General features: G+C 43.0%; 4 protein-coding genes and 1 pseudogene across 4 annotated transcripts; 3 read left to right on the forward strand and 2 right to left on the reverse strand.

Moving 5' to 3' along the window:
* The first annotated feature begins 10,013 nt into the window (after positions 1-10,013).
* Positions 10,014-25,193, forward strand: asip2b (agouti signaling protein, nonagouti homolog (mouse) 2b). The gene is made up of 3 exons (XM_031810356.1): positions 10,014-10,330; positions 23,620-23,696; positions 24,777-25,193. Exons 1-3 carry the CDS (start codon positions 10,222-10,224, stop codon positions 24,942-24,944), a joined length of 354 nt encoding a protein of 117 aa, XP_031666216.1. The 5' UTR covers positions 10,014-10,221; the 3' UTR covers positions 24,945-25,193.
* An 11,319-nt stretch (positions 25,194-36,512) lies between these two features.
* LOC109875276 (V-type proton ATPase subunit d 1) lies at positions 36,513-45,074 on the forward strand. The gene is made up of 8 exons (XM_020467563.2): positions 36,513-36,880; positions 37,654-37,825; positions 38,318-38,496; positions 39,225-39,304; positions 42,313-42,390; positions 42,696-42,872; positions 43,295-43,369; positions 44,627-45,074. Exons 1-8 carry the CDS (start codon positions 36,751-36,753, stop codon positions 44,786-44,788), a joined length of 1,053 nt encoding a protein of 350 aa, XP_020323152.1. The 5' UTR covers positions 36,513-36,750; the 3' UTR covers positions 44,789-45,074.
* A 5,357-nt stretch (positions 45,075-50,431) lies between these two features.
* Positions 50,432-108,906, reverse strand: LOC109875400 (uncharacterized). Its single transcript, XM_031810357.1, has 74 exons — positions 108,766-108,906; positions 108,440-108,490; positions 107,914-108,080; positions 107,571-107,641; positions 106,902-107,067; positions 106,403-106,540; positions 105,757-105,934; positions 105,200-105,342; positions 100,281-100,384; positions 99,444-99,609; positions 98,956-99,129; positions 98,543-98,695; positions 97,746-97,890; positions 95,100-95,258; positions 93,491-93,609; positions 93,039-93,299; positions 92,651-92,806; positions 92,195-92,379; positions 91,788-91,970; positions 91,504-91,595; positions 91,044-91,213; positions 90,490-90,643; positions 90,085-90,164; positions 89,697-89,877; positions 89,435-89,590; positions 89,196-89,329; positions 88,754-88,912; positions 88,138-88,318; positions 87,818-88,029; positions 87,427-87,615; positions 86,748-86,890; positions 86,436-86,595; positions 82,810-82,893; positions 82,430-82,567; positions 78,809-78,925; positions 78,615-78,707; positions 78,234-78,457; positions 77,685-77,887; positions 75,746-75,994; positions 75,227-75,456; positions 74,758-74,922; positions 74,474-74,563; positions 71,097-71,447; positions 69,343-69,693; positions 68,255-68,620; positions 67,846-67,977; positions 67,540-67,692; positions 66,797-66,913; positions 66,361-66,534; positions 65,809-66,013; positions 65,441-65,595; positions 65,233-65,345; positions 65,074-65,155; positions 60,126-60,263; positions 59,484-59,646; positions 59,150-59,265; positions 58,633-58,779; positions 58,423-58,536; positions 58,034-58,159; positions 57,656-57,814; positions 57,351-57,509; positions 56,985-57,147; positions 56,581-56,774; positions 56,367-56,459; positions 55,951-56,155; positions 55,527-55,714; positions 55,286-55,383; positions 54,897-55,087; positions 54,403-54,608; positions 54,126-54,288; positions 53,109-53,218; positions 52,870-52,995; positions 51,881-52,028; positions 50,432-51,726 (listed from the first exon to the last, which is right to left on the reverse strand). Exons 1-74 carry the CDS (start codon positions 108,827-108,829, stop codon positions 51,716-51,718), a joined length of 11,604 nt encoding a protein of 3,867 aa, XP_031666217.1. The 5' UTR covers positions 108,830-108,906; the 3' UTR covers positions 50,432-51,715.
* Positions 108,907-112,902: 3,996 nt separating this feature from the next.
* Positions 112,903-118,698, forward strand: LOC109875163 (Krueppel-like factor 9). The gene is made up of 2 exons (XM_020467384.2): positions 112,903-113,812; positions 115,416-118,698. The coding sequence occupies exons 1-2, from the start codon at positions 113,335-113,337 to the stop codon at positions 115,667-115,669; spliced, it is 732 nt and encodes a 243-aa protein (XP_020322973.1). The 5' UTR covers positions 112,903-113,334; the 3' UTR covers positions 115,670-118,698.
* A 5,301-nt stretch (positions 118,699-123,999) lies between these two features.
* On the reverse strand, positions 124,000-128,981 carry LOC109875402 (procollagen galactosyltransferase 2-like; annotated as a pseudogene).
* Between the last annotated feature and the right edge of the window lie 5,517 nt (positions 128,982-134,498).

Raw genomic sequence — 134,498 nt, forward strand, 5'->3', positions numbered from 1 at the left:
CTTTCTGCCACACAGAGGTTCTGAGGCAATACCCATGTACCATACATTATGAAGGAGAAATCCATTGGCTACACAACTCGGGCTGGTTCCCAGAGTAGCTGGCCCTCTACAAGATCATCACCAGACTCCATCTTCCTCTCTTCATCAACCATCCCCCTGACCACCTTCCTCTGGTCAAGCCGCCATAAACTGTCCTTCTCCATCTTTGGAGGATGCATGCTCTCAAAGACTTGACCTTGTGACCTAACCTTGATCTTGCTTTTTTTTGTGTGCTTTTGATGAGATTGTTATGAAAAGCACTATAGAAATGTAATAAATTATTATTATTTGACATGAAATTGTTTATTTAGTGTAGTAGAGCAAAGAACTCTGACAAAGGCCAAGAGGCCAACATGTAAGCTTCAATAAAAAAGTGATACTAGCAAGAGCAGTGTGTGGGTTTCTTTTTTTCTTTCAACTTATCTAATTGTTACCTGTTAAGGGATTTTTATGAATAATGACTAAATTATGTATACATTTCAATCAGAACTATGACTAAACAGAATACTACTATGTTACTGTATGGATGTATGAATCTTATTATAATCATAATGCTGAATGTAATGTGTGTAGTTTTCGTCCAGAATAAGAAGGACTGTCTGTTCCTTATTAGAAATTAATGGAGCAATCGTCAGACTGGCTGGAATGCTGTGTTCCTTACAGGACATCCTGTCTTTACACAGGGAGAGGAGAGACCTTAGGCTAGTAGTAGATTATTTAACAGGTGGTGGACAATGTGGGAAGGCTTGTGAACTATACTGCCATTGTATCGGAGTGGAGGAAGGACAGAATAAAACCTATGACCTCATTTTTAGTATATAACCTGTTGTAAATTGTACCATGATCAGTACTCTCGAGAATAAATGCTATTGATTGATTTTGAGACTGGTCTCTGTCCATTTTATGCAAATAAGTATCTTACAAATTCTTAGAAATGGGCAGAGTGTTTTATTTGAATTGGTTGATGAACATATAGGAATCAAATTCCTTTAACATTACCATGCACCTGCAACAAGTTTAGCTCAAATGTGCCAGTGCATTCTTTTATGTTGATATGTTGAAAGTAAAACACATCAACTGTCACAGGCGTCATAAGAAGTGGACCAAAGTGCAGCGTTGTGAGCGTACATTTTCCTTTAAATTAAAATGTTCACAGGGCTATAGTGCGACTAACAAAAGTCAACTACCCACAAAACAACAGGGAAAGAAGGCTGCCTACGATAGACAGCTGTCCCTGCTTGAGAACCATACTCGGCTAAAACATAGAAGCACAAACCTAAAAAAAAACATAGAATGCCCACCCAAATCGCACCCTGACCAAACCGAAATAGAGACATAAAAGGCTCTCTCAGGTCAGGGCGTGACATCAACAGTAGATGGTGCCAGGACAACAACCTCTCACTCAACGTGATCAAGACAAAAGGAGATGATTGTGGACTACAGGAAAAGGAGGACCGAGCACGCCCCCATTCTCATTGACGGGGCTGTAGTGGAGCAGGTTAAGAGCTTCAAGTTCCTTGGTGTCCACATCACCAACAAACTAACATGGTCCAAGCACACCAAGACAGTCGTGAAGAGGGCACGGAAAATCGTATTCCCCCTCAGGAGACAGAAAAGATTTGGCATGGGTCCTCAGATCCTCAAAAGTTTCTACAGCTGCACCATCGAGAGCATCCTGACTGATGCATCACTACCTGGCATCACAACTGCTTGGCCTCCGACCGCAAGGCACTACAGAGGGTAGTGCGTCAAGTGTTATGATGAACCATCAAGTGTTATGATGAAACTGGCTCTCATGAGGACCACCACAGGAAAGGAAGATCCAGAGTTACCTCTGCTGCAGAGGATAAGTTCATTGGAGTTACCAGCCTCAGAAATTGCAGCCCAAATAAATGGCTGTAATGGGAGAAACCTGAGGATGGATCAACAACATTGTAGTGACTCCATAATAATGACCAAATGAAGAATAAAAATATACAGATAAAAAAACATTTCAAAATAACTGTATGCAAAAAGGCACTAAAGTAATACTGCAAAAAACATGGAAAATGAATACTTTTTGGCCTAAATGCAAAGCCATATATTTTTGGGAAATCACTGAGTAGCTGCCTCCTTATTTTTCAAGCATGGTTGTGGCTGCATCGTGGTACAGTAAGGAAAAGGGAGTTTTTCAGAATGAAAAGAAACGGGAGCTACGCACAAATACAATCCTCGAGGAAAACCTGCTTCAGTATGCTTTACACCAAATACTATTAGAGGAATTCACCTTCCAGCAGGACAATAACCCCAGGTACAAAGTCTTTTTCTTTTTCTTTTTTTACCCCTTTTTCTCCCCAATTTCGTGGTATCCAATTGTTGTAGTAGCTACTGTCTTGTCTCATCGCTACAACTCCCGTACGGGCTCGGGAGAGACGAAGGTTGAAAGTCATGCGTCCTCCGATACACAACCCAGCCAGCTGTACTGCTTCTTAAGCGCGCATCCAACCTGGAAGCCAGCCTTACCAATGTGTCAGAGGCTACACCGTGCACCTGGCAACCTTGGTTAGCACGCACTGGTTTAAAAAAAGTGCAGTACAAAAAGTAGTTTGAGGGTGGGGGTGCTGTGATTTTTTTCTCCACTGCGGGGTCCACTAATACAGGACTAGTAAATGCCCAGTGCACTACTTTGGTGAAAAACCAAAGTGTATTTGTATTTGTGTGTTTACCAGCATTTGCAACTTGATTCTGATAATTATCTGTACAAATCAGTTAATCTGATAATACTTGTGGAATTTAATAATACTTGCTTGATATATGTTTTCCATTTTCTTGAAATACTTTGCAAATGCAACTTATTTCTATGTGTAAACGGAAATGGTCTATTGCTTCCTTTGACATTTTAGTAGATGTTCTTATCCAGAGCAACTGACAGTAGTGATTACATCACATTTTCATACTTTTTCGTACTGGTCCACCTTAGGAATCAAACCCATAACCCTATTTCGTGGGTGATTGTTCCTGTCTCTGTTGCACCAGATAGGGCTGTTTCGGTTTTTCACGTTTCTTGGTTTGTATATTGTTCATCTTTCATTAAAGATGTATAAAGATAACCACGCTGCATTTTGGTCCTCCTCTCTTTCACCAGAAGAAAACCGTAACATCATCACCACATGATGTCACAATGTACTAAATTACTGTACTGTGCATTGTTTTTCTTAATGGTGATGGAAAGTCTACAGGTACCAAACCTAGATGACCAGAATTTGTACGATACAGTAATGTGCAATTACATTAAGTGGTTTGTATGTTATTTGACCAAGAAAAATATTGAATTTGTGGATGTTTTGTGTCTGTGCACATAACTTTGCACCTTTTTATGTACAGTGCATTCGGAAAGTATTCGGACCTGTAACGGCTGTCGTGGGTTGAAGAAGGTGAGGACCAAGGTGCAGCGTGGTACATGTTCATCTTTTATTATGAATTGAACACTGAATGGAAAAACAACAAGAGAATGACACAAACAGTCCTGTCTGGTACTGACTACAAAAACAGAAAACAACTACCCACAAACACAGGTGGGAACAGGCTACCTAAGTATGGTTCTCAATCAGAGACAACCATTAACAGCTGCCTCTGATTGGGAAGCATACCAGGCCAAACTCATAGAAATACAACACACAGAACAAAACATAGAATGAAAAACATAGAATGCCCACCCCAAATCACGCCCTGACCAAACCAAAATAGAGACATAAAAAAAGGAACTAAGGTCAGGACGTGACAGGACCCCTTCACTTTTCCACATTTTGTTACGTTACAGCCTTATTCTAAAATTGATTAAATTGTTCTTTCCCCCTCTCAATCTGCACACACAATACCACATAATTACAAAGCAAAAACAGGTTTTATAAATGTTTGCAAATGTATAAAAATATATATACACATATATTAAATGCACATAAGTATTCAGACCCTTTATTCAGTACTTTGTTGAAGTATCTTTGGCAGCGATTACAGCCTTGAGTCTTCTTGGGTATTACGCTACAAGCTTGGCACACCTGTATTTGGGGAGTTTCTCCCATTCTTCTCTGCAGATCTGCTCAAGCTCTGTCAGGTTGGATGAAGAGCATCGCTGCACAGCTATTTTCAGGTCTCTCCAGAGATGTTTGATCTGGTTCAAGTCTGGGATCTGGCTGGGCCACTCAAGGACAATCAGAGACTTGTCCCGAACCCACTCCTGCGTTGTCTTGGCTGTGTGCTTAGGGTCGTTGTCCTGTTGGAAGGTGATCCTTCGCCCCAGTCTACGGTCCTGAGCACTCTGGAGCAGGTTTTCATCAAGGATCTCTCTGTACTTTGCTCCGTTCATCTTTCCTTCGATCCTGACTAGTCTCACAGTCCCTGCCGCTAAAAAACACCCCCACAGCATGATGCTGCCACCACCATGCTTCACTGTAGGGACGGTGCCAGGTTTCCTCCAGACATGACGCTTGGTATTCAGGCCAGAGAATCTTGCCTTCGACCTCATGGCTTGGTTTTTGCTCTAGCATGCACTGTTAACTGTGGGACCTTATGTAGACAGATGTGTGTCTTTCCAAATCATGTCCAATCAATTGAATTTACCACAGGTGGACTCCAATCAAGTTGTATAAACATCAAGGACGATCAATGGAAACAGGATGCACCTGAGCTCAATTTTGAGTTTCATAGCAAATGGTCTGAATACTTATGTAAATAAGGTATTTCTGTTTTTTATTTTTAATACATTTTTCAAAAGAAATGTCTAAACTGTTTTTGCTTTGTCATTATGGGGCATTGTGTGTAGATTGATGAGGACATTTATTTATTTAATACATTTTAGAATAGGGCTGTAACATAACAAAATGTGGAAAAGGGGAAGGGGTCTGAATACTTTCCGAATACACTGCATCTAATTAATCAGCTGTTGCCTAATTTTTAGGACATAAGTATTGGTATTCGAACAAAGCCAGTGTAAGAATTTGCTGTTTCAGTATAAAAAGGACAAGCCACTTGTGAAGACAAGCCACATGTGAAGGGTCACTTTCACATGGGCTGCAAAGTAGCCATGTAATATATGAGTTCCATCCCTGTATGGCTGGGACTCAAACACTAGTCAAAGGACACTTGAAACTAGCATGCCAACCACTGGAAGAGCACAGTGAGTGTAGCAGAATGAAGCAAATCAGCGCAAAATTGTAAGAGATCCTTTAAAATATAGATCAATTCATGATAGACAGGAGGAGACACTACTTCAAGTCTCTTTTACTCATGTCTCTCTAATATATCACGCAATTTATACCATTTATTAAATGTTCACCCACGACTGCGTGGCCATGCTCGGCCTCCAACTCAATCATCAAGTTTGCAGACGACACAGCAGTAGTGGGCTTGATCACCAACAACGACGAGACAGCCTATAGGCAGGAGGTGAGGGCACTCGGAGTGTGGTGTCAGGAAAACAACATCTCACTCAATGTCAACAAAACAAAAGGAGATGATCGTGGACTTCAGGAAACAACAGAGGGAACACTCCCCTATCCACATCAACAGAACAGCAGTGGAGAAGGTGGAATGTTATAATTCCTTGGTGTACACATCACAGACAAACTGAAAAGGTCCACCCACACAGACAGTGTGGTGAAGAAGGCGCAACAGCGCTGATTCAACCTCAGGAGGCTGAAGAAATTTGGCTTGGCCCCTAAGACCCTCACAAACGTTTACAGATGTACAATTGAGAGCATCCTGTCAGGATGTATCACAACTGCACCGTCCAAAACGACAGGGCTCTCCAGAGGGTGGTGCGGTCTGCACAACGCATCACCGGGGGCAAACTACATGCCCTCCAGGACACTTACTGCACCCGTTGTCACAGGAAGGCCAAAAAGATCATCAAGGACAACAACCACCTGAGCCACTGCCTGTTCACCGCACTACCGTCCAGAAGGCGAGGTCAGTACAGGTGCATCAAAGCTGGGACCCGAGAGATTGAAAAACAGCTTCTATCTCAAGGCCATCAGACTGTTAAACAGCCGTCACTAACACAGAGAGGCTGCTGCCTACATACAGACTTGAAATCATTGGCCACTTTAATAAATAGATCACTAGTCACTTTAATAATGCCACTTTAATAACGTTTACATATCTTGCGTTACTCATCTCATATGTATATACTGTATTTTATACCATCTATTGCATCTTGCCTATGCCGCTCGGTCATCGCTCATCCATATATTTAAATGTATATATTCTTATTCCATCCCTTTACTTAGATATGTGTGTATTAGGTAGGTGTGGTGGAATGGTTAGATATTACTGCACTGTCTAAGTAAAAGCACAGGCCTTTCGCTACACTCACAATAACATCTGATAACCATGTGTATGTGACCAATAAAATGTGAAAAATAAGCGAGAAAAAAAAAAAGTTAACATTTACAAATTATCCAATGTATTATGATCATTTTCGTGTGAAAAAAAAAGTGGAGGTGCTAAAACAATTTTGCACTCCCTGTTTTAATTTGCACCATGGCTCATGCGGCCAAGTGGACACAAGGCTGTTTGGATCATCTCAGTCACAGGAATAGCTTTGCAGACGTTTCTGATTAATAAGCAATGCCATGCTGGTGGGTGGTAACATCCAAATAAAGCCCAGGCTTGAAAAGAAACGCAGGCTGAAAATAATTTGTATGTCATACTGTTTCATCAGGAAAAGACACCGCATTCACACGGTTTTGCACGAAGTGGCAGCCCAAATATATCATACTTTGGACTAAAACGATGACATATTGACTTAAATCGTTAAAATCCTTAAATGCTCTGGCCATCGTCTCTCAGCTCGAAGAAAATTGATTTCCACTGGTGTGGGCTTTTAAATAAATAAATCAATGTAGGCTGCAGGTTGTGCACTGTACATAGCCTAGAGCCCTCTAAAGAGGAATGGGTGGTGTTTGGCAAGAAGGATGGAAGGCTCCCAGCTGTCGTTGTGCCAATTGACCCCACATGTCCTTAGCCAAGTCTAGCGTGGGGGAGGGCATACATGTCGAGAACATCCTGTTTCTTGATGTCGCATTCAGACCAACCCGTGACCCAAATACCATAACGCTCCGAACATACCTGCACGTGGGTTCAGTGCTGTGGCAGTAAATAACATTACAAAGTTAAAGATTGCCCCTCACAGAGGGCCATATTAACATGGGAAGCGCAGTGCAGCTGAGTGCAACAGCACATCATCAATCAAGATGTAGATCTCAAGTTGATCCTACATACAGAACCCATCGGCTTTTACAACAAAAATTCATGAACTGCTGAGCGGCACTTTGTTAGTATCAGGGAAAGGCTGCTTGCTACTGCTTGACTTAGGGCTCTATTCAATCAGATCCGCTTTAGCTGACATCAGCGTAGTGGTGTCAGAGGTGGAACTGGGTCATCCTATGAGTTATTGACCAGCTATTTAAAAATAAAAAAAACATCGTTTTTTTTGTAACCACAACTTAGCCAGATAGTTATTAATAACCCCTTAACAATGTATATTAACATAAATGACAGCTTAATATATTTTTATATTTTTACTACATAAAGAAAATGTGTTGCCTTTTTGTCAATGGTGTTACCTATATTTTAATGAGAATTCAGGCTTTCCAGAATGTAATTTGACAATTTCATTGACATATATAATCAAAGATAGAAAGGGATCATTCATGATAATATTAAGAAATGGTTTAGTAATAATTTTCTTTAAACAAAACACGTTTCGTAATAATGGCCAGAATGACGTGAGAATGGAATGGCATCAAAACACCTGGAAACCACTTGATGCATTCCACTTATCCCGCTCCAGTCATTACCATGAGCCCGTTCTCCCCCACTAAGGTGCAACCAACCTCCTGTGATTAAAACCAGTAGGAACAGTAACACTAGTTACTGTAACACCAGTAACAAATCGGCAGAAAGTAGCTCAAAACACACTTCTTAAATTGTAAATAAATCACTTAATCATGTGATCAATTATTTTTATCAAATTTCCTTTTCCCCTTACAATAAACTGTGTAATATCAATGACACATATTAAGGCTTTGCATGAAATTACAAAATGAATCATCAAATTGCTAACATTTGAAGAGAGCGCAGACTCGCCATGTGTCACGCCCTGACCTTAGTATTCTTTATTATTTTGGTTAGGTCAGGGTGTGACATGGGTGATGTATGTGTTTTTGGTCCTGTCTAGGGGTTTTGTATGTCTATGGGTGTTCACTAGTCTAGGTGTTATGTATGTCCATTGTTGCCTAGATTGGTCCTCAATTAGAGGCAGCTGTTTATCGTTGTCTTTGATTGGGAACCATATTTAGGCAGCCATATTCCTTGGGTATTTCGTGGGTTATTGTCTATGGTTAGTTGCTTGTGTCTGCACTTGTTTATATATAGCGTCACGTTTGTTGTTTTGTAAAGTTTAAGTGTTCTTCGTTTCATTAAAAAGAAGAATGTATTCACATCACGCTGAGCCTTGGTCTCCTCCATTCAATGAACGTGACACCATGTGCTTTTCAAAACAGCCCTGCTTCCAATGAACCTTTGACCCAGTAAGAAGTTGGTATTTATAATGGGGTAATTCAGTGACATTAAATTGAGGGACAACTATTCCCTGTACATTACTATAATATTTAGTTGCTATTTTAGTGAAATAATCCACTAAATAACTATAATGTATTCCTTTGTATTATGACATTTAAAATGGGAGAAAAATATATAAAACTCAAAATAACTAAACCACGACTCCTGACCCAATCATACAAGCTATGTTCATGGTGTTCTACAATATATATAAAATTGTTTGCAATTGAACTGTCTTACATATCTTTTATAAACAAAAAAAAATCATTCAATTAAAACAAAAACATGTTAAGTGTTTTTCCTTGTGGTTAAGGCAGAGAACTGGAAAGCCATAATTTTCATAGAATGACCCAACTGCGTTAAAGCTGTCAAATCCACAAGCAGCTCCTGGCAATGATTAGGCCATACCTGAAGTGGACATTGCCATTAGCTGCATGGAGTCTCATTAACAGAAATCCCATGCAGCCTTGTTTACAAGTTCGAACACTGGAATGTGAGATGTAATCTACACCAGGCTCAATCATTATTTAGTTTAATGACTTTTCAATTTCAGCGTAATTATTTATATAGCCCGCACTTTCTCATGCTGAACGTCTAACTGGAGTGGCCTGGTTGTGGCTTCCTGACATGGCCAGCTCTAGCCTTTTGAGGGCCCCCTGGAGGTCAGGGCCCCTGGACACCTGCCCTGCATGCCTGGTTGGTATTCAGCCATGATTACTACAAGTTTAGATAACTGGCTACACTAACTTACTGATCTAAAGATTGTTAGCTGACATGGCTAATTGAGTGACTGATAAAACAATAGCAAATCTGCTGATGCACAACCACATTTTGAAGTTTAACATTATTTTTTTACCTTATTTTAACTAGGCAAGTCAGTTACGAACACATTCTTATTTACAATAACGGCCAACGTTGGGTCAACTGTGCGCCACCCTATGTGACTACAAATCACGGCCGGATGTGATACAGCCTGGTTACAGCGAGTAATACAGCCAGAATTTACACCTTGTGTATTCTACTATTCTAACTCTCAACAGTAAATTGAGACCCAGACTGAAAAAAATTATTAAGTCGTGTATGCTTGGACCCAGTTTGTGTTGCTTATGCATGGAGCCGGCCCTACTTCTTAACAATAATCGCAAAAATCAGCTGCCCCCAGATTTGACAGCTCCGGTTAACTCTTGAGCTGATTGAATCTAGATCATATAGTTAGGTTAAATTATGGAAAACATAATGAAACCCAAATTGGGTTGGTCAACAGTCTACTTCAAAGTCTGAAATACATTGTGGGCGTGGAAGACTTGGCTACACTTAACCCCAATTGTACAACAACCCCCCACAAGAGCAAGAACCTTCTGAGTTACGATATTGATAGCATAAAGACATTTTTTGTCAAATAAATATATTAATTTACCCCCTGAGGATAAAAAAAGTTACCTGTAAGTAGCCTATCCCAACGTGTCAAATAAATGTAATAGCGTGCTCTTGCCTGAACAGTGCAGCTGCCTGAGCCTATAACATTATTATCATTGTTATTACACCCGGATTCACAGCTTATTCCAAGCATTGGAGGTGGAGATGTTGGGAAAACATTTTCTCTGGATTTATCTCATTTCGGTTTCTTTTACGTTATTTTTCACTGAAGAGCTGAAGAGGGATGGACATAAACAACATGAAAATGATTCAGGTGAAGCACTTTAGCATGTTTTCTGTTTCGATTAAGCTGGGTTGTTTGCGCGTGTTGCTGAGTGAAACGATGTAACGTTACTTGAGTGCCTAGACTAGCTAGCCTACTCCGGGCAAGTAGTCCTACCTTTTGCACTAAAATGGCACATTTGTCATTTATTTAACCGTTATTTTATCAGGGAGTCATACTGAGACAAGGTCTCTTTTACAGATGCGCCCTGAATTACATACATTACAGAAAATACATACGATATAAATGAAACATGCTAGCAGAAAGAACAACATGGTCATAAAAAACGAACACATTAATCAGTAATAAGGTCCTCAATCAGCCTTCTGAATTGCCCTAGGCACCAAAACATCAAATTCATGAACATTTTGAAGATTGTTCCACAAATAAGGTTCAATAAAGGTAAATCAGCTTAAAGTTAACTCAGTTTAAAGACCAAATTCATTTTCAGAGTTAGCCATCCTTGAAACATCTGAAATGCCTTGAGTCAATAAGTTTTCAACCCCTTTGTTATGTCAAGCCTGAATAAGTTCAGAAGTAAAATGGTGCTTAACAAGTCACATAATAAGTTGCATGGACTCACTCTGTGTGCAATAATATCATTTAACATCATTTTTTTATGAGTATGTCATCTCTGTACCCCACATATACAGATCATTTTAAGGTCACTCAGTCGAGCAGTCAATTTCAAACACAGATTCAACCACAAAGACCGGAGAGGTTTTCCAATGCCTTGGCAAAGAAGGGAACCTATTGGTAGATTGTAATAAAACATCTTTTTTTAAAGCAGACATTGAATATCCCTTTGAGCATGGTGAAGTTATAAATTACACTTTGGATGGTGTAGTCAATACACCCAGTCACTACAAAGATACAGGCGTCCTTCCTAACTCACTTGCCGGAGTTGAAGGAAACCGCTTAGGGATTTCACCATGAGGCCAATGGTAAACGCAGTTACTGAATTTAATGGCTGTGATAGGATAAAACTGAGGATGAATCAACAACATTGTAGTTACTCCACAATACTAACATAATTGACAGAGTGGGGAAAAAAACATGCATCCTGTTTGCAACAAGGCACTAAAGCAATACCGCAAAGAATTTGGCAAAGCAATTAACCTTTTGTCCTGAATACAAAGTGTTATATTTGGGGCAAATCCAATACAACATTACTGAGTACCACTCTGCATATTTTCAAGCATAGTGGTGGCTGCATCATGTTATGTGTATGCATGTAATTGTTAAGGACTTTTTTTTTTTTTTATAATAAAAAATAAACAAAAATGGAGCACAGGCAAAATCCTGGAGGAAAACCTGGTTCAGTCTGCTTTCCACCAGACACTGGGAGATGAATTCACCTGTCAGCAGGACAATAACCTAAGACACAAGGCCAAATATACACTGGAGTTGCTTACCAAGACGACAGTGAATGTTCCTGAGTGGCCGAGTTACAGTTTTGACTTAAATCTGCTTGAAAATCTATGGCAAGACTTGAAAATGGTTGTCTAGCAGCAACCAATTTGACAGAGCTTGAAAAATGTTGGAAAGAATAATGGGACCAAGTCCATTTTATGGCAAGAATAGCTCAAATAAGCAAAGAGAAATGACAGTCCATCATTACTTTTAAGACATGCATGAAGGTCAGGATCTGGAAAATGTTGAAGTTTGAAATGTTCTTTAAGTGCAGTCGCTAAAACCATCAAGCGCTATGATGAAACTGGCTCTCATGAGGACCGCCACAGGAAAGGAAGACCCAGATTTACCTCTGCTACAGAGGATACGTTCATTAGAGTTACCATCCTCGGAAATTGCAGCCCAAATAATTGCTTCACAGAGTTCAAGTAACAAAGAAACTAAAGAAACCACTACTAAAGGACACCAATAATAAGAAGATACTTTTTGGGCCACCATGTCTTTGTGAGACGCAAAGTATGTGAAAGGATGATCTCTGCATGTGTGGTTCCTACCATGAAGCATGGAGGAGGAGGTGTGGGGGTGCTTTGCTGGTGACACTGTCTGTGATTTATTTAAGATTCAAGGCACACTTAACCAGCATGGCTACCACAGCATTCTGCAGCGATAAGCCATCCCATCTGGGACTATCATTTGTTTTTCAACGGGACAATGACCCAAAACACACATCCAAGCTGTGCAAGGGATATTTGAACAAGAAGGAGAGTGATGGAGTGCTGCTTCAGATGACCTGGCCTCCACAATCACCCGACCTCAACCCAATTGAGATGGATTGGGATGAGTTGGACCACAGAGTGAAGGAAAAGCAGCCAACAAGTGCTCAGAATATGTGGGAACACCTTCAAGACTGTTTGAAAAACATTCCTCATGAAGCTGGTTGAGAGAAAAATCAAGAAAAACCCTTGAATAAGTAAGTGTGTCCAAACATTTGACTGGTACTGTAAATTAGATATTTCTGGAGTTCATTTTCAATACATTTGCCAAAATGTTTAAAAACATGTTTTCACTTTGTCATTATGGGGTATTGTGTGTAAATGGGTGAGAACCCCCCCCCCCCCCCCCAATGTAATCAATTGAATTCAGGCTGAAAATGTGGAATAAGTCAAGGGGTATGAACACTTTCTGAGGGCAGTGTATATACAAAAGTATGTGGACTCCCTTCAAATGAGTGGATTAGTCTATTTCAGCCACACCCGTTGCTGACAGGTGTATAACATCTCCATAGGCAAACATTGGCAGTAGAATGGCCTTAATGAAGAGCTCAGTGACTTTCAACGTGGCACCATCATAGGATGGCACCTTTCCAAAAATTCAGTTTGTCACATTTCTGCCCTTCTTGAGCTGGCCCGGTCAACTGTAAGTGCTGTTACTGTGAAGTGGAAACGTTTAGGAGTAACAACGGCTCAGTCGCGAATTGGTAGGCCAAAGAAGCTCACAGAATGGGACCGCCAAGTTCTGAAGCGTGTAGTGTGTAAAACCAGTATGTCCTTGGTTGCAACACTCACTACCAAGTTCCAAACTGCCTCTGGAAGCAACGTCAGCACAAGATCTGTTAATCGAGAGCTTGTAAACTCGCCATCAATCGGAAGCTTCATGAAATGGCCTTCCATGGCCGAGCAGCCGCACACAAAACCTAAGATCACTATTCGCAATGCCAAGCGTCAGCCGGAGTGGTGGACTATGGAGCAGTGGAAACGCGTTCTCTGCAATGATTAATCACGCTTCACCATCTGGCAGACCAATGGACGAATCTAAGTTTGGTGGATGCCAGGAGAACGCTCACTGCCTGAATGCATAGTGCAACTGTAAAGTTTGGTGGAGGAGGAATAATGGTCTGGGGCTGTTTTTCATGGATACGGCTCCTTAACAGACAGCTAACCCACTGTTCCTAGGCCGTCATTGAAAATAAGAATTTGTTCTTAACTGACTTGCCTGGTTAAATAAAGGTAAAATAAATTAAAATTTAAAATTTAAAAAATGCGAGCTGTGGCAAGAAGGTTTGCTGTGTCTGTCAGCGTAGTGTCCAGAGCATGGAGGCGCTACCAGGAGACAGTGTATCAGGAGACGTGGAGGAGGCCGTATGAGGGCAACAACCCAGCAGCAGGACCGCTACCTCCGCCTTTGTGCAAGGAGGAGCAGGAGGAGCACTGCCAGAGCCCTGCAAAATTACCTCCATCAGGCCACAAATGTGCATGTGTCTGCTCAAATGGTCAGAAACAGACTCCATGAGGGTGGTATGAGGGCCCGACGTCCACAGGTGGGGGTTGTGCTTACAGCCCAACACCGTGCAGGACATTTGGCATTTGCCAGAGAACACTGAATTCGCCACTGGCGCCCTGTGCTCTTCACAGATGAAAGCAGGTTCACACTGAGCACATGTGACAGACGTGACAAGAGTCTGGAGATGCCGTGGTGAACGTTCTGCTGCCTGCAACATCCTCCAGCATGACCGGTTTGGTGGTGGGTCAGTCATGGTGTGGGGTGGCATTTCTTTGGGGGGCCGCACAGCCCTCCATGTGCTCATCAGAGGTAGCCTGACTGCCATTAGGTACCGAGATGAGATCCTCAGACCCCTTGTGAGACCATATGCTGGTGCGGTTGGCCCTGGGTTCCTCCTAATGCAAGACAATGCTAGACCTCATGTGACTGAAGTGTGTCAGCAGTTCCTGCAAGAGGAAGGCATTGATGCTATGGACTGGCCCACCCGTTCCCCAGACCTGAATCCAATTGTCTCGCTCCATCCACCAGACTGTCCAGGAGTTGGCGGATGCTTTAGTCCAGGTCTGGGAAGAGATCCCTCAGGAGACCATCCCCCACCTCATCAGGAGCATGCATGCCCATGCCCTGAAGGCGTTGTAGGGAGGTCATACAGGCACGTGGAGGCCACACACACTACTGAGCCTCATTTTGACTTGTTTTAAGGACATTATATCAAAGTTGGATCAGCCTGTAGTGTGGTTTTCCACTTTAATTTTGAGTGTGACTCCAAATCCAGACCTCCATGGGTTGATAAATTTGATTTCCATTGATAATTGTGATTTTGTTGTCAGCACATTCAACTATGTAAAGAAAAAAGTATTTAATAAGAATATTTCATTCATTCAGATCTAGGATGTGCTATTTTAGTGTTCCCTTAAATTTTTTTGAGCAGTGTGTGTGTATATATATATATATATATATATACATACACAGAGTGTCTAAGGATAGTATTCCACATTTTGTAATGTTACAGCCTTATTCTAAAATTGATTAAATAAATAAAATCCTCAGCAATCTACACACAATTAATTCCCCATAATGACAGTGACGTTTTATTTGTTATATTTGCAAATTTATTTAAAAAAATCAAAAATACCTTAGAAATACCTCATTTACATAAATATTCAGACCCTTTGCTATGAGACTTGAAATTGAGCTCAGATGCATCCTGTTTCCATTCATCATCCTTGATAGGTTTCTACAACTTGATTGGACATGATTTGGAAAGGCACACCCCTGTTCTATATAAGGTACCACAGTTGCATGTCAGAGAAAAAACAAGCCATGAGGTCAAAGGAACTGTCCGTAGAGCTCCGAGACAGGGTACCAAAAAAATGTATGCGTCATTGAAAGTCCCCAAGAACACAGTGGCCTCCATCATTCTTACATGGAAGAAGTTTGGAACCACCAAAACTCTTGCTAGAGCTGGCCCCCAGCCAAACAGGGGAGAAAGGCCTTGGTCAGGGTTGACCAAGAACCCAATGGTCACTCTGACAGAGCTCTAGAGTTCCTCTGTGGAGATGGTTGTCCTTCTGGAAGGTTCTCCCATCTCTACAGCACTCCACCAATCAGGCCTTTATGGTAGAGTGGCCAAACAGAAGCCACTTCTCAGTCATTTTTATGGTATTTATTTAAGCAGGTAAGTTGAATCAGAACACATTCTCATTTACAGCAACAACCTGGGGAGTAGTTACAGGGGAGAGGAGATGAATTAGCCAATTGTAAACTGGGGATGATTAGGTGACCATGATGATATGAGGGCCACATTGGGAATTTTAGCCAGGACACCAGGATTAACACCCCTACACAGGGCAATGTCCCCAATCACTGCCCTGGGGCATTGGGATCTTTTTTTAGACAAGAGGAAAGGGTGCCTCCTACTGGCCCTCCAACACCCCTTCCAGCAGCATCTGGTCTCCCATCCAGGGACTGACCAGAACCAATCCTGCTTAGCTTCAGAAGCAAGCCAGCAGTGGGATGCAGAGTATTATGCTGCTGGCAAAAAAAAGGAACATGACAGCCCGCTTGGAGTTTGCCAAAAGGCACCTAAAGAAACAAAAATTGATGATGATAGAGACATACCGCAGCAATCGCAGCAAAAGGTGGCGCTACAAAGTATTAACTTAAGGGGGCTGAATAATTTTTCACGCCCAATTTGTTAAAAATGTTTGAAATATCCAATAAATGTCGTTCCACTTCATGATTGTGTCCCACTTGTTGTTGATTCTTCACAGAAAAATACAGTTTTATATCTTTATGTTTGAAGCCTGAAATGTGGCAAAAGGTCGCAAAGTTCAAGGGGGCCGAATACTTTCGCAAGGCACTGTAAATGTGATATGTTATATTTGTATTTTTAATACATTTGCTAAAATTTCTACAAACCTGTTTTTGCTTTGTCATTATGGGGTATTGTGTGTAGATTGGTGAAAAAACAAACAAATTTATATATATTAGAATAAGGCTGTAATGTAACAAAATGTAGAAAAAGTTTAGGGGTCTGAATACTTTCCGAAGACACTGTATATTTTTTATATATAATTATTGACAGATTGCTAGGGCGATGGTTTATGTGGTACATTTTGCATTTGTTTAAAGGAAGTATATGGCGAACAATTTCCATTATTTCATTATTGTGAATAAAAAAACATCAGCTGGCGCACACCCAGAAAAATCATTTTATGTGGAGGTGCTGACTAATAGCGAATAAACTATACAAATAAAGAGAGTCGCACACTCTATATATGAAAATAATATTGATGAGATTAAATTAGTAGTGATGAGCGATTAGTGCTTTTTGAGGTTGGTTTGATTTCATTTCGATTAATAAATTATCAAAGTAATCGGTTTCAAATATTGTTTCAAACAATAAATGCACCGTGCATTTTGTGGGTTGAATGCTGTAACAACACAGAATAAAACAATTAATACAAGTTCCGTGATGGTAGTGATTGACCATTTATTAACCATAATTTATTCACATGACTTTAATAAAATATTTCAGTTGTTGTGTATATTACATTTGTTTTATTTGATGACTTTATTATTTCATTCGTCATCATCTCATCTCTATAGAGCTGCTGCCTATGCTCTCTGACAAATCTCTATTTTGTAGTTCTTCACAGTAAATAAGACCATGCTTTTATGGCTGCTGAATACCAACTATCGATCATTTAGATCATGTATTTTCATGTAGAGACACCTCACATGTCAACTGCTCTCGAATCTCTGTCCCTCTTGCACATTCTCCTCTTGAACAGTTATCTCTCTTTTATGTAGCAAACATAAAAGAAACACAGACCAGACAAGTAGGCGTACAAGGGATTATGGTCATTGTAGTTAATTACCACATTTCCTGCAGCATATTGGCCCGTTGAAACTACATCACACAGTTCGGGCTTGATCTGATTTATCTCTAGAGAAACTGCCACTGCGCACCTCAGCTCACAGAAAAAACCTAAGGAAATAGAATAATTGAACCTACAACTCTCAATTAGTCGCCAAAATTGCAGTTAATGCTCAGCACTATTATATAGACATGCGATTTTTACAATCCACTTATCATCATTATAAAATGTCACCCGACCATGCATGCAATTCCCACCATGTAGACTAATAAAATTGTAATTGCTGTGCATAACATATGGAATGGAATCAGTAGAGGCTGGTGGGAGGAGCTATAGGAGGACGGGCTCATTGTCATAGCTGGAATTATGGAAACCACATATTTGACTATTGACATATTGATTCCATTCCAGCCATTACAATGAGCCTGTGCTCCTATAGCTCCTCCCACCATCCGCCACTGAATGGGATACCTTTGTATAGCCTACCTTTATTACTAAAACTGTAATGAAAATCAAATTATTGTCATTCATGTCCCATACATAGCCTACTTCTAAATTTCTCCCATTTTCCTTTGTGACCACAAACAGCTTCTAGGACTGGACAAAATACAATACTGCTTTCAACGTTCACGTTCAATATCACATTTACATTTCAAGTTCAATATGGCTTGTAAAGGTCTTCTTCTTCTTTGGTATTATGTCGGTCTGCAAACAAATGTCATAGGTGCATGCCGCCACCTTCTGCATTGGCTCTGTGTCAGCCTACTATTTTGTAGTTTGAATTCATTACACTTTGTGATAAACTAACCCAACACCAATTAAAACCTCATCACTATTCCACTACTTTAGCCCTTTCTGATCCTGCACCAGACCAGCAGCCTGGGAGGACGGGACGCTATCGTTCTCTGCAGCTACCAACACAACATCCATCCTCATTATGTTCCATTCCTGCGGTACAGTTGACAACCATGGTCATAAATGCCAACAAAACAACCTTACAGAAGTGCATGTTTTTCCTATCACTCTCTATTGACCTTGGCCTAGTCACAGGATCCTTCACGCTGGACCCATCTTCCTCTACTACTATCTTCTACCTAGCAACCTCAACCTGCTTTTCTCTGACCGGACACTTGTGATCTGCAGCACCATCGGTACCCCTACAGTATAAACATACAACTTTTCCCACTGATACTACACATTCCCTTGTCTCATGTCCTCCTAAACACTTCTCACATCTAGGAATCTCCCTCTTACACACTGCTGCCACATGACCATAAGCTTGATAAATGAAACACCGTAATGGGTTCGGGACAAAAGCTCTCACGGGATAACTGACACATCCTAACTTGAGTTTATCTAGTAAAAACTCTGCATCCAAACTCAGTAGTACAGAGAGTTTCTTCTCTGATTCACCACACTCTCCACTGGGTCTGCATCGCACCAAACGCCGGGCGTCACAGACACCGGGAATCTTCAATTTCCTCCTCAACACTTAATGCCATGCCAGTTATTACTCCTTTCAATGACGCCCTACTCCGGGGTGGGGAGCGACCTTTGGTCGCCAGAAACGCAAAAAGTGACACGATTCCACTTCGAGTCACTTTCACTGACTCAACATTCCCCAACCTCTTCTCCACCCAACCTGAAACCACATATGGATCAGCCATGTTCCTTTTTCCTTCTGCAGCACTCCATATTAATCTTAATATGGCCCACTCTCTTCTTTTTTTTTCCTGCTTGCCTTCTTACCGACCTCAATGGGTTCCCTTGACTCCATCTTCAAGTCCCACAACCATTCGGGCGTACCCGCCATCTTGGGACTCCGCCGAGACAGCCCTCACTTTTAAAGGTCAGTGATGTTCAAGGAAGGGGAAACAAGGAAAGTAAGTAATTGAAGACCACAGTCCACAGTGTCTCATGAGAGAAGGTGACATCATGTCAGTGGATAGAAGGAATTGCGAACCTGAGCTCTTAACGAAAACACCAGATTCATTCATACCTCTTTAATTAAAGACTTTAATTAAACGCCCACACCAGTAAAAATCCACTTTTCTATCTGAAAGACGGTGGCCAGTGCTTACCCATGATGTTGCACAACGATGTAAGGAAATAAGTCATTGTTTTAGTCAATGTATGGTATATTTGGTCTTGAAGTGACAAAACCGAAATGCCCGCTTCGTCAAAATAAGTGTCAATGATGTGTAAATTCTTCTTAGCCTACGTTGCGTTTCAGGGCTGGGTTTTGTTTGAATGGTACCATCCACCAGCATGGCATTGTTAATTAATCAGAAACACCTGAAAATTTCACGAGTCGGGACTGAGCTGAGCAATATAATAGATTTGCCCTTCATTACGCACACCTGTCACCATTATTACGAGCAGCTGCTCAAAAATGGACTCACCTGAACTCCATTACTTTGTTGATTTACCCCCTCTATATCGGTCTGCTCCTCCGTTTGTTCCCTATGTCAGCATTTTTCCCCTGTCCGTTATTTATTAAATGTTCACTCCCTGTACTTGCTTCTCGTCTCTAGCGTCTGTCCTATCAGAATGCTGACACCACTAAAGGAAGCATCAGGGAGGTGCCTCAGCTAGCTTGTCAGGCTTCCACGCCTTAGCTGGCTCGAGAGGTCTTCTTGCCTCGGTTGGCTCGGCAGGCGCCCACCCCATGTCATGCTTCAGCCGACCCATCAGGCTCCCACGCCTCAGACGGTTCGTCTGGCTCCCACGCCTCAGACGGTTCGTCTGGCTCCCACGCCTCAGCGGGCTCGTCAGGCTCCCATGCCTCTGCCGGCTCGTCTGGCTTCTACGCCTCAGCCAGATTGTCCAGCGGCCATGCCTCGGCCGGCCCATCCGGCTCGCCCCGGTGGGATGCCGGGTGGCTCCCATAGAGGGGGAGTACTGTCACGTCTGCTCCCGCTCCCCCTCTCTGGCGCTTGAGGGCGCCAGGCTGTCCTTCATTACACACATCTGTCATCATCATTACACGCAGCGGCGCAATATTGAACTCCATTTCTTTTTGATCACCCCCTCTATAGCTGTCTGCACCTCAGTTTGATCCCTGTGTCAGTGTTGATGTCGTTATTTTTCCCCTGTCCAGACACTGTTCCTGTTCTGCTTCATGACCGTTGTTGTTGTCCATGTCCATTTTTGTTGTCCATGTCCGTTGTTGTTGTCCATGTCCGTTGTTGTCCGTTGAATCTCTTTTTGCCCCCGTAAAAGGAGATTCCAAAAACTTTTTGATCTATTTTGTGCTGTTTTTACATCAAGTTTTGGTGTTTCGTGTGAAATGCGTTCAGGGTGTTATTACAAATCATTTGTAGCTTGCATCGTGAGCAAAGTCATTGTAGCCTATCATTTCACTTCCCCTAGCTGTGAGAAACATGCTATCCATATTACCGGAACTTCATCTTATTCTTTCTATTTCTATGGCGGATTCGCGGCTGCAATTTATGGAAGATGATAAAACTTTGTTTGAAGATAACAATAGTTGGCAAAGTCAATGATACTGGTTTCTCCTATCCGTCTGTGGCGAAGTTTTCCCTACATGCTTATGAGATATCCAGCTTCAGAACCAGCCATAGGCTAGCTGACTAATCTTTTGAATAAGGTGTAGCAACAACAGATAACATTAGTTGGCTAGATAACGTTAGCATACTAGCTAGCTACACTGACAGCAGTCAGTGGCCTACTTGTTGTTATTTCTACCCTCCACAATCCCACCTCCAATTCGTGAATATGTACAGGGAGCACCATAATTAATTGGACAGTGACCATTTTTTTGTTATTTTGGTTCTGTACTCTAGCACTTTGAGTTTGAAATGATACAATGACAATGAGGGTGAAGTGCAGACTGTCAGCTTTAATTTGAGGGTATTTTGATACATTTTGGATTAACTGTTTTGAAATGCCCACCTTTTGTACATGGTCCCCCCATTTTAAGGTACTACAAGTATTTGTTGAATTGGATTCACAGATGTGGGTCATTAGACAGGTGTATTAATTTGTGTCGTTAGTGAATGCAGGAGAGCTGTTGATGAATAGTATTGATTTTAGACTTTGCTATTGCCTTTGGAGGTTGTTGTTGGGGTGTGACAACATGAGGAAGACAGATGTGTCAATGCAAATTAAGCTGGCCGTCATAAGGCTCAGAAATGAATATCAATCAATCAGGAACATTGCAAAAACCCTGGGCATGCCCAAGTCAAAAGTTTGGTTCATCATTAACAAGAAAAAAACAACTGGTGAACTCAATTATGTCAAAAGACCCGGTAGACTGAGGAAGAACACTGTAGTGGATGACCGGAGAATAGTCTCTATGGTGAAGAAAACCCCCCTGACAACAGCCCAACAAATCAAAAACACTCTCCTGGATGCAGGTGTAGATGTGTCAAAGTCAACCATACGTAGAAGACTACACCAGCAGGACTACAGAGGGTACACTACAAGATGCAAACCACTGATAAGCCTGAAGAACAGAAAGGCCAGATTACAGTTAGCTAAAAAAGCACCTAAAAGAGCCCCAAGAGTTCTGGAAAAAGTATTGTGGATAGATGAGACAAAGATTAACATGTACCCGAGTGATGGAAAGAGGAACGTGTGGAGGAAAAAAAGACATGCCCATGATCCAAAGCATACCACCTCATCCGTGAAACATGGTGGAAGGGGGTGTTATGGCTTGGGCCTGTAATGGCTGCCAGTGGAACAGGCTCACTTGTCTTCATCGATGATGTGACTACAGACAGAAGTAGAACAATAAATTCTGGAGTCTACAGAAATATTTTATCTGCTCAGATAAAACCAAAAGCCTCAAAACTCATTGGACGGCACTTCATCATGCAACAAGACAATGACCCTAAACATACTGCTAGAACAACGAAGGGGTTTTTGATGGCCAAAAAGTGGAAATCACCAGATCTGAATCTAATTGAACATGCATTTTACATGCTGAAGAAGAGACTGAAGGCATAAGTCCCCGAAACAAGCAGGAATTGAAGATGGCTGCAGTACAGGCCTGGCAGAGCATCACCAGGGAAGATACCAGCTGGTGATGTCGATGCATCGCAGACTTCAAGCAGTCATTGCATGCAAGGGATATGCAACCAAATATTTTAACAATGATTACTTTATTCTACATTATGTCAAACTGTCCAATGTTTTTTGATGCCCGAAAATGGGGGGGACTATGTATTAAAGTTTCTAGAATTTATAAACGGTTCATCCGATATGTATGAAAATACCCTCAAATTAAAGCTAACTGTCTGCACTTCACCCTTGTCATTGTATCCTTTCAAATTAAAAGTGCTATAGTACAGAACCAAAATAATGGGCACTGTCCAATTAATTATGGTGCTCACTGTATAAGCAGCCTGCGTCCTTCTTCTTTGGTGGAACCTAAAGGACCATTTCTGCTATAGAACAGGAATTATGTTGAAATAGGGGCCGCATTGCCCTCTGGTGGGGGCCTTTAAGCCATCATCATATGAGTTATTGCATCTGAGTGTGTTTAAAAGAGATTAAATCTCTAAAAACAGTCAATGCTTTGGAAGCCTTCTGGGGACAAAGTCTCCATTGAGTTTATGAATCAGGGTTGGTTTACTTTGGCAAGATATGTGCACACAATTATTTGAATAATTTGTCATTAACATTAACGTCCAGATGGCCATTTAGTTCTCTCTGTGCTTTGGGATTTTGGGCTCATGATAGGAGGAAATATTAAGATGCAATGATGTATGATAGGGCTGTACTGTTTCGTATCATAAAGCATAGTAAATTGTGTTCGTCTACATACAACATTCTGGCAGTCATAAATAACAAATACCATTCATCCCAAGGATTGGACTGAAAAGTTCAACTTTTTCATCTAGCCTCCACCACCCGATGCTGTGTATGTACTGCATCAGATGAGCTCTTTATGATGGAACTATTGTGGCATTACGACATTTAGAGTAAAAGGTTGTATTCTTTAAAGGGATAGTTCACATGAATTACAAATATACTTCATAATATGGATTCATGCAGGCTCGGACTGGGACCACCAGCCAATTTTGGGGGGGATGTGTGAGGAAAAAACACCAGGAAATGTTGCACACTTTTATTAATGGGCTGTTCTACTGAACAACTTGCACAGACGTTCTCAGGACCTTTTCAAATGTCCAAAATCACCTGGTCTAATGCATGCTTGTTTCATATTTCCAACTATAGTTTGGAGCCAAGGGAAACCCAGGAGACTGTTTGCCAGGAGAAAGATTTCACCCCGCCAGGGACAACACTGTGTTGCAGTAAGTTGTACATTTTGTATTTTAAAAATGTAAACCTTTGTTTAACTAGGCAAGTCAGTTACAAACAAATTCTTATTTACAATGATGGCCTAGGAGCAGTGGGTTAACTATCTTGTTCAGGGGCAGAACAACACATTTTTACATTGTCAGCTCGGGGATTCAATCTAGCGACCTTTCGGTTACTGTCCCAACGCTCTAACCACTAGTCTACCTGCTGACCCTAAATCTCTACCCCCTTTAAAACTATAGCAGAAACAATGTACTAAATCATGGTTAAAGAGGTTGTGAGGACAAACTGTGTGGCTCAGTTGGTATAGCATGGCACTTGCAACGCCAGGGTTGTGGGTTTGATTCCCATGCGGGACCAGTATGAACATACTACTGTAAACTTCTTTAGATAAGCCTCTGGTAACTGCCAAGGACCGGAACTTTTTAAGTAGAATAATTACTGTAGGAAGAAATTAACCCGAAATTGATCCATCTCAAATGTAATTGTCTGAATATAAACATGAGTTACTTCCCTTAGTCATTAACTAACTTCGCAATCATCTATGGGAGTTTTTCCTTATGAGTGTCAGACAAGAGGATACTGTGATAGCTGAAATCGTAATAGTGATTTAGCTGTAACTATAATTGTGTAAATTATAGTATTGTAAGGTTGACGGTACAAATATGGATCCATCGACACTGCAACTTAGACTCAAGGTTTAATCAGTGTGTTATAACAATCTTTCAGGGGACAAATCAAATAAACAGTCAAATCATATGAGCAGAGAGCGAGGCACAAGAGGCGTGGCTTCAATTCCCACTGCTGGCACCAAATGTAAGGCAGACTAAAGAATAGATCCGTGGACACTGTGATGTCAATATTACACTCACGGGGACAAATCAAATGAAAGAGCGAAACACCTGGCACGAACTCTAAACTGAACAACTCCCAGCAAACCCTATTCTTTATACTAGAGCCAGAGCATTCGCTATCAAAAACAAAAGTCTCACAATACAGGTCCCCCAGTAATAAGGCCTCATTTACTGATATGGGGTGTTCAAACATATTTTCCCCTGTGGGCGATGTTTCAGAAACACAAGCCTGAGCCTGCAGCTCCTGCCCAGCGTTGTGGTCGTCTGATGGAGAGCTGTCTCTATCATACCCCCTGCTGTGACCCCTGCGCCTCTTGCCGCTGTCGCCTCTTCAACACCGTCTGCCACTGCTTGAGACTGGGCCTACACTGTCCCAAGAAGACCTAGACACACACACACACACACAACCATTCACCACAAATATATACACGCACGCACACACACACACACACACACACACACACACACACACAAACTACCACTGAACTGTCCCCAAGAAGACCCCCTGCTCTTTCCATGTCATAGACTGACCAGGCGAATCCAGGTGAAAGGTATGATCCATTGTTGATGTAATTTGTTAAATCCACTTTAATCAGTGTAGATGAAGGTTAAAGAAGGACTTTTAAGCCCCGAGACAGTTGAGACATGGATTGTGTATGAGTGCCATTCAGAGGGTGAATGGGCAAGACAAAATATTTGTGCCTTTGAACGGGGTATGATAGTAGTTGCCAGGCGCACCGGTTTGAGTGTGTCAAGAACTGCAATGCTGCTGGGTTTTTTCACTTTCAACAGTTTCCCATGTGTATCAAGAATGGTCCACCATGCAAAGGACATCCAGCCAACTTGACACAACTGTGGGAAGCATTGGAGTCAACATGCATCCCTGTGGAACACTTGCTACAACTTGTGGAATCCATGCCCCGACTAATTGAGGCTGTTCTGAGGGCAAAAAAGGGAGTGCAACTCAATATTAGGAAGGTGTTCCTAATGTTTTGTACACTCAGTGTATCTCTCTCATAGAGGCTGGAAGAGATCACACAGAGTGACTTACTTCACAGATATTCATGCAAAATTCATTTCGTCCTCATGAATGACAGATTACATATTGTAAGGCCCACAATAATTTCCACGTGTGTATCTAGACGTTGTATGAATTCATTGTGGACGTGAAACAGTATCTGTTTCATGTCCTTTCCGACATAACTATATTCATTCTGCGTTTGTATAACTATGCACCTCTGCTAGATTCTGGGTCATGTTGATCCAATGCTAACCACAAAAAAAGAAAACATAAACTTGTGACAAACATCCTCTCCATATTTTTTTCCTCTTGAATGTTTGTTAGGCTCACTCATCCTCTTTGTATTGCTATTCTCACCAGTTATCCCTGCTGGCAAAAACATTGCTCTCTGCTCAATAATAGCTTTTGCCGCTGTGGTCACATACATTTCTAAATGACTAGCAAACTCCCCCGGTGGATTAAGGTGGATAAGAGGTAGTGAGAGCTTGGGGCGAGGAAAAATAACAGTTAAGAATGCAGACAATGAGTAGTAATAATGGAGAACAACCCACAGAAATGTGTTCCAAGTGAACATAACAACAACCCCAAGCACACCTCGAAAAGCACCCTGGAATGGTTCAAGAAGAAACGCTGGACTGTCACGGAGTGGCCAGCAAAGACACCAGATCGGATTCACATCCATAACATATGGCGAGAGCTGACAACAGCAGTTGGTGGAGGGCACCCTGTTGCAACTGATAACGTAATAACTGCCAATACTGTAATAGTGGCTAATTATGTAATAACTGCCAATAATGTAATAGTTGCTGATAATGTAATAACGGCCAATGACGTAATAGTGGCTAATAATGTAATAACTGCCAATAATGTAATAGTTGCTAATAATGTAATACCTGCCAATAATGTAATAGTTGCTAATAATGTAATAACTGCCAATAATGTAATAGTGGCTAATAATGTAATAACTGCCAATAATGTAATAGTGGCGAATAATGTAATAACTGCCAATAATGTAATAGTTGCTAATAATGTAATAACTGCCAATAATGTAATAGTGGCTAATAATGTAATAACTGCCAATAATGTAATAGTGGCGAATAATGTAATAACTGCCAATAATGTAATAGTTGCTAATAATGTAATAACTGCCAATAATGTAATAGTGGATAATAATACATTGCCTATAATTAAATAAGTATGCTGAAAGTATTACGTGATGAAGTTTCTGCACATAACGTAATAATCGAATTATTATGACATTATGCGTTACATTATAAAGTGGTAAAAAAAACTGCAATAGTGTAATAACTTAAAACAATAATGTAATAACTAAAATCACTCTTTCTTTAATGGCATGCCTACTAAGTGTCACACACTTGAGGAACACTTCGTTTTTTTGACAAGTGATAGACAACAATAGGGATAAAAACAAAATGAAATGTAAAAAAACTGCAGGTGTGGTTGGAAGCCCACGGGCTTATATGAAAACCACACTTCAGGTTGTTTGCATTTGCATCTAGACTTGCAAGGGGGTGATACTATTGCACTTAAGTATTCACGCCCCTGAGTCAATACATGTTAGAATCACCACATTTCTTGCATTAAACTCTGTAACTGTTTTAAAGGCACCATTGGCCTCATGGTGAAACCCATGAGCGGTTTCCTTCCTCTGTGTTTAGAAGGAGGCCTGTATCTTTGTAGTGACTGGGTGTATTGATACACCATCCACGTTGTAATTAATAACTTAATTACAACTATGTACTCAAAGTAATATTCAATATCTACTTTTTTGTTTGTTTACAATCTACCAATTGGTGCCCTTCTTTGCGAGGCAATGGAAAACCTCTCTAGTCTTTGTGGTTGAATCTGTGTTTGACATTCACTGCTCGACTGAGAGACCTTACAGATAATTGAATGTGTGGGGTACAGAGATGAGTCCATACAACTTATTATGTGACTTGTTAAGCACATTTTTACTCCTAAACGTATTTTGGCATGCTATATCATTACCACATCTTACAGTACTTATACGCGGAATGAGACAGAGCTCGGTTTGTTGTTTTGGAAAGTTAGTTGTTTTGGAATGTTTTGAATGTCTATTGAAAACATTTGGTTACTAGCTACTTTTTGAGTTTGGATCCCGTGACGTGGTTGGGATCAGTTGCTGGGACCACTACTATCTGTCCAGGTCTGAGGAGCTGTTTGGCATAGCAGCTAGCCTCTCTGTCATTATTGATTGTTAACAATATTTTTCTCCACCTCTCCCACACTAACTTAACAAAATTCAAACTTGTAATGCTTTTCTTTCATTATTTTTTATGCTTGAGTACAATGGCTCACTGTTTGTTGTTGGCACTTCCTGCCTAAGATTACCCACTTTGCGAATTAAGTAATCATTAAAATAATGGCAACATCAAATGTTTTTTTCATGAATAAGCCATCTGAGTTGATGAAAGATGGAGATTTCATTTAAAGTACTCCGTTTTTTTCTATCATTCTTTATATCATGGATCTTGGCTTCATAATACAGTTTATTCAAATGTTTGTTTCTCATTTCTCAATTTGCAGTAAGTCAGCCAGTAAGATTTGCAGCCAGACTTATTAGTCACCCCTTTTGCCTAGTCTCTTTCAACCATCCCGTTTTTCAATTCCTTATCAATCAATCCTTAACAGTTCTAACAGTCCGTTTCTTAAAAGGTGCATGTTTATCAATATTTGGAAGAAGCTATTTCTTAAATGTATAACGTGCAGCGTCTGGATGCTCCTCATTAATCACATCAGACCAACAAATATTTTTAACATCATCCACATAAGAGTCACCAGCAAAATCTTTTGTATGATCTCTTATACACGATTTTAGGACCAGCTTTTGGAACTTTGTCTTTCCTGGATATAGCCACTATATTGTGATCACTGCATCCAATGTGTACGGATACAGCTTTAGAACAAAGTTCTACAGTATTAGTAAAAATGTGATCAATACATGTGGATGATTTTGTTCCTGTATTGTTTGTAAACACCCTGGTAAATTGATTAATAACCTGAACCAGATTACAGGCACTGGTTACAGTAAGAAGCTTCTCCTTGAGTGGACAGCTTAATGAAAACCAGTCAATATCCAGGTCCCCAAGAAAGTAGACCTCTCTGTTTACTTCACGTACACTATAAAAAAATAAAATCATTGCAAGTTTGATTAGTGTGGGAGAGGTGGATAAAAAATATTGTTATCAATCAATAATAACAAACTTGGCATTGACAACTTAGATGGAAAGCTACTGAGGAGGGTAGCTGACTCTATAGCCACTCCTATCTGTCATATCTTTAATCTGAGCCTAGAGGAAAGTTTTTGTCCTCAGGCCTGGAGGGAAGCCAAAGTCATTCCGCTACCCAAGAGTGGTAAAGCGGCCTTTACTGGTTCTAACTGCAGACCTATCAGCTTGCTGCCAGCTCTTAGCAAACTTTTGGAAAAATGTATTACAAATTAACAACAGACTTTCAGCATGCTTATAGAGAAGGGCACTGAACATGTACCGCACTGACACAAATGACTAATGATTGGTTTGAAAGCAATTGATAATAAGAAGATTGTGGGAGCTGTACTGTTAGATTTCAGTGCAGCCTTTGATATTATTGACCATTACCTGTTGTTGAGAAAACATATGTGTTATGGCTTTTCAACCTCTGCCATATTGTGGATTCAGAGCTATCTATCTAATATAACTCAATTTTTTTTAAATGGAAGCCTCTCTAATGTCAAACATGTAAAGTGTGGTGTACTGCAAGGCAGCTCTCTTGGCCCTCTTTTCTATTTTTTTTAACCAATTAACTGCCACTGGCATTAAACAAAGCATGTGTGTCCATGTATGCTGATGATTCAACCATATATGCATCAGCAACCACAGCTAAGTCACTGAAACCCTTAACAAAGAGTTGCAGTCTGTTTTGGAATGGGTGTCCAGTAACAAACTGGTACTGATCATCTCTAAAACCAAGAGCAATGTATTTGGTACAAATAATTCCCTAAATTCTAGACCTCAGCTGAATCTGCTAATGAATGGTGTGGCTGTTGAACAAGTTGAGGAGACTAAATTACTTGGTGTTACCCTAGATAGATGCAATGGTTGTAAAGATGGAGAGAGGTCTGTCTGTAATAAAGAGATGCTCTGCTTTTTTGACACCACACTTCACAAGTCCATTGTAATTAGAGGGATAATATTAATACTATGCATTTCAGTCTCTCTTGGCTAAGAGTTGAGGAAAGACTGACTGCATCACTTCTTGTTTTTGTAAGAAACATTGTTGGAAATTCCAAATTGTTTACATAGTCAACTTGCTCACAGCACTGACACACATACTTACACCACCAGACATGCCACCGGGGTATTTTTCACAGTCTCCAGGACCAGAACAAATTCAAGGAAACCTACAGTATTATACAGAGCCATGACTGCAGTGCATGGAGCTCCATTTCATTTTATAAAGCACAAGTGAACAGCAGACCTGGTTTCAAAAAAACAAATAAAGCAACACCTCACGGTACAACATCATACTCACATGTATGTGTAACTGATAGATGCACAAGCACACACACTACATGTTAATGTTTTTACGTGTATGTAAATTGTGAAGTATTTTGTCTGTAATGTCTTTGTCCTTATGTGTCGGACCCCAGTAAGACTAGCTGTCAACATTGGCATCGGCTATTGGGGATCCTAATAAATCAAATCAAATAACAAAGTGGTTGAATACTTGACTCAAGACATTTCAGCTTTACATTTTTTATTCATTTGTAAAAAATAAAACAAAAGTTAAATAAAAAACAATTCCACTGACATTATGGGGTATTATGTGTTGATCAGTGACAAAACATCTCTATTTATCCATTTTAAATTCAGGCTGTAACACAACAAAATGTGGGGGGAAATTAAAGCTGTGTGAATACCTTCTGAAGACACTGTCGAATGGTACCACAAATATTAAGAGACAAGCTAACAGCAGAGCTACTGAGGCTAGAGTCCTTAGACAAAGTAGAAGAGCCTACTGAATGGGTCCACTCACAAGTAGTAGTTGAGCTAAACAAGCATGTGAAAAGGGAAGCGTTTCAGCTGCCTACCAGGGGGAGATATTCAGGGACATAGCAGGGGCTAAATTCTTCTCAAGCTAGATCCCTCCTCAGGGTTTTGGCAGATCAATCTAGACAAGGAGAGTACTTTGTACTTTCAACACTCCTTTTCCTAGGTACTTATTTAAAAGGCTCCCGTTTGGTCTCACTTCAGCACCAGAAGGCGTTCATAGGACAGTCCAACAGTGTGAGTGTGCACAAATATGGGGTCAGACCCTTGAATACACAACACAAGGTTGAAAGCAGCATTTGATCTAGCCAGAGCTAATGGGCTAAAGCTAAACGCGGACAAATGTGAATTCAGAATTAACCTTGGGTGAAAACTAACATGTGAAGGTGTTCAGATAGACCCGAGCAAGTGACAGGCATCAAGAACATACCCCCGTCTACTGACAAAGAGGGTGTACAAAGGTTCTTCAGTATGGTTAACTATGTGGGCAAATGTGTATCTAATCAGGCAACTCACACACTGATGAGAAGACTACTGTGTAAAACTGTCGAGCGGTGTTGGAACAGTAACCACCAGAAAGAGTTTGAGGAGCTCAAGGCATTAATCATAACGGCTCCAATACTGAGGGTTCGACAGTGTGATGAAAAGCGCAAAGCCAAAAGCTCAGCAGATGCCTCTAAAGCAGGTTGAGGGGAAGTGTTGTTACAGCAGTATGGCACTAGATGGTGCCCAGTCGCATATGCCTCAAGGGCTCTGCTCATGTGAGAAATTCCATTTGTTTATCTATGGTAAGACAGAGTGGGGCTGAAACAGATCATAAACCTTTGGTTACTATTGCAAAGAAGGGTCTAGCATACACACCAAGGGTACAGAGACTCTGGAACTTCTGAAACATGACAGGCCACAGGCCAGGGAAGGAATTGTTAGTAGCAGACACATTGTCCAGAGGTTTTGACAGCTCAGAACCAACCCAGATATACGAGCAGGACCAGACCATACATGTAAACCTTATCAGAAAGAGTTGCTCAGTCTCAGATGAAATGTGGACAGTTATTTCACGTGCTACTGCAGCCATAACATGCGAGTGGTCTCTACAAGCTATACCACACCCTTGATGTCAATACAGGGATGAGCTATCTGTACTTGATGGAATTCTGTTTAAGGGTTAAAACAATTGTGATACCAAGTGTTAAAAATACACTTAATATGCTGATTAAAATGCACAAGGGCCATCTAGGCATGGAAAAGTCAAAACGTGTTATTCGGGCCCAAGGTGAATGATGATATAGAGCAGACAATCGGAGTCTGTGAAACACGCCAGAAACACAGGTCAAAACAGAGCAAAGAGCCAATGTGGCTTGAGGAAAACAACGTGTTGAAACCATGGGGCAAAGATCTCTTTGCGCTTGACGGCAAGAACTATGTTCTACTGATGGACTATTACTCTCATTACCCAGAGAGCTTTGCTGAAGGACACTACTGCTAGTCAGGTGATAACCCACATCAGGTCATTCTTTGCTCGCCATGGAGTTGTGGACGTAGTCCGTACGGACTCCTCACAGTTCAGCTGTTCAGCTTTCAGTGATTTTGCTAAACTGTACGGGTTCAAGCATGTCACAGCCAGCCCACTGTACCCACAGTGCAATGGGTTAGTCGAGAAAGGTGCCAAAACAATAAAACTACTGCTTAAGAAAGCTCTCGACTCGAGGACAGATCCGAATCTAGCTTTGTTAAACTACAGGGCTACTCCACTAAAACATGGTCTGTCTCATGCAGAGGTGTTGTTCAACAGGAAACTCAAAACTAGGATGCCAGCACCCCTAGAAACAGAGAAGGATGACAAGGTCATTCTTAACAAACAGAGATACATGGATACGTGTAGCCTTGATGTAGGCTACATGTATCCATGCCCATCATGAGATACATGACGAGAGAGATAAGAACCTTTGTGAATACCGGTGAACCTGTCACGTTTCTTCAAAATTGAACCCAGAAGCAGACCAGGACAAGGAGAGTAGGAAGAAGGTGAGTATTTATTTACAAGTGAATGTGAATGGGTAGATATATCCAGGTGGCGTAGCGGGCAGCGGTGGGGAGTTGATGGGAGTAAATAGGTGAATCCAATGGGGAAGCGGAATTCCCCGACGACCAGGCGGGAATGGGGTAAATGATCCGGGTGAGTAACTGAAGACAGAACAAACGGAGGTAAGTTGAAGGCAAGCAAGACGTACAAAACAACAAAACAAATTCTATCCAACTTGAGGCTGATACTATGGCACAACATACTGTTCATGGCTAACGATCCGGCAGGGAATGGTTGTCAGGTCCGGGCTTATGAAGAGGAGAGATGATGATCAGGACCAGGTGTGCAGATAGCTGATGGGATACAGGTGCGGGTAATCAGAACTCCCAACTGGCTACATTGCCCGGCAACCAGACAGGGTGCGTTCCAGGTCGCCGGAAAAAACACTCCAGGACAGAACACTGGCAAATATCAGACTCAGGAAACGGGATTCGTGACAGAACCTCGTATTTAATAGTGATTTTCCTCTAAACAATTGCTTGTTTTCTGTTTCATATGTTCAAAACCCAAGCCCTCCGCAGGCTACCCTTTACCCTAGGCCTACTATAAGGACGGCTGGTACAACAGCAATGCGTTGTCTTTTTTTTTATCCTGACAATTTTATGATATCATTACATTTTCCATGTATTTCTTTCTGTTGTTGTTTTTAAAAAACGGATTGGTTTTAATACAATTAAACGAAAACCAGCAAACTTATTCGAATTATTCACCGTCCTGGTTTTATGGCGAGAACGTCCGTGGCGTGCCAACAATTCAACTTCTAGAAAAGTGTGTTTATGTGTTTATAAAACGTCGTAATCGGCAGCAGTTTAACAGAGTGGACATTCCCCCTTTCCCTTCATATTGGATCTTTATCCAGCTCCTGTGAAAAGTTAGGATGAGTGAACAACCCTCCATAGTCTACATTGTCTTTTCTGTATTTGTCACGCCCTGACCTTAGAGATCCTTTTCATGTCTCTATTTTGGTTTGGTCAGGGCGTGAGTTGGGGTGGGCATTCTATGTTTTGTGTTTCTATGATTTTCTATTTCTATGTTTTGGCCGGGTATGGTTCTCAATCAGGGACAGCTGTCTATCGTTGTCTCTGATTGGGAACCATACTTAGGTACCCTTTTTTGCCCACCTGTGTTTGTGGGAGGTTAACGTTGTTTGATGGCACATAGCCTTAAGAATCACGTTTTGTCGGTGTCATTTTGAATAAAAAAAATGTAGGCTCACCACGCTGCACCTTGGTCCAGTTCTTTTGATGGCCGTGACAGTATTATACGCCCACGGGGAGCAATTATGGTGCCTGGAGCCTAACTCTTTTGAGACATAGCCTGTTTAAAACAATTTGTTGTTTCGTTTTTATTAGAATTTGATTGGAATTATACGTCTTTTTTAGGCCTCATCAATAGCCTAGTGAATTTAATCTTTCTTATTGACTACGTTTGGCATGTCCAAACTGCAATTTACAGCAGGCCCCTATATCAGTGTGAATGCTATAGCCTATGTTTAAACATTTCTTTCTTTCCATACTTAAGCAATGCAACTAAAACATTTTTGCAGTCGACATTGTTCAACATATTTTGCAAAAAATGGGGGCAAGCTATTTAAGATCGATGTCCACGCCCCTGCAAAAATCTAATGAGCACAAAAATATCCCTACCAAAATCTGTCAGTTTAAGATAGAGATATCTGTTTATTTGCATTGGATGCTGCCTGTGTCGCACTTCCACATCTGCGGTGAAAGGTGACGGAGCTAGAGCGCTGTTTGTCAGACCATACGACATCCCGAAAATCGGTCTTCTCACAAAGTCATCTGTAGAGTCCGAACGTTTTGAACTATAAACCATTATGACCCCTCTATGGAAAGATGAGACTCTCGCGAATGTGATGTTCTCCATTTTGCCCTACGACACCCACAAGCATCTTGGGACTCGTCTGAAGTCGGTACAGCCGACCTGCCAACCTCTGTCTGTAGTGTCCGAATGGTTTGGGCTGGACACTAATTTGACTCCTCTGTGCAAAGGTGAGACTCTCACGAACACGTACATCTTTTGCTCTAGGATGCCCACAGGCCTCACAAGACTCATCTGAAGGGCCCCCAGTACCAGTTGAAAAAATGTATGGAAGTATATAAGGAGACTGTAGAGTGCCAAAAATAAGATTGAAAAAAAAAAAATCCTCATCTTTCTTATATCTGCAAATTGAAGGACAGATACTTCAGAACAAACTACCTCTAGATTATTTATTTTGGGACTGTTGTTACATATAGTGAATCTGTTATTCAGTGCATTTGTATGGGCTAACAGCAGTAATGCCAAATCAAATGTTTCATCAAATAATGTTTTGATATATTTTATACTTCAAGGGGTCTTAAAATGCTAAATCAAATAGCTAAATGATCCTTGGTATGACCTTCTTAAAACACCCATAATTATGGCTGTGAAAATAGCAACAATATTTCTGACACGGCCCTAACCTATAGAGCTACCGCCAGCACTTAGATGTACCATTTGCTTTACGTTTGTTAAAATAGAGCCCCAAGTTTAACAAAAGTAAACCTTGAATTTGGAGGTTTTAAATATCACCGTGGTAGCCAAGTTGATCTATTTTAAGAAATGCCATTGGTTGGTGGATATAAAGTCGGGGTAAGATATTTGATAGGCTGATAAGAAATATGTTACAGGAAATAAACACTGCCCCCTTGTCAGGTTAGCATAGAGCTAAATGTGCCAGGTTATGTAATGGGAGCAGCTGACATGTAGCGTATTATCACCTGTAACAATGCTGACAATTTCAATTGGCTGATGCGCATTTTGAGATGGAGAAAAACTTTTTCTAGCTTTCGCAAGTATAGACCCAAGATGTTCCCCTATTGTTTATGAAATTTCCATCAGACCTTCACACACACACACACACACCTTACTTCTGTGGAAAATAAGCAAAGTGCTGTCTAATAGGCATGAGACGCACACAGTCACACATGATTAAGTCTCTCAGTTGAGCACCTGATTCCCCTTTTTGTTCGAGCTGGTCTGACGTACGTTTTGGGTACACTTTCATTCTATTAGTCCCACATCCCTCTCCGAGGCTTCATTCACACTGTGATATATACATTCACCAAGGGGACAGGCTCCACACCATAACTCTAATTCCCCACCCCCATTTACGTTGACGTTAAGATTTATTTACTCAAGACTTGTGTCAAATGGTGTCATCTGCTCTCTCAGGACGAATGCTAACTGGAGAACCCTGTGGATCTGTGTGTGTGGCTGGCATTTTGGCCCAAAAAATGTTTGCCATTGAAAATGAAGTCCATGCATGTTTTATGGGAGAGGTTTATGAATCTAGAGAAGATGAATAATGTTCTCCTTTTTGCTGTTGTTTAGCTTTGCGGTCAGAGGCCATTGTATGAGTGCTAATCGGCTGTCTGGTGGTGAAAACAGTTCCCCTTGATCGACCCCAGAGTTCACACGGGCCATCGGATTTATTTTTTTACTTCAGCACTGTGGCTGTTTTGTTGTTGTTCAGTTTTCTGGTATTGCAAACCACACGCATCCTTAGTTTTAGGCAAACAATATATTACTAAGGGGAGGGGTGTCCCTTTCTGTCCAATGAGGTAGTTTATGTGCAAGATTTCTGTCCCCTTTGGGCAACAATTCTCAGAAGCAACATTTCTATAAAGCATCTTTAAAAACGTCACTCTTATCTCTTGCTCACATTTCTCTGCAGTTAAAGTTAACCTGCATGAACATTTGCAAATAAACAACTTAATTTTTTACGATAGAAAAACAGATTCTCCGGATTACAGTTAGTCCAAGGATTTGAGTCAGGGAGAAAACCCAGATGCTGGATATAGGACTTATGTAAATAGTCAAAAGCCATGGAAATTCATACAAGTGTCACATAGGAAGGGAAGGATTGTATGAGCATTAGTCATTGACAGAAAATAGGGAAGTTGGAAGAGAGACAAAGGCAAAGCTGCGGGTAGAACAACAAGAGAGGGCTTATTAACTAACTTGTCATTTTGGAGAATGTCACTGTATCCAGAGCTTAGCTTCAATGTGGACCATGGTTACTTGGAGGGGCTGGTACGAGGACTGAAGGCCGGGATACTGACTCGGTCCGACTATCACAACCTGGCCCAATGTGACACACTAGAGGGTAAGCTGAGGTTTTTGTATCGTGGAATGTTTTGTTTAACAATTACGGTCTATAACCCACTGTGTAATTTGCAGTATTTGCCTTTACGTATAGTTTGCAATTACACAGATATGCATATATTGAGTAAGTCAGTGCAATGCGATTTGTTCACATTTGTTTGCTTGAATTCCAGCCTAAACTGTGGCTGAAATGTGTGTGCGCGTGGATGCGTGTGTACATGGGAGCAAGTGTGTGTGCACTCCTCGTTAGTCGTCATCATCCTCACCAAACAATGGAAGCAAATTATGGGCAGTTTGACCGGGGTCAATTATAGTCTTTAAAATAGAGCGATAATGACCCATAACTTTAAAGGTTAACTTCCAGGCAACAACTGGGACTGACTGAAATTACAGATTTGGACAAGCAAAAGTCAATGTGACTTATGAAAGACATAAAACATAATTTCACAGTTTTACAAACAAATAGAAATGCATACTTTTTTTATGTGTCTCGAAAATATTTTGAATTCTGTCTTTGTCGTTGACGAAACGTGTTATCGTCCTGCAATATTCACTTTTGGGTTTGTTATCATTCACCAACATTCACTATTGAATTTGCTCTAAAATAGTGAACTGGACCAAAATAGTATTTTCAACATTTTCAATGCTCTAATTAATATTGCTACACCTAGGGGTACTCAGATTGTTATTGGAGTTGCCAGCACCATCATGGAATCAATGGTTCAATCTCCTGTCCACGTATGACCTGTGTCTTTTAACAACATCTCAATGTAGACATGAAGCTGCACCTGCAGAGTACAGACTACGGCAGCCTCCTGACCGCTGGGAACGAGGACCTGACCGTGTCTCTCATTGACCACAGACTGAAAGAGAACATTCTGACTGAGTTCCGCTGCCTACGCTCTCACTCCCTACCGCCCCTCTCCACCTTCCTCGACTACATCACGTAGGAGTGTTCTAATAAATCACTTCTGTCTGGCTATCTGTCTGTCCATCTCTGTAGGCCTGCCTGGCTGTCTGCCCGAGTCTATACACCTTCCTTGACTAAGCACCTTCCTTGTTTGCCAGTAATCTATACACCTTCCTTGACTAAGTACCTTCCTTGTATGCCAGTAATCTTACAGCTCCAAATGTATTACACATTTTTACGAATCTGAGATATGCGAAACACAAATACTAGAGGGTTAACTTTTTCACTTGTTCTATACTTTATCTCACCAAGTTCATTTCCCCCCTTTTCCTCCTCTCCTTCCTCTTTTTGCAATCTATTTGGCCGTCAATGAATATTTTCCAGTGAACCATTGAAAAACTGAACAAAAACATAAAGTGTTGGGATGTTGGATGGAATTACAAAAGGAGGAAAATTAATCATTTGAAAAGAAATGGAACTAGGTCCACATTCTCTCCCCTGTCTGTCCTTATCTCCTCCCTGTTGCAGCTACAGTTACATGATTGACAACGTGGTGATGTTGATCACTGGTGTCCTGAAGCAGAGGGACGTGGCAGAGCTTCTGCCACGGTGCCACCCACTGGGAATGTTTGACCAAATGGCAGCGGTTGGCATCGCCCGCACACCTGCTGAGCTCTACTGTGCCATCCTGGTGGACACACCTCTGGGTAATCACTACAGTGGGCATATTCTGTGGGCATCTGTGCCAGTGGGACTGACTAATAAATATCAGATTGACTATCTATAATGTAAATATCTATGAAAACCTTTGAATATCTAGTGTAATATGAATATGAAATCCAAAACATGCTTCATGAATATTATGTTGACAAAATACATCAAGCTTTTTGCTTGTTTTTTGGAATCTTTATCGTTAGGCTTCCTTATTAATAAGCTATAAGTCATTTATTGACCAGAATGTCCACTCACCTAGTTTTCTAGAGCTTACCGCAAGCAGTGCATTAAAAGGCATCATGCTTGCACTATTCAGAAGCGAGTAGGCTTCCCCTGAAGAGGGTACGTAATAACTCAGAGGATGGCTTAACATTGCCTCCTGCTGCTCACTAGTATCAACTCTGTGGCTGCAACTTCTCCTATTGCTATGAAGGTTTATGGACGTGTCAGTGTTCTGGGTCTGGGTTTATTACACTCTCATCTATACACACTCAGAAACAAAAGGGTTCTTCGGCTGTCCCCATAGGAGAACCCTTTTGGGTTCTATGTCAAACCCTCTGTGGAAAGGGTTTTACATGGAACACAAAAGGGTTCTACCTAGTCACAAAAAAAGGGTTCTACAAAGGGTTCTCCTATGTGGACAGCCGGAGAACCATTTCAGGTTCTAGATGGCGCCTTTTTTTTCTTCTAAGAGTGTATATGTGCTACTTTGTCTTTTCAGCTCTGTTCTTCCAGGATGCTGTGTCTGAGGCCAACCTGGACGAGATGGGGGCTGAGATCATGAGAAACAAACTGTACAAGGTGATGTGGCATCAAATCAATTGAATGTAAAAACATCTCTGCATTTCCTCACATTTTGAGCACCACCATACACAGGCATGGATTGAATCTGGTCTCCAAAATGTCATGTAAATCAAATCAAATGTTATTTGTTACATGTGCCGAATACAACAATACCTTACAGTGGAATGCTTACTTAACCAACAATGCAGTTTTAAGAAAAACAAATAGAAATAACAAATAATTAAGGAGCAACAATAAAATAACAGTAGCGAGGCTATATACAGGGGGTTCTGGTACAGAGTACATTTAATCGAGACTTAAATGGTACTGTTGACTGACACAATACAACTGTGATACAATGCTGGAAGAGTGTAGAATGAACACAACTTTCATCTTAGGTAAGATAGTCATTGCGGCTTCCTTTAGCCATTTTGGTCCAGGGAGATCACAAGGCCATTGACCTGTTGAGCAGCTGCTTCTAGGAGGGACCTCATATCATCTGTTGGTTTCAGACAGGTTGAAATGTGACCATCATGCTTGCAGTAGGTTCGATACCCTTGTTGCTGGGAGGTCCATTGGTCATCTTTCATGGTACTATTGTCCAAGGAGGTCAGAGGGTTGTCTACCAGTGGAGCAGGGAGCAAGGAGGTCCAAATGTCTTCCACTGGCTGGGATTCCATGTTCCAGAGTTTGGTTGTCCTGTCAAGATGGTTGGTCTACCAGGGGAGCTTGTTGTTTGAGGGAGGTCTGGATGACACCCACAACTGGAGCTGTGTCCTCGAACAAGGCCGGGATCCCATCTGCCAGCAGAACAATTTTCCTCCAAGGGGATCAAAACAACAGGAATCTGTAGATGTTCTTGGGCCAGAGTCTGAGTAGCTGGCTGGTCTGGAGTCTGAGTCTTGTTGCCCTGTGGAGATGATTGGTCCAGAGTCTGCTTTTCCTCTACCAGGGTAGATGGTTGCTGGCTGTCTTAGCCAGGCTGTCCTAGCTAACTGTAATGAGAGAGCTCAGTATTCCAATGTATTTGTGTTGATGTCATAATCAGTGGGTCATGGCATCAGGGTCCCAATTCTGTCTTTGACTTCTAAAGTCATAACATCACAGTGAAAGTGTCTGTGAGATCTGAGAAAGCCATAACTATCAATACATAAAAATAAAAATAAAATAAACAAACGTAAAAGAATAGAATAGACAAACTTTGTTGGGGTGGATCTAAAATAAACAAATGTGGCAAAAGACAAAATACTCACACTAATAGACAGAAATGTTTCACAGAATCTTAACCTTTATACAGGGCTAGGAATGAGTCTGTTCCCTCTAAAAACATGCTGCCAAACAAACTATTTAATAAGGTCCTGTTGTCACATCATAACATTTTCTATTCAAAAACCTACAGTAACCTAGTAGAGAAATCTGTGTGTGTGTGTGTGTGTGTGTGTGTGTGTGTGTATATGCTGCATGTGTTTATACAACAAAATCAAAGTTGAAGCAAAGACCTTTTTTTAAGCATACACTCAACTAAATAACAGGGGTCACACACTAGCTTCGCCAGTAAATCAAGGATTGTTTAAATCACAGTGTTAAAAAAATCATTGAGTTAAATTGACTCTACTGCGAGTTATCTTGACCCTCAAGAGAGTAATACACACCCTGGAGTTAATGTTGATAACTGGAGTTCACTGAGGCGGAATACTTTTAACCAGAGACATGGAGTTAAATCTATGGAGTCATCCACAGATGTGGGAGGGGACTCCGTGTTTACATTTCCCAGCATGCTTTGTTGCAGGTTGATTTTTAGAATAGTTTGTTTCAATATCTGTGTTTTCACATTGATTGTAAGTGGTTGGATTTATAACAACCGTTAGTGGGAAAGTTGTTTCAATTAACACAGTGTAGGTCAGTGGTCACCAACCTTTTCTAAGTCAAGATCACTTTCGCAGTCAAAAAGCAAGCAGAGATCTGCTGTACAGATTTTTTATACATTTTTTTACCGTTAACCTCACAGAAACCTTTTTATAGGAATGAGGTTTGGGCTGTAGGCCTAATACATATCACAGCATATTGGCTATATGATTGGCCTGCCAATATTGTTAATCAGACCATATTATATTTCAAAACACGAGCTTTGATAACAAAATAGATCAGTTGGTTCAGCACTTGTGAGGCACAGTGGAGCATGAATTGAAATCATTTGCCTTTTTATTTTACTGGACTGATGGTACCTGCATCTGATGGTCGGCGAGGTCAAATCAGATCAGTGATCACTCTGTCACTTCTTGGTTGCAAAAATGATACACTGTTCGCTCAATTTCAGTTTGTGATAAAACAAGCACTGAATAGTGTAAGGAATCATTGTACCATCTAAATCGATGTGAAATGGGGTGGCAGTGTAGCCTACTGGTTAGAGCATTGGACTAGTAAACGAAAGGTTGCAAGTTCAAATCCCCGAGCTGACAAGGTACAAAATCTGTCGTTCTGCCCTTGAACAGGCAGTTAACCCACTGTTCCTAGGCCATCATTGAAAATAAGAATAATAAGAATTTGTTCTTTAACTGACTTGCCTAGTAAAATAAAGGTAAAAAAAATAAAAAATAAAATACTGTGTCTTTTTAATAACAAAGTGATGCTGGTGGGCCAAAAGTAAAAGGCTAGTCTTTGCTATGTTACGGGGAAGTGTTTGCTGTTGCAATTCACCTAGCTTCCACATAGGGGAGAAACTCTAGGTGTAGTACCTTTAACTCATTACCAGAGTAAACACAAAATAGGGGTGGGACCATATAATCCCCAAAATAGTGTTACATTTGACTCCATGGGGGTTAAATTAACTCTTGCGATTTTACTGTGTAGATCCTAAACACTGATTTGATTTATAGTCACTGCTAAAATGGTGATTGCTCTTCAGCTTATTTTCCTGACGGTGATCATGTTTATCGTTTACATCATCCTTTAGAAGAGTGAATAAAAGAAACAGAAACGTTTGTTTCTAGGGTTTAGATCTGAAAGTGGCTTTTCATTTTAAACAGGCTTATTTGGAGGCATTCTACAAATTCTGTCAGGAGAGTGGAGGAGCCACAAAGAACATCATGTGTCCTATCCTGGAGGTATTCTAAACCATTCGTTCCTCTTACCCGAGACATCACCAGTTACAGTTTGAATGAGTCGTTTTATGGTGTGTGTGTGTGTGTTTTGAGAGTGTATATGTACTGTAAACTTATACTGCTTGTGTTTGCCCTCTCTATTTGTCTGCGGTCGATTTGTTTAACCTTTACATGTGACCCTTTATATTTTCTCTCTCTCTCTGTCTGTGTTTTATATGTGTGTGTGTGTGTGTGTGTTTGCCAGTGAGCTTCGATGTGTTACCCCCTCTGTGGGGATTTGTGGTTTACTTCCTGTGTGTATGTTGCAGTTTGAGGCCGACCGGCGTGCGTTCATCATCACAGTGAACTCGTTCGGGACAGACCTGAGTGGGGTGGGGAGGAGCGCCCTGTACCCCTCCTGTGGGAGACTGTACCCCGAGGGGCTCCGTCTCTTGGCCAGGGCAGAGGACTACGAGCAGGTCAAAGCTGTGGCCGACTACTACCCTGTGAGTTTCAAAGCAATGGAAGAATGTCAATAAAATGACAATGGCAACCCAAACTAGGCATTACATATAGGACAACTCTAGGCAGTCCCTCCGTGTTTCAGGGTTCTTCTGTTCGGTGCATAATGAACGCAACCCCCATCAGTTGGACTACTACTGTATAATTAAAGTACGATTTATAATGCAGGGTTTAACTTAACTTGAGAATTACACCATTTCTGCTTTCATGGACTTCTGAATATTAGTTTTATTTCTATACTCTCTGTGCTGCTGCGTTTTGTATGACTACACCCTGTTTATGCAGTGAATCAGACCACTACAGCATGGTTTAAGCTGACTACAGTCTGATACTGTTGTATTAGATACATCATGTCTTATTATAGTTATTATGTCTTATTAGTTGATATGATTTTGATATCCTCCAGGACTATAAACTCATATTTGATGAACCTGAGGCAGGATCCTCCAGAACCCTGGAGGACAGATTCTTTGAGCGGGAGGTAAGATTCATCTCATGCAATACATTCAGACTGAGGATGTGGTCTATATGCACATTCTACACTACCGTTCAAAAGTTTGGGGTCACTTAGAAATGGCCTTGTTTTTTAAAGAAAAGCCCATTTTGTCCATTAAAATAACATCAAATTGATCAGAAAGACAGCATCGACATTGTTAATGTTGTAAATGACTATTGTAGCTGGAAACGGCTGATATTTTTATGGAATATCTACATAGACGTACAGAGGCCTCATTATAGCAAGAGGACAAGTACATTAGAGTGTCTAGTTTGAGAAACAGACACCTCACAAGTCCTCAACTGGCAGCTTCATTAAATGGTACTCGCAAAACACCAGTCTCAACGTCAACAGTGAAGAGGCGACTCCGGGATGCTGGCCTTCTAGACAGAGTTGCAAAGAAAAAGCCATATCTCAGACTGGTCCGTAAAAAGAAAAGATTAAGATGGGAAAAGAACAGACACAGGAAGATTGGAAAAAAGTGTTATGGACAGATTAATCTAAGTTTGAGGTGTTCAGATCACAAAGAAGAACATTTGTGAGATGCAGAAAAAATGAAAAGATGCTGGAGGAGTGCTTGACGCCATCTGTCAAGCATGGTGGAGGCAATGTGATGGTCTGGGGATGCTTTGGTGGAGGTAAAGTGGGAGATTTGTACAGGGTAAAAGGGATCTTGAAGAAGGAAGGCTATCACTCCATTTTGCAACGCCATGCCATACTCTATGGACGGCACTTAATTGGAGCCAATTTCCTCCTACAACAGAACAATGACCCAAAGCACAGCTCCAAACTATTCAAGAACTATTTAGGGAAGAGGCAGTCAGCTGGTATTCTGTCTATAATAGAGTGGCCAGCAGTCACTGGATCTCAACCCTATTGATTGTGGGAGCAGCTTGACCGTATGGTACGTAAGAAGTGCCCATCAAGCCAATCCAACTTGTGGGAGGTGCTTCAGGAAGCATGGGGTGAAATCTCTTCAGATTACCCCCCAACAAATTGACCACTAGAATGCCAAAGGTCTGCAAGGCTGTAATTGCTGCAAATGTAGGATTCTTTGACGAAAGCAAAGTTTGAAGGACACAATTATTATTTCAATTAAAAATCATTATTTATTACCTTGTCAACGTCTTGACTATACTTCCTATTCATTTTGCAACTCATTTCACGGAAAACAAGGACATCTCTTAAGTGACCCCAAACTGTTGAAAGGTAGTGTACATTCGACATGATTCTCTCTCTCAGGTGAAGCTGAACACGCTGGCCTTCCTGGAGCAGTTCCATTTGGGCGTGTTCTACTCCTACCTCAAGCTGAAGGAGCAGGAGGCTCGCAACATCGTCTGGATCGCAGAGTGTGTCACACAGAGACAAAAGTCGAAGATCGACAACTACATCCCCATCTTCTAAAGGACGAACACACTCTCTGTTGGAGCGGTTACACACCTTTTTTTTGTAGTAGTAGTAATATTAGCAACGGTTGTCAAAATTGATAACAGGTTCAACAAATCCCGTTTGATAAATGTAACAGCAGCGTAAGTACTTTTTTTTTATATAAACAAAAAGCTTCAAATATTGACTGTATTATAGCACTTGAACAATTGTAGAACAATCTATGGAATCCAGACATTTTGGTGGGACTTTAGGTGTACAATTGCATGTCAAATATATAAAAAATAAAAATTCTCAAATCCAATTAAATTGTACTTGTCACGTACACAGCTTACGGCAGGTATAAAAGGTGCAGTGAAATCCTTTTGTCCTAACTCCCTCAACAATGCAGTACGTTAGTCAATATCAATAATAACAACAAAAATAGTCAAAAGTAACAAGTGATAGAAGTAAATGTCTCTGAGGCCCCTCTTTGTGGCACCTGACCACACGACTGAACAGTGGTCCAGCTGCGACAAAACTAGGGCCCGTAGGACCTGTCTTGTTGACGGTGCTGTTAAGAACGGAGAGCAGTGCTTTATTATGGACCTAATTATTATAATTTGCCATTCCTTCTGCCTCATCCCTCTCAACCATACCATTTTTCAATTGCTAGTCAATCCACAGGGATTTAACGGTTTTTACAGTCCTTTTCTTAATGGGTGCGTGCTTATTGGTAGCTGGAATAAGTCATTTCAAAATAAATATCTGTGAAGTGCAATATCGCCTCATTACACACCACAGACCAGCAAGTATTCTTTACACAATCAACATAGGAATCACTACAAAACATATTTTATGACCTCTTAAATCAAATCCAATTTTATTTGTCACATACACATGGTTAGCAGATGATAATGCGAGTGTAGCGAAATGCTTGTTCCGACAGTGCAATAATATCTAACAAGTAATCTAACTCCAACAAGTACCTAATACACACAAATCTAAAGGGGTGAATGAGAATATGTACATATAAGTATATGGATGAGCGATGGCCGAGCGGCATAGGCAAGGTGCAATAGATGGTATAAAATACAGTATGTACATGTGATATGAGTAATGTAAGATATGTAAACATTAAAGTGGCATTATTTAGAGTGGCATTGTATAAAGTGACCATTTAAAAAAGTGGCCAATGATTGGGTCTCAATGTAGGCAGCAGCTTCTCTGAGTTAGTGATTGCTGTTTAGTAGTCTGATGGCCTTGTCAGTCTCTCAGTCCCAGCTTTGATGCTGTACTGACCTCACCTTCTGGATGGTAGCGGTGTGACCAGGCAGTGGCTCGGGTGGTTGATGTCCTTGATGATCTTTTTGGTCTTCCTTGACATGGAGGGCAGGTAGTTTGCACCCGGTGATGTGTTGTGCAGACCGCACCACCCTCTGGAGAGCCTTGCGGTTGAGAGCGGTGCTTTTGCCGTACCAGGCTGGATACAGCCTGACAGGATGCTCTCGATTGTGCATCTGTAAAAGTTTGTAAGGGTTTTGGGTGACAAGCAACATTTCTTCAGCCGAAGAGGATCTGTTGCGCCTTCTTCACCACGCTGTCTGTGTGGGGGGACCATTTCAGTTTGTCTGTGATGTGTATGCTGAGGAACTTACCGAAGGGAGGGCTTTGTATGCATCACAGAAGTTAGAGTAGCAGTGGTAGAGGTTTATTGCCCATGTGTGTAGCGCAATCAATATGCTGATAGAATTTAGGTAGCCTTGTTCTCAAATTTGCTTTGTTCAAATCCCCAGCTACAATACATGCAGACTCAGGATATATGGTTCCCAGTTCGCATATAGTCCAGTTAAGTTCCTTGATAGCCGTCTTGGTGTCTGCTTGAAGGGGAATGTACACAGCTGTGACTATAACTGACAATAATTATTTTGGTAGGTAAAATGACCGGCATTTGATTGTAAGCAATTCTAGGTCGGGTGAGCAGAAGGACTTGAGTTCCTGTATGTTGTTATGATTACACCATGAGTCGTTAATCATGAAGCATACACCCCCATCTATTGCAATCTTCCAAGAGAGGTGTTTATCGCTGTCGGCACGATGCATGGAGAAGCCCGGTGGCTGAACTGATTCCGACAACATATCCCAAGAGAGCCATGTTTCCGGTGAAACAGAGAATGTTACAATCTCTGATGTCTCACTGGAAGGCAACCCTTGCTCGAATTTCGTCTACTTTGTTGTCAAGAGACTGGACATTGGCTAGTAGTATACTCGGGAGCGGTGGGCGATGTGCACGTCTAAGGAGCCTGACCTGGTGGCCGCTTCGTCTGCCCCTTCTGTTGCGCCATTGTTTTGGGTCAACTACTGGAATTAGATCCATTGTCCTGGGTGGTGGTCCGAACAGAGGATCTGCTTCGGGAAAGTCGTATTCCTGGTCGTAATGTTGGTAAATTGACGTTGCTCTTATATCCAATAGTTCTTCCCGGCTGTATGTAATAAGACTTAAGATTTCCTGGGGTAACAATGTAAGAAATAATACTGCATAGTTTTCTAAGAGTCGACCATCTCTGTTGGTGCCATCTTAGGCCCAACCTTTGGACCTTTGGTTTTCCTAGATGTGTCACGGATCCCTCTGGAACTGTGTCATTACGCACACCTGTTCCCCATTCCCACTGATTGTAATTGTTTAAATGTGCCCTTTGGTTTCCATTGGGTGGTCAATTATTGTTCCAATGTCCGTTGGTGGTGTGATTACCAGGGCTGTGCTATTTTGGCTTTCGTGTCGCTTGTATTGCGCAGATGATTACGGGTCTCGTCCCGTGTGGTATCGTTGTGTGTGTGTATTTACTCGAGGTACTCCTGTATTTATTCGAGGTACTCCTCCCTCTTTTGTTTGGGTTTCAACCCTGTGTTTGTTTAGTCTTCATCCCCATGCCTTTACATGGCACGCTGTAATTTGGGTCAATAAAAAACCCTATTACGTATTCCTGCGCCTGTCTCCCGATCCCTTCATACCAAGACACTACATCCAATGGATTTGGATAGTGCTTTTAATGGGTCACGTTCAAATGGCGACACATTGTAATTCTGCTGTAGGAAGGTGGACTAATTGTTAAACTTCCCCACAAAAAAATATTCTGCCCTCTGTTTTATGAATGCTATTCTACATATTTGTCCCTTGGTAGTAGTTTGTGATTCCATTGCCCGACCTATGTTAATTATCTTAATACAATATACTGGGGGATATGGGTGCTGTTTCTGTGTTCCCAAAGGGCACAGCTGTAGGGACAGGTCAATGGCACTCGTGTGTATTCCTACCAGGCAGATTTTGAACCCAGAACTGAAATTCAGACAAAGCGCTCCTGTAATGGGTGTTAAGGGGCTGTCTGTTTTGTCACTTTTGACATCCTTTGATATGGTTCAAGCAAGCGTCTCCGATTACATACACTCAGTTCTTCTTGGAGTAGCAAGAACTATGATGTCGTTGTGGGTTAATAGTAAGTACCACGAAATGTCTGGGTACATAGAGAATGTGTCATTCAATATCCTTATCTGCCTTCATCTGGCCCAGAATGTGAGGAATAGGGTCTTATTGTGGGCCCATTAAGCTTTTGTTTTTGAAGCATACAACAGTAACTTGGTTAATATGATTAAAAGCACTCCGCACTCCGGACATGCCCATGAAAATGTGTAAATCATTTTGGTTGGAGAAGGCACTACCACTTTACAGGAAATAAATTATGGAAAATGTGATGTTTGACTGTAAAGACACCTTTGAGGCTCTGGTGAAACACAAACGCACTGTAAAACATGTTGAAAGATCTGAGGGTGTGAGTGCTTTAGGAAGACCACTCATCAAAACAGTAGAGGAAGCCGATTTCCTAGCGCTGCAATAATGTGATTCTAAAGAAACTAAAAGACACTCTCTCACAGTCATACGCCGAGATGATGAGAAAAGTACTTTCGCTGTAAATAGGTTAATTGTAACAGATGTAGGAACTGGTTCCAATTTAGTTTTTAAACTAAATCAGCAGTCCCAAACCCAGATCATTTCTAACCTGTGGGGGAAATCCTGGGACATATTACAACCATTCCCAGCTTCTGAAATAAAAACAAAAGTGTTTGTTTTTATCTGTGCGAAAGTTACATGTTGACTATATTGTTCGATTTCTCAACCACTGAGGTAATCACATGATTGAGATTTAGGACAACCGTACAACAACGTCCATGACGTATGACCCAAACGTGAAGCAGAGCTCGAAATTAGACTTGGCTTTTTTTCATTTCTCTTTACCATTCTTCCAGAATCTTCCCAAAGGAAATTTTCAGACGTTCCAAACTGTGCATGAACCGTCTGTTTACTTTTTCAACATGGCTCTAGAACCTAGGTCATTCACAAAGCTGTTAACAGAGACAGAAATTTACATTGTAATAGATAAAATAACTCCTTGTGTGCATTGCGGCCTAATTAGCTCAATTGATTGCTTCCTATGTTTTTTTTTTTTACTCATCGTCTTTAGAAGGTCGTATCTCAGCCTCAGAACGTCATAGAGATGAAGCAAAGATATCCCCGTGTGCATAAGAATCTTTATCGTCTTTCTCTAGCCTAACGCATTGTAGCGTTAAGCATCATTAACATGCTTTATATTATCAGGAGCCAATTTGTCCTCTTCAAAATCTTAAACTAACAAGGGGTATGCTTTTTGCCCTTTTATTTAAGGGGAATTGCATACCCTCCACAAGCCCCTTCCATTTGAGCCATGGTAGTAACACATTTTCTGAAGTAATAACACAATCCTGTAGTAGAATTAGTAACACACTTTTGTAGTAACTTAATACTTTTAAGGTTTATATCTTTGGACATGTACTATTTGGTGCAAACATTGAAGTGCAAATTTAGATTATTAAAAACCTGTCACATTTAAGTGTAATTGACCTGTTTGCAACCAACTTTTAATAATTCACAGATGACGATACAACATTCTGGTTTAGAGATACATTTACATTTACCATAAAACATGTAATATCCAACAGATTAAGGTTAAAAGGGACAATCTCTGGTGCTATTTTTTGTTGTTATAAATTAATGATTAATGAAAAATATAACTTATAAATGTCTCATGAGCTTAGTTCAACTGTCGTACACCATCAGAACCCAAAATATAAGCTTGTTTTACTCCAATGTTTTGTAAACATTGTCCTTTCATCCATATAGCTCTGTCTATGAATTTGAGAGTAGTTATATTTCTCCAGCCCATCCCTCAGCTTTTTACAGAAAAATAGACTGTCACGTCCTGACCTTAGTTCCTTTTTTATGTCTCTATTTTAGTCAGGGAGTTGGGGTGGGCATTCTATGTTTTTCATTCTATGTTTTGTATTTCTGCTTTTGCCCTGGTATGGTTCCCAAACAGAGGCAGCTGTCAATCGTTGTCTCTGATTGAGAACCATACTTAGGTAGCCTGTGTCCCCACTATGATTTGTGGGTAGTTGTTTTCTGTTGTGTGTCTGCACCAGTCAGAACTGTTTCGGTCATTCTCTTTGTTATTGCTGTGTTCATTAAATAAATATGGACACATACCACGCTGCACCTTGGTCCTCTCCTTCCAACAGCCGTTACATAGACGGGTAGAACACTTTGTTATTGTTTCAACTGATGATTGGCCCTTTAAGGAACAATGTTTAATACTCCTTAGGATTGTCCACTTTATTCACACATTGACGAAGGTTTCATAAATGTTACTATCTAAACAAAAATGACTGTACATATTAATTATCGAAGGTACACAAAAACATCAGCAGTTTTACAAGGCAAAATAACATGGTAAAAAAAAAAAATCCAAAACACAATTGCTTAAAGGATGTTCAATTGGGGTGTCCAATCAAAAACATCTTTTGACCAATGGGTAAAATGATGTTATTGTGTACCAATGGTCCAAACCCCATGTCTCTATCATAATCCATTCAAAGTTATTGGAGTTTTTACTCTTGTAGGATGGCCAGAATTAGTGTGCCTAAATCAATGGTGGCCAGAGGGAAAAAAGTGGTCAAAAATCTGGAAAATTGCTTTGCGTTAGCTAGGCTGGATTCTGTGAAAGAATTAAGGCTACTGGCTACCTGAAAGGCTCACATTCACGTTAAACTTGTCATCTCTCTTCTGAAATCCGCAGGACATAAACCACTATAGAGGTGGCAGGTAGCCTAGCAGTTAAGAGTGCTTTGACAGTAAACCAGAGAGCGCTGGGACAGTAACCCAGAGAGCGCTGGTTAGAAACTCTGAGTCGACTCTGTGAAAAATGTGCGCTTGAGCAAGGCACTAAACTTTAACTGCTCCTGTAGGTCACTCTGGTTAAGAGAGTCTGTTAAATAACTGAGATGGATATCTATTTTTGTTCTTTAAAAAAAGATACACTTATTTTTGTGAGAATTTGTATCTCGGTGAAATGTCAATCAAGCACTGAGCGTGTGCCAGGCTTTTATTTTCAAAGCCTTTTATATTTACTTTAGCTCGTGTCATGCTCATTTATTTTTTTGTGACGTCGCGTAGACAACTTTGAAGACGACGCCCACAAAATGTTAAATCCTCAAAAGATGTTAAGAGAAACGTGCATCGCTATGTCAGATGTATTAGGTTAAAAAATCTGACTTTTGGGATATAATGATATGTTAGAGAAAGAATCCACTGAACGATTCAGAACATGAATAATCATATTTGTCTTGGTAAAATGCATTTTTATGACATAAAGAAGTTAAATTTCATCACAAGTGCATTTTCACCCACTCTGGACACCCTACAAAAAGCAACAAACATAACTGCAGTACTGTTAAAGATGGACGCCGCAGTGGCGTCTGCCCCACTGCCGTTGTCATTATTTTGTTGCCTAAGTGGAGGTGTGGAGCCTCACACATATTCTGGTGTTCTATCGCGCGTGAAATGATTCCTAAACTCAATCGTAACATTATGGAAGTGCCTCATACTCGAACTGAAAAAAAGAGAAAAGAAACACAAGCTAAGAATAACATTTCGCAATATGAGGTTATTATGTATGTTATGTATTGTCATAAGACCGTGGTTGCCAGGTTACTCCAATCCCTCATCACTGCAACTCTATGGAGTTAGCTGTACGTCATACTTACTGCATTGGACAGGGAGCTCTAAGGGGACAGAGTTTCTCTGGCAGAGGTATACAAAAGCAGCAGCTAGCTTACAGGATGCGCCGGAGTGGCCCGAGACAGAGCCACAATGGCTTCTCTCACACACTGATAAGAACTGGCCTGGGTCCACCTGAGAGAGAGAGCGAGAGAGAGAGAGCAGATGAGCTCCTGCATTTTTCAGCATGTTTTGAAATATATATAAACTTGGATTCTTCGGCAGGGTCATATACAGGATGTTACCCTATACAACGTAACCGTCACTCCAAATCAAAACTGCAAACCTACAGCCTGAATTGGACGGAATTACCTGGAAGCATTCCTACTATGAAGGATTATTATTCCCAATCTATACAGCAAATGTTCTGGCAAACAAACAGAAACCTGAAAACACCAACCTGGAACTGAGTAAGTAATGTTCAATCTGAAGATATTTTTTTTTCATTTTTAAAAGCCAAGACAAATACATTACAATGACATGTTTTACTTTATAAGGACTGAATGCTACGTTAAGGCTACCAAGCATGCTAGGACAAAGAGATACAACTTCAATTAGCACTGACCTTATGTCTGAGGACCAACTAGGTTCACCCAGCGTGCCCCAGGCCTTCTGTCTGAGGACCAACTAGGGTCACCCAGCCACATAATAATACACACAGGCACAAACAACCTGAGAGCACAGCAGGAAAGGGTGGCCACAGCACTGAAGGGAGTGATTAAAAAAGATGATTCTACTTTCCCCAACGCACAAGTGGTTATCTACACCTTGCTACCACGAAAAGACTTCCACCCTGCTACCAAACAGCGGGTAAACAAGTATTTCCCGTGACTGTGCCTCAAAACCAAATACCTGGCCCACCACTCCACCCTGGACTTGAACAGCCTTTACGACCAGGTCCACCTCTACAGGGCAGCAGTGCCCACCTTTGCCCGGACCCTGTCTGATTAAAGTGTGTGTGTAAAGCTGTCCTCACCACTCTGAAGCAGGAGCCCAGTGGAGAGTCACGGGCAGAGAAGAGAAAGTCACAGCTCAGAGTATTGGCAGTCGTCTTAGAACAGGGCTCTGCTATCTGTGGTACACTGCCACACTCAGGACTGATCTGTCAGCACAAACACATGGGAATGAGAATGAAAAGCACATTCATACATTTTATTATTTATGTAGGCTGCTATAACTGTAAAGCCATAATGTGTCAAATGTGTCTTGTCCTACCTGCCAGCTGTGCATAAAGTCAGCCATGTTGTCAGCCTGTGAGCCATCAGGAAGAGGGAAGTCATTTCCTGCTTCATTGTCATTGGTCCCTAGGACACCAGTGGACACACCTGCATAGACAATCAAAGACAATGAACGACATGGAGACAGTGGAGGAGTCACTAATTACTTCTGCTTGAACTAAATACTACTACCATACACCGGAATAAATATGACATGGGATTCTCAGTAAACCAAAACAGTCATTATTGTTATCAAAAGGTGTTACGTTCCCCAGTTTCTGTGTTGTAGTTTGCGTATTTGTGAGTGTGTGTTTCAGGAAATGGCTTCCTGAAATTTTCCCCAAGCAGCTGATTGGTCGGCCCCCATTGATGATTGGAGAGCTGACCCTGTGTTAGTTGTTGCTGAGAGAGCTGATTGTTGAAGTTCTGCGTTAGTTTGTTGCTCAGAGCTTCTTTAATGTCCTGAGTTAGTTTTTCTCTGTTTTTGTTGAGAAAAAGGTTGTAATATTCTGTTTCGTTTGTTCCCAGGGAGGAAGGGGAAGGCACCTAGGGAGTGCTTAGGCAAGAGGCCCACGGGCATACATATACCCGTAGTATATAGTCTATGCACACTAGGTAAGACCTGGGAGGACCAACCCCTGTATTTTGGTTAATGCATCAGGTGGTGCTAGTTTAGGTAAGTAGTGGATAGGCAGGTAAGGTAGGAGAGGGTAGGTTAGGTAAGTAGTGGGTAGGCAGGTAAGGTAGGAGAGGGGGCTTTGACATTTACTTTCTTTGCTTTGGTTCTGTTCAGCCCCTTTTCCCCAACATTACCGTGTGACGGAATAAATTCCTAGCAAACGGTCAATTCTCTGCCTTCTGTCATCCTTACTCGCACCTACAGTCCCATACCTCTTTCACTCCACAGGGAGTTGAGTTGTAGCAGGGTGTTGCGCTCCCTCTTCCTAGAGGCGTTACGTAACAAAAGGTTAATGGTGCACAAATGTCTTCTTTTGAATTTGAATCACGGTCATACCATGTAGCCAGCCATCCAGAGTCAGGCTGCACAGGTCGAGCGATGGGTCACATGACACCCGCGCTCCATTCTGATTGGACACCTCGACAACATTCCCCTCTTTCCTGATGACCAGTCCATTATCACTGTAGGATGTCTGTGTGACATGACAATTGAATTTCACCTGCAATAATAGAAAAATAATACATGTTTTATCAAATCATCCTTTCAAAAATGTCATTATTTGAAATACTGTATAGAGAACAGTGTAAAAACAGTTTATTTTAAAGTCCTGTACCTCTCCATTGTGGTGTATGGCAACAGTGCTGTTATTCATCCGCACCAACAGAGTGTGCTGTGAGCTGGAGTCTGAACCTAGCAGCACAGTGAAGGAGTCATCCTGAGTGATATCGTGGGCTAGGATGACAGGACACGGGCCTGGCAGCTCATATAGGTGGCCGTCGAACGACACCACAAACTGGTTGGCCACCAACAGAGCTTCATCTGGTGGAAGGAGGGAGGGACGGAGAGAGGGATCAGCCAATATCACAAAGGATGGATGAGACCAATGATGCATTTTAGAGGTATTAAAACAGCGGCCCAATAAATACACAAATTCTCAATGAATCTTTCCTCAATCCCTCGCGTCCTGTCTCCTCACCTCCTTCTCAACGCTATTGGAGGAGAAGGTCCAAGGTTGGCAAGAAGATGAGAAGAGAGAATGCATGGGAACATACATTGAGAAAGAGCCCACGGCTCCAATCCCTATTTCAAAATGGCGGCCTAGCTCACGGCAGAAGGGGCTGTCCGTGATCTTCCATTTCAGGCGGTAGAGCTCGGCGGTGGGCCTGAGGGAGGTGAGGGCCTGCAAGGGCCTGAGGAGCCACTCCTCCAGAAGGACCTCTACCACCCCGAACTTCTCCATCCTGGACCAAGGGGCCCGCGCCAGGGGCAGGGGTATAGTTACGGACACAGAGCAGTCACTAGGGGAGTAGAATAGAATGAAAGAGATACTTTCTGTGTCTTCTGCCTGTCTCAACAGAAACATGCAACAGTCATGTTCCGTGTAGCTCAAGTACATGATAAACCCAGTCCAGGAAATGTTTACGGGTATTCTTTAATTGAATACAAAAATAATACGGTTAAACAAACAGAAATAGAAGCTCGGGTAGAGTTCATACCTTGTGGAGAGTTTGTACACAGAGGCCAATCGTCTTCTGACCCCCGCCAAGGCTACTGCCAACCTCAACTCTGCCCAGTGGCCAGTCTGATGGCTCACCTGGTACAAATATGCAAGCGTAAATTGCCAGAAATACACTCCTTCGTTACTCCTACAACCACACAATTTTCTCCAAAATGGCTGCCATACCAATCGATTATTCCCCTTATCTAGTATGGTGTCTCTCTCCACCATAAACTCACCACATCCAGGATAGTGCTGAGGGTAGTGAGGGTGAACTGGGCTACTGGTCTAAGATGAGAGTTCTCCAGTAGGGGGGGTAGGAGCTCCACCAGTCTGTCAGTCCACATGGACACAGCCTCCCTCCATACAGAGTCTACCTTCTGGCCTGTCACATCATGGTACGCACCGGCTATAGTGGACAGTGGTCCTGGGAATGGAGATAATGGAGGTGGCAAAGTTAGAAGGTGTAGGTATGTACTGTACACTCTTATGCACACACACACACACAGACACAAACACTCATTCACTCACTCACTCAGAGACACTGAACCTCCATAAACAAGTGAGTGACATTACCAGACTGATAACATAAACCCTAGTGGTTAGGTAAAGATACGTTTATGACAGGGTTAGACTCCTAACAGTAGGTCAAAGGTCACTCACTCCTGAGCTCATGCTGTCCAAGCTGAGAGGCGTGCTGTAGTAGGAGGAGGAGGCGTGGCAGACTGTGAGTCAGAGCGTGGCGTAGTCGGCTGGCCCTCCAAGAGCCCCACGCTCCTCCCTCTCTCTGCCCCAGCAGGGCCTCTGTTCTCTGGGTAAAACGTAAGGCTGCGCCGCTCAGCTCCTGAAGCAATTCAATGTCCTTAGACTAGTAGCAGGAGGATTACAGGGCATAATTGTCAGAAAGCTGTTAAGAAACATTTGTGGATTAATCTATGGAGTATTAACATTTGATTTTGACAGATGCTCTTTTCCTGAGCTACTTAATAATACCATTAGGGCATTCAAGTAAGGGACTGTGCATTTAAGTATTCAAGTAAGTCATATACCACGGAGGTAAATGAATTTCCAAAGCAAACCTGCTGCCCGAATTCTGTCAGGAGGTGCTGTAACGTCTGCACTCTCTCCAAGATCTTCCTTCTCATCTGAGAGCCCAAATGGTGGACCTGAGCCTGGAGATGGCATTGAAATAGTGGGATAATCAAGAAACTGGTTTCAGGAAGTCTGACGGGATGTCTCGTGTTTTCATGAGACAGATCAACGGTCGCTTTCTATTGGGTGTAAATATCTTACCTCCACTGCCAATAGGCTCTCTGCACATCCCCTGGCCCGTAACCACAGGCTCTGATTGGCTGTGCCCACGTAGACGGACGTGAGTGACTCAAGCAGAGTCCCGTCCTCTCGTCTCAGTACTTCAAGGGTTAGGCCTAACTTCCGTCGGCCCTCCAGACACAGTGCCACTGTGAGGTCCTGATCTGGTCCTATACCTGCACGCACACACACACACACACACACACACACACACACACACACACACACACACACACACACACACAAGACACGTTTATGAACACCAAAGTCAAGTAAAATCTTAGATCATGACATGATCTACTGAGATGAAAGCTATGCAACGGGCAAGCCCTATATTACCAGCCACAACTTATTTTGTCCTCAATCTTCAAGCCTACTGTATATACCGTTTCCATATCCAGCTGTGGCATGTAGACAGCGTCCCTCTAGCGCCCCCCTCAGCCACACCTGCTCACTGCGGTCGAGTCTGACCTGGATCTGCAGCCCAGGACCCAGCAGGGAGGAGAGGGCACTGCCCCCTACCTTCACACTCCAGTTACCCACCTTAGACTACAGCACAGACAGGCAGATAGACAGACAGACACACACACACACAGGCAAAAAGGTAAACACTTTACACGGTGCAGACGGCTATAACCTCCAATGGTATGACCTTGCCCCATGCCCTTGCTATAGTACAGTCATGCATATTACCATATAATAAACATACAATGCCCATAATGTACATATATTGCAATAATGGCAGTGCTCACCTCAGTTACCAGTGATATGTTGGTGCTGTGTGCGGTAGAGGAGTTGGTGAGAGCCAGGGTGAGGCTGCAGTGTGGCTGTCCCGCCAGAGAGAGACGGGTCTTGGTGTACAGCAGCTCTGTCCCTATGTTCACTCTGTGGTACCCAGACCAGCCAAGAGACTGACATATAGATAGACACACACACACACAGACACACACACACACACAAAAAGCTGACTGATTGTACTAAGTGCTTACTCTGTCTCTGTATAACAGTACAATAATGAAGTTAGGTCGACGATGACCTAACACGATGACATACTCACCAGGTGCGGGGGACAGAGGCCCACCTGTATGTGGTGCTCCATCCTGTCTCTGAGGTTGGTGTGGAACTGGGCCAGCAGGGTGTGTGAGGGACAGGGGGCGGGAGACACGTTCTCTGCTCCAGCCTCCAGCTGGAGGGTGTGTAGTCCTGTGGCACTCCACTGGCGGAAACACACAACACACACTCTATAGACTACACCATTAACCCTTTCAATGGAACATGAGGCATCGATGATTTGCGTCCCAGATAACCATGTGATCCAGATTAGCAATTTCTCGGGCACTGATCACCTGATAAAAATAAATGGCGTGCCTTTATTTTAACCGGGGAAGTGACGGAGAACACATGATCTTTTACAATAATGACCTGAATTCAGTACCTGGTAGTTCATGCTTTGCCTGAGGCTCTTGTCGCCCCACTTCAGCTCAGCATTCTGGGAGTAGGAGTTCCCTTCCTTGGCCATTGAGACACATCCCTCAACAGCCACCAGGGAAGGGACCACTTCCTGTAGGTCACACACGCGCACACACTCCAGGTGAGCTCCAGAGGAAAGGATCGAAAAAGGAGACACATCTTGGGTGTAGCATTAAGATCCTCTTAAGTCGATTGTTGTTCGTCCACTGCCTACCAATCTTAGCGTTTTGGGAAATGCATCCCTGTTTCACCTTTATTATCCCGCGGGAACCGTCAACAATAGATGGGTACTAGAGTGGGAATTTGTACCCACGGACTTAAGTAGGACATGATATTGTATGTCTATGGTTGTACCTGCGCGGGAGAGAAGCGGGCACAGGCCTGCCCCCTGCTGAAGCTGTCCAGCCACTGTTGGCTGAGGGTGAGGGAAACATTCACAGGAGAGCCACTGTCCCAGGAGACATGGGTCTGAGCTCGCAAAGAGAGAGACACACACACGCGCGTCATAAATCAATTAAATTGATGCGTGTGTGTGGTGTGTGCACGTGTGTATCTTGCCGGTACCTGATGGTTGCTTCTTTGCTCCATGGCCGAGGCACGTGAGATCGTGTGGAGGTAGAGTTGGGAGAGTGTTAGGGTGAATGGCTGTCTCAGCTCCAATGTTGTCTCACTACTCTCCCCCTGACCCCTCCACAAGGAGAGAGCTCGAACCTGAACAAACACAGACACCATCAGGTCCACAGTAGCACATTCCAGAAAGACAAAACAAAAGTACTACAATCATCCTACACAGGCACTTAGGATGTGATTGTCTCCTTCGGGCATCCTCTCTGGGGATTAAGGTTGCAGAATTCCCAAAGCTTTCCAAAAATGCCCTGTTATTTCAAGAGTCCCAGTCGGAGGGTTCTCCTGCAGCTTGAAAAAAACCCTACTGGGGATCAAACAGTATACTCATTCACTCATTCGCTCACTCACTCATTCGTCCAGTCATTTATTCATTCATTCACACATCGATTCATTCCAACGATCCCAATACATGGTTGACTCTCAGCTCATAGCTCGGTAGTGCAACCAGTCTCACCTCCTCCTGTCTTCCATGTCTGTTCCAGCCCAGCACAACACTGTCCAGTCTACCGTGGAGGGAACGCTCTAACGCCACATCCAGACTGCACCCGTGACGCACAGACGCAATCTGAACTGAGGACAAGGAAACAGTGCAGATATGTTTTCTAAGTTCTTATAAGTATATAGGAGCCTAGATGATGTCTTATAATGAGGCATGATGTTATTATTTATATGTACATTCCAACAGACTCAAAATGTCTGGTATTTAGTCAAGTATTGTTATAACATGGTTATAAGGCATTATAAGCTGGTTATACATGTCTGGGAAACTGGCCCATAGTGTGTAGTACCTTTGAGTGTGCGGTCTCCCTGCTGCAGTCCTGGAGGGGCAGAGTAGAGGCCTGCCATGTTGAACTCCTGACTGCCCCACACGGCCCAATGCTGCAGCTGGTGGCTCCAGTTCCTTGCCTCGTACGACATCCTCACTGCAATGTTCCTGGGCAGGGGCTTCAGCTAACAACACAACCAATCGCATGGTCAAAAACGTATCAATTGAGGAATTAAACTGAAATCCCGAATCCAATTTCGTCTAAGGTTCCAATTACACGGAGGTAAATTTGAATTTCAGTTTAACCTCCTGAATTGACTGAATTGAAATAAAAACTGACCTCGACCCTGGTAATACGTACATTGCAAAGTATTAGTACGACAGCTGTGATGGTGGCACGGTAGGAACGCTTATTCAGAATGCATAACTGTATCATTTTGAAATATTTCACTGTGTAATTACATTGTTTGCGGATCTGAAGGAACTAGATATCTGAAGGAACCTAGTCTTCCAAAAGACTTTAAAAAAAAAGCTTACACCTATATAGCACCTAAAAACACCGAATATGTTTGTTTTTGGACTTGGCCAATGTGTTTAGTGGCCAATGTGTTTAGTGAGTGAACTCATAACTAAGAGACCGCTAGTAGAGTGAATGATTGCCTACCTGTGGGTAGGTTTGGTTAAGCTCCAGGGCTTGACGGTAGCCGCCCTCAGTGACAGCCAGCTCCCCCAGAGCCCACAGCTTCCTCTTGCCCGACTGCAGCTCCACCATCCCCCTGACACTGGAGCCTGACTGATTCAACTGAACACAGAAACAGGGTAACTCTGTTAGACTAAGCCACATTTGTCAAACACAAGGCCCCGCGGGCCTTCCATGCCGCCCGCGACACGCTATGCTACAAGTCCCAGCAGGAACGGCCAACGTGCTGCGCACCAAAGGCAGCGCCTTGCCACACACACACACCCCTCCTCCCAGACCAACCCACCCACGAGCCAGCGTGTGCTGTATCATATTGTTACTAAACATTTGCAGCATCCCAAGTGTTTTGGACAGTGGAATCCAGATTACTTGGGACTTTTCTACCCTAAACCCTTACCCTAACCCCCCTATTCCCCCTAGTAAGTGGTTCCTTCCAAAGTGCACTGAGGAGCAAAGATACACGACATTACCAAGAGTATGTGGACACCTGCTTGTCGTACATCTCATTCCAAAATCATGGGCATTAATATGGAGTTGGTCCCCCCTTTGCTGCTATAACAGCCTCTCTTCTGGGAAGGCTTTCCACTAGATGCTGGAACATTGTTGTGGGGACTTGCTTCCATTCAGCCACAAGAGCATTAGTGAGGTCGGGTACTGATTTGCGATTAGGCCTTGGTCACAGTCGACGTTCCAATTCATACCAAAGGTGTTCGATGGGGTTGAGGTCAGGGCTCTGTGCAGGCCAGTCAAGTTCTTCCACACTGATCTCGACAAACCATTTCTGTATGGACTTCACTTTATGCACAGAGGCATTTTTATACTGAAACAGGAAAGGGCCTTCCCCAAACTGTTGCTACAAAGTTGAAAGCACAGAATTGTCTTGATTGTCATTGTATGCTGTAGCGTTAAGATTTCCCTTCGCTGGAAGGGGCCTAGCCCGAACCATGAAAAACAGACCCAGACCATTATTTATCATCCACCAAACTTTACAGTTAACACTATGCATTGGGGCAGGTAGCGTTCTCCTGGCATCCGCCAAACCCAGATTTGTCTGTCAGACTGCCAGATGGTGAAGCGTGATTCCTTACTCCAGAGAATGCGTTTCCACTGCTCCAGAGTCAAATGGCAGAGAGCTTTACACTACTCCAGCCGAAGCTTGGCATTGCGCATAGTGATCTTAGGCTTGTGTGTGGCTGCTTGGCCATGGAAATCCATTTCATTAAGCTCCCAACGAACAGTTCTTGTGCTGACATTGTTTCCAGAGGCAGTTTGGATCTCGGTGGGGAGTGTTGCAAGCGAAGACAGATTAGCGCACTCAGCACTCAGCGGTCCCGTTCTGTGAGCTTGTGTGGCCTACCACTTCGTGGCTGAGCCATTGTTGCTCCTAGACATTTCCACTTCACAATAACAGCACTTACAGTTGACCTGGGCAGCTCTAGCAGGGCAGAAATATGAATCAACTGACTTGTTGGAAAGGTGGCATCCTATGAGGCTGCAATGTTGAAAGTCACTAAGCTCTTCAGTAATGCCATTCTACTGTTAATGTTTGTCTATGGAGATGGCATGGCTGAGTGCTCGATTTTATGTCAGCGACGGGTGTGCCTGAAATAGCCGAATCCACTAATTTGAAGGGGTGTCCACATACTTTTGTATACATAGTGTTTGCTAAGCAGGACGCTAGATACTGTAGTGCGTGCAGAAAATATCAGAGAGTAGGTATCGAGTGACACACACAGCACTTGATTCAATTGTATCTGCTGGTGATGAGCAGGACTCGCAGGAGGTACAGTATTTTGATCGAGCTATGTAGCCTATTGATTCCTTGATGATGAATAAATACAATGAAAATGTTTTGTTGTTTCTCTGTAATACTAGCCACCTAGCAATTTTATGAACTTGGCTTTATCTCGCCGGCTTTATTAGGTTCCCAATATCGCAACCTCATAACCAACTACCAAGCCAAGTTAAGACAGGAGACACCACGTAGAATATGTTGAACCATTTATTAAAGAATTAATCATGCAAGTCTGGGCAATATAGGCTCTGCTCCTTCGGGGTAGCTCACTGCCCAAGCAAAGCGTCAATACATAAAATGACCTACAAGCAGTGAGTACGGTAAGCTATACAAATCCCCCAGCAGGAAAACAGAACCAGGTGGAGTCTTGGCTGGTAGTGGGAGCAAAAGAAGCAAACGCAGTAGCAACAAGCAGCAGCAGGATGTGTGAGCAGAACCGGCCAGCTTCAATGGACCGCCAAATATGGTAGGTGAGATTCCTACTAGCATCTAATTGGTGCAATCTCAGCTAATGAGTCTGATCTGACTTTGCTTTATGTAGAGTAGTTCGTCTAACTATCTCAGCTTGCCTGCCAGCAAGGTTACTAGACTTTAGAAAATACAAAAATGGCTTTAATTCTTGGGTTATGATACTATATACCATTGTGGCAGTTGTACTAAATGCCTAAGGCATAAAAGTTCTTAAAGAATAATGTGCATCGTTATTTAAAATGACAATTTAACAGGTCAAGAGGTATGCTTAGATAACCTATGCAGAAAATAGACCGATTTTTTACATAAAATTAGGCACAATGATTATGAGTCTAGATTGCGGCAAAAAGCTGTTTCAGGTGTTTGAAAAATGAAAAATTATCCCAACCAGCCCCCTCTGACAAGTATGGATAAGTGCATACTTGGAGTGTGTCTCAAAGTGGGCGTGTCGAAAGAAGTGGGTTGATCAACAGCGATGGGTCTAACATCAGCGCTCCGTTATTGGTTGGACAGTTTTGATTGAGTGGTTTGTTTTTTGTTTCTTGCTATGCAACTACCATACCACGAGAGTTAGTTTGCACTTCTGTTTTCAAGCCAGAGGATGAGTCAGTCGTATTTCATTGTTATAAATAATTGTACGTTTTCACAAAACTAAACAGACAAAAAAAATGTTTTAATTAAAAGTAATGATGCTTGTATGCGTGTGCTTACGGTGACTGTCACCCTGATATTGGATACACTAGGTAGCTCATTTCCACCCCGTTGCGGAACATCAGTCATTGGCAAGCGGGAGCGAAGGACACTGTGCCTCGGTGTTGTCTGTTCATGCCCTCCCCATTGAGTGGACTGTATCTAGGTAACATCTAGATGGTTATCAATGTTATTTATTTCCTGTGTAGACTGCTATTCTACTTGAAATAAAATAATGGGTGGGGGGAATACATTGTATCTACCAACGGCGACACCGTGATAAAGCTGCCCAGTAGGAAGAACCTCTAAGCAACACCAGTGCTCTCGTTGCCATGTTAGCTAATGTTACCAACGGCAAGTCCGTGATAAAGTTGCCCAGTGGGAAACACCTCAGGTCGGCAGGCACCTCCATAGAACAGCAGTGCTCTGGATGCCATGTTAGATAATGTTACCGCCAGCGACACCGTGATACACCTGCCCAGTGGGAAGGAGCTCAGGTCTGCACGAGTCATTCACACCGTGTGGTTTATCGACTTGTCGTGCAGCCCAGTCAGTCACGCAAAACGGTCTTCAGTGGCAACAAATCTGCCCAATTAGCTGATTCGCTTTTCGTACACACACTTGTGTTGATCCTCCCACTATTTTCGCCACGCCAACTTCCACACTCAAAATATACGCAGTTTCCCATGACGGATTTTACAGCCTGATGCATCGGTGTATTCAACATAAATCGCGCTGCTCACAGGGGGTTTGACTGTACAAGCGGTACTCTCCTAGCTATGCTAGCACCCTAATGTGGGTCCTAACAAGCTGTCTGCAACACTTGTCCAGCCTGGTGTAGCTGTGGCTCTCCGGCAGACATTTGCCAAAGCAGGCTTGAAAGAGCAAAGAAATACATGTGAATACTGTACGTTTTTAACGTTGTTCTACTGTATATAGATTATTTCAACCCTTATTTCTGTGTTTGTACACATCAAATCACCGTTTTTTCCCTCCAAATATAATTATTAATTAATAAAGTAGACTGCCTAGTACAACCAGTATGTGGAATCATTCCAGTCTTGCTCTGTTGTAAGAGCATCCATCGCCCTGCTGATGCCTGGGCTGGGGTCAAAGGGCCATCCATTCAGAGTAGGCACTCACACAGGTATAGAAAGACAACACATCAAGTAACAATAGCCTGCCAACAGGTGTCATTTGAGCAACTGCTAAACAAATGGGTTGGATTGCTTAGGATAAGCATTTGAACTGGACCTCTATACAAATTGCTCTGTCCAGATGATCATACAAATGGATCGTACAAGGGGGTCAGGTCATAGGCAAACAGTCATTTCTGGGACTTCAAGTGTAGCATCCAACATATGTGCTTTTCATCTTAAAAAACAAAAGAAGAAGATTAGGTCTACAACAGCATCCTACCATCAACAACACTCAATGAGGATTATTGCCAAATACTATTAAGAATTTTACATTGACATTTTAGTCATTTATCAGACATTCTTAACAATGATAAAAATGGCAAAATCTTACCATTCCATTTCCTGATGCGCCAGCAGGATATCTCAATGGACAAGTGTCTTCCTTGAGTAAAGGATTTCTGCTGAGGACCCCTTAACTCTAAACTTTAAATCATTAAAGCGGTCGCTGGTGAAATCAACATGACATGGTTTCTGATGAAGAGGTCTCATCCTTGCAAACAAATGTCAACCATCTACAATGTGCAGCGGGGAGTCGAGACACACTCCGAAAGAACCAACTCTTTTACAGTTTCCTCTTTGATCAAATCCTTATTTCTGAGCGTATGCCTTACAGAAATGTTTCGATTTTAGCTGGAGTTGCACCACAGAACTGTCTAAATGCAATCTCTCTCTAGCTAGCATGACGGCGGTGAAAATGGCAGCAGCAGGTGTGAGAATTAAAGAACACACACACACACACACACACAGTACCACACACCTGAGATCTGGCGTTGAGTTGAGTGGGCAGATAGAGCAGCAACTGTGGGATATTCTGGACCACCTTCACCATCAGCTCCTTACTAGACACGAGCACAAACATCAACCAAGCGCATGTTGCTTTGTGTTTGTGTGTCCGTGTGTGTGTGTGTCATCATACCTGTCTGGTAGATGATGGCCCTGAATAATGAGGGCCACAGAGGAGCTGAGCTCAGGGTTCACAGCTACAGAGCACCTGAGCTGAGAGTCAGTCAGTCTTCCCCAGGCCTCCACCTACACACACACACACACACACACACGTCAGTCTACCTTACCAGTACGTCTGTTAAGGAAGCATTTTGTGTGTGTGTGTGTGTCAGCCAGCCTACCTGTAGAATAGGACTGGTCTGACCCTGTAAGCTGTGTTGTATTGTGGCTCTGGCCTCCCTGGACCCTCCATAGGTTCTCCAGCCCCTCACATCCCCAACAACACGCACCCGTCTCCCCTTACAGTGCAGGTCCACAGACACACTCCTCATGGGCCCTATGGAGGGGAATGAATTAGGGCACTAAGGAGAAGTAGGCTAGTGGAGAAAAGGCATAACTGTGTGCATACTGAACTTCAAGGAGATTCCAGACATGTCACAGATTGGTTAAGACAGAACGTTATACATAGGACACATTTGACCGATAGCGCACGTTACAAATAGGGCCACTTTCTGTCATTCCGTGACGTTAGCTGGGTTAGTGTGCTAACCTGTGAATTGGGCGGTCAGGGCGGTGTCCAGACTATATGGCAAGTCTGTACGCGGTGATGAGGGAGGGGTCAGAGAGAGCAGCATGGCTAGATGTCCATCGGCTAAACTGATGTTCAGGCCAGAGCCCAGCAGCCTGTGACCATCCACGGAGAGGTGAGCCCTGGACCTCAGCTGAGACAGCACCCTGTGTGTGGAGCATAGGGCCTGGGAGAGAGGGAGGAGGAGGAGGAGGAGGAGGAGAGGAAAAGGGCAGAGGGAAGGGGAGGAAAGACGGTGGGGTGGGGAGCAAGAGAAAGCGGGTTGGATTACACCAAGGACAGATCATCAGACCAAGGGTCCTTGTCTTCTTTCCTTCATCTGCACTTGTTTTCAGGGCCAAGATTCCCGAAAATCATTCAGCATGAAGTTCATTGTTTGTTTTCGGGAAACTCACCCCTCATCAGTAAAGCAGAAGATAATTGAAATGTACTGCAGGAACACCCACACAGCCAAACTCACTCAATTCACTGAAGATATCGCCAAAGATATTCAGACTGGGCATATTTCTTTACCTCTGACGTCTGTGGAAAACCTCTCTCTTGAAGCCAAAGCCAACTGTGCCACAGGTTGCCTCTCAGTTCAGTAGCCAATGGACTGTCCTTCAGCTGAAGCCCCAGTCCTGCTAGCTGAGCTCCAAATTGGGACTGAATGGTCAGGTTCCTCACCTGCCCAGAACCAAGCTCTAGCTGGAGGCACAGCAAAGGCATCATACTGAATACTTATCTCATAAGATACAGTAGAAAAACAGATCGCTATATAAGCCAAGGAATCTACACCTCTAAATCCGCTTTTCACATTATCATGCCAACCTGAACCGTACTGTGCTGGCTTGGATATTGTTTTTTTTTCCACATTGTCCTTTCCAGCCTGGTTCCAGCAACTATGGTCAACCCAGTACAGCTCGACTCAGGTTGGTTTGGCTTGGATCAGCAGTCTGACGTCTCTAACCTGCATACTGTTGTTCTCTGGCAGTCCCCAGTCCTTCAGAAGTTCCATAGTGTGATTGACAATGCCCTTCACCCTCACCATCCCTTGACTCCTCTCTACGGTCATCTCCTCAATGAACTAAAAATAAAAGTGTTTATCATAAATACGGACATATACACATACCAAAGACACGTGAAATTGGATAAAATGAATATGGTGGATAATCATGATATTGCATTCACTATTACATTCATGATGACTGCAAAGAAGGACACATCTTAGGGTACATCTCAATAGTGTAAAATTGCTTATTTTGCATTCTTTCCCTGATGCACGCTGTGGTATAAAAAAAAGAAGATGCAATGTGTTTACAGACCAGTGCAGATTAAGGAGAGGAGTCTAGGAAAGGAAGCAACTTTAGACTATTGGGATGCACCCCGCTCACCCCCTAGTATACAACAGGGCAGTTTTCTCCGTAGAGATACAATATCATACTTAGGGCCCTGCGTTATGCGCAGTGATGTGCCATGCCTGGATTTGAACCTTTATTTCAAGCTTTTTCATTTAACTGTTCCCTTTTGGTCCAGTACCATCCTCAGACAATTTCTATATTTTTTTTGTGAAATTCACATTTTTGGATAAGGCTTCAAATACAGGATAAAATATTGATATGTCACATGATTGCGCAAAGCACAGGGCCCTAAATAAGTGTTATATTTAATTCTGTGGTTTCCTCTCTAAACAGCTGCTGTTAATCAGGTTACCTGTTGGCCTCCCACGATGCAGTGGAGGAGCCAGTGGTAAGAGCCGTTGCCATGGCTCTCTGAGCGGGTCGTCATGGCAGAATTGGCGGGGAGACCCACCCTTTCTAGCAGGGGCACAGAGTGGTTGAGATGGGCTGATGCTTCCTGCCAACCCTGGCAGACACAAACAGAGGTAGACACAGTACTTGAAATGTATTCATTCATCTCTATTTTTATCAGTCAATGAACATGCATTGTTCGGAAGAGGCCGTTCGAAACACTGAAATGTTTGTAATTATGAAATGTATGGAAAAAACAGTAGCCTACCTTTGTTGTTTTCAGTGCCATCAAAGCCTGTAGTTTCTTTTCATCCATCGCCATGGAGACATGGGTGTCTAGGAGTGTCTGGGTGATGACCAAGGACCAAGAAACTTTCATCTTAACTGGACTACCCCATTCCTATAAAATATTTGGTATATAACATTATAGACCGGCAAAAACATTGGTTGAAAATGGATGAAGAGTTAGTAGTTATTAACATAGCAGTGTATGATTAAGTTGCACCTAAGATCTGATCTAAGTTCAGTTTCGCACTTTTCACCCAAATAGTTCAGGTTAGGGACGGGAAGCTGATCCTAATTCTGTGCTTAGGGGAAATCAGTACCCAGTGCGAGACAGTGTCAAAGGTGTTGTTAGTGGAATAGAATAGAATACTTTCATCAAAATGTGCCGGTACCTGTAGTGCAGTGCAGTTGTTGTGGTACACCACTGCCCCCTTCAGGTTGTCCCTTGTCATCACTATCGCTGAGCCTCTCACAGCACATTCCCCCAGCTGTAGCTCCACCTCTGTATCGTAGCCCTGTGAGTCTGCCCTACCACTACCGGTCACCACTATCCTACTCTGGCCCGGTATCCCCTCAAGGGCCGTGAGGTTGTGAATGAGGTGTCCCTCTAGCCTCAGCCCAGACCTGGCCCCTGCAGTCAACCTCAGGGAACCCCTCTGTTGCCCCTCCACACTGGCATCCAAAATGGCCACCCAGATGTTGTGGTCATCTGTTCCCACAGAGCCATTCAGGTGGACCTGGGAGGGGAGGTCAAGACCCTGGGGAAATAAAAGGTGGATAGGAGTGTGATTTTGTGATTTAACTGCATGGCTTTCTTCAGGCATGGATATTCAGTATGAGTGTGACTTACTTGCTGTCCCAGATCGGTTTGTAGGTGTTGGCTGTGCAGCACAAACAGATATGGGACCGGGCTAACTAGATTAGGCTAGTTAGGTAAGTTGGATATGAAGACTAGAAACTTTCCACATTAAATCAAATCAAATTTTATTGGTCACATACATATGGTTGGCAGATGCTAGTGCGTGTGTAGCGAATTGCTTGTGCTTCTAGTTCCAACAGTGCAGTAATATCTAACAAGTAATCTAACAATTCCCCAACAACTACCTAATGCACACAAATCTAAAGGGATGGAATAAGAATATGTACATATAAATATATATATAAGCAAGGTGAAATAGATGGTATAAGGTACAGTGTATACATATGATTTGAGTAATGTAAGATATGTTAACCTTCTTAAAGTGGCATTGTTTAAAGTGACTAGAGATCCATTTATTAAAGTGGCCAGCGATAGTCCCTATGTAGGGAGCATCCTCAGCCTCTCTGAGTTAGTGACTGCCGTTTAGCAGTCTGACGGCCTTGAGATAGAAGCTGTTTTTCAGTCTCTCGGGTTTCACTGTTGAAGTCATAGGCCTGCAATGAGGATAATCTCTGTATAACGTGTTGCATTTCAATAGTTGAAAAAAAGAGGATAGCCTACCTGTAGCAACGGACAATCTGACTCCGTAGCCCACTGTGTCCGTCCATTAGACCCCATGTCTCCATTAGCTCTGATATGACACGAGCCAGCTTTAATCAACAGGGCCCCAGTCTGTCCGGGGCCCTCAGGGGCCCAAGCCTCTATGCTGGTCTTCAGGGGGAGGCCCCTGGTCCGGAGCCCAGGGAAGGAGTGTGTCAGGGAGCCAGAGAGGTGTGCTGCCGGACTGCAGGACTGGCCCAGCTCCAGATTAAGATCACGGTTGTCCATCTTTAGAGTACAGTGAACGGCCAGCTGGCAAGGGACCAACGAGAGGAGGCCCTGGAAGACCAGGGATGCAGGGAGTCCTGTGCTCTGTGGAGAAATGTACATGCATGGGCATGCGTGGCTCATGTGCATGTATACACACAGGCATGTGCACGTGCACTATTTTCACTCTCACTTCCTCTCTCACTCCCCCTCTATCTTCACTCTCACTCCCCCTCTATCTTCACTTTCACTCCCCCTCTCCCTTCACTTTCACTCATCCTTTCTCTCCCCCTCTCTACTCTCCCCCTCTCCCCATCCCTCGATGGTAAACAAAGCGAAGCCCTCTGTCCAGCTGCATCCACAAAGCTCTGTCAATCACACACACACACACCCACACACCCACACACACACACACACACACACGCACGCACACATACACACACTGCTCACAATTAGAGACAAGGAGCTCCCGCTGCTAGTACAAACACCACGGGGCACTGATCCAGACAGAACACATATGGTCTCGCAAACCATCCTATGGGCTACGTCCCAAATGACAACCTATTCAGGACACTATTGTTAACCAGTATTCCCTCTATAGTGCGCAACTTTTGACCCTGTTAGGGTGCCATTTGGGGTGCGCCCTTGGTGTTCTATCACAGCGACACCCAGTTAAAAATCAGCCCCGAGGTTTGCCTTTGATGAAGACTCCTTCTGAAGTTCTTCAAAGGAGACGGGCGTGTTGATAATATATAGGCAACCCCCTATTATCATCAAAACCTGTCTCTTAGCTGGGGTTCCAGCTAGCACAATCAAAGTAGTCATAACTCAGATATCAGGCTGTACCATAGTGGTGATTAAGAGCTTAGTCAACGTTATTGTAGGGCGTGGTTGAAACCGTAATATTTGCGGTAGACAGAGCGAAAGACTTTGTTGATGCAGCAGGGTTGGCGTCAATTCCATTGAAATTCCAGTCAATTCCGGAAGCGCACTGAAATTCCAATTCCAATTCTCTTGAATGCTTTTCAATTGGGGAAATGTGGAATTGGAATGTGGTTTACTTACTGAATTGACTGGAATTCAAATGGAATTGAACCCAACTCTGCAGTAGGTAGCTGAGTGGTTAAGAACGTCGAGCCAGTAAACGAACGGTTGCTGGTTCAAATACCAGAGCCGGCAAAGTGGAAGAAATCCGCTGTTCTGTTCTTGAGCACTGTAGTTAACCCCCAATATCAACTGCTCCTGGCGTGTGCTGATGATGTTGATTAAGGCAGCCCCCCGCACCTATCTGATTCAGAGGGGTTGGGTTAAATGCAGAAGACACATTTTGGATGAATGCATTCCGTTGTGCAACTGACTAGGTTTCCCATTTCCCCAAAAGCTGGCCAAGGCAGAAACATGCAGGCACTCACAATGGAACTTAGCCCAGCACTAACACATCAGATTCCACTGATCGGTGGGCGGAATGTGATCTTTTTTTGCTCTCCGCTGGCCAGTGTGTTCTTTACCTGTAGTTCTGGGCAGTAGTGGGTCACATTGATGACCCAGTTAGCCTTATTCTCCCCCAAATCAGCCCTGATCCGGCACTGCCCCAGCTCCAGCTCCACCCCTACCCCAGGGCGTTCACCAGTCGAGATACCCAGGACCAGGGCACTGCGAGGGGGGAGGCCCAGGGCATGGAGCCCCGCCAGGGAGTGACGGATGGAGCTCCTGAGGCTGAGCTGGGGGAGGCAGGAGGATAAGGCCAGGCTGGCGGCCCCCCTCTCCTCTCCCCCGGTGTGGAGGTGTGTGTCCAGGCGCGTGGTGCAGCCGGAGCGGACCAAGGAGCCGTTCACTGAGAAGTATGGAGGGAGGAGAGTCTGTGGAGGGGAAACCAAAAGTCAGCAACAACAACCAATATATCAAATCAAATCAAAGTTTATTTGTCACGTGTGCCGAATAGAACAGGTGTAGACCTTACAGTGAAATGCTTACTTACAGGCTCTAACCAATAGTGCAAAAAAAGTATTAGGTGAACAGTAGGTAAGTAAAGAAATAAAAACAACAGTAAAAAGACTGTGAAAAATAACAGTAGCGAGGCTAGATACAGTAGTGAGGCTACAACAGCAGTGCGGGTAGCCATTTGATTACCTGTTCAGGAGTTTTAGGGCTTGGGGGTAAAAACTTGAAAGACTTGGCACTCTGGTACCGCTTGCCATGCGGTAGTAGAGAGAACAGTCTATGACTGGGGTGGCTAGGGTGTTTGACCATTTTTAGTGCCTTCCTCTGACACCGCCTGGTGTAGAGGTCCTGGATGGCAGGAAGCTTGGCCCCAGTGATGTACTGGGCCGTACGCACTACCCTCTGTAGTGCCTTGTGGTCGGAGGCCGAGCAATTGCCGTACCAGGCAGTGATGTAACCAGTCAGGCAGGATGCTCTTGATGTTGCAGCTGTAGAACCTTTAGAGGATCTGAGGACCCATGCCAAATCTTTTTAGTTTCCTGAGGGGAAATAGGCTTTGTCGTGCCCTCTTCACGACTGTCTTGGTGTGTTTGGACCATTCTAGTTTGTTGGTGATGTGGACACCAAGGAACTTGAAGCTCTCAACCTGCTCCACTACAGCCATGCCGATGAGAATGGGGCATGCTCGGTGCTCCTTTTCCTGCAGTCCACAATCATCTCCTTAGTCTTGGTTACGTTGAGGGATAGGTTGTTATTCTGGCACCACCCGGCAAGGTCTCTGACCTCCTCCCTATAGGCTGTCTCGTCGTTGTCGGTGATCAGGCCTACCACTGTTGTGTCGTCTGCAAACTTAATGATGGTGTTGGAGTTGTGCCTGGCCATGCAGTCGTGGGTGAACAGGGAGTACAGGAGGGGACTGAGCACACACCCCTAGGGGGCTCCAGTGTTGAGGATGAGCGTGGCAGATGTGTTGCTACCTATCCTCACCACCTGGGGGCGGCCCGTCAGGAAGTCCAGGATCCAATTGCAGAGGGAGGTGTTTAGTCCCAGGATCCTTAGCTTAGGAGTCCCATACTCAACCAGCTTTGAGGGTACTATGGTGTTGAACACTGAGCTGTAGTCAATGAATAGCATTCTCACGTAGGTGTTCCTTTTGTCCAGGTGGGAAAGGGCAGTGTGGAGTGCAATAGAGATTGCATCATCTGTGGATCTGTTGGGGCGGTATGCAATTGGAGTGGGTCTTGGGTTTCTGGGATAATGGTGTTGATGTGAGCCATTACCAGCCTTTCAAATAAGACAGTCAAATTTGCAATAGCATACAGGCTGTCTAATTTTGTGTGAGTTTTTGTGCTGAAATAAAATAATTATAAAAGATACATATGAGCTGACACATCATCAACAACAACCCACACCTGTATATAGCCTCTTTATTTTTATCTTATTGTGTTACTTTTGATTAGGTTTTTACTTTAGTTTATTTAGTAAGTATTTTCTTAACTATTTCTTGAACTGCATTGTTGGTTAAGTGCTTGTAAGTAAGCATTTCACAGTATGGTCTACCTACACCTGCTGTATTCGGGCGCATGTGACAAATAAAATGTGATTTGATTTGATTGGACCTGGGTTCTAAATGTGAGACAGCATTACCCCATGTGTCAGCGATATGCCATGCTGTAAAGGAATGCGGAGGCTCATCTTTCTGGTGAAGATTCCTCACTTCCTGCTTTCTGTTGCTGGGAAACATGTTTGAGGTCACTTGTAAAAATCAATTTGATTGATTGATTTCCTGTTCCCGCCATGTTTCCACCGCTCTACTCATAGAAATAGAATGACATTGATTAGAATGGGTATGCCCGTTCTAGTAATTATATTTCTATGTCTCTACCTTAAGTAGGTTACAGCGCTGATGGACAACCAGGGTCCATGTCCTTCTGTCTTCCCCTCTATGTAGACTAGTCCCGTGGGTCAGCATGGAACACGTATCACTCTCCAGCTCCACCTGTGCCTGAGTGGGCCCCGCAAACACGCTCAGGGTGGCGTCCTCTGGTATCCCAGCATGCTTTAGGGTGGCAAGGTCATGTTGGAGGACGGCCCTGAGGGCGGCGTTTGGGGATTGGCCGAGGGGCTCCCAAGTTGCCGTGACGTCCAGGTTGGCCGAGTGGGCGTCCAAGGAAACCCGGGCGTTCCCGGAGAGGGAGGCGCGTCGGAGCTGGGCTGACCCGTGCAGGTCAACACTTTCTGGGATGGAGGAGGCGGAGAGAGTGGCCCATTGGTGGTGGAGGGTCCAGCCCAGCTCAGCCTGGCTTTCTCTCAGTAGCAAGGATAACAGGCAGTGGAGAGAATCCTGATTGTTTTCAAGATCCACAGTACCCCTGAGGCCGTCTTTCACAGCGCTTCCTATTATGGTCATAGATGTCCTGCTTGGTGCTAGTGCCCCTTCCCCTTCAGTGATCCGCACCCAGGCCACCCGCACCTCTCCCCCGCACTGTGTCGACACCACCAGGCTGGATCTGACCGAGTCACACACCCCGCTCACTTCCACCCAGAGGTAACACCACCGCTCTGCCCGAACACGACCTCTAACCTCGGCCTTGTGTGTGACATGAGGAGTCCCATACTCAACCAGGCCGTGCCATGCATAGAGCCCTGCCGCCTCCTGCCTCAGCCCCCCACTAAGGTCCACCCTCCAGGGGCCAACCACCGACCCGAACCCCAGGCCCCATCGCTTAGGCCCAGGCCGGAGCAGAAGCCTGAGGCTAGAGTGGGAGGGTAGCCCCAGGGAGAGCTGCAGTAGCCGGGAGGAGTGGGTGAGGTTAGCCCTGAGCTCAGCCTGACCCATGGGGCTGTAGCAGACTTTGGCCTGTGCGGTGATGCTAGGGTAGGCTAACGCTAGGCCGTAGCAGAGCCTGCTGCTGTGTGGTCTCTCGGTGCGAAAGGCGCGTACCTCCACAGGTCGACCGGCGACGCTTCCGGAGCACTGGGCCGAGAGGCGGTCATTAGCAGCACCGTTGGTGGCATACCCCGTGCAGCTCATCTGTGAAAACAGAGACCCCCGTCGACACAGTTTGTTTATTAAAGGGGGAGCAGTGGGAGAAGATGGAGGAATTTAACACAGACAGTATGGCACACGGTTCCTATTCTTCTTTGGAGTGAAAACAACTGTGATATCAGAGTCTTGTTGTAAATGTGTTTTTGAGCGATTTTCCAATGTACAAATGTGTTAGTCACCTGCAATGATGTAGGTATCATTCCTTTGAGTTGCCTCAGGTGGTGCAATAGAGACACAGTCAGGTTGGCGGCGGTGTTCCCCTTGCCGGCTTCCACTAGGACGTCCACCTTCTTCTGTTCGTCAACTGCTATGGCCAGCCCTGCACTCAAATGCTCTGTCTCCTCCTACAGTCAGAGGTCATGAAAATAATTTTGCTCAGTAAATATTAAACTGAAAATACTGCAATACATAGAAGTAAAGACTGAATTATGAATGTCTTTCATGGCTTGACACCTGACAATCAAATGAATTTCTATTCTTATATTTATAAAAGCCTTAGCTTTGAGCATCGTTGATACATCTTCTTCGATATCTTGATAGGTCATCTCCAGGAGTATGTCCAAAATCAAGTTCAACGCAGCATTCTTAACAACAATAGAGTAGCGAGAAAGAAGAGGAAGGATGAGGAAGAAGAGGATGAAGCTGCACCTGATAGTGCCCTGTAGCCTGGATGGAGCTAGGCAGGCCTCTTTGGACCAGGGCCTTGCTTTGGTGCTGTACCCTGGTTTGGAGCTCCCATCGTGGGGAGGCCCCGCCAGTCCTGGCCCTCTCAAACTCAGCCTTCAGGCCATGAGCTCCGGTCTGTAGTTCTGCCAGCACCGAGAGCCTGCCCTCCTCCTGGGTCCAGCTCACCTGGGCACTGCTGTTACCTGGTATACCTAAAACATTGGTGACAGACAATGGTACACAATGTATGTGTGTGCGGATTTCTGTAATTTACCAATTCTTGAAAGGGTATGTAAGACTTATGATAAACAGGGCATGTGACACATTATTTTTTACAACAGATTACGGTTTCATATTATCATATTAATTGAGGATATCTAAGGAGACAGAAAGTGTGGAGGAGAAAGGAGCATAGAAGGAGGACATCTGAGGAGAGGGAAGAGGAAATGGGGGAGTAGAGACTCAATGTAACTATAGAATGTGACAGATGGAGGGGGTCACCTGCAGTGTGGAGCCAGCGGGAGGAGTGAGAGAGCTGGGCGTTGACTCCACCCCTCGCCTGACTGCCCAATCGGCGGCTCACATTCACACACAGAGACTCCTCCCCTGCCCGAGCGCACAACCAATCACTGGCCGCGTCAGGCTCTTTCCCCAGCATGCCATCCTCTTCCTCCCAGGTGTCTCCTTGGTCCTGTTGATGACTCAGCTCCACACTGTACACAGCCTTACTCACTGTCACTCTCAGCTGCCCTGCAACACACATGTACACTTCATAGTACTGAATAACACATTTGTGTGTGTGTGTGTGTCAAATCAATCAAATCCAATCAAATTTTATTTGTCACATACACATGGTTAGCAGATGTTAATGCAAGTGTAGCGAAATGCTTGTGCTTCTAGTTCCGACAATGCAGTAATAACCAACGGGTAATCTAGCTAACAATTCCAAAACTACAACCTTATACACATAAGTGTAAAGGGATAAAGAATATGTACATAAAGATATATGAATGAGTGATGGTACAGAGCGGCATAGGCAAGATGCAGTAGATGATATCGGGTACAGTATATACATATGAGATGAGTATGTAAACAAAGTGGCATAGTTTAAAGTGGCTAGTGATACATGTATTACATAAAGATGCAGTAGATGATAGAGTACAGTATATACGTATACATATGAGATAAATAATGTAGGGTATGTAAACATTATATTAAGTAGCATTGTTTAAAGTGGCTAGTGATATATTTTACATCAATTCCCATCAATTCCCATTATTAAAGTGGCTGGAGTTGAGTCAGTGTGTTGGCAGCAGCCACTCAATGTTAGTGGTGGCTGTTTAACAGTCTGATGGCCTTGAGATAGAAGCTGTTTTTCAGTCTCTCGGTCCCAGCTTTGATGCACCTGTACTGACCTCGCCTTCTGGACGATAGCGGGGTGAACAGGCAGTGGCTCGGGTGGTTGTTGTCCTTGATGATCTTTATGGCCTTCCTGTGACATCGGGTGGTGTAGGTGTCCTGGAGGGCAGGTAGTTTGCCCCCGGTGATGCATTGTGCAGACCTCACTACCCTCTGGAGAGCCTTACGGTTGTGGGCGGAGCAGTTGCCGTACCAGGCGGTGATACAGCCCGACAGGATGCTCTCGATTGTCCATCTGTAGAAGTTTGTGAGTGCTTTTGGTGACAAGCCGAATTTCTTCAGCCTCCTGAGGTTGAAGAGGCGCTGCTGCGCCTTCTTCACGATGCTGTCTGTGTGGGTGGACCAATTCAGTTTGTCTGTGATGTGTACGCAGAGGAACTTAACTTACTACCCTCTCCACTACTGTTCCATCGATGTGGATAGGGGGGTGTTTCCTGAAGTCCACAATCATCTCCTTAGTTTTGTTGACGTTGAGTGTGAGGTTATTTTCCTGACAACACACTCCGAGGGCCCTCACCTCCTCCCTGTAGGCCGTCTCGTCGTTGTTGAATATCAAGCCTACCACTGTTGTGTCGTCCGCAAACTTGATGATTGAGTTGGAGGCGTGCGTGGCCACGCAGTCGTGGGTGAACAGGGAGTACAGGAGAGGGCTCAGAACGCACCCTTGTGGGGCCCCAGTGATGAAGATCAGCGGGGTGGAGATGTTGTTACCTACCCTCACCACCTGGGGGCGGCCCGTCAGGAAGTCCAGTACCCAGTTGCACAGGGCGGGGTCGAGCTTGATGACGAGTTTGGAGGGTACTATACTATGGTGTTAAATGCTGAGCTGTAGTCGATGAACAGCATTCTCACATAGGTGAGAAGGTGCGTGTGCGTGCGTGCGTGCGTGCGTGTGTGTGTGTTTCACCATTTATACAGCATTAACATGGAAAATACACAAACCTGGGTTCGCTATGGCACTTCTCGAGACAAGACCAGATGAATGAGTCTCAATCACTTCTTATGTCAAATAGATCCATACCTTCAGTGAGCCAGTCTGACTGCCCCAGGGCTCCTTCCAGACTCAGGGCAGGAGGCAGAGCAGTGAGGCTGGGTAAGGAGTGCCTCAGGCCGCCGTTGACAGCCATCCGGAGCCACGGGGAACCAGGGGAGTGCTCCAATGAGCCAGACACCTGGGCCTGCAGGACCTCCCCTCCCTGGTCATAGGCACCATGCATGGAGAGTCTGGAAGGAGATAGACAGGGAGAGATGAGAAGGTATGGAGGTACTATGAACGATTACAATTAGGATACAGAGTGAGAACACATGGGGAGGGATACAACAAAACTGTGGCTAAGACAGACAGACCTGTCCTAAGTACACACTGTATGTAGCTACTTGATAGACTAGTATTTATATATTCTTAATTCCATTCCTATACTTACATTTGTGTGTATTGGGTATATATTGTTAGATATTACGTCACTGTCCGAGCTAGAAGCACAAGCTCCGATGTTACCTGCAGTAACATCTGTTAACCGTGTGTATGTGGCCAATAACATTTGATTTGATTTATTGAGAATGCACTCACCTATCTGAGGACATGTTTGCAGACATGTTGAGGTGCAGCTGAGTGGCTGTAGTAGGTAGTAGAGTCTGGAGCAGGGTCAGATGTAGACTCAGGGCTCTGGTGTCTCTCTGTAGGGAGTGGGAGAGCTGGGCCTCCAGCAGGGCTCTGTCCTTCCCATCAGCCCTCACACACAGAGAGCTGCTCACTCTGCCGTCCACCATAGAAGTGTATGCAGTGAGCCGGGCCTGGAGAATACAAAAGAGTAAAGTTACTAAACCCATTAGAAACCACGAGATACGCTGACCAAAAAACAAAAAAGCGGCATGTTTTTTTAAATTTTATATACCTCGTCAATTAAGGGATTCAATTGTCAACCTTTGAAAAAGCACATTAGCAACCCACCTCCAATGTTTTAAGGATCTTGGATTGGAAGGGATGTGTGAGCGAGGAATACAGACCAATTCTGTCTGATGAGCCATTCAGATGAACAGAAAACTGATGGAGAAAAAAACTCACATTGTTAATGATTGATAAGTGCTGTAATCATAAATGAGCAATATTATTTATTTAAGTTGTGAATGAATAGCTAATCTTACCTGACACTCCTGCCGGTTGATTCCTACTTTGCCTCTCACTAGGTAATCAAACACACTGTTATTGTTCGGATTCCAGGACACATCTCCTTCCAGTATGGCCGACGAAGGGAGCTTCAACTGAAATAGCTAAGAAAGTCATGGGTCCATCACAATAGTTTTTTCCTCTCCTTGTCTCCCTTCCTTGGAAAGGTGAAATCAAATTCCCAGTGGTCATCTATCATATTCCCCTATCGTTTTTATCACATCACTGCACACGTGACAAGATGAAGAAGTCTTTTCACACTATTGGGATGAAACTCCACACTTCCTTTCTGGTAATGTCAACACAAACAGTGCATTCGGTAAGTATTCAGACCCCTTCCTTTTTTCCAAATATTTTTTACGTTACAGCCTAATTCTAAAATGAATTCAATAAACAAATATCCTCATCAATCTACACACAATAACCCACAATGACAAAGCGAAAACAGATTTTTAGACATTTTTGCAAATTATAAAAAAAACAAAACAGAAATACCTTATTTACATAAGTATTCAGACCCTTTGCTATGAGACTCAAAATTTAGATCAGGTGCATCCTGTTTCCATTGATCAGCCTTGAGATGTTTCTACAACTTGATTGGAGTCCACCTGTGGTAAATTCAATTGATTGGACATGATTTGGAAAGGCACACACCTGTCTATATAAGGTCCCACAGTTGACAGTGCATGTCAGAGCAAAAACCAAGCCATGAGGTTGACGCAATTGTCCGTTGAGCTCCGAGACAGGATTGTGTTGAGGCACAGATCATGGGAAGGGTACCAAAACAATTCTGCAGCATTTAACGTCCCCTTTTGTGGTAGAGTGGCCAGGCGGTAGCCACTCCTCAGTAAAAGGCACATGACAGCCCGATTGGAGTTTGCCAAAAGGTACCTAAAGGACTCTCAGACCATAAGAAAAAAGATTTTCTGGTCTGATGAAACCAAGATTGAACTCATTAGCCTGAATGCCAAATGTCATGTCTGGATGAAACCTGGCACCATCCCTACGGGGAAACATGGTGGTGGCAGCAGCATCATGCTGTTGGGAAGTTTTTTAGCAGCAGGGACTGGATCGAGGGAAGTCTGGATCGAGGGAAAGATGAAAGGTGAATGGAGTAAAGTACAGAGAGGTCATTGATGGAAACTTGCTCCAGAAGGGTGAGGACCTCAGACTGGGGCAAAGGTTCACCTTCCAACAGAACATTGACCCAAAGCACACAGCCTAGACACAGCCTAGACACTTTTGTGGCCCAGCCAGAGACCTGAAAAATAGCTGTGCAACGACGCTCCCCATCCAACCTGACAGAGCTTGAGAGGATCTGCAGAGAAGAATGGGACAAACTCCCTAAATACAGGTGTGTCAAGCTTGCAGCATCATACCCAAGAAGACTCGAGGCTGTAATCGCTGCCAAAGGTGCTTCAACAAAGTACTGAGTAAAGGGTCTGAATAATGTGATATTTATTTAATACATTTGCAAAAATGTAGTTATAGGGTATTGTGTGTAGATTTAAGAATAAGGCTGTAACGTAAAACAAAATGTGGAAAAGTTCAAGGGGTCTGAATACTTTCAGAACGCTCTGTATAGGGCTCTATTTTGGGCTGGTGTTAAGGCGGCACTCGTGTCAAAAGACATTCGTTTGCAATTTCGTCATGTGAAAACTGGTGGGGTGGAAATATTTGAGGTGGTCGAACTGCTGCAAAGAAACCACTACTTAAGGATGCCAATAAGAAGAAGATTCTTGCTTTGGCCAAGAAACACGAACAATGGACATTAGAACAGTGGAGATCAGTCCTTTGGTCTAATGAGTTCATATTTTAGATTTTTGGTTCCAACCGCTGTGTCTTCGTGAGACGCAGAGTAGGTGAATGGATGATCTCTGTTGTGTGGTTCCCACTGTGAATCATGGAGGTGTGATGGTGTGGGGGTGCTTTGCTGGTGACACTGTCTGTGATTTATTTAGAATTCAAGGCACACTTTACCAGCATGGCTACCACAGCATTCCGCAGAAATACACCATCCCATCTAGTTTGAGCTTAGTGGGACTATAATTTTTTCTTCAACAGGACAATGACCCAACACACCTCCAGGCTGTGTAAGGGCTATTTGACCAAGAAGGAGTGTGATGGAGTGCTGCATCAGATGGCCTGGCCTCCACAATCACCCGACCTCAACCCAATTGAGATGGTTTGGGATGAGTTGGACCACAGGGTGAAGAACAAGCAGGCAACAAGTGCTCAGCATATGTGGGAACTCCTTCAAGACTGTTGGCAAGGCATTCCAGGTGAAGCTGTTTGAGAGAATGCCTATTGTGTGCAAAGCTGTCATCAAGGCAAAGGGTGGCTACTTTGAAGAATCTAAAATCTATTTCGATTTGTTTAACTCTTTATTGGTCACTACATGATCCATATGTGCTATTTCATCGTTTTGATGTCTTCACTATTATTCTACGATGTAGAAAATAGTACAAATAAAGAAAAACCCTTGAATGAGTAGGTGTATCCTAACTTTTGACTGGTATTGTATATATATTTGTTTATTTTTTCTTTACAAAAAATACAATCTATCTGGAATATTAAACATGTTTAAAAAAGGGTGTGACATAGCCAAGTTGTTGTTGTTTAGCATTTCATTAGAATTATTCATTCTCTTTTTGGGGCTTATCAATAATTACTTTAATCTTGCTTATTGACCATGTTTGGCATGTCCATGCTCAGCCATAATGCAATTTACAGTAGGCCTAGACCCTATATCAGTGTGAATGGTATTGAAGCCATGCATTTACTTAGAGCATTGTGGACTGCAAATGGGTTCAAGCTAACCTATTTCGCAAAGATAGGTCTACATTTTGTTATTTCGTTTCTGTAAGCTATTTAACAAACTATAACAGACTAAAATTGGAATTGGAGTTGATTCCACGGCAATACATAAAAGACAGTTGAAGCAACCACATATCTCGCAACGGAGCGCGTTCTGATTGGCCAGTGAGGGGACAAGCCTGGACACCCCAGCAACTTCTTTATTCATCAAAACCTAGCCTTTTCGTGCCAACAAGTGCGGCAATAATTGTGAAAAATGAAAAATATGTCTGACACACCCCTGAACCTATAACGCAATCGCCTGCACTTAGATATTACCATTGCGTTAGGTTTGTTAAAATAGAGCCCTTAATAACACTGCTCAATGGAATACAGTACCAGTCAAACGTTTGGACACACCTACTCATTCAAGGGTTTTTCTTTATTTTTTTACTATTATCTACATTGTAGAATAATTGTGAAGACATCAAAACTATGAAATGACACATATGGAATCATGCAGTAACCAAGCTGTCATCAAGGCAAAGGGTGGCTAATTTGAAGAATATAAAATATATTTTGATTTGTTTAACACTTTTTTGGTTACTACCTGATTCCATATGTGTTATTTCATAGTGTTGATGTCTTCACTATTATTCTACAATATATAAAATAGTAAAAATAAAGAAAACCCCTTGAATGAGTAGGTGTGTCCAAACTTTGACTGGTACTGTATATTATATTATAATGATATATTATACACTTTATATTATTTAATGTCCATCTTATAGAATCTGCCTTACCTGGAGTAGGTGGGTGAGGTTGGCTCGAACTTTGACCCTATGCTGAGGTAAATTTGAAGGGTTCAACTGAATTTGTCCAAGGAACGTCAGTCTGTCCTTCTTCCCGATCCGAACACTCCCTCGCACCTCTCTCTGTGTCTGTAGATTGGATTTTATAGAGAACTTTTTCACTCACAGGATCTCTATGGGTATAGCAGACATAAAATTGGACTCAATTACAGTGCTACCAACTCAATCTCCACATGTGCTCTGCTACAAGCCTGTTTTGTTAGACTAAAATTAAATTTAGTCATTTAATGTACCATTGTTTTTATCAAAACAGACTGTACCAGAGGTTTTGTGTTGATGTCTTGAAATGTGATGGGTATCAATCACCCTACCTGATTGCTAAACATTGTGACACACACTTCAGAGTCTGGAGGGATGACGTCATAGCTGAACGGGTGGGTCAAGGAGGAACACACCTGCAGAAGATACAAATAGAAGATACCAATAGAAGACAACATCACTGAGAAAGATTGACTAATGACTGTTGTATTAACCTTTCCTATAGCAATTCAGGGCTTGTATTCAAAGAGCGTCTCAGACTAGGGTTGCTCATCCAGAATCCGTTTAGATTTTTAGATCATAATGAATAGGGGTCGTTCTTGAATTGCAGCGGCATTTTGCGTTCCTTGCCTTTGCAACCATGAAAAAAACACTTTAAAATAGCAAATAGTTACACATCATACATGTTTCTGTTTGTATTGAACTGTTTACCAATGACAATAATCCAAGTTGGTTATACTGCAACACTTTATGTTTATGCAGTTGTTAGGGTAGGCAAATTGGCTTGTTCCAGTAGTGATGTGTAGAGTTATAGTGATATTTTGGGGATTTAGAGATATCTACAGTCAGTCAGTCAATTATTTGCACATTTGATAAAGATGAGCAAAAAAGACTGTATAAAATAAATAATACAAATACTGAGCGCCTGTCACGCCTGCTCCCGCTCTCCCTCTCTGGCGCTCGAGGGCACCGGGCTGCCCTTCATTACGTGCACCTGTCACCATCATTACGCGCAGCAGCGCTCTTTGGACTCACATGGACTCCTTCCCTTTGTCGATTGTCCCGTCTATAACTGTCTGTTCCCCCGTCTGTTCCCTGTATCTGCATTAATGTCATGATGTGTTTATGGCCAGACGCTATCCTGTCCTGTTCCATGTCCGTTGATAATTATATGTTCACTCCCTGTACCTGCTTCTCGTCTCTACCAGCGTCAATCCTTACAGCTACATTGTATTCCCCCCAAAAGAGGGGAAATTCTATTATTTTATGCTAATACAATTGCTCAGAGAAATATATTTTATTTAACAAGTAATAGAACAAAATTCTCAAAAAGATAGCGGTCAAGATTATTGGCACACCTGTTTCAATATTTTACATCCACTGGTCCTGGGGCCCTTGCTAAGGTCAACGGCATTATGAACTTTACCCAGTACCAGGACATTTTAGTTGCCTCTGTCAGGAGGCTGAAACTAAGCCAGCCTTAAGTTAACTGACCACATGATCAACATTTCAGCAAGTCTCCGAACATGACCCTCCAGTGAAAACATGGTGTTCGAATTAAAGAGGGTAGACTGTAAGCACAAACGAAGGACATCAAGGATCTGGGGAAATTCTGTATGGAAGAATGGTACAAGAACCCTCCCCAATGTGTTCTCTAATCTCATAAAACATCTAAGAAAAAGGCTCAGTGCTGTTATCCTCGCAAGTTGAGGTATTGAAAGATATTGAAACAGGGGAGCCAATCATTTTGACCCCTATCTTTAAAAATATATTACTTGGTAAACAAAATCTCTTTGTCTGAGCAATTATATTAGTATAAAATAATAGAATAAAACGTCATTGTCCATCCAGGAAGGACATATTGCTTTGGCATCACCTTCCATTAAAAGAATCACATACACATACCTCCTCACGTCATACACATTTAAACCAGTCAGTCCATCATGTTGCAAACACTAACAACATAGAGGACATTAATACATTCACTCACAAACGAACACAGTCTCAACTGCCCTAGATGGATTAGTACATATACCGAAACAATTTACCTTGCATTTAGTAGTCCAACAGCACAAGGAACGAATGAATGTTTGAACACGTTCTTCTTGGCCATGGTCATTCTGAAGCTCCAGCCAGAGGGAAGCCTCTCGAACTGAGGGTGTAGAGGGTGGGGGTGGGGGGGGTCGCCAACGACAGCCAGCGCCTTCTTTCTGCTTGCCTCGTGGAACAGAATGCTCAAATGTGCCTGTGGTCGACCAATTACTTTGCCGGCTGTGCTTACTATTCTGGTCAGTTTGCTTTTGCTCCTCACACTCAGATTACCAGACTGTCATATTGAGGATGAGGATGCTACCCACCAAGCTGCTGTACACCCTCTCCAGAACATCCTGGTTGACCCCAAACCCCTTTAATTTCCTGATTAAGAACAGACGTTGCCTTGCTTTTTAAAATATACACTCTGCATTCTCTGTAAAACTCAGCCTGTTATCATTTTATGTCCCTAGGTATTTAAAACACTCAACCACCTCTACTGGTTGGTCATTCAGAAAGAGTGATTGCGGACAGTTGTTGCCATTGATGATCAGCGCCTTTGTCTTTTCCACAATGATGGGGAGGAAACTTGACCGGGCACCATTCTTGAAGGTTGTTGGTCTGTTTAGTCCCCATCTGACGTAGCATCTTTTAAAAAGATTCCTACCAGAGCCATGTCATCCGTGTACTTAAAAAGGCTTACATTGTTTCCTCTGCTCTTCATCTTGTTAGTGTAGATAGAGAACAACCAGGGTGAAAGGACACATCCCTGGGACACACCCCTGTGTTCAGGGTCAGTTCATCAGCGAGGGCCCCATTCACGGGGACTCTCTGTGGGTGGTCAGTTAAAAAGTCCTCGATCCAATTTTCATAATTTTTTTTGCATACAATATACCTCAGTATTTGTATGATTTATTTTATACAGTCTCTTCTGCTCATCTTTATCATAATAAGTGCCAATAATTTTGGACCTGACCGTGTTTATTATTTTGAAGGCTAGAAAGTGAACAAAATGATTTAATATATTGTATAAATCAATAGAAACAAAGAAGGCTCTTAAAATACTTATTTTTTACTAGTATAATGTCTGTCCCTCAGTTTTATGTCATCGGTGTCAACGCCTTGAAAATCACTTATTACAGTGATATACAAGTACCTCGAGTATTCCCTCCAGTGAAAAACTGTTATCGGGGGAGGGGTATATGTTCAATAAAATGATTAGCTAATCACACCCTTTTAGTATGTCTTCAATTTGAGGATTCCATTGATCATTTGGTGTCTAAATCGAAAGTGTCACTTTCTTGTTGCTCAATTTAAATGAAGGGAAATAACAATGTGAGCAAAATGATTAATCATACCACTTTAGTAAATCATTTTTAAAAGGTTAATGACCTTATGTAACTGATGTGTAATGGCTAGTTAGTTAGCGGTGGTGCGCGCTAATAGCGTTTCAATCGGTGACGTCACTCGCTCTGAGGCCTTGAAGTAGTTGTTCCCCTTACCCCGATGGGTAATGATGCTTCGTGGGTGTCAGTTGATGTGTGCAGAGGGTCCCTGGTTCAAGCCCAGGTTGAGGCAAGGAGAGGGACGGAAGCTATACTGTTACACTTACATTTGACCATCTGTGGCCTCCACTTAAGAAAATCCTCAATAACCTAACATTTCTCATGGGTGTTACCATCATTGGTGTTACTACTCCTACTGGTGACACAATGTTATCATAAAGGTCCAAATTATTTAAAGTCATTAATATTAATATTGGTTGATTTAGAATGGGAAGGTGTACCTAAATACATTTAAATAACTACAAATTCAGGAACGACCATATGATTATATTGACATTAGTAGGACCTGATCCTAGATCAGCACTCCTACTCTGAGACCTTTGTGAATATGGGCCCAGAAACACGAGTGGTCCTGGACTCACAAAAGGGCTGGGTTGCTGGTATCCCAGGGTGAGAGTATGAATGATGTCTCTGTTGCTATAGAGATGGGCTTTGGATTCCAGGATGTAAAGGCCCTTGTGGAGGTCGACGGTGAAAGTCTCCTGGAGAAGGAAGCTCTGTAGAAAGTTCTGGAACGGCTGTCTGTTAACCGGGTGGGAGGGGGAATTATAACTTTATTTTTTTGTCAGGATTTACAATGCAATTTAACCATCATTCTTCATCCTCATCACCATTCTTATCATCAAGTTATATTCAATCACACTCATAAAGAGCACCAGTAAGTGGATACATACCGAAGGAGTAGCAACGCTCTCTTCTGATAAATCTGTTTGTCCTTCCTGAGCTCCTCCACTCCACCCTCTAACTCCAACTCCATAGACGGGTGTTTGGGCTCTGATAAGGTCATCTTCATCATCACCATCCTCTTCCTTAAATTCTGCAATGAGTCATACGCCATGGTGATATGCTATGTTAGACATGCCCCAAAAAAACTGTAGCTTAAAAAAAGATTGACAAATATGAGTGGTTGATGACTGTCAATTCTTCTTGTATGACACTAGCTAACTCAATCCCTGTGAAACTGTGTTCCTTTTAGGACACCCTGAGCCTCAAGCCTCACCCCTCCTTCAGTGGAGGCTGGTGGGAGGAGCTATAGGAGGACGGCCTCATTGTAATGTCTGAAATGAAATAAAGGGAGCGGAGTCAAATGTGGTTTCCATATGTTTGATGTGTTTGATACAATTGCATTCCAGCCACTACAATGAGCCCGTCCTCCTATAGCTCCGCCCACCAGCCTCCTCTGCCCTCCTGAATCGTCAACCATAAATCAACAAATCATTGCCAAAAAAATATGAATGGTTGATAACTGCCAAAAACCAATTAGCATGACACTATCGAGCTTTACTCACTTACTGTACGCACGGTGCACATTTTAGGACATGCTAATCCTCACACTTCATCCTCTCCGCCTACCTTGTCCAGGGTAGTGAGTCCTGCGGTGAGGCTGAGGTTGTGTTTGCCATAGCTGGAGGCCAGCTGCAGGGTCCTGCCCTGCTTGCTGTTCTCCAGGGAGAGGTCTCCCCTCAGGGCAGGGCTCCACACAGAGCTGATGGTGCAGGAGGCCTTCAGACCCTGTTTAGCCACCATAACCCAGCCAACTGCCTGGAACACAACAGAACCGGCACAAAATCGCTCTTAGGGTATGGGTTCTACATGGAACCTTTTCCCACAAGAACGGGTGAATACAGGTATGGCCCAAACTTGATGACTGTGTCTAGAGATGTAGCCAGTCCAGTAAGGTATCCCTTGCTTTGATATAAATGCCATTGTTGAATATGTCAAAGACTAGCAGGAAGCTTCATACTTTGAGGTATGTGACAGCGGGTGCGTAGAGGTGTAGGCGGGCCTCTCTGTCCTTGCTTCTGTCTCTGTAATAGCCCTCCAGCACGAGGCTACGGACAGTCAGCCACTTGCGGGCAGTGAGTTCAGAGGTCAACTGGTAGGTGTGGCGCTGGGGCTGACTCAGCTTGTGCGTGGTGTGCATGTAGAGCCAGGGAGTGTCCATGTTGAACATACCTGGAGACAGCACACTCATAGTTACACGTGCGGACTTCCACGCATAGAGACACACACACACATGACATTGCATACGACAGCAAATAATGCCCTTCAATATTTCATTACCTTCCCAATTTCTGAACATGGCTTTGGAGGTGTCTTTCCAGTGTAGTCCAGCCACCAGAGGCATCTGGTCGTTGTAGTTCACTTTGAGGTGGGTGCTGCTCTCGGCCCCCCTCTGCCTCAGGTGAGAGTGCATGAGCTGGGTCTTGTAGTTCAGCCGCTTGTCAGGGACCTGCAGACTGAACTGGAGGAAAGGTTGGGTGGCATATTGTATAGTGGTGAATTACATTTTTGTTTGTTATTGCTGAATGTACATAAGAGACCTGCCCATGCCCAAGGACAAGCCGCTCATAATCTCAAAGTACAAACACACCAAAAACATGAGGCATTTATCACTCGACTACTCTAGATGGAAGAAACTCTCAATTGTCATTAATTGCGTTAAATTGTCCCCTGATGATTGAGATAGAGAAAAAGAGATGATAGATACGGTAGATAGAGATAGCACAGCTTCTATTATCACTATTTCTATCTCCAGGGCGCAAACAATGCTGTATGTTACTTGCTGTACTCATTATGGTAAACCTGATGATTAGCCATGTCACAAGAGCCTATACCACGGTCATAGAACTAGACTTACTAGATAGTAGATCAATAGAGATAAACCTGTGGTGTGTACCTCCAGGGCATAGCTGGTAAGGTTGTGTCTGGATTGGTTCCTGAAGGACTGGCTGAGGAGGAGGCGGTGCTTGTTGTTGATCTCGTCCCAGTGTTTCCCATAGCTCACATCCACACTGGACTTGGTGTGGCTGGGACTCTCCTCGTGTCTCAGCTGCACCTGGAAGAATAGAGAGGGATAGGATGAGTGGTGAGAGGAAAGGATTCTATTCTATTCCTATCCTTTGACAACTTGAGTAACTAGTGAGTAGATGGTGCATGGCTCCAATGGCTCGGTCAGAGCATAATGTTTGCAACACCATTAACAACACAGATAGTGAATGAAAGCGCCTAAACATTTGAGTCCTGCCCAACCAGGTACTGTAAGCCTATGAGGTAACAATTCGAACAAACCTAAAACACGGTATGATATTAAACATGTCCTTGCGGTTACCAATGGTTACCTTGTGGTTGATGTGGGCTGTGGTAGAGCAGTAGAATTCGTGTTCAGCCCTCATGCGGTACGTCTGGTTGGGCTCCCTCTCACTCCTCAGGCTCTGGGACGTGTGGCACTCCTGACGCAAGTGTCGGGAGTCCTCTGTGGAAGGTCAAAGTTCAGCAAACCCCAAAGTGACAGATAGTGGCTTCAGAGCGGAGCTCCACCGTGTGCCTTAGCGAGGCTGCATGGCAAAGTACCACTCACCTCGCAGGCCATATTTGAGCCTCAGTGCAGAGCTCCACAGTGGGCCCTTCTGCTCTATCAGCCCTAGAATCCTGCTGCCCACCACTCCAGGCAGAAGGAGCTCCGCCTCCACTGAGTACTGTCTCCGCCCATCATCCAGCCTCCTCTCCAAAACCACTGTGGATAGCCAACCAATAATGATGGCTTTACTATGACTTTACAGTAACAGGCTTATAAAACACTCAATAGACAGTATTGGATCAAGTATTCAATAGTCTATAACCTGAGAAGGAGGCAGCTTCTCTGAACACATTCTTCAGAGTGGCAGACAGGCTGGTCTTTCTACCCAGTCCACGAGTGACATTAGCAGAGAGGATCATGGGAAGGCTTTCCGCACCCACTTTGGCCTCTAGATGATAACGCAGCCTTTGCTCTGAGAGGAGGGTCTGGGAGTCAATCAGTCCCTGTGGAAACCAAATGTACCATGTGATATAAACATTGATAGTGACAACCACATTGTTTACTTTGATACCTGCACTGTTGGGTTTAGAGCTTGCAAGGCATTTCACTGCACTCGTGCCCACGACATTAAGACTTGAAACTTGAAAAAATGTTAATGGTTGATTCAGGATGCGCCACAAGACAACAAAATCTCCCAGCCTTCTCCTTACCATGATGTAATACTGATGAACGTTGTCTATCAGAAGCTCAAGTTTACCGGTCCATATGTTCCTCACTTGGTCAAGTTGCCCTGACAAAACAACCCCATTGGTGTCAAGTTTTGCAATCGCAAGTCAAGTCAGTTTAAGATCATTGTATCTAGTTCAGAACTGGGTTCAAATAGAAATGGAAATGTTTTGCATACATTAATCGTTTGCTTGAGCCTGCCAGATGGGTATAATTTGCACTTTTGCGACCATTCTACGAGTTTGATTGTGCCGAACAAGCAAAGCTGAAGAACTTGAAATATTTCAAATACTACTTAAACCCAGGCCTGAACTAGTTCCCTACGGTTGACCCTGGAAGAGGATGAAATAGCAATAATCTGTTTCAATATGCTGAATCTAGTTCTCTACCCTGGATGGTGAGGGTCTTAAGTGGGTGGGTCATCTTGAGGAGCAGCCTGTGGGGGCTGAGGGCCAAGTCCAGAGACATGTCCCTGGGGATGGAGGACTGGGGGGTGGCCAGGAGGAGGTGGAGGGAGGCCTCTCTGGGGAGCCAGGAGCCACTCTGAAACATAGAGGAACAACATGATCATGCATCACTTATATTAATTGCCTTTCCATTACAGATGCTATAATTTGTGGTAATAATGTGTTGGAATAATATGGTGTAATAATGTGGTGTAATAATGTATAGTAATTGCAGATCTGGGTTAAAATAATATTTTGCATTTGAGTGGGCCAGATAGGCTGGGTTTCTACTTTTGGGACTACTCCATTTGTTCCATTGTGCCAGGCAAGCTCAATAAAGCACATATTGAAATCTCAAGTACTATTTGAACACAGGTCTGTGTAATTTTCATGGCACCCGTGCCAAAGGTTAACAAAGTGTTATTAGATAGCCTCTTTTAACAGAGCAGGACAATTAGCAGGAAGTTTAGCAGGTTAATAGTTTGGATTGACAGTACCTGCGTCAACAGAGAGTATGCTGCCTCTAGTAGGTACTGATGAAGGCCTCTGTCTAGCTTCAGTAGCCTGAGGGAGAGGTGCACAGGGCCGGGAGGGAGGAAGGAAAGCCCCGTAGAGGATAAAGGGTAGGAGACATTGGAGCACAGCTGCCACCCCACCATCTTAGACCCTGGGAGAGAAATACAAAATGGCTGCTCATCCTCTTACTTCAATATACAAAATACTGGACATCTTTAAGATAGAATCTAGGCAAGCATTGGCGATAAATACTGGTCTCAGATCAACTAATATCGTTTAGTTATTTCATCCGAAAGGAACTTACTTTACATCCACATACGGCATGACACTAGAATCTTTGCACAAACAGTCTAATTACACACAATTATTTCCAGTAAGGACTTGGACATTTCCAGACTTGACCTTAGATACCGCCCTTGAGCTTTGCTAGGATGAACTCACAGGTCTTTGGCGTGCAGGTGGTCCTCTCCACACGACTCTTGGAGCCTCTCATCTCCTCTCGGTGGTCTCCATTTACATGGTACATTCTGGAGCTGTGGCACGCAGGGAGACATTGAAAATCAATCAACGGAATGTGCTTTTGGCCCCAACCTAGTTACCTAACCAACGAATACAACTAGAAAAGGTACATTTACTGAATATAATGTGTGTGCTTGTCTAAAAACGAAAATGTCAAATAACAGCAGTGTTCTTTCAGCAAGAACACGAGTCACAGCTCCTCTCACCTGAGAGAGACTATATCCATGAGGTCTTCAGGTGTGTTGAGGGCCACTCTCAGGCCGTGGCCCTCCTGGAGATGCACACTCCCATCCAGACTGCTGGAGGTCCTGAGCTCTGTGGCCCACTCCACCCCAGCCCGACCCAGGCCCCCATCCACCCCCATCCGGGCTGACAGGCCCACATAGGCACTGTGGGAAGAGAAAAATACCATTATATGGGAAAGAAACTGAGGGACATTCCCACAGTGTGCAAAAAGTACAGATATCTTCACAAAAATGACATTATTATTTCAAATACTTAGTATGCCACTAAGTGGTGACCGCTGTTTGACTGAAACACAGTCATTGGTGAAACACGAACCAGGGATAAGAAAATGAAGAGGCCGTCAGATCTAAAATGGATATCAACTTACTTGGGCTTGATTTGACCTGCCAGTGAGAAGTGGGACCAGTCTCTGTAGTTGGCACTGCCCTTGAGGTGCAGGGAGAGGAGGGAGGTCATGTTGATGCCCAGTCTAATGGGTAAGCCTGACAGAGAGGGTAGGACCAACTCCTCTGTCATCAACACTGCCCTGTGGTAGAGCTGCACCTCCTGACCCTGATGGGGGGGGGGGGGGAGAGAGAGAGAGAGAGAGAGAGAGAGAGAGAGACCAACATTAGCCCATCCATTCTTTCTCAATACAATATTATACCAAGAAGAGGAAACCATGAAACTAATGTGTATGAGATTTGCTTAAAGGTAACAGACTAGAAAGATATTACAAAGGATTTCATCAAACTACATTCCTCTGAGATTATCATATGGAGTCATACCCTGTATGAGTCCCACAGCACCACTATCGCAGAGGTCAGAGGTCACAATCACATACCTTCAGCAGTCTGACGGCAAGCCCAGCCATACTGAGTGACAGCTCCTTTATCTGAGAGTAGAGGTCAGCACAGGTCACCACGCTCAACTCATTCCCAAACACTTTGACACCAAGCCAACAACGTGGTCTGGCCTCCTCCAGTCTCCCTCCTGAGAACTACAATAAAAACATCAATCATCATCCATGGTCATTGAAAAGCTATTTACATCTACAATCGGAGGGAAGTGACCCATTATTTAGGCTACACTATGAAACCATCAGATGTTGGTCATCTCCTAATGTAATTCTCTAACTTAAACGTGCAAAAATAGAATTGGCTCATAGGCTAGCTAGACTTAGACAGGCTAATGAATGTAGCAATGGTTAAATATTGCTGTGAAAGTCTCACCATAGTCCTGGCCTGGCTGAGGTAACCGTAGATACTAGGTGAACAACCAGAGCTGTCTCTTTCCCCAGCTTTTCTCCTTCTCCGCTCCTTTATCTGTCCTTTATTTCCTTCCCCTGCTTTTCTTCGTCTTCTCTCCTTCATCTGAGACTTCTTTCCATCCTCCTCTTCCTCCCGAGTTGTAGGCTCCTCATCAGGAGAAGTTGATTTGTGGCCAAAAATGTGTTTCAGAAGAGGTTCAATGTTTTCCACACGAAGATCGACCTGTGGAGGAGAGCAGACAATTCGATTTCCCGTTGTCCATTTGATTTGATTCACATTCAGCGCCTGGTCCTCAGATGTGCTCTCTCGGTAACTCAACGCTCCCGAGCATTGAGGAAAAGCAGAAGATTCCCTCAAAAACGCATTCAGTTGCTCACAGAATGAAAACAATGAGATGTGATCGAGCTACTCACCTCAAGCAGATTGAAAGCTCTTCCGTGGATGTAGACGGTCAGGTTAGCCATGGCATAGCGTGGCACAAAGGACTTGGAAGAGAAAACCAAGGCTCCCTCCATATTTGCAACTCCGAATCCTGAGACACACACACAAAAAAAACACTTACGGTATTCTTTTGCTCTTCAAAGGGCAAAATGTAATCACTTCTGAAACAACTATCACTGCAAGTAACTGAAGAGGGTTATCCTAAAAAGACAAAGCTACCCTTTCACGGGTAACTTGCTGAACATTATAACATATGTGTGAACCATATTAGCACCTTCATCCAATGTTGTTGATGTTACCACACAGGTACAGTGCCTTCAGAAAGTATTCATACCCCTTGACCTAATTCACATTTTGTTGATAAAAAAAAGAAGATATATATATATATTCTCAACCATCTACACACAATGCCCCATAATGACAAAGTGAAATCATGTTTTTAGACATTTTTGCAAATTTATTGAAAATTAAATAGAAATATCTCATTTATATAAGTATTCACACCCCTGAGTCAATGATGTTAGATGTTAGAATCACATTTGGCAGTGATTACAGCTATGAGTCTTTCTGGGTACATTTCTAACAGCCTTGCACACCTGCATATACAATATTTTCACATTATTCTTTAAAACATTCTTCAAACTCTGTCAAGTTGATTGTTGATCATTGCTAGACAACCATTTTCAAGTCTTGCCATAGATTTTCAAGCCGATTTATGTCAAAACTGTAACTAGGCCACTCAGGAACATTCAATGTCGTCTTGGTAAGCAACCCCAGTGTATATTTGGCCTTGTGTCTTAGGTTATTGTCTTTCTGAAAGGTGAATTTGTCTCCCAGTGTCTGTTGGAAAGCAGACTGAACCAGGTTTTCCACTAGGATTTTGCCTGTGCTTAGCTCTATTCCATTTATTTGTATCCTAAATAACTCCCTAGTCCTTGCCCATGACAAGCATACCCATAACATGATACAGCCACCACTATGTTGAAAATATGAAGATTGGTACTCAGTGAAGTATTGTGTTGTACTTGCCCCAAACATAACGCTTTGGATCCAGGACATAAAGTTAATTTGTTTGCCTGCTTTTTTTATACCCATCTACCAATAGGTGCCCTTCTTTGTGAGGCATTGGAAAACATTCCTGGTCTTTGTGGTTGAATCTGTGTTTGAAATCCCCTGCTCAACTGAGGCACCTTACAGATAATTGCATGTGTGGATAACAGAGATGAGGTAGTCATTCATCATGTTAAATACTATTATTGCACACAGAGTGAGTCCATGCAACTTATTATGTGACTTGTTAAGCAAAATTGTACTCCTGGATGTATTTAGGCTTGCCAAGGCAAAGAGGCTGAATACTTATTGACTCAAGACATTTCAGCTTTACATTTTTTATTCATTTGTAAATATTTCTAAAAACAAAATTCCCCTTTGACATTATGGGATATTGTGTGTAGGCCAGTGACACAAAGTCTCAATTTAACACATGTTAAATTCAGGCTATAACACAACAAAATGTGGAGAAAGTCAAGGGTGTGAATACTTTCTGAAGGCACTGTATAAGATGAACTTCATGTAAATTACCTGAGTCTGCAGTGTAGTCTGAATAAGAGGAGTATTTCCAGGGTTCCGCCTCAAAGTCTTTGGTAATGATGTCATCAGGCAGTGCCTCCATCAGGGCCTGCTTCATGGGGTCCTCAGTTCTCAGGACCTGGCTCAGGTGACTCCACACAAAAGAGCCCACTGAGAATGAAATTCAAAGCAATCATCAATATATCAATCTTACTTGTAGGATGTGTAGGTGGAGTCATTTAGAATCTCTCAGAGTAGTGAACCTGTATGGCTGATCCCAATTTTCTCCCTATCTCTGCTCTTTGGCCATAAACCATCAATGTTTGTGGTTCTGAAGGGTCTGGATAGGTATAAGCGGTGTAGAGGTGGAGCTTTTAACATATTGCTTCCACCTTACAGATCTGCAAAAACTGAAGGGCCTAGACTACACTTTTAGAAGAAAAAAATTCTATCCAGTTCTTAATTTGAGCAGCATCCTGCCAGAACAGGATCTGGCACCTCTCAGTTTTGGACTATTTAGTTCAGGAACCTATTTGCCAGAATCCGGTACCTCTTGTAGCATGAACAATTATCTTCACTTTTTGCAATGTAAAAATTAGAATAAAAGCAATCAGAGTTCATTCAAGTTGACTCCTCTCCTGGCTGCTCCCTAAAAAAATGTAATGTGAAAATGTGCCTGATATTATAAGAATTGATTAGTGTTGGGCCCGCCCAGGGTTTATGGTATGGTCAACATTGTAGCCCATATAGACCAACGAGTGGCCATTACTGTGGAGAGAGAGCAAAGCGTGCCTGTATCTCTCACAGAGCTAGAACGTGGTTCACTTTCTATGATCTCTCTCCCTCTCCCTCTCCCTCTCCCTCTCCCTCTCCCTCTCTCTCTCTCTCTCTCTCTCTCTCTCCCTCTCTCTCTCTCTCTCTGATAGACATGAGCGGCGGCGGATGAATGGCACAACAATGTGCCTCGGGATCTCACCCCGGTATCTCTATGCATTCAAATTGCCATCAATAAAAGGCAATTGTGTTCATTGTCCGTAGCTTATGCCTGCTTATGCCTGCCATAGGGTACTCTGTTGACAATGTTGACATCAGCTAACCGCTCACCCATACAACGCCATACACAACGCCATACATACTACACTGTCTGCCATCTGCCCGGTACAGTTGAATCCGGAATTCTGTGAAGAGCACACTTCTCCAGTGGGAGCCCTTGTGCTGGAGACAACAAGAGCCGTATCAATTATTTTTTATTTTTTTAAATGTTGGATGAAAAATGTTATTTGGCCATAGCACTATTAGCCCCAAAATATGTTTTTGTTATGCTAATTAGATTTACGCGGGGGCACTGACATCGACCTTAGGGTTAATCAGCTTCTTGATAGATTATCTTGGTAAAGAAGAAAGGTTTTTGTGCATATGGTGTAATTATTAGTCCAACAGTTTCTATTAGTCCAATTATTAGTCCAACGAGAGTTTCTATTGGACAAATTCAGGTATGTTTAACCCTGTTTCCTTGAGTTTGCTTCTGTTTAAGAAAGGTTTTTCAACAGAATTTGCTGAATGAATACACCCCTGATCACACGCAAACACAGTTTACTTTCATAGCAGCCGCATACAAACAGTATGATCACTTTGAGCATTGTATAATTCCTTCTCGCATCTACGTGCTCTCCTCCTCTCACTTTTTCCCTTCGCTTGTGGACTTCAGTGCACAACACATTAGCTATCTGTGACCAGGCGGAAAAAAACTTTCCAAGCCAAACCTTCCTATCATAACACACAGCCTACATTGTTGTCACCATATTATCTAACGTCAGTCCACATAGCTACTAGAACGAACACATTAGTAAACCCGCTAGCTACAGTCATGCAGTGCATGATTGTAGCAGTTACACTGGCGGGCCCCAGTGGCAATAAATTAATAAAGCCAAAAGCTTACCTTGACTTGGAAGAGTTCCAGTGTTGGATAGCCAGAACCAACTAGGTAACATAGCATTCACTTATACTTCAGTTTCAAAACTTCAATCTTTTTTGTAATGGATATATATATATATATACTTTCACTTCCATTACAAAATATATATATATATAGCTATCTCTCTCTCTCGCTTCACCTTCATTTTTGAAGAAATGAATTCAAAACTGTTCAACTATTGTCTTTCTCTCTCTTTGAGTCAACTACTCAACAGATTTGATGCACTGCAGGGCTAGCTGTAGCTTGTGCTTTCAGTACTAGATTCATTATCTGATCCTTTGATTGGGTGGACAACATGTCAGTTCATGCTGCAAGAGCCGTGTGTTTATAAAAGGCAACAGTTTTCCCGGAACATAGGCTACAAAAAAATGTCCTCATGTGTGCAACTTCTGCAAGTGCCTCTATGCTTCTCTTCTATGCAAACGCGATGATAATCCATGCAATGCTTTATTATAAAGGTGATTTATTTTTCATGCTTTCCAGGACCACAGAGTCACTCTCCTCTCTGGCTCACGTTTTGTTCCGGCACCTTGCAATTTACAAATTAAGCACTGGTGCAATCTAGGACCTAAAATAGAATCGTATGAGGATTCTACATGGAACCCTAAAGGGTTCTACGTGGAACCAAAAAGTCCCTATGGGGGAGCGCCGAAGAACCCTTTTGGAATCCTTTTTTTTCAAACCTTGGGTGGAGGTCTCGTGCATCAGAGTCGTCTTCACTGCTCGAAGCACTTCGGGGTCGGGGCAGTGCATTATCTGCTGGTATGCAGCGATCCTGACCTCCACCTCCTCCTGGTGGTCACGGTAGAGCCGCAGCACAGACCCCCTCTGGAGAAGCAAAGAGCTGTCAGTCACAGACCCCTCGCCCCGAGGTCACCTCAATATCCCCACAACGTCAGCGTGAATCCACGTGAAGAGATCCTTCTGATTACAGAATGAACCACAGGAGGCTGCTGAGGGAAGGACGGCTCATAATAATGTCCGGAACGGAGCGAATGGAATGGCACCAAACACACAGAAAATATGTATTTGATACCATTCCACTTACTTCCCTCCAGGCATTACCACAGGCCCATCCTCCCAAATTAAGGTGCCACCAACCTCCTGTGGCATGCGTTGTTAGACAGTATACCGACTGACTTGTTTTAGTACAACAGGATATTTCACACAATTCAAGTCAAATGTATTCAAGTCAAATCTTGTTTGAACTGTAACGTCCTCTTGGACAGTAACGTCGTGTCTTGTATCGTATCCCTTCCATGGGACCTCTGCTACTTGAAATTATTAAATCAATCAAGGCTTTATTCCGTGAGACACGGTTTCTCAGCTTATTCCAATTAAACACAAACCAGGCTCCAGAAGAAAACAAAATCCTATTTCTAAACCTTGAACTGAGGAAAACAGTTCTTTGTTTTAAAAGTTCAGTTCAATCCCAGAGGTTATCCCTAGAAACTTGACCATTATCTGCCATCCTACTCACGTCAGCATTGCAGGGGATGCGTCTGAAAGCTTGTAGGGCAGTGAGTCTCAGCTCCAGAGGGGTGGAATGGCTCTGTATACAGAGGTTTAGCTGAGGGATGAGAGCTGAAGCAGCCAAGCCTGCATTTCCCACTGCTTTCAATGCGTAGAGCAGCTGTAGGAGGAATCATCACTTTACATCATCATCATCATCATCATCCTGCTTGTTCCTGCTATCTTTATCATCATCATCGGCAGCAGCAGCCATTGAGATGCTCAGGTTCAGGAGTCAGGACAAGTATGAACCACGCAATACACACTGTAATATCACATTTTAAATACAGCACAATCACCAGACTGTGATAAAAACTCCAATACCAGCACGCCATCATAATCTGTGTATATGGAGTCAAATCTAATTCTGTGTCTAGGTACCTCTGTTTTGTCTCCTCCACAGCCCTTTCCCAGGATGTCATTCAGTGCCTGTATGAAGCTCTGGACCTGGGGGATGAGACTGCAGGGAGACTGGCTCCTCCGACATAGCAGGTGGACCAGGGAAGAACCAGTCAACAGGGCCTTGGTCCACACCTCAGGTGTCTTCAGCAACGCCTGAGAGAAAAGGAGGGGAAAAACAACGGCCTTATATTATGGACCCATTGTATTTGTATGTTTATCTCTGATTATGTGTTTAATGGGTGACGCCAAAGCATGCGTTGTTAGATGTGACCTCAACAGTGTGGCAGAGTAAAGGTGTCGGTTGAGTTTCCTGCGACGATTTTGAATCATATGTAGACCTATATTGAACATTCTCAGCCATATCATTCAATTGAGATGGCGAATAAAATAGATACAGTATCTAAACCTCTGTTTTTGTTCAACCCAAAGTCAATATCCCCACAGAACGTCCCTTCAGACCTACGTACGTTGACGGAGCCGACGATGTGTGGTGAGGGGTGAGGGATGAGGGCGATGGTGGTGAGAAAAGAGTGGGCCCGCTCCTGCTCTATCTCCTCGACCCGGATGAGGTCTGTTAAGAGGGCGATGCATTCCTCTGAGCCACACGCTGGTAGGCTGTCCAAGAGAGGCTGCCTGCAACGACAGCACAGTCAACAGAGTAATCAACTGCAGGGAATGGACAGCACCGATTCAGTCACATATTCCCACTTCAGGACGACTCTTATAAAAACAAAGTGTCAAAGCATTATAAATCATTATTCATCAAAAGCGTAATTTCAGTGATATACACCATATGTCCAGTGTCTTTGGGTGAGTCATAACGGAAGCGCTTCGTGGCTAATGAACAATAAAACTAATCTCAGCTACAGTGAAGAATATGGCAGAGAGGACACCGTTTTGATTTTGCCTGTAGTTTCAATCAACCTGGGGATGACTAGCAAGTTGTTTCGGGGAGGAGCTATAGATGCAAAGATGGCTGCTGTCCCACAGACAGACTCTTCTCTGTCCGTACCCTGCCCCAGAGCTGTGTATTTTTCTCATTAGGGAAACCATAAACAAGCGTTCCTCTACCTCTTTTACATTTAAATTCTGGTACAAGGCTTGACAAGAATTAGCCCAGTCAGTATATTTTAGGGTTGTGTTCAGTAGGGAGGAAACGTTTTGAAACAGAATGAAAACGGGAGGTACTGCCCATTAAGAACACATATGTACATTTTACACGGCAAAGCATTTTTTTATAGTGTGCCCTACATAACACAAACCAGGATACATTTAGGAGAGAACAGTGGCTGAAGGGAACTGACCAGTCGTTACGGCACTTGAAGGAGGCGTCGTGCCACAGTGTTCTGAGCTGAGGCAGGGACAGGGCTCTCAGTTGAAAGGCCAAGTGCAGGAACAGCTCCGACAGCTATGAAAGACGATATGAAATATGAAATGTTTTTCCTGAATAATAATGTTTTTCCTGAAATTTAAAGAATTGTCTGGAGCATTATTGACATAAATGTAGCATCCTAATACATGTCAAAAATCCCTCCTTCCTTTAAATTTCTTTGTGCTAAATCTCATGAAAATACAACTTTTTGAAACTGAAAGACCATACGACAGGGAACTTCCAATTAACATGCCTAAATTTGGAAAGCTGCAGCCAGGGTTATGATTTCATAAGAGCGGGACAGTGACAGACCCAAAACAGAACCAGACTCATTGATCTTATCAATCATCTGATAGCCAAAAAGTAATCATAATTTCAAAGAGAGAGAGAGGGGCTGACAGGATGCCAGGTTGGCCCCTTTTTAAATGCCCCCCCTATCTAAACAGGTAGTCATGACGATTGCCAGATTGGGTTTGACTGAGCTCCTGTGTAAGAGCTGAGGAAAAAGAGGGAAAGGTCCCAGGGAGAGCCAAACCACAGCACACAAACACAAACAAGCCAAATTTGGTTTGGCAGGGAACACACTACCGAAGGAAAGACCTCTGACCTTGGGAAGGGATTTTTCACCTTTATGCAAGTAAATATGACCTTGGAGTACTTAATTATATGTATTACATTTGGTTTATTACATCGCTACAGTGTTGGCATTGCCATAATTTTATGATAAATGTAACCCAAAATGTTAAAGTAAAGAGAGTATTTAATCAATGAAAACAAGTGTATCCTTCTATCTTTGGGACCAGCTGTCATTCTTGCCTCACCACATATGGCGTAAGCATTAGTGACTTTGTGGTAAATAAATACAGATGTTTGTATGAAACATTGTATGAAACCATCGTTCATAGGTTCCTTACAGGGGAACGTATATATCTTTACTCAAAATGAAGATAAATAATGGTATAATAATGATTTATGATGTTGTTTAGTTCTAAATGTTTTTCCTCATAATCCTGGACTATCATACCATCATTTTATTACGTTTGAAATCGCAACAAATAATCTGCTCAAACCCCAACCAAGACTTATCAAAAGCTGCAAAATCAATTCTCAGACAACCCAAAGACCCCTAGATGCCCTGACAGACTCCCTCCACCTGCCCAAGGACTTCAGAGTACAAAAATCAGTTAACCACCTAACCGAGGATCTAAATGTAACATTGCGTAATACCCTAGATGCAGTTACACCTCTAAAAACAAAAATCAAGAAATTAGTTCACTGGTATACAGAAAATATCCGTAAATTGGAACGTAAATGGCGCTCCACCAAACTGGAAGTCTTCCGACTAGCTTGGAAAGACAGTACCGTGCAAAATCAAAGAGCCCTCACGGCTGCTTGGTCAGCCTACTTTCCCAACCTGATTGAGGAGAATAAAACAATCCCCCCAAAATGTATACTGTCGCAAAGCTAACTAAAAAGCAGCATTCCACAAGTAAGGATGGCCTTCACTTCAGCAGTGATGAATTCACAAACTTCTTCAACGAAAAGATCATGGTCATTAGAAAGCAAATGAAGGACTCCTCTTTGAATCTGCGTATTTCTCCAAAACTCACTTGTCCTGAGTCTGCACCGAACTGTGAGAACCTAGGATCAATGGAGACACTCAAGTTTTGTAATCCTGTTTCTCTTGACACATTCACGAAAATAGTCATGGCATCTAAATCTTCCAGCTGTCTACTGGACCCTATTCCAACTGAACTACTGAAATGACTACTTCCTGTGCTTGCCCCTCCTATGTTGAACACAATAAATGGCTCCCTATCCTCCGAATGTGTACCAAACTCACTAAAAGTGGCAGTAAGAAAGCCTCTCCTGAAAAAAGCAAACTATCACCTAAATCGAATCTCCCTTTCCTCCATTTTCTTTTTGTTGAAAAAGCGCAGCAACTCACTGTCTTCCTGAAGACAGATAATGTATACGAAACACTCTGGTCTGGTTTTAGACCCCATCATAGTACTGAGACTGCACTCGTGAAGGTAGTAAATTACCTTTTAATGGCATCAGACCAAGGCTCTACATCTGTCCTCGTGCTCCTAGACCTTAATGCCGCTTTTGACACCACCGATCACCACATTATTTTGGAGATATTAGAAACCCTAATTGGTCTACTCTACATGGAAAAGTTCTTGCCTGGTTTAGATCTTATCTGTCGGAAAGATATCAGTTCGTCGGAAAGATATCATTTAGTCTCTGTCGATGGTTTGTCCTCTGACAAATCAATTGTACGTTTCAGGGTTCCGTTTTAGGACCACTATTGTTTTCACTACTTATTCTATCTCTTGGTGATGTCATTCGGGAAAACAATGTCAACTTTCACTGCTATACGGACAACACACAGCTGTACATTTTGATGAAACATGGGGAAGCCCCAAATTTGTCTACCCTTGGAAGCCTGTGTTTCAGACATAAGGAAGTGGATGGCGGAAAATGTTTTGCTTTTAAACTCTGACAAAACAGAGATGCTAGTTCTAGGTCCCTAGAGATCTGCTGTTTGATCTGACAATTAATCTGAAGGTTGTACAGTCGTCTCAAATAAAACTGTGAAGGACCTCAGCGGTACTCTGGACTCTGATCTCTCTTTTGACGAACATATCAATAATATTTCAATGGCAGCATCTTCGTAACATTGCGAAAAATCCTAAACTTTTTGTCCAAAAGTAATGCAGAAAAGCTAATCCATGCTTTTGTTACTTCTAGATTAGACTACAGCAATGCTCTATTCTCAGGCTACCTGGATAAAGCACTAAATTAACTTCAATTAAGTGCTAGAATCTTGACTAGAACCATTTCAATCATATTACTCCAATGCTAGCCTCTCTACACTGGCTTCCTGTAAAGGCTAGGGCTGATTTCAAGGTTTTACTGCTAACCTACAAAGCCTTAGATGGACTTGCTCCTATCTCTCCGATTTGGTCCTGTGGTACATGCTGTAAATACACGTACGCTACGTTCACAAGACGCAGGCCTCCTTATTGTCTCTACAATTTCTAAGCAAACAAGCTGGAGGCAGGGCTTTCTCCTATAGAGCTAAATTTATATGGAATGGTCTGCATATCCATGTGAGAGACGCAAACTTGGTCTCGACCTTTAAGTCTTTACTGAAGAGTCATCTCTTCAGTAGGTCCTATGATTGAGTGTAGTCTGGCCCGGGGGTGTGAAGGTGAACGGCAAGGCACCAGAGTGACGAACCGCTCTGGCCAGCTCCCCTCTCTGCACTGGGATTCTCTGCTTCTGAGACCCTGTTTCACTAGTGCTTTTCCATGCCGTCTCTAGGAGGGATTGAGTCACTGACGTGATCTTCCTGTCTGGTTTTGCGCCGCCTCGGACTCGTGCGGTGGAGGAGATCTTCGTGCGCTAATCTCAGCCTTGTCTCAGCGAGGTAAGTTGGTGGTCTGTTGATATCCCTTTAGTGGTGTGGGGGCTGTGCTTTGGCAAAGGGGGTGGGGTTATATCCTGCCTGGTTGGCCCTGTCCGGGTTTATCGTCGAACAGGGCCACAGTGTCCCCCGACCCCCCCCTGTCTCAGCCTCCAGTATCTATGCTCCAATAGTCTATGTGCCTGGGCCCAGGGTCAGTCTGTCCTATCTGGTGAAATTATCCTGTCTTATATGGTGTCCTGTGTGAACTTAAGTATGCTCCCTCTAATTCTCCCATCTCTCTCTCTCTCTCTCTCTCTCTCTCTCTCGCTCCCCTCCTGAGCCCTAGGACTATGCCCCTAGGACTAGGCTTTCTCCGTCCCCAGTCCACTTGGTCGTGCTGCTGATTCAGTTTCTGCTGTTTTGCCTGTGGCTATGGAACCCTGACCTGTTCACCAGATGTGCTACCTTGTAGTGCTGCTGCTCCAGTTTCAACTGTTCTGCCTGCGGCTATGGAACCCCGACCCTCTCTCTCCCTCTCTCTCTACCGCACCTGGTGTCTCAGCCTCTGAACGCTTGCTAAGCCGACTGACATTTATTTCTGAGCTGCTGCACCCACTACAATAGTGGTCGCCAACTGGTCGATCTTCAAGGAAAAAACGTTTTGAACGGTCATCCAACTCGGAATTCCAAGTCGGAAACTCTTCCGACTTTTTGACCTGAAGATCACTGACGTGGTGACTTGACCTCGCCGACCATCAGATGCAGGTACCATCAGTCCAGCAAAATAAAAAAGCAAACGATTTCAATTCATGCTCCACAGTGCCTCACAAGTGCTGAACCAACTGATCTATTTTGTTATCAAAGCTCGAGTTTTGAAATATAATATGGTCTGATTAACAATATTGGCAGGCCAATCATATAGCCAATATGCTGTGATATGTATTAGGCCTACAGCCCAAACCTCATTCCTACAAAACTGTTTCTGTGAGGTTAATGGTAAAAAAATCTAATCTGAGCAGTAGATCTTAGCGTGCTTTTTGACTGCGAAAGTGATCTTGACTTAGAAAAGGTTGGTGACCACTGCTCTACAACCACTGTGATTATTGTTTGATCCTGCTGGTCATCTATGACTGTTTGAACATCTTGAAGAACAATCTGACCGTAATGGCCATGTACTCTTATAATCTCCACCCGGCACAGCCAGAAGAGGACTGGCCATCCCTCAGAGCCTGGTTCCTCTCTAGTTTTCTTCCTGAGTTCCTGCCTTTTCTAGGATGTTTTTCCTAGCCTAGGGTTTCTGTATAAGCACTTTGTGACATCTGCTGATTTAAAAAGGGCTTTATAAATAAATATGATTGATTGACTATAATGCATTGTAAGACTAGTCCTAAGCGTGAATTACTCCCTTATGATGTCTTAGAAAATTGGGGTCCTACCTGTTGCTGGTCAGAGGTAAGACCACACAGCTTCCTAACGGTGTCTGTGGCCTCTTGGGGGGAGGACGTCCTGCCTCGGACTTGGCCTTCAGCCCCCTCCTCCACAAACTGGAGGTCACTCAGGACACCTGGACCCAGTGTATCTGAGGGAGGGACAATATAATTGAAATGAATATCATATTATTGAGAGAGTGGGGCCTAAGTGGTCAAGTTAAATTCATTTGAATAAAAGTTAGACCTTTCAGCCTCTCAATTTGAATGGCTGAGATAATTACATTCTCAAAGAATGATTGAGAATGTTTTTAAGGTTTTCAACAGCCATAGTGGTACTAGCAGTAGTAGTCGTAGTAGTGTGATGAAAGTAACATCAATATGATTGCTTCCTAGCTAATAGAAGTGTAGTAGTAATAGTTTATTTTTGTAGCATTAGCTTTTACACAGACACACACTACAACACCTTGATGTCAGACGGGTACACAGTGACACAGTCATTCAGGTATACTACAGTATAGCCTATACTCAGCCAGTCCAGAGGAGGGAATCAGAAGCATACACACCCACTCCTGAGGGTGTGCCTTTCTGGGCTCTGAGCAGCGTAAGGGTAGAGACGGTCTGGGTCTTCACCACTCCTGTTGACCCTGACAATGGTACCATGGAGATGATCTCTGTGCAGTTGACCTCCTCCATCACTGTAGTCCCATGCCGCTGGGTACATTGGAGTTTGGAGTCCACTGTCTGAAGTGGACATAAGAGATAGGAACACCCCTTGGTAAAAGTGGAAGTGTTAACTGGCTTGAGGTTATACAAGATACTGGTGGAAGGTACGGCATTTTGCTTATTTGACACAAATGGTTCAGTCTGAGTCCCATATCTGTTTGTGCTGTCTACTCGATTGCCGTCATTGTCACGCCATGACAGCAATGGAGTTGGCAAGACAGCACAAAACGATCTGGGACTCAGGCTACCAATTTTTAGATCCATCTGAAACCTACTGACAATCTAACAGATCCGTTATTAACCAAACTTTCACTAGAAGGTTTCCAAGTCACAGAAATGGGCATCAGTCCCTAGCACTTCTGGATTTCATTATGCACTGCATGTCCCAATATCAATGCAAGAGAAAGACATCAGTGATTGGTTGTGACTATGGTAACCATTGACTGTTCCATGTTGAGGGGGGGAGAGGATGGTAGAAGATCTCACCGTGTCCTCTCTCAGAGGGGTGGAATTGGGCCAGAAGTAAGCCAGTCGGTCCTGTTGACACTGCCTGAGGTTCCTCGTCTTCACCAGTAGAGGCCCTCTCCTCTCATACTTACTCGTGCAGGTCCCGTACAGATCCGTCTGAAGAATTGACACGGGAAGGAAAAAAGGCAGAGGATTGTCCAATGTACAATATGAAGACCTGGTGTCCAAACTTGGTTCTGGAGAGCTACAGGATGTGCAGGCTTTTGTTCCAGCCCAGCTGTGACACACTTGATCCAAATAATTAATGAATCATGGTATTCAATGCAGATCATAATTACTTAGTTAACTGGGTTAGTGCTGGGCTGGAACAAAAGCCTGCACCCACAGTAGCCGTGCAGAACAGACTTTGGACACCACTGCAATATGTCGTCCTCCTACTGCAAATACTAACCTAGGGTTTCATGCATGGCCTATCCTGCTATTACTCATATTGGGAGACGGATCATTCCGCCCTCACCTCCTTCACTACTTCCTGCTTCTCGGCGGTGCGGGAGGTCTGGAGCATGCTCAGTAGAGCTCTCTTGATGTTCAGAGTCCACAGCTGCTCCCCCTCCTGTGGACAGAGGGCCGTGACCTTTCCCCCCTGGAGGGAGAACTTGAGGCGACTCCTCTCCAGCGACTCCCTGGGATAGTAACCAAAACACCAGATGAGACCCCCAGGACCCCAAGACCCCCAGGACCCCTAGACACATGAATGGTGTTGTCGGAGCAGAGTATCACATTCTCAGGAATAACAATCTGGAATGATCTGGGACTAGTGTGCTTGTATCATTTCTGCACTATTGTGCTATCAAATCATGCATTGTTGTGGATCATTTGTGCTTTTGTAACTCAAATCCTCCATTATCAATCATGATTTGATAGCAGAAACACTTAAGAAATGATCGATGTGCACATTATAATATGCCAACTTTTTTGTAATATGCCAACTAATTTGGTCTAAGACGCAAAAGGTACGAAGAATAAGCAAAACACATGCAATTTGGGGGGAAACCCGCACATGAGCAAGGGAAAGAAAGATCACACATATGTTAAAAAAAAAAAACACAAAACACACATAAAACACACACAAAACGCACACAAAACGCACAATGCAAGCAATATTGATGCTGTCATTTCAGATTACCTCAAACTCTTTAGGCGTTGCACAGAATGTTCCTTCTGGGGAGAAAGACGCTTTATCTGTGGATTCCTGATCTACAGGGAGCATAGAAAAGAACATCACTAAAAAGTCCCATATCATATTAATTTCCCATTTTTAAAAATGATATTCAACGCTGGAAATGGGGAGGAACCAGGGGGAACAGGAGTTCCCAAAGTAAACTTCTTTTTTTGTTTTTTTTACATGTAAACATTTTAAAACAGCATTTTAAGGTGAATTCAAAGGATTTTACATTGGTGGATTTGCAGAGTGACTTTTTTCAACAACAAAAATCACCATATTGGCGTAACTTTTCTGCATATCTGACCTGCATCATAAGGTGACACTTGGAAATCACGTCAATGTCCACCACACAGTCGAGAGCCAGTCCATTTCTGCCTGAGGTAGAGCCTTGTAGAGTCGTGGTTATAGTCGAGCTGTACCTGTACGTGTATCTCACCCCTCTCTGGTACGACTTGTCAGGGGATGAGGAAGCTGTAACCAGCAAATCATATACCTATTTTGAATAATCATTATCTGGTAACACTTTAAAATAACTTTCATGTATAAGCCATTATAAATTCTTTATATTATAAAGGTTTACATATCATGACATAATTATTTAGTAATAGTTTACTAAGTCTTTTGATCTATTGTCCAATCATGGAAAACAGATACTGAATCTCAACAGAGCTCTAAAATTCAATTCACAAAATGTTATATGTTTCTGTGAACGCAGAAATAAACCACGTTAATATTTATCAAGGGGAAAACATTGTGACTATATCAGAAAATATACATTTACTTCAGCTTGGAATAAGATAGGGAATTATCACTCAATTATTTGCTCTCACCAATGCATTCTGGGCGGCAGAGTTGTTGATCCATCTGAAGGCAATTACCTACTGCAGAAAAACATCAAAATCGCAACATCTACACACAAAACCCTTCAAACAAGCCTGAAAACTCACTGACAATCTCCAACATAACTTTTAATTCACTCCATACCAATGTCTAACTTCTAATGAATTCGCTCATGTTCTCCGCTTTCAAAAAGGACCATCAGTTACTGTCCATTATTCACCTGAAAAGCACGGTCAGTTATCCCTGTCTGATAACGAGAACCAACTATGTGAATAAGTCAAATCACAAATCCAGTCACAAACCATAGAGAGCTTACTGTGTAGTAAAATGAGAGCTGTGAAGATAAGAGAGAATAGTAATCCAAGCTGAGGCACGGCCATAGCAGTCTCAAGTCACTGCAGCAGCCCAGGCTTCTAAGACTCCACATGTAAGTAGTTGGGCTGAAGAACAGTCACTGTTCTCACACAGCCAGTGAATGCCTATGCTTGTGCCTGTCCCTGCTGCCACAGTGACCTGCACTACTCAAAACATCCAATCAGGAAATACCTTCCAGCCTGGAGCTACAAACACACCACTGAGCCAATCACTTGACATAACATTGGGCCCCCAATCAATGCAAAGCCTCTCTATGGTATATAAACCCCCATATGGCGAAAGACGGGTTCCAGACAGAAAAGCACAACACACACTTTGGGATTTAAAAGTTTTATATCTGTTGTTTTCTGGTGAGAATCAACGATGTTATGGCAACTTGGTTGTCAAAGTGTTGCAAATACGATACAGTAGACTTCTTCTCTGTGACCCAAGTTTTACAGCAATGGACTTTTGTCCTCATAACCCACGCATTACATTGTAAGTAAGCAATGGTTGCCCATGTTTATTATGGGGTTCATTAGGATGGGGGGGGGGGGGGGGACTGTACATAAAGGTCTATCCGATTAATCTTATTGCCTGTATGCCCTATTATAAGTCTATTACAGCATGATATCCATTATTATTGAGGTCAGATTTGCTTTTAGTGAGTAATTATTGTGTGACAGATGGCTACACAAACAGACAGCCAGGGAACATGGGCTGTGACTGGGTTATGTGAAGCTACAGTATATATGGAGGGTGTCATTGGCTGAAGTAGAGGGACATCTAGTGTCCTTGTCTTGCCTCATCTCTTAGGTAATAGACCTCAAATAGAATAGGGACATTCTCAGATGAATTGAAAGAGGAACCGAAAACATAGATTATTTTTGACAGCGTATAAATGATGATCTACGATGGATGGAATTAAGAAAAAAAAGCATCATTCATTTTCATGGTTGTTGAAATATCATAGATATTTTTTTTCATATACTCTATGTACACTGAACAAAAATATAAACACAACATGCATCAATTTCAATGATTTTACTGAGTTGGAGTTCATAGAAGCAAAACAGTCCATTTAAATAAATTCATTAGGCCCTAATGTATGGATTTCACATGACTGGGCAATGGGGCGCAGCCATGGGTGGGCCTGGAAGGGGACAGGCCCACCCATTGGGGAGCCAGCCACAGCCAATCAGATAACATTTTTCCACACAAAATGGCTTTATTACAGACAGAAATACTCCTCAGCACCCCTCGAACAGAGACAAAGTGGAGTCGCAATTCAACGGCTCAGAGATGTATGTGGCAGGGTCTACAGACAATCACGGATAACAAAGAGAAAACCAGCCACTTCATGGACACCGAAGTCTTGCTCCCAGACAAGCTAAATACCTTTTTCCTGCTTCGAGGATGACACAGTGTCAACGACACAGCCCTCTCCCAAGGCCTGTGGGCTCTCGTTCTCCGTGGCTGACATGAGGGATACATTTAAGCGTGTTAACCCTCGCAAGGCTGTCGGGCCAAGATGGCATCCCTAGCCTCGTCCTCAGAGCATAAGCAGACCAGCTGGCATGTTAACGGACATATTCAATCTCTCCCTATCCCAGTCTGCTGTCCCCACTTACTTCAAGATGTCCACCATTGTTTCTGTAATCAAAGAAAGCAAAGGTAACTGAATGAAAAATAACCTCTCACTCAATGTCGACAAAATGAAACAGGCTGATCGTAGACTTCAGGAAACAGCAGAGGGAGCACGCCCCTATCCACATTGACAGGACCGCAGTAGAGCACATGGAAAGCTTCAAGTTCCTTAGCGTATTTTTTTCTTTTATTTGACCTTTATTTAACTAGGCAAGTCAGTTAAGAACAAATTCTTATTTACAATGCCGGACTACACCCGCCAAACCCTAACCCGGACGACGCTGGACTAATTGTGCGCCGCCCTACACTTCACAGATGATCTGAAATGGTCCACTCACACAGACAGTGTGGCGAAGAAGGCACAACAGCGCCTCTTCAGGAGGTTGAAGAAATTGGGCTTGGCACCTAAAACCCTCACAAACTTTTACAGATGCAAAATTGAGAGCATCTTGTCGGCTGTATCACCGCCTGGTATGGCAACTGTCTGCACAATGCATCTCCGGGGGCAAACTGCCTGCCCTCCAGGACACCTACAGCACCCGATGTCACAGGAAGGCCAAAAATATAATCATGGACAACAACCACCCGAGCCACTGCGTGTTCACCGCGCTATCATCCAGAAGGCGAGGTCAGTACAGGTGCATCAAAGCTAGGACATAGAAGTTGAAAAACAGCTTCTATCTTAAGGCCATCAGACTGTTAAATAGCCATCACTAGGCGGCTTTCACCCGGTTACGTAACACTGCACCTTAGAGGCTGCTGCCTATATACATAGACTTGAAATCACTGGCCACTTTAATAATGGAACACAAGTCACTTTAATGTTTACATATTTTTGCTTTACTCATCTCATACGTATATACTGGTTTCTATTCTACTGTATTTTTGTCAATGCCACTTCGACATTGCTCATCCTAATATTTATATATTCCATTAATTTTTTATTTTTTAAATTTTTTTTTATTTCACCTTTATTTAACCAGGTGGGCTAGTTGAGAACAAGTTCTCATTTGCAACTGCGACCTGGCCAAGATAAAGCATAGCAGTGTGAGCATACAACAAAGAGTTACACATGGAGTAAACAATTAACAAGTCAATAACACAGTAGAAAACAAAGGGGGGGTCTATATACAATGTGTGCAAAAGGCATGAGGAGGTAGGCAAATAATTACAATTTTGCAGATTAACACTGGAGTGATAAATGATCAGATGGTCATGTACAGGTAGAGATATAGGTGTGCAGAAGAGCAGAAAGGTAAATAAATAAAAACAGTATGGGGATGAGGTAGGTGAAAAGGGTGGGCTATTTACCAATAGACTATGTACAGCTGCAGCGATCGGTTAGCTGCTCAGATAGCTGATGTTTGAAGTTGGTGAGGGAGATAAAAGTCTCCAACTTCAGCGATTTTTGCTGAGGCAGGCAGCAGAGTACTGGAACGAAAGGCGGCCAAATGAGGTGTTGGCTTTAGGGATGATCAGTGAGATACACCTGCTGGAGCGCGTGCTACGGATGGGTGTTGCCATCGTGACCAGTGAGCTGAGATAAGGCGGAGCTTTACCTAGCATAGACTTGTAGATGACCTGGAGCCAGTGGGTCTGGCGACGAATATGTAGCGAGGGCCAGCCGACTAGAGCATACAAGTCGCAGTGGTGGGTGGTATAAGGTGCTTTAGTGACAAAACGGATGGCACTGTGATAGACTGCATCCAGTTTGCTGAGTAGAGTGTTGGAAGCCATTTTGTAGATGACATCGCCGAAGTCGAGGATCGGTAGGATAGTCAGTTTTACTAGGGTAAGCTTGGCGGCTTGAGTGAAGGAGGCTTTGTTGCGGAATAGAAAGCCGACTCTTGATTAGATTTTCGATTGGAGATGTTTGATATGAGTCTGGAAGGAGAGTTTGCAGTCTAGCCAGACACCTAGGTACTTATAGACGTCCACATATTCTAGGTCGGAACCATCCAGGGTGGTGATGCTAGTCGGGCATGCAGGTGCAGGCAGCGACCGGTTGAAAAACATGCATTTGGTTTTACTAGCGTTTAAGAGCAGTTGGAGGCCACGGAAGGAGTGTTGTATGGCATTGAAGCTTGTTTGGAGGTTAGATAGCACAGTGTCCAAAGACGGGCCCAAACCCATTTTACTTTTGGGTTTGTGTGTATTGTGTGTATTATTGTGAATTGTTAGATATTACTTAAATGTTGGAGCTAGAAACACAAGCATTTCGCTACTCCCGCAATAACACCTGCTAAACATGTAATGTGACCAATAAAATTTGATTTGAACACCTAGGGTAGGTGATGATTCAGGGGAATATGACAAGCCCTAATTTGCAATAAAGCCTAAATCATTATGATGGATTTTATAATGTACATCTGATGGTGGGGGTGAGTTGGCGGTGTGCCCAATGATGTGGGCTGATGTGGATAAAATGCCAGGGCCGAATTCATGTTCCAGTCCGCCACTGGCTATGGCTCCCCCATCAACTCAGCCACCACTCCACGCTGTTTGTATCGGTCGTTTGCTTCAACCACGCCCGCTGTTCACGTCAGTCCGTAACGTAAGTTTGTGCGTGGTGCTCTGTACAGGGGGCGTAGGTTTGACCGGCTTTCAGAGGCAGACACAATGAACCGTCGGACGATGTAAAGTACGCATGTGGGCTGAAGGCACGGGCAAGTTTGGGCAGTATATATTCTTATTTTGTTTTATATAATTGGATGTTTTCGAGGATACTTATCAGACTTTGTGACGGTATAGGGATAGCTAGAAAGGTCGGTCCAACGAGTTAGTCTGCTAAAAACGAGGTCGACATCTCTGGCTCGTCTGCTCGACTCTGAAAACAAGACGGAATTTTACAAGATAAAGGACTTGCTAAAGTCAACGGTAAAATATGTCGATGATGGACTATTCCGATTACTTCGCCGCCGAATGTCTGGTGTCGATATCTAGCGGTCCCGTTTTACACCGACCCACCCCAGTTGCAGCCCAGGCCCTTCTTCCTGGGGAGCCTGAAGGGTCGAACGAGGACAGGGAGGTGCGCGAGACAATGAGACTCGAGGGGGCCAACATGATGAAGGTGGCCGGGATCCTCACGGACCTCCACAGTAAATTCCGGCCCATGTCGGCCTACTCGGAAAGCAGCAACTCCTCGTGTGGGGAGAGCGGCTACACCACGTTGTCTGACTCAACTACCCCTACCATGACCCCCTCTGCTACTCCAATTCCTGGACAGTACAATGCCACTCAGCAACAGTGGGGAGGAGGAGCGCCTCGGTCCCCAGTAAAACGACACCAGTGCACTTTCGACGGCTGTGACAGAGTTTATGGGAAATCGTCTCATCTGAAAGCCCATATCAGAACCCATACAGGTACAATTATGTAGCTAGCTCTAACTGTAAAATAAAAAAATGTTTTGGGCATGTAATCTGAACAAACAACCCTTTTACTATCCAAGTTGTTCCAGAACTTCTAGTTTGGCCATACTCACTAAACACTCCTCCTTTTATAGTGTCACTCTCTTCTCTACATATATCACATTTTTCCCCCTGAAGAAAGGTGTTTTTCGTCACAGGGATATATACTGTACATTGGGGTGGTTGTCGTTTACCCGCGAGTTTGTACAATACTCCCCGAAAGAGGGAAAAACTCCCCAACCAGAGGGCTCATAACAAAGAAGTAAACGAACAAAAGAATGGGGCTGGACGAAAAAGCATAGTGACTAGTGACGAACATGTTACATCTAGGCTAGATTTGCATACGACGAGTGAGTTCGAGAGAGAGAAACGTAGCGTTCGGGGGCGTTTGCGCAGGCACCGTGGTTCTTTTAGCTCGAGCTGCCAAATCGTTTAATCCCACCTCGCGTCAATGTGGCCATTAGGTGAGAGTCAGGTCTTTGTAGAATAACGCCTTTTTCTTTGTTGGAAACCACCCACTTCTGTCATCGTTTTCCACGTCAAAGTTGTATGTTTAGCGCTGTTACTTTGTGTACATGCATCAGGTGTCCGCACGGTCTTGAGGTTCAGGGTCAGTGAAATATCAGGCGCAGATGGATTAGAAGAGGAAATCGTATTGAAAAGAACAAGTCGTCAGGGAACGCCCACAAAACGGGAGTGGGTTGAGGGGTAGGGATCCCGCCTAGCACAGACCGCGTTGGGCGTGTTGCGAAACGCTGGTCCTCTTTGCGGTCTTGAATATAGCCCCTGGCACCCCCTCGTTTGACTCTTATTATTCGATTACGGCACTGTGCTAGGGCCACGAAATAGCCTTACAGACTTCGCCTTGGGGTTATCATTTTAACTAACGTTAATAGTCAACGTAAAAAGTGTCCTCACCCCTCAAACCATTTTACTGTAGGTTATTAGCCTGGCTATTACCCATTTGTGGAAAATGGTAGTTTGGGAATGCCTGCTTTAAATGAAAATTTTCACACTTAATGTGGATAATTCAAAGCTATTTCACAACTTTGTGTCAAGTTAATCACTTTTGAAAACAAGGCAGCCCTTTTGAAGGTTTCACATTTCTGAACCCAGTTAGAGCCTTTCCTAGGAGACATGTGGAGGTGTTGAGGGAGGCCTCTTCTATGGCTGCCCACCATATGTTGGAGGTAGCCTACCAAATGAGTGTCAATATCTATTGCGGTCTACATTTTGCATTCACTTTTCTAAATGTCACTCTTCACTGCCCATATGAACCATGACCCGATAGATTAAAGTTTTTCTTTTCAAAATAGGTTGATTTCCTTGCATTAAAAAAGGGTGCTGATAATATTGAACTTTTTTTAAACTAAATTGATGGGTATATAAGGGCCTCCCATGAATTTACCTTACTACCAACATCTGTGTTTCTACCTTAATGGCTTGTGTACGTGATTGGCACAAGCAGGGCAATGCTTGACCTCCAGTCTGACTGGACTCAGTATTTTAATTCAAACGTTTGGTGTAGACCTAGACTCTTTCTGTCTTCCTTCACCAGGTGAACGACCCTTTCCCTGCACCTGGTCCGACTGTGAGAAGAAATTTGCCCGCTCTGACGAGCTGGCTCGCCACATGCGCACCCACACGGGCGAGAAGCGCTTCCTGTGCCCACTGTGCGACAAGCGCTTCATGCGAAGCGACCATCTCATCAAGCACGCCCGCCGCCACCCCGACTTCCAGCCGTCCATGCTGGGCCGTAAGAGCTCGTCCTCCGGGGGCCAGGGGGTGTCCAGCCCCGCCATGGGCCAGTAGTGTGGAGGGGTCAGTGGGTTCACTCCCACATCTAGGGCTGGGATCAGCAAGGGTCACAGGGCAATCAGATCCACGAGCCAGGCCCCAGCCTGTCCACCACTCACCACAAACCGGACCTGGATGGGGTTGCATTCACCACCACCCGCCCTGGATGGACGAAGACGACACTACTCTCAATGCTCAACACAACCTCAATTCTCTCCAACCCTTTCCCCCTGAAAAGCACTCACGCATGCAGGGAATTCTCAATGTCTTCAGTCCGCAGTCTCTGCACGCAGCAGCCAAATGTTTTCCTCCTTTCTCGGTTTATTTTAAAGAGATGGCGCTACACGTTTTTTTTTCTGTGCCCGTTTTCTTTTTTTGTTAGCGCCGTTTTAGTGATATTTAGCTAGAGGCGTAGCAAGGTAGAGGTCGAGTAGAAGGGGAGCCGCGTTGCTGATCCCACAGCCACAGTTTTAGAGGTTGCACATTCCATGTGTTTTTGTCGTATGAGTTTTTGTCGTTCAAATAAATTTAGTTGGCTTTAGGTATGTCTTTTTTATTTTTGCAATATTATATTTACTGCATTATTATCATTTTAAATTGCAGGCCAGCTTCACTTTCATAGTAATGATGATGAATGGTTTAAACCGCTCAAGACTAGCAGTTTGCAGGCCATCCTTATTAATTCTAGATCAACTGTTTGTTTTTGTTTTCGCCATCCATGAAACGTTTGACACATGATACACGTCGTATTATGTCGGATACTGATGCAAGTGCTTTAAGCTTCTATTGTAGAGAATATCCTTAAATTCTATTAGAGGAAGTAATGCTTGTGATGAATTGTAGTCCTTATATTAGGGGTGACGGAGTATACGCTTGGATAGGATAGCGCTGCTTGTGAGTGTGTGTAAGAGAGCGTGTGTCTGTCTCTATTTCCTTTTTGTTAGAGAAAGAGAAGACACTTTCTACTATTTCCACTGTCTGTCCAGCAAATGGACATTCTTACTTTGTCTCAGTGAACAACACTTCAGGAAACTCAGAAAGCCTTAAACAATTTCATACTCTTTTCTTCTTTCTTTCTTTTTTACCATGTTTACAGTTTGAATCAATTCTACAGGTTTACTCCGACTCCAGACACATCACAAATACACATATGCAATATGACACTTTTTCTTACAGGTATTTTGAACGCTACTTGGCTAATTTGTGTGATAGGTATTCACTGTGTTAATATGCTTCTACAATTGAACACTGTGGAATTTGATAAAGATACAAGTTATCTCATTATATTTATTATAACCAATGGTTAGTAAGCCACATTTGTCCAAGTGCTTTAGGAAGTGCTATAAAGGATGGATTGGGGGTTTATTACTTGTATTTTTGTTTGTTTGCTGGTCATTCCGGTCCTCTCTCATCATAATATCTGGCTTTTCTCAGACACGATAACACTGTACCCTGTGCTCTCAGAGCCTTGTTTAAAAACGGTCATTTCCTCCACAGAAAGATTGAAATTGCATGACTAAGGCACCTCCTCGTAGAGTCCCTCCGATGTCTTCCTTCTCATGTCTCCACTAACAGACTGACTTTAATTGTTCATTTTTGCTGTGTTATTTGAACACTGTTCATTCCATTGTAATGGGATGTATTCAACTTTTTAAGTTGGAACGCTTTTGCCATTTGTACACGTTTTCACAAGTTATTACAATCTGACAGCTGATGGTAACTGCTGGCAGTTATCTCAAACACACATGGACTATAACTTCAAAGGCACAATATTACTTAGAAGATACTTCTATGTTTTTGAATGAATTGTGAATGTCTCCATGGATCTCGTCATTTTCTGACATGGTGACTAAGCAAGTCTGCCTCGTCAAAATGATTATTTCACATAAGAGTAACAATAATTTACCTCACAATTTGTTTTGTGTAATATTTATCTTCCCTTGGAAAGTAGTTGGATCAAAATGCTTCTAAAGCCAATCGAGCCTTCGGTTTGAACTTCTTCTGTTCTTCAATTGAAAACTACACTCTGCCAGAGAAAACGTCTCTTTAGTTTGTCTTGTCTATCTTATGTATGCTGTGTGTACAGAGTTTTGATTGTGCGTAACACTTTTTTATTTTGTTTTTATTTTTATTTTCAGTCTTTTTTTACTTACCCCAGGGTGTTCAGTAGTGCTGATCATCAGTTTTGGCATGCATCTTATACAAATGTGCTGTTATGTATCACTACCCTGCACAATATTGAAGATTTCAATTTGGACCTACCGCATTAGATGTATCAATAGATGAGTTCTGTAACCTGCATAAGAACTTCATAACCCATACATTTCAAACTCTGTCAACGACCGCAAATTGATATCTCAGTTATGTCCCTATTTTCCGTTTAACATTGGGATTTATGAAATACTCATTAACTGCTTAATGTATGGGTTATGAAGTCCTTTATGTAGGTAATCCTTCAGATAAAGTTACCAATTTAATCAATAGAGATTTGACAAACCACTTAAACTGGCTTTGGGGGGACACAATCATATCTCTAACTATTTAATTCACTTCGCTGAACACCTAGGGCAAACAATGCCTATTGTTTCTCACCATACACTAATAAATAAATAAAAAATAGGCACAGCTGTATTGTGCATATAAAACCAATGTTTTTAGATTTTTTTTAAAGCTAAATTTTGACATGAATAATTAATTATTTAAGAAACAGCTTTATTACAGCTTTGTTTTACGTCGATAAGAGGAACTGTGGGAATAATTGAATACAGCTGCGACATGCTCTCTGATATTTATACTCTCAGGTGTCTTAAGAATTGAGCGCTGGAACTTCCATATTTCCTGTGCAACACCCAAGTCTAAGCATGTGTTTCTATTATTTCGCTGATTAATTTATTATGACTTATCATTTGTGTGGTTTCATTATTTTTTTTCTAGCTCATTATTTTTGGTGATATGGAACAATGCTAATAATTTGGTTCCATTGTTTGCTTGATACAAAACTGCCAGTGCTTTTTTTAAATAATAAATACAAACCTTAAGTTGAATGTTTTGGTTGTGTGGGTCATGTTCTTCTTAATAGGGGACTTAACAGATGCTATTAACTAGAAACTGTATTTAAATGTTCAGTTATACTTGACGTACACTTCATTGTCAATATTGTTAAAGGGAAGGTTGTCTGAGATGGCATTTAAAGTAAGGAACATTTGATCAATCCCTTTTAATGGATAATTCAAATGACAATATTACATTGGGTTTCTTACCCTGTAAGCAGTCTATAGATGAAGTATGATATGAAAGAAATGCATGCTTTGGTTGTTTACCTGGCCACTGCTAATTTATTTGCATCTGTGGCACAATGCAAATCAATGGTTCCTATATTAGTATTGTTTACGCTTTGTCCAAGTCATCTATAAGTAGTGCCGAGTGATTAACCGACTGTCAGTTTTTTTCGCTTTTTAAACAACTAATTCATGAACATTGGTTCAATTATTAGTATTCCATTTCTTTGTTTCTGTGAGCTCAATGCGCACATTGCACTGCAGTTTCTCTAGAAAGAAATCAGATCATGCCTGTACTGTGCAATGTAGTAGGGAGTTGTAGTTTCCAACAGGCCAATGTTGTACATAGTTTAGCACAGCAAATGTGATCATTAACTACATTGACCATAATCCACTGCGCGGCTATATGTCTGGTCTGTGTTGAGATACATAGAGAGCAGTTGCTTCGTAAGATATTGGTATTCAGCAGTCATAATATGCCTTATTTACTTCGAAGAACTGCTAAAGTAGTGATTTTGAGATGAGATGACTTGGAATTAAATAAGTCATCAAATAAAACAAATGTAATATACACAACTGAAATATGTTATTAAAGTAATGTGAATAACTGATGGTTAAAAAGTGATAAGCAATCATGGGACTTTTACGAATTATTTTTATTCTGTGATACAGCACTCGACCCGCATATTCATCCGGGAGCGGATTGGTAGCCTAGTGTTTAGAGCGTTGGACTAGTAAACGAAAGGTTGCAAGTTCATATCCCCGAGCTGACAAGGTACAAATCTGTCGTTCTGCCCCTGAACAGGCAGTTTAACCCACTGTTCCTAGGCCGTCATTGAAAATAAGAATTTGTTCTTAACTGACTTGCCTAGTTAAATAAAGATCAAATGCATCATGCAATATTTTATTTTATGTTTTTTTTTTTAAATGATCGAAAAATCGTAATTTTTTAAATAATCGAACCAACCTCAAAAAGCACTAATTGGTCAGCACCACCTATAAGTAACTTCAATGAGTTACACAATACATTTTGGGATGATTGTTTGTGACCTTAACCTTGGCCCCTGGCTCAGATTGTGGGGTCATAGAGCCTGGTAACAATGTGTGACTGTTTGGAACTATTGACAGAGCCAATTTTGGCTTTTGTGGCTGTGGAAGCTAGTGGCAACGGAGAGGGATTGAGCCTGCAATAGTTGCATTAGATGTGACTTCACAATAATATTATTTTGGGGAAGCCCAATTGATTCTGAGTTCGGGCATATAATGTTTATTTGTGAAAACTATTTCTAGGATGCCGTAAGCCTACTTTCAGCATTTCCAAATTCACTTCCTTGTTTAAATCGCTTGCGCTTTGAAGTCCACAATGTATGGGGGAGGTTGCGCTAGATGGTGATGCTCTGAGAGATCAGCCAATTCAATTTTTTTCTGAATGCTTAAACACCAACAGTGATTCTTGTGAGCACTATCTCTGAAACCATTAACACTTGTAGCCAAAGCAATAACCAAGTGTGCCAAACTGAATGCACGTTCTCTGAAACCATTAACACTTGTAGCCAAAGCAATAACCAAGTGTGCCAAACTGAATGCACGTTCTCTGAAACCATTAACACTTGTAGCCAAAGCAATAACCAAGTGTGCCAAACTGAATGCACGTTCTCTGCTTTGTAGATTTATAACACACGTTTTTCAAAGCTGTAAACTCAACTCACTGATTTACACTCAGTTTGCAATTTAATAACATACCTCTAGCAAAACTGTAAACATTGGCCTCTACATTGCTACACTATTTCGCCAATTGCCTTTCCATCATTGACACGGGAAAACCCTTTTAGATCATGGAGTTCACTTACAAATCAGAGCTTGAGCACTAAATAGGCCACAGGTAAACATTTGTTTGGGACAACAATGAGGCCAATATTGGACAGAGAGTAAGAGGGGTGAGAACTAGAGGAGGACGATGAGGTGAAGAAGTAAGAGGAGGAGAAGGAAGAGGTGAAGTAGGACGGTGAAGAGGAAGGGGAGTCAGGAACACAAAAACGGATGAAATCAGAGCAACTGTGGTTGACCATATTGTCAACCATTGGATGAGCGTGAGGGAGGCTGGGCAATGGATTCAATCAAATCTGAGCCGCTATACTGTTGCAGGTATCATCCGGATATTTTGAAATGAAAACTGGTAAGTAACTAAGTGCTGTAGTCTTACTGGTACAGTAATATGTACTGTACTTTCATAATGAGAAGGATCTATCACTGAAACCATTCAAATGTTTTTACAGAAGTGCAAGAAAACCAGTATCTGGTGGAAGAGGTCGACTGTTCAGCCCAGAGCAGGTGACCCACATTGTAAATACGGTCATTGCAAATAACTGCATCGGACTCAGAGAACTGTAGGACCACATAATGGCAGATAACACCATATTCCAAAACGTCAACAGAGTGAGTCTCTCTGCACTGTCTCGTCTACTGAAACACAATAGAATTAGGATGAAGCAGCTGTACAGATTCCCTTTCGAAAGAAACTCAGACTGTGTAAATCAACTGAGATATGAATATATCCTGCATCTAGAAGTGTATGATGCTACATCATATTGACTGATCCCTGTCTTTTCGTACTGTGCTACAATGTTTTGTCTCGTCTCTTTCAGAGAGTCGTGGAGCTAGAAGCAGATTGCAGTGCATCATGAGATAATATATGTGGACGAGACAGGTTTCAACCTTGCAAATACAAGGGGCTGCGGCAGAAATATCATTGGACACCGTGTCATCATCAACGTCCCGGGACAACGTGGTGGCAACATAACAATGTCAAAACGGCGTCCTTCACCATCATGCGATCCTAAGCCCATACAACACTGCACGACACTCCAGGCGATACTTTTCACGCTGCCTAGCTCAAGACAACATCGCATGTGATGTGGATGAAGTCTTAACGGTCAGACGCACAAAGGCAACAACAACAAAAAACTACAAAAAAATAAATAAATCGTTTCTTTTTTTTCTAGCACAAATGTTTTTGTTTTCTTCTTACTGCGCTTTTGTTGCTTGAGGAGTGTTGGAACATTTGGAGAGAGAAAAAATATTTACTTTTGTCCCTTATTTGTATTGATAGTGTGTTAAGTTCGGAGTACACATCCATACTTTACACATTTGGATACCTGTGTGTATGTGCGTTTACTACATGCATGACAAACATTTATTGCAAACTGCCGTGCCCTGCACACAGAAAAAGCAAAAGCCACAAGTGTTTTTCATTTATGCTATCAGTGCCTAGTTTGTGCTTTGTGTGCTTATACAAATGATGATTTGTGTGTACTGTATTGAGGCAAAAACACAATTTTCTAAAAGAGTTTGAAGAGTTTTGCAAGAATTGTTTGCTTGTATAATGTTTTGCTGGTTTGGTGTAAGGTGTTCTGGTTAGTGTGTCGAGTTTGGAAAAAAAATGCCTGCAGTTTCAAAGATAGTGCCTAAGCAATCAGGGAAAAAACGGTAAAACCGGCGGCTGTTTTTGCAGCTCCTGCCATTAGACTCCCATTCAAGTTCCATTTTGAGGCGCTGTGAAACCAGATGGTTCGACAGAGAGGGAGAGAGAGAGAGCTGGCTGATGGATAGAGTTCATCTCTGTATGCTGGCGGGCAAGGGTGGAGGCATGCCTCCTTCTTTGGCGATGCCCGGGGGGCATAGGACGTCCCTCTACTCCTCTCTGAGGGCAAGGACAGTCGTTTTCAGACATGCCCGGTCTGAAAACAACCCCTTGCCCTTGTGGAGCAAGGAACCATCACCATATTGTTTGCACCGTTTTGGTCACTATCTGGTCTCTTAAAGGAAGAATCCATTCAAAAACTCTCTTTTGGTATTTATATAATTCGTCCACTGTTGATACAGTCACAAAATGCATCACCATGATGATGTGGCAGGTGACACTTTGCATCTTGATAGTCCAATATCTTGAAAACTTGACTACTGACATGCAATACATTTTGGGACAGTAGCAACAGTAGACTAATGACAAAAATGCCAAAAGATAGTTGTTGAGTGAAGTTTTCCTTTAAGATCAGCAAACACAGGGTTTACACGGGCAAATATCACTCAACGAGCATCTACTTGCTAAATAAGGTGCTTGCTGGAGAAAGATAGTGTGAAAAAGAGTGAACACTGCAGTAAAAAAAGCAAAAGCCTGTATGAAAATATACTTTGTCCAACCACTGGAACTCATCTTGGGTGCTTATTGAACATGAAAGGCAGATATTCATCCACAGGCAGCATCTTGCAAAGGGGCCCCCAGGAGGCTCTTGCCTCTCTGCAGGGAGAGGGTATAGACCAGGATCCAGTGGGAGTAAACAGGGTGTACCTGGTTACAGACCCCCTCCACCCAGCGCTTTGGCTGCTTCACCCCTAGTCGCTTATGCCCCACATACAGTGTATTCGGAAAGTATTCAGACTCCTCTGAATGTCCCTGAGTGGCCCAGCCAGAGCCCGGACTTGAACCCGATCGAACATCTCTGGAGAGACCTGAAAATAGCTATGCAGCGATGCAACCCATCCAACTGACAAAGCTTGAGAGGATCTGAAGAGAAGAATGGGAGAAACTAGCCAAATACAGATGTGCCAAGCTTGTGGGGTCATACCCAAGTAGGATTGAGGCTGTAATCGTTGCCAAAGATGCTTTAACAAAGTACTGAGTAAAGGGTCTGAATACTTATGTTAATGAGATATTTATGTTCTTTATTTTGTATAAATTTGCAACAATTTCAAAAAAAATAAAAAACGTTTTTTGCTTTGTCATCATGGGGTATTGTGTGTAGATTGATGAGAAAACAATTATAATTTAATACATTTTAGAATAAGGCTGTAACGTTACAAAATGTGGAAAAAGGGAAGGGGTCAGAATACTTTCCGAATGCACTGTAGCTGAGGGAGAAAGGGAGATGCTTCAACCTAGTTCCATTTGTTTTATTAAGTATTCCTAGAAAAATAAGCCATTTTAGACTATTGAGCTGCGCTGTCTGTCTATCTGGGTGTGTTCGCGTGTGTGTGTGCAGCCAATCAGCCCTCACATCAGATCCCAATTCAGTCCCTCTTGGTCTCCATGATGGTCACCAGTCTGCTGCGAAACCGCTGCTCGGTCCGAACATCGTACTCCAGCACCAGCATATGCTGCAGTCCCTGTTTCAACATCTAGAGGGTGTCATTCACCACAGGATGGCCACTGACCCAGTTTTCGAATCTCCAAATGCTTTATACATTAAAACAATTTGCATCGCCTTCTACACTATATATACAAACGTATGTGGACACCCCTTCAAATGAGTGGATTCGGCTATTTCAGCCACACCCGTTGCTGACAGGTGTATAAAATCAAGCACACAGTTATGCAGTCTCCATAGGCAAACATTGACAGTAGAATGGCCTTACTGAAGAGCTAAGTGACTTTCAACGTTGCACCGTCATAGGATCCCACCTTTCCAACAAGTCAGTTCATCAAATTTCTGCCCTGCTCGAGCTGCCCCAGTCAACTGTAAGTGCTGTTATTGTGAAGTGTAAGCGTCATGTAGCAACAACGGCTCAGCCACGAAGTGGTAGACCACAGAACGGGACCACTGAGTGCTGAAGTGCATGGTGTGTAAAAATCGTCTGTCCTCGGTTGCAACACACTACCGAATTTCAAACTGCTTCTGGAAGCAACGTCAGTACATTAACTGTTTGTTGGGAGCTTCATGAAATGGGTTTCCATGGCTGAGCAGCCACACACAAGCCTAAGATAACCATGCACAATGCCAAGCGTCTGCTGGTGGAAACGTGTTCTCTGGAGTGATTAATCACGCTTCACGAATCTGAACTTGTCAGATGGCAGGAGAACACTACCTCCCCTAATGCATAATGCCAACTGTAAAGTTTGGTGAAGGAGGAATAATGGTCTGGGGCTGTTTTTCATAGTTCGGGCTAGGCCCCTTAGTTCCAGTAAAGGAAAATCTTAATGCTACAGCATACAATTACATTCTAGACGATTCTGTGCTTCCAACTTTGTGACAACAGTTTGGGGAAGGCCCTTTCCTATTTCAGTGTGACGATGCCCCTGTGCACAAAGTGAGGTCCATACAGAAATGGTTTGTTGAGATTAGTGTGGAAGAACTTGACTGGCCTGCACAGAGCCCTGACCTCAACCCCATCGGACACCTTTGGGATGAATTGGAAGGCCGACTGTGAGCCAAGCCTAATCGCCCAACATCAGTGCCCGACCTCACCAATGCACTTGTGGCTGAATGGTAGCAAGTTCCCGCAGCAATGTTCCAACATTTTGTGGAAAGCATTCCCAAAAGAATGGAGGCTATTATAGCAGCAAAGGGGGGACCAACTCCATATTAATGCTCATAATTTTGTAATGAGATGTTTGGCGAGCAGGTGTCCACATACCTTTGGTCATGTATTGTATCCTGTATCTTTCCATTTATCAAGTAACAAACTAGTTGTAGTAATGTAGTTTGAGCAATGTTACAGATCCTTAACACAATCAATAAAAGTAGCAGCTATCAATGTTTATTAGGATTTTTATGCAATGCTTTGCAGGTGTATAGAATCGATTTGCATGTATAGACTAGATTTGCAACTGTTTCCAGATGTTGTAGTGACTGAGGAAGCAGCCGAGTCAGGACACACCCCCCCGAATACGAGTCTTTGTACTCAGGCAACATGTCTATGCCCATTGCCTGCAGCTGGGAGGTGTTCAGAGCTCTGAACAAAAGAGAAGAAAATAAAAGATTAGTAAACATCATTCCAAATGTTCAAACCCAGCCCAGATGCTTAGGTCTAGATTTACTTCAGGTTTGCACCTGTGCAGCATTGGCACCTGTTCTTTATCAGACAAAATGTAGCACAAACGTTTGAAGAAAAGATCAAAGGAAGATTACGATATAGATAATAAATCGACGTTTCACGGTCTTTATGAATCCATGCTTCACTAATTGGAGCAATAGTGGAGTGAGGATTCAGTATGGATAGCAGGCAATTAATTTTATTCCCTTCTGAAGTAACAGGTGCAGGCGTTACGTAATGTGCTTTTTGGTTGTGGTGTCGTACTTGCCATCCACCACCACTGTCAGTGTAATATGGATGCCCAGAACGGAGAAGGTGCTCAGCATTCGATCCCGCCGCACAAAGTGCCGCTTCGGATGAATCCGAAAGATATAGAATGAAGGTGGGGAGAATAGACAGTTCCATCCTTTATCCCCTTTCTCATGATTCGTATGAAATGAATAATAGTGGATGACTAAAGACACAGTATACAGTGGATGTACTGTAAGGGCATTCTCAGAACCTCATCAAATCCAATCTTTTCCAGGTTTAGGTGTATGGTGCATGTATTTGTAATGCTTCATGATCAACCTTTGAATGCTTGGCTATGAAATGTCAACTGACATTTACTCCTGAGGTACTGACCTGTTGCACCCTCTACAACCACTGTGGTTATTATTCAACCCTGCTGGTCATGTATGAACTTTTAAACATAATGAAGAACAATATAGCCATGCACTCTTATAATCACTACCCGGCACAGCCAGAAGAGGACTGGCCACCCCTCAGAGCCTGGTTCCTTTCTAGGTTTCTTGCTAGGCTCCTGCCTTTCTAGAGAGATTTCCCTGCCACCGTGCTTCTACATCTGCATTGCTTGCTGTTTGGGGTTTTAGGCTGGGTTTCTGTATAAGCACTTCGTGACATCTGCTGATGTAAAAATGGCTTTAGAGAAATACATTTGATTTGAATTTGATTTGACAATCGACTGAAGAAAAATATATGTATTAGACTCTTATTATTAAATAAAAGCAGATCACACTGTGTTAAGACATTGGCCATCTATGATTTCCATAGGAATTCCTCAGTCTCTCATTAATGACCATTTCGGGGATTTTCTCAAGAGAGGGAGCATGATGAAGGAGAGAAAGAGATAGCTAGTGAGCTATAACGGAGGAGTGGGCATTCTGACAAGGCTGTTAAAGTGAGGGGAGTCGTAACAGCTTCACAGGGACTGGTCTGTAGGCGTAGGGAAAGCACGAAAGGATGTAGAAGGCAAGCGTGGAGGGATATATTTAAAGATAGTGAGGGGGGTGTGTGTGAGAGTGAGAGAGAGAGAATATCCTATACTAAATCAGAATGCTCAGACCTTGCAGACCTTGCATTAATGTCATTCCAAGATTTGTGCAGAAATGTAATAAAGGATTTGTCTCAATCAGAGCCTCAGTCATGGTGTGGCTAAATCTCTCCACCTCCTCCTAACCTTGCTGTTACTTAGGGGGCCGTGGCAGATACCCATAGTGCTCTCTGTTGCATATGTACATCTGCACGGAATCACAGGGTCATAATATAACCTAATACATTAGACACATGCACGTTACATGTATTGCATGTTTGATTGAGTATGCCTGGAGTGGCAGATACTGTAGGTGGGGTTTGCACATTTGGGACTATTCCGTTGTGTGTATTGCACCAGAAAGAAAGCAGGAAGAAATGCTATTTAAGCCCAGATCTGATCCCCATTCAATATGCAGTAATGAACAGTGCATTTAAACACAATTCATTACGACTCCATGTCTGACCTACCCGCCGCGCAGAAAAGGCGAAGACCATGATGCCATCCAGGGGAAAGGTGTAATCGTGGTGTGGCGGGTGCAAGGCCAGCGCCCGGGCGGCGCCCCACCTCAAGACCACCAGGAAGGTAGAGTGCACCATGGGAACACCGAAGCAGCCCTGGTTCTTCCCGTTTCTGATGGGGATGTACTCTGGGGTGCACTTGTAGTAAGCCTGAGAGGGCAAGCAGAGACGCAGTAGACTAAATTGAGCATTAAGAAGTGGCCCAAAGGCCAAATCAGGTCCCACTATGACATTTTATGTAGCCCTTGAAATGAAAAAAATAAAATAATAATATCCTCCCTGGTCATTTGCATATTTCAAGTCTTCAAATACAATGGTGGGCATTGAGCACACATGAAAGAACATGATGTAATACAATGAATCAAAAAGGAAACACATTTAATTAGCATTAATTGTATAAATTATCATGCGTTACAAACATTGTTGACGTCTACATTTAAAAAAACACACTCGCTAATTGAATTTAATATGGATGTCATAGATAGAAAACTGAATGCAAATCCCGCTGAAGTGGCAAACAAACCAGCAAAACTCAAATGAAACTGGGAAAGGACAGAAGAGCTAGCCATACGGTCACATAACACTGAGGGACAGTGCCAAAGGAGTGGTGGTGTGAAGCAAGATGGCAGAAGGCAAATCATGAAATTGGCTCCATCTGTTTTCCTGCCCTCTAACAATACCCTTACTCATCATAACACTAACAGAGCCAGACAAGACAGACAGACAAGTGCAATGCTTCAGATTGAATTAACATTCGGATGGCAACAAACCATAAAGTTGTCTTCCCGAGAAGGGGGCCAGCAGTGGGCCAATAAAAAAGGTGGAGGTGTAGAAATGGTGCCAATGAGTGAAATAAATTAAGATGAATGAAGGATGTACCTGTGGGGGTCATGCCACACCAGAAGTAGAGGACGCTGAATGGACGTCGCAACCATTGAATTCTCTGCCATCATCTCCGTCAGCACCCACAGATTGGTCAGCAAGTTGTCAGTGTCCACAAACTGGGTGATGTAGAATTCATCTCAGTGGAAATATAGAACGTTCTGTTGTTCTGGGCTGGTTCAAAAGAAGTGAGGTGAATTCACATTTGGCTATTTGTGGTACTTTCGCCCAGTTACAGCTGTGAAAATGTGTTGTTACTCTTACAGTGAAGCCTAAACACTATGTCACTATATTTTTCCCAAATCTCAAAATTTAAGAGGTGCATGACAACTGAGTGTTGATATCCCACTGGGTTGAGTTATGGGTGACCTCACCAGTATGTAATGAGCCCAAAGAGCCCTGGCTGATTTGAGAGCAGCCTGATTTAGCTTCATCACGTGGATGAATCGAGAGTTAGGCACCAAAACATTCACATATGATCTATATATATATATCCTGAATGTCCTGAATGACTGTGCTGTCATGAATTGTATTATTTAATCTTGATGCCCACTATTGAACCAGGTAGGCCAGTTGAGAACAAGTTCTCACTTACAATTGCGACATAGCCAAGATAAAGCAAAGCAGTGCGACAAAAACAACAACAACACAGAGTTACACATGGGATAAACAAACGTACAGTCAATAACACAATAGAAAAAGTATATCTACAGTGTGTGCAAAGTAGTAAGATTAGGGAGGTAAGGCAAAAAATATGCCATAGAGGTGAAATAATTACAATTTAGCATTAACACTGGAGTGATAGATGTGCAGATGATGATGTGCATGTAGAGATACTGGGGTGCAAAAGAGCAACAATGACAAAAAATAACAGTATAGGGATGAGGTAGTTGGGTGAGCTATTTACAGATGGGCTGTGTACAGGTACAGTGATTGGTAAGCTGCTCTGATAGCTGATGCTTAAAGTTAGAGAGGAAGATAATAGTCTCCAGCTTCAGTGATTTTTACTATTTGTTCCAGTCACGAATATGTAGCAAGGGCCAGCCAACGAGAGCATACAGGTCGCAGTGGTGGGTAGTATATGGGGCTTTGGTGACAAAACGGATGGCACTGTGATAGACTACATCCAATTTGCTGAGTAGAGTGTTGGAGGCTATTTTGTAAATGACATCGCCAAAGTCAAGGATCGGTAGGATAATCAGTTTTACGAGGGTATGTTTGGCAGCATGAGTGAAGGAGGCTTTGTTGCGAAATAGGAAGCCGATTCTAGTTTTAATTTCGGATTGGAGATGCTTAATGTGTCTGGAAGGAGAGTTTACAGTCTAACCAGACAACTAGGTATTTGTAGGTATTTGCTAGTCGGACAGGCGGTTGCGGGCAGCAATCAATTGAAGAGCATGCATTTAGGTTTACTAGCATTTAAAATCAGTTGGAGGCCACAGAATGAGTGTTGTATGGCATTGAAGCTCGTTTGGAGGTTTGTTAACACAGTGTCCAAAGAAGGGCCAGATGTATGCAGAATGGTGTTGTCTGCGTAGAGGTGAATCAGAGTATCACCAGCAGCAAGAGCGACATCATTGATATATACAGAGAAAAGAGTCGGTCCGAGAATTTAACCCTGTAGCATCCCCATAGAGATTGCCAGAGGTCCGGACAACAGGCCCTCTGATTTGACACACTGAACTCTATCTGAGAAATAGTTGGTGAACCAGGCGAGGCAGTCATTTGAGAAACCAAAGAAGGGCCAGATGTATGCAGAATGGTGTTGTCTGCGTAGAGGTGGATCAGAGTATCACCAGCAGCAAGAGCGACATCATTGATATATACAGAGAAAAGAGTCGGTCCGAGAATTGAACCATCCCCATAGAGATTGCCAGAGGTCCGGACAACAGGCCCTCTGATTTGACACACTGAACTCTATCTGAGAAATAGTTGGTGAACCAGGCGAGGCAGTCATTTGAGAAACCAAGGCTGTTGAGTCTGCCGATAAGAATGCAGTGATTGACTGAGTCGAAAGCCTTGGCCAGGTCGATGAAGACGGCTGCACAGTACTGTCTTTTATCAATGGCGGTTACGATATCGTTTGGGACCTTGAGCGTGGCTGAGGTGCACCCATGACCAGCTCGGAAACCAGATTGCATAGTGGAGAAGGTACAGTGGGATTTCGAAATGGTCAGTAATCTGTTTGTTAACTTGTCTTTCGAAGATTTTTAGAAAGGTAGGGCACGATGGATATAGGTCTATAACAGTTTGGGTCTAGAGTGTCTCCCCCTTTGAAGAGGGGGATGACTGAGGCAGCTTTCCAATCTTTGGGGATCTCAGACGATACGAAAGAGAGGTTGAACAAGCTGGTAATAGGCGTTGCAACAATTTCGGTGGATAATTTTAGAAAGAGCGGGTCCAGATTGTTTAGCCCAGCTGATTTATAGGGATCCTGATTTTGTAGTTCTTTCAGAACATCAGCTGTCTGGATTTGGATGAAGGAGAAGCGGAGGGGGGGGCAAGTTTCTGTGCGGGGTGCAGAGCAGTTGGCCGGGGTAGGGGTAGCCAGGTGGAAAGTATGGCCAGCAGTATAAAAATGCTCATTGAAATGATTGATTACGTAGATTTATCGGTGGTGACTGTTTCCTAGCCTCAGTGCATTGGGCAGCTGGGAGGAGGTGCTCTTATTCTCCATGGACTTTACAGCGTCCTAGTGTCTCACCCTCTCTGCTCTAAGACCACTGTTTACTCCTCTCACATCTCTGAATATTTCAGTAGAGGGGCTGAACTGACAGCAACTGGTATTGAATAGGTTTTGCCCAATGAAAGTCTCCTCCATTCCGGGATTGATACATATTTTAATATTTTATTATGGTAAAATGCAGTGACCAATTAGCCTATAGGGCTGGATGATAAATAATCTATGAACTCCAGCTCAGTAAAGTAACTGAGGATTGTTTTCAGTTCAAAACGCAAATTGACCAAAAAATACGTATTGTGGTGTCATCTGGAACTGATGGGCACCAATGAGACAATATTATGTGACTGCTTTAGCCTACATCACTCCATACATTATCCATACTCTAGCTAACCATGGATGTGAGAGATCATTTTAAGGGTTTTGAAAAAGGGTTCAACTTGTAAAGTAAAAAGCAATATGGAACAAAAGGTTCAAATTCATGTGTTTTACCAGATGGCGATAAGATCCATAGGATACTCTAACCTGTCAACGTAGCCCAAGAAGTAGGGAAGACTGTGCTATGCATTGTGCGCCAGGATAGGCTACTCATCATAACTTTGGGTATGCAGAATGGTGTTGTCTGCGTAGAGGTGGATCAGAGTATCACCAGCAGCAAGAGCGACATCATTGATATATACAGAGAAAAGAGTCGGTCCGAGAATTGAACCATCCCCATAGAGATTGCCAGAGGTCCGGACAACAGGCCCTCTGATTTGACACACTGAACTCTATCTGAGAAATAGTTGGTGAACCAGGCGAGGCAGTCATTTGAGAAACCAAGGCTGTTGAGTCTGCCGATAAGAATGCAGTGATTGACTGAGTCGAAAGCCTTGGCCAGGTCGATGAAGACGGCTGCACAGTACTGTCTTTTATCAATGGCGGTTACGATATCGTTTGGGACCTTGAGCGTGGCTGAGGTGCACCCATGGTGCACCAACTATGGCTCCTTTTCTCTAGACTCTACACACAAAACCCCAAAATACACACACAACCTGCTAAACGTCACACATAAAACACTTAATTAAAAATTATTTTAACTCTTCTCGAAATTGTGTTTTTGCATCAAAACTCTACACAAAAACCATCAAATAATTAGCTCCTATACACGCCAACTACACACGGATGTGACAAATGTAAAACACTACTATCGTGCGTCTTTTGCATGTTCAGTGGAGTCCACGGCAGTTTGTCATAGCACTCACACGTACATGTATGCGCACAAATATATACAGTATGTGAACAGTATTAGACAAATCAAATACAGTAGAAGGTAAACAAATAAGCTTGTTACTATAAAGAAAAAAACAATTTGGGTGCATCCTATTTGGGTCTGGCCACAGCACCTCATCAACATCACAAGCGATGTTCTCTCTGGCTAAACAGTGGGGTAAGTAGCGTCTGGAGTGGGGTATCCAGCCCTGGCATGCCCCCTCGTCCTTGTCCTTGTCCCCTCTTCCTCCTCTTCCTCTAACTCTCTCTCCAGAATTGGCCTCCTTTGTTGTCCAAACCAAGAAAGCCAACCTGAAACCTATTTATAGTGCTCAAGCTCTGATTTCTAAGTGAAGAAATTAGCAATATATCAGGATAAGGTAAGACCCAGATGCAGACCATGTCGAAGTAACAATGTTTATTACAGCAACAGGGGCAAAGGTACAGGACGGCAGGCAGGCTCAGGGGCAGGCAGAGTGGTCAGGTGGGCGGGCTCAGTGTCAGGACAGGCAAGGGTCAAAACCAGGAGGACGAGAAAAGAGAGACTGGGGAAAAGCAGGCGCTGATACAAAACCGCTGGTTGACTTGACAAACAAGACGAACTGGCAACAAACAAACAGAGAACACCGGTATAAATACACAGTGGATAATGGGGAAGATGGGAGACACCTGGCGGTGGGTGGAGACAATCACAAAGACAGGTGAATGATCAAAATGCCTTACGGTGAATATACAATGAGACATTATCCATGTGCTCTATCTTTCAACTGAACACTGCACCTGAGAATAAATGAATGCTGCCAGACGAGTTTGTGGCAAAAGACATCCTGCGGAGACGGGGGCTGGGATTAAAAAATAAATTAAAAAATAGATATAAATGTAGGACAAAACACACTTCACAACAAGAGAGACAACACTACATAAAGAGAGACCTAAGACAACAATCTAGCAAGATAGCAGCACATGACAACAACATGGTAGCAACACAACATGGTAGCAGCACAAAACATGGTACAAACATTATTGGGCACAGACAACAGCACAAAGGACAAGAAGGTAGAAATGACAATTACATCACTCGAAGCAGCCACAAATGTGAAGGGAACCGGTTAACCACTTGGTAAGCCGACTATTCATCTGCCCAAATATTTTAATTATTTATGTTTTCTGGAGATTGTCTTTGCAGTGTCGGGCTACCAATGTAGGCATATGACTCCTCATAGCCTACATAAACAATTACACATCACAATAATGCATTTGCCTAACTTTGTTGAGCTCAGACCTGGATGACAATGAATAAAGGAATGAGGGAATGAAGGAATGAAGGAATTAATGAAACCTTTATAGGATGTCGGCACAGAATCCTTTTCACAGAATGAAATAGAACATTGTAATATTATTTGACTGTCACAATCAGGATGTAATCATTTGAGTACAGAATTCTCAAGTTATGAACAGTCCATAACTCTACAAACACAACTAAGACCGCAACTTTTCACCGAAATAGTTATTTATTTGTACCTCCAATTTTTTTAAACTTTCAAATAGGGTACGGAGAACAATTGAATGTCAGCTGAGAAAATTCAAATGCAAATTATATCTAAAGAGACAATCTAATCAAATTGTTGGCCTATTTGTCACAGGCGCTGAACCTACAACAGGAGTAGACTTTACTGTCAAATGCTCACTTACAAGCTCTTTCCCAACGATGCAGAGTAAAAAAACAAAACACAAGAGGAATAAAATACACAAGAATAAAGCTATACATTGCCTTTGTTACGTTACAGCCTTATTCTAATATAGATGTTTTTGTTATCCTCAGCAATCTACACACAATACCCCGTAATGATAAAGGGAAAACAGGTTTTTACAAATGTTTGCACATTTATTAAAACTTAAAAACAGAAATAACTTATTTACATAATTATTCAGACCCTTTGCTATGAGACTCGAAATTGAGCTCAGGTGCATCCTGTTTCCATTGATCATCCTTGAGATGTTTCTACAACTTGATTGGAGTCCACCTGTGGTAAAGTCAATTGATTGAACATGATTTTGGAAAGGCACACACCTGTCTATATAAGGTCCTACAGTTGACAGTGCATGGTAG

The sequence above is a fragment of the Oncorhynchus kisutch genome, linkage group LG30, assembly GCF_002021735.2.
Source record: "Oncorhynchus kisutch isolate 150728-3 linkage group LG30, Okis_V2, whole genome shotgun sequence".
NCBI classification, from domain to species: domain Eukaryota; kingdom Metazoa; phylum Chordata; class Actinopteri; order Salmoniformes; family Salmonidae; genus Oncorhynchus; species Oncorhynchus kisutch.

Coding starts and splice junctions, on each gene's coding strand:
- asip2b (XM_031810356.1), top strand. CDS start 10,222: ATGTTGGGAAAACATTTTCTCTGGATTTATCTCATTTCGGTTTCTTTT. Junction 10,331..23,619: donor ACAACATGAAAATGATTCAG/GTGAAGCACTTT, acceptor TTCCAACTATAG/TTTGGAGCCAAGGGAAACCC. Junction 23,697..24,776: donor AGGGACAACACTGTGTTGCA/GTAAGTTGTACA, acceptor GCGATGTTTCAG/AAACACAAGCCTGAGCCTGC.
- LOC109875276 (XM_020467563.2), top strand. CDS start 36,751: ATGTCACTGTATCCAGAGCTTAGCTTCAATGTGGACCATGGTTACTTG. Junction 36,881..37,653: donor CCAATGTGACACACTAGAGG/GTAAGCTGAGGT, acceptor ATCTCAATGTAG/ACATGAAGCTGCACCTGCAG. Junction 38,497..39,224: donor CCTGGTGGACACACCTCTGG/GTAATCACTACA, acceptor TTGTCTTTTCAG/CTCTGTTCTTCCAGGATGCT.
- LOC109875400 (XM_031810357.1), bottom strand. CDS start 108,829: ATGGCCGTGCCTCAGCTTGGATTACTATTCTCTCTTATCTTCACAGCT. Junction 82,894..86,435: donor ACCAGCAACCCAGCCCTTTT/GTGAGTCCAGGA, acceptor TATCTTCTGCAG/GTGTGTTCCTCCTTGACCCA. Junction 74,564..74,757: donor TGATACCTACATCATTGCAG/GTGACTAACACA, acceptor CTGTTTTCACAG/ATGAGCTGCACGGGGTATGC.
- LOC109875163 (XM_020467384.2), top strand. CDS start 113,335: ATGTCGATGATGGACTATTCCGATTACTTCGCCGCCGAATGTCTGGTG. Junction 113,813..115,415: donor CCATATCAGAACCCATACAG/GTACAATTATGT, acceptor TTCCTTCACCAG/GTGAACGACCCTTTCCCTGC.